The following is a 132,968-nucleotide window of genomic DNA, read 5'->3' on the forward strand; positions in this document are numbered from 1 at the left end:
CTCCGGAAGCAAGAGTGGAATGCCAACATGCGTCCATTCATGAGAGATGATATAATAAGTTTTAGAATATGTTCATTTGCTAATATGATGACTTTCTTGATCTTATTCGTATTATGATAGATGATTAATAGAATGACTACAAGTAGAAATATCGTATTTTTCGGAATCTAGGTGGAAATTTCATACTTTTTGGAATCCTGCTTTGAATCTTCACCTTTTTCTTCGAAAAAATTGTTTTCGTTTGAGCATTCTACTTGTCTTTCTTTAATACAGAAAAATTAAAATACTACTCCATAAGAGAAAAATAAAGTAAATAAGTGAAATGAAAACAAAATCAATAAGTAGTACTCCTATGAAACATAGAAAATGTTGATTTTTGAAAAAAAAAATGAAATGAAACACTCAGCTCATTGCACCAGAAAAAGAATTAAGCTTCTTTTATTGTGAAATAAAGAGAGACATAGTACCAATATACGGAGTAATAAATTAATAGAGTACAAATAAACTTTTAAAATCACTGTTCATAGAAAGAGGAAAGGAAAGACATTAATAACTTTGATTAATTTTATCTAGAAAAAAATTCTTTTGGAAAAATTGGTTGGAACTTGTTGGGCTCTAGACAAGACTAATAAAACTGCAATAATTCAAGTGTTTTGATGCCAACAACCCTTAAAAAATCATGTATATATAAAGAGTAGAGCTAAAATCAAATCATGGGCTATATACAACTACACTAGTACAAAAGCAGAAAACAGAAAATTTCAAGGTGCAAAGACCACACGACTTGTACAAATACTCTCAAGATTATACAATATGGGCTGAAAAAATATTGTGGTTGGCTTAGAAACATATGCATACAAACATAACTAGCCAAAGGCTAACATGAGCTCAAGCCTCCTCGCCTTTGTATGCACGCACGCAAGCTGCATCAAACAAATGCCTGCCAATATTAGTAGGCTGAAGAGACGAGGACATTCTGTTCCTTCAAGCGTTTTTGAAAACGAGCCAATCGATTCTGTAACTCTAAGATAGCAGCAGCCTTCTTAGATAGGATGGAACTCAGCCTGGAGATATAATCATCTACTTGATTGCCCGGTTGATCGGCCTCAACTAATAGATTCATTTCCTGCTCCGAGTGAAACAACACATATTGATTTCAGATGGGCAATTAGAAACCATGTATAACAAAATGATTGTCACAAACCTCACGAGCAATATTCATAATCTCCTCCACTTGCCTCCGGTGAGCATTGACAAGATCTTCCTCTTCCTGAAAATTTCTAAGAGTATCAATACCTAACACTGCAGACCCTCAAGTTTAAAAACCATAGATCGATTCTTTTACCTTCAACAGGGCATTCAAATCATCTTCAGAGCTTGAACGTTTGGGTTCTGCTTTAGGAGGTTCCATCCATTTTGATTGGCCATTGGATCTCTTCAATTTATCATCTGGATTGGAGAAGCTAATAGATTCCGCTTTCATATTCTTCCATGATGGCTTCTCTGGCTCATCTTCGACATATTCTTCCCTATCAGTTTGCTCAGTCCAGGTTTCACCCGTATCATCTTGAAAACTTGATGCTGGTGCTGCGACTGGCAACGAGGGTTGCATCATCGACTCCTTCAGATTTGAGGTTGATGAGAAAACATCTCTCTTGGAGTTATTTCCTTTTGACAAGCTCTTTACTCTAGATTGGAAACAAGTTGCAGGTGTGAGGCCACCTATGGGAGCAGAATGTAACCTATCTATTAACATAAAAGATCACAGCCTAACCTGTCGGCATATCTTAACGTGTTCAAGGTATGTTCGCACGATCCAGCATTTGGGGAAACACACGATATCATAACTGTACGAGAATTCCCAACGAACGAGTCCCTTAAAACTTCAGTTAATTTACTGCCTCTAAATGGAATGTGTCCTTGGTCATTGTCAAGTGCTCTAATACACTCCTTCAGTGCAAGCAAACTTTTATTAATCTCAGCTCCTTCCATCCTGTGTAGTCAGAATATTGGCAATGACCATAGAGGGCAAAAATAAATAAGAATTTCTAAGTCTTTAGTCTTTACTTCCCGAGCCAAGTTTTATGTCTCAGATAGCAATCTCTGTCGAATCAATTTCGGCATAAAGAAGAATCTAATAAGATATATATACCTGGTCTGCTTGTCATTATCAGTAGTATCTGCACCACGCTCACTTCCAGCAAGGTCTATGAAGGAGAGCTTGCCAACAACCCGGGCAGGTTTAGTTTCAGAACCATCAGCTGATCTCTTAATCGTAAGCTGAAGAATGGCATGAGACCTCGATGATTCCTCATTTGCACCTGTGGTGCCTGTACTTCTTGTTGCATTTCCTTTCTCAATGAGATCCTTAACTATCTCCACATCTGACACTCTGTACTCTTGCAAGCCCACAATACAAACTTGCTGTTTTCCATCCTCTCTCATGCACAGTTTTCTGCAAGAGCAGTAGTTAGAAATATATTTGAGACTTAAATAGTGCAAAACGAGTAAGAAAGCTTACTTCCTATCACCAAGCAGATCATAAAGCTTTCCTCCATATATCTCAAAGAAACTGACAAACAGCTGAAATCCTTGGTTCCTGTAAGTGTGGTGCATGAGCCTCAAGATGTCCCTTACTGCTCTAAGGGGCAGTGGTTTCATGGTGTAAGTTTTGCCACTACCTGTAAGTTTCATGAGCCTTAAGATCCTCTACATACTAGCAAGATTACAAATAGAATTCTGCTTTAAGAGTCCATGCAACTCATTACCTGTTTGGCCATAAGCAAAGCAGGTGGCTTTGGTGCGTTGGAAAATTATTGGAATAATAGGCTCAACAGTTTCACGATACACCTAACAAGATAAATATAGAACACAATTTAGAAAAAACTCGGACATCCACAACACAACAGTGAATTCACCTCAAAATCAGGCTTAGTTATCCTAAATAATTACTTCGTCATTTGAAACTTCTTCGTTCAACACAGCATCAAAAACAAATTCATGCTTTTCTTCATATTCTGTCAGGTCAACCTGCAGCACAATAGGTAAGATCCAAGAAAATTGAGATGATGATAAGTGATAACCTGAGGCAACCAAAAAGTAAAACTGCTTCACATTTCAAGAAAGTGCAGAAATAAACGAAGAAAATCTGAAAATTTATCAACCTTAAGTTTTGCCTCATGGACCACTAGAGAATTGGAATAAGTTTCTATGATATCTTCTTCACTCTTTGCCAACTCCTTTTTGTTAAGAGGTCTTTTTCGTACCTGTAAAATAATTAATCACAACAACATCGTTTTTCAATTGAAATATTAAGAGTGAAATGGTATTGACAGGGTGAATTCATCTGCACACAGGTGCATAACCTAATCAAATAACCAAATGGAAAACTTCATCCACTCAAAGACTGCAAGTATTATACCAATGAATGAGGTTGCCCATGTCTAGACAGCGAACTGCTAGCCAGCCAACATAAGAGTTGAGAACATATCAAAATGACGAAAGCAGAATGCACATACCACTACTTTGATCTTTGCCACATTGCTAGCCTTCACATTATCAGCTGCTATACTTTTCAGAACATTTCCATCGGGCAAAGCACCGGTTCTGCCACCTTGTTTATTGTTTCCAAAGAAAGGGTCCAAGTCGTCAAAACTTCTGCCTCGTGGAAAGTGATTTTCTGAAGGGCGATCATATAAACCAGTAGCTGGCACCTATTCCCATCATTCACGCCCAAAATGGACCAAACGAACATTAAAAAAAAAAGAATCAGTAAGAATCAGGCAATCATCATATAGACCAGAGATCAGTGTTTAGTGATCTGGGTAGCAATCAATTCTCTTAAGCTACTGCCATTTAAGAGTTTAATTCGCATATTCGTGCTACAAACCCCTAACTGCCCTTGCCCCCGACAAACTAACACTAGAAGATTCATTTATTGGATGAAATAACTACATTCAAATCATTAAACCATAAAACACCAAGAGGCTCGATCAATTAAACAGAACATCAGGTTACTCTAGAAACTGCAGTTCAGTAGCTCAACCATGTCATATCAACAAGAACCACTAACACAGCCTGACTCCCATCTTTTACAGTCAGTCCCAAATACACAATTTTACATCATTCCAAAACATAATCCAGAAACAAGCCACACAAATCCTACCTAATGAGATTTCAGCAATCACTAATCCTACTTAAAATCATACCGTAGTAAGAAGCTCCGTATCAAAAGCATGAAGATCCAAAAGACCCGGGCTATACTCATTCGGTGAATTTTGCCCCTCCACGTTCTGCCTTCCCAGATTCCCAGGCGGCGATAATGGCTCCGAAAACAGGTCAATGCTTCCAGTGTAACTTCTCTGTCCCTGCAAACTCCTATACAATCCTGAACCATGACCCCCACCTTTATTGTACCCAAAATCCTATATTTCCAAGCATAAACAGAAATTCAATCAGAACTAATACTAAAATTAGGTTTTACATTCAATAAAAGGATCTACAACCCGATCAATTTCAATCATACAAACAGCTACAGGAAATGCACCTGAACTGGAGGAGCCGCGTTATTTGTCGACTGTAGATGCTGCAAACCAGCCGATTGCAGCCATCTGCCGTTGGACGAAGTCTCTAGAAAATTATCCGAGTACTGCCGCTGATGGTGCGCCGCCGGCGCGCCTGATCTCTGCCGCCCCATCGTATTCATTCCTCTCCTATCAAAAGCCCTCTTTTTTGGTTTCTCTGTGAAATTGACTTGATCTGAGGAGCCTTTGAAATTGAACGGTTGTGATTTCGTCTTCGCTTTAACTCCGCATTCAAAAAAGCAATGTAGAAGCGACAGAGACAGAAATCAGTGAGAGAATTTTGAGTTTTGTTGTTGGTGAAGGCGATTAACTGGTGCAGAATTATTGGATTTTCAAAAATGGGCCCTTTGATGTTTGAATTTTGAAGATGGTGCGATGGTACGCGTGAGAATTGTGTACGTGCGAGGCACACAGAGGTGGGTCCCGCTTAAATTTGAATTTGTTTTTAGTTCTGTTTTAACCGCGATTATGTTATTCAAACTGAAATAAATTAAAATTACATAAAAATAAAAAATAAAAAATAAAAAATAAAAATAGTTATGTTAAAAGTAGATTTTCAATATAGTAAGTTTATATTTTAAATAAAATTATTTTTGTAATGCAAATAAAAAATTGTACTCTACTTCCTCCATCCAAGGCCAATAGTATTATTTTTTTGGTTTATATGAGTTTTAGGCATCACCAGCCATTTACACCAAACTCAAACTTATTTTTGAGTATATGTCACATCAAAAAATAGTTTTACTTCAACAATTTACGCCATCTTTAAGTTTACACTGAGTATTTGTCTAACAAAATTTTGGAGTAAACACCATATTTGATGTTATTCCATTGAAAAATCCAAAAATGAGTTTAAGGTTGGAGAAATTATCTATACTAAAAATGAATTTTGGTGTACGGTTATTTTAGTGAAATGGGATATTGGTCCCTAAAATCATGAACTTTGGCTAAAATTTGTATTTTTCATTAAAAATTGGTCTAGAATTAATATCGCAAACTTAGCACTTTGTTTGGTGCAGCAAGTCTATATATATCACCATATTTGACTAACTTATGAGGCTTTTTTTTTTATCATACTTGACACAATTAAATTAATGTGATTTCTACGTGACTTTTTATCCCATTTGTTATGAACTTAAAAAGTGGTTTAAAATATCATAAAACATATCACGGTTCTCCACGTAAAATAAAATTTTGATAAAAATATCTCATTTGAGTCAGTTTGAGAAATAAGTACAAAATTTATGATATTTTAGACTAATTTTAAAATTTATGGAAATACCAAATTTTAAACTTCATGGTTTTAGGCAACAATATCCAGGAAATTGTATCTATAACCGTGATTATACTGATGAATTCAATCAATTTTCTATTTCCTTCATCACATGTTTTCAACATATATTGATTAATATATTTGTTTAATTAGGCCTTTTGCTTTTCCTTATTTAGCAAATGAGTACAAAAACAAGAAATGGATTCAATGGTTTGACAAAAAATAAGTAATAAATATTTTTATTAGAAACACCACTATACAGTATACACAGATGGTGCTACATTAAACTAGGGTTAGATATACACCGATCCACACAAACCCCAACCGGAAAACCTACTTATATATGCATCGGAGCGACGTCTCATACGCCGCGAAAACAGCTCCGTTGACGACGAAAGCCCGCGCCACGGCCGTCCCGAGCCCCCTCCACAGCACGCTGTATCCCTCCCTCCTCACGCTGGTGGCGAAGCAATCCACCATCCCGGCGTAGGAGGAGCTCGACTGCGCCTGCATCCTCGTCTTGATCACGTCCAACGGGTAGCAGCACACCCAGCTCGCCACCCCGGCCAGCCCCCCGGCCACCATCATGGTCCGCAGCGTCTCGTCCCCGGCCTTCCTGCACCCCCGGTGCAGCTGCTCCCGGACGTACTCGTACGTCCAGAAGTAGACCCCGTGGGAGGGGGCGTCGCGGAGCACGGTGATGCCTAGGCCGCGGTAGATCCCGCGCCACCCCTCGGACCGGATTATGCTCCTCGCCACGTCCCTGGGGCCGCGCAGGGTCCCAGCTTTGTTGTCGAGTTGTAGGCGGATTTTGAGTAGCTCGACCGGGCTCAGGAGGAGGCTCTGTGTGGCCCCCGTCCCAATCCCGCCTAGGGCTACGGATCCGAAGGACGGGGGTCCCTCGCAGTCTCCGTCGATCGCTCGTGATAGGGTTGCGTACGTCTGGAAGGCAATTGCGTTCTGCAACATCGTTTTGTACACGAATTAGACAATTGAAAACAATTAAATTATTAATGAGTCACTATATCTATGATTATCCATACTTATATAGATGAATTGAGATCATCACCAAGTCAATGTGGAACAATATTTTAAGAGTATTAACAAATTAAAGCGTTATAATTTAATATTTCATTTTTTACATGAATTAAACTTTTGAGAAAAAAATGATTTATGTTTTGTTTTTTTACACAAATAGATACTTAATTGAGAAAACATTGAAATTTTGTGATTTTATATTTTATTTATAGAAATTTTTTTGAAACTGACAAAAGTTAAACGAAGTTTATGATTTAAATGACTATTAAACCTGGAAAGTAACAGAAGCCAGGGGAGCAAACATCCCGCGGTAGAGGCTACATGGGCCCTCTTTGACGAGGGCACTGCGGAGGATGGTGAAAGCCGATTCTCCGGCCGAATTCTGCTGCCGGATTCTCAGCGTGTCGAGAGGATATCCGGCAAGAACACCGGCGGTTCCACCGGCTCCTCCGGCCACGAATTCTCTTCCCCAATTGCTCGCCACAAACTGCCGCCACAAATCCATAGAATTAATCCTTCTTCTCCTATACAATCGAACTTCGTTTTTCTTGTTCCTGAATTCGTTAAAATTCAGATACGTCGTCGATCGAGAAGAAAGAAGATTATGGTTATTGATTTTTTTTTGTTTTTGTTTTTTTGAATATGTGAAGATTGAATTGATGTTGTATATTTGAATGTGTTACCCTGCCTCGGAACTAACTTCGGTTTTTCCTTAAATAGAATCCGAAACATATTCCCTATTTATTTGGATCATATTATCAACTGGTTATGTCCAAAACTACTCAACAATATCTCTAATTAATAGAAGTATGTTTAATTTAAATTGTTTCAATATCCACAATGAGATTCTACCAATTTTGTAGTTGTGTTGTGACATGAGAAAACCCACAGAACAAATTTGATTTGTTAAATTCAATGTAAAGTTAGTGTAACTCGTTATTTATAGTATTATTATTTTAATTAATTAATTTTTTATTCTTAATTTACCAGTCATGGTTCGTTTGAGTATTAAAGTTTAAATTTGGAGCATTTAGAATTTGCATGGTTACCAACTTACAATCTGAAATTAAATCGTGTCGTGTGTTTATGAGATTGTTATCTTGTCCTAATCGGGTCATTATCATGTTCCTAACGTGCTCATGTCGTGTCGATTATAATGAAATGACCCACACTCTTTTCAAGACATAAGCATGATTATTGCTATAATTAAGCTTTAATCAATGAGTAAATTCGAGTTTTAAATTTAGTTAAAATGAACGTTCACCAAATATTTGGGCCAAACCCAACAAAATTCTAATTTGGGCCCTCTAAAATACATATGTAGCCCAATATGAAAATATTTTAAATTTATCTTTTCTTTTTCCGAGAAAAATCTGTTTATCTTCAAAAACCTCACACTTTCAGAGTGATATCTAGAGCTTCATCAGAAGCCAAAAAATGGCGCTCTCAACGGCCAAATTCACCGAATTACAGCCGCATTTCTTCTCCACCTTCTCATTTCCCCGCCGCAAACCGCCGTGTTTCCACCGCCTCCTATTCAAACCTCTCTATTCCTCTCTCCGTCCCACCAAATTGCCCCACACGCCTCCCGGAAAGCCCAGTATTCCCCAAAAACCGTCTACCTGGATTAAAAAATGGCCGTCTCCTCCACCGGCACCGCCGCCGCGCTCCAAAGCGGCTCCGAAGAAGCCAGAACCGAAGCCGGAAACAATCCGTGGAGGTACCACGGCGATTGATCGAATTGTTCTCCGCCTCCGGAATTTAGGTTTAGGCTCCGACGAGGAGGATGAGGAGGAGGAAGGGGGAGAGTTAGGTTTGGATTTGGAGAATGGTGATTTGAATTCGATTGATTCGGTGGATGCGGAATTCGGCGATGAGAAATTGGGGGATTTGCTGAAAAGAGATTGGGTTAGGCCGGACACGATTCTGGTGGAGGATGAGGATTTGGAAGCTGAATCACTGCTGCCGTGGGAGAGGGGCGCGATTGAGGATGAAGAAGTGGTGGAGCATAAAGGTGGGGTGAAGAAGAGGACAATGCGGGCGCCTTCTTTGGCGGAGCTGACGATTGAAGACGAAGAGCTGAGGCGGCTGCGGAGAATGGGGATGGTTTTGAGGGAGAGGGTGAGTGTTGCCAAGGCTGGAATCACCGCTGCGGTTTTGGAGAAGATACATGAGAAATGGAGGAGGTGTGAATTGGTGAGGTTGAAGTTTCATGAGGAGTTGGCGCATGATATGAAGACTGCTCATGAAATAGTTGAGGTTGGTGAGTTTTAGTGTTGTTTTGTTATTATTAATATTTTTATTATCTCAAATCACATTTGCTTGAATAGTTAGTTCATTCTGCCATTTACTTGAATTTCTATTATTTTCTTGAAATCAATTCCTCCATATAGCACTTAAATTCATATACAGTGTCATTCAATTTATCGACGGCTTGCAAATATTGAGTCTTGAAGGTTGATAGTGGAGATGATTTGAACTTATACATATAGAAACTAGAAAATTTAATCCCTTCCTGCTAGTTTATTTAGTTTATCGTTGTTGATTCATTTCAGTAACAAAGAATGTAGTGAAGTTATAAAAGCTGTTTGTGCTTCTCTCATCAGCGCCGGACAGGAGGCCTAGTCACTTGGAGATCTGGAAGTGTTATGGTGGTGTATAGAGGAGCTAACTACGAAGGCCCTACGTTAAAGCCACAGAGAGAAAACAGTGAACATGATACTCTTTTTATCCCTGATGTTTCCTCTCCTGGCGATTCAGCAACAAAAAGTAGTGATGGAAAGACTCAGGTTCTTGTGAAGTCCAATCCAGTTACACCTAACCGTGTCAAGAACCTTACAGAAGAGGAAATTGAGTACAATGCTCTATTAGATGGTTTGGGTCCACGGTTTGAAGATTGGTGGGGAACTGGGGTGCTTCCTGTTGATGCTGATCAACTCCCTCCGACTATTCCTGGATACAAGACACCGTTTAGGCTTCTTCCTACTGGAATGCGCCCACGACTAACCAATGCTGAGATGACCAACTTACGGAAGCTTGCTAAGTCGCTTCCTTGCCACTTTGCCCTTGGTAATTTACCCTCTGTATGTTCTTCCAATAAGTAAAGTGTGCCCTGATTTGTTTTTTCTGTTTTATATCCCAGGAAGAAATAGAAATCATCAAGGTTTAGCTAGATCCATTGTTAAGCTATGGGAGAAAAGTTTAATAGTGAAAATTGCTGTGAAGCGTGGAATCCAGAACACAAATAACAAAATTATGTCCGAGGAACTGAAGGTATGCAGATTTGTGCAATAAAAATGTTACAATTGGCTCATTCCAGTGGATAACATATGGTAAAAACTGAGTCACTAGCATTTTATTGCATCTCTTTTCATTTTGAGTTTGTTGGATATTTTGTTTGTCTCGTAAAGTACATATGAAAAGTTGGATAACATATGTATTCTTGTTTTTTGTCCCTAGATGCTATTAATTTGTTGCTTTTCTATTTTCTTGTCAGTTCTCATCACCTTTCCTCTCTACTGGTTTGGTGTAGGCATTAACAGGGGGAGTCTTACTTCTAAGAAACAAATATTTCATTGTTATGTACCGCGGGAAGGATTTTCTTCCTCCCACTGTGGCTAGTGCCTTAGCCGAGAGACAGGAAATGACAAAGCAAATACAAGACGTTGAAGAAAAGGTCAGGGGAGGACCTGTACCCATGCCAGTATCCGAAGAGAAGGGAGCTATGGCAGGCACTTTGGCAGAGTTTTACGAGGCTCAGGCTCGATGGGGAACGGAAGTATCTAGTGAAGAACATAAAAAGATGCTAGAAGAGGCCTCCAGAGCCAAACATGAGAGAGTAATCAGGCGACTTGAACACAAACTTGCCATTGTAAGTGTGTCTTATATACTGAATGATCAAGTGGTGTCGTTGTGGATTATTCTCTCTAGCATTTGCTCTAATCAACTTAATGCATCTACAGGCTCAGGCAAAGAAGCTCAAAGCAGAGAAACTGCTATCTAAAATAGTGGAGTCTTGGCTTCCAGTAGATCCTTCAGATGACCAGGAGACAATTACAGATGAAGAAAGAGTTATGTTCCGTAAGGTTGGATTACGGATGAAACCATACTTGCCACTTGGTGGGTTTCCTTTTTCTGAGTCTAATCATCAAAATTAATACTTTATATTGCGAAGTACACATTCTAAATGTGGAAAGCGAGAATCATGTTTTATTTGTTGCAATCTCCAGGTATTCGTGGTGTTTTCGATGGTGTTATTGAGAACATGCATCTGCACTGGAAACATAGAGAGGTTGTAAAGCTAATATCAAAGGAAAAGGAACTTGCTTTTGCTGAAGAAACTGCGAGACTTTTGGAATATGAAAGTGGTGGTATACTAGTGTCAATCGACAGGGTTCCAAAGGGTTATAGCTTGATTTACTACCGTGGAAAGAACTATCGCCGCCCTATCACTATAAGACCGAGAAACCTTCTGACAAAAGCGAAAGCACTGAAGCGTAGAATGGCCTTGCAACGATATGAGGTTAGTCATCCACTAATATTCCAGTTGCAATATGAACTTTACCTGATAATCTCTTTGAAATGGAGCTATAAATTGAATGATGTCATTAGCCACTGATGATATTGTATGCTAATTTATGTCTCACACTCTTGTGTAGGCTCTCAGTGAGCATATAGCTGAAGTGGAGAAAACAATAGAGCAAACCAAGCAGGAAATTGTATGTTGTGCTACCTTTGCACCTAATTTGGTAGATGATCTTTTCTGAGATATAATTCTATTTATTCCATTAGGGCAATCCTGCAAAACTGGAGAAAAGCGATCTTTGGAAGTCGGAGGACAACGACCAGTATTCTAATGTTTCAGAACTGAGTGAAGTAAGCTAGTTCACTTATCCATCTATCATACGGGCTTTTAGACTACTTGGATTATAACGAACACCTAAAACAAACTCCTGCTGAGAGTCGAACGTTAATAACAGTGTTTTATTTTTCACACAAACAAGAAAGAAACATGGAATCATCCTTTTTTTCCCGCATTTACAGAGCGAGGATGAGGGTTTGGAAGGTGATGAAGACGAAGATGACTGGGATTTGGAGGATGACGAAGAAGATTCTGATTTATCGAGTCTTTGATGCTTAGGCTTTTGCCTAAAAGAGTTGGCTAACCAAAAGTGGTGCCGGTGCACAAAGACTTACTCGAAGATGGAAGAGTGGCGCTAGACGAGAACGAATCTGCCTTATCACAGAACTGCCCTCCAATTTTTCTGTTGAGGATTTTTATGCGTTTGGAGGCATTGTACAGCGGTTATCTATCAAATCAACACTTTGGAAGCTTAAATTCCAAACCAGGAAGATGAACTTCAAACAATGTAAAATGTATAGTTGTTGTACAACTACTTGTAACTAATTCAATAGCTTGGTTTCATTTTAGCCATTTGGGATAATTGTTGAATTAGTCACGATTTTCGTCCCGTTTTTGAATAATACATCTTTCAATTTTTGGCAAAAATCCAAGAGCACTGACTAATTTATCTTGTGCAAAAAAGAATTTTCATGACTCATTATACAATTGATTTGTTTTAATATTATTTTCGTTTTAATTTTTGCTACATTATATTTTGTTCATTTCTCTCTATTGTACTCCATATTTGGCACATGGATCACTTTTCACCGCCAAAATTGCATAATTTTGTTTCTTTTAATTGATAACTTTCTGCTTTTATTTATTAATATATACTCCATCTTTAACTCTCAAAATAAGTATGATTAAAATATGGCAATAATTTTAAAGTCTTGTTCAAATATTTATTGAAAGATTCAATATGATTGTGATCGATCATTATTTTTCAGTTTAATTCATTATTTAATAATCAAGATTAATTATTAGTTGGGTTAGATCTGCCGTTGGGTTAGTCGTTTAGGTCTTATGAATAATTTATTCTACATTCATCACTTCATTATGAAGCTATCGTTATGAAGCTCAAAGAAATAGTAGACTATTTAATTATATCAATATTCTACGGATCACCTAAATATTTCTAGCAAAATAATTTTAACAGTATCATCTTTTCTCCCTATGGATATAAATTATTCATAAACATGATTAAATTTTGCATCTATATAAAAATAAATGAAATTTATATTAAACCATGCATAATATAAAACTATGTGAGATCAAGTTCTAAATTCAAATATTATTATATATGGGAATTAATAAAAATGAACAAAGATATCATTGCTAAACTGTGATAGCTCTCTAATTCTTTTCATTTATCTAATTCTCTTTAATTTCTTGGGAGTGTAGATGGAGACGGGGGAGCAGCACCGCCACATTTTACAGTCTCGCAATTGGTCACACATTCATCAACCTTCGTCACATCTGAAATATAATAAGATCAACTGAATTAGCATAACATACCTTCAATTCATTACTAAATATAAGAACAAAATATAAAATTTGGTCAAATTCTGATCCGTCCTATAATTTTAAAATTTAATTGCAAAAAATAATGGTGGTAACATCCACGTATGATTTCCCTACACTTAACACAAGACACTAGTTCAATAATAAAATTCCAAACCCTATGATTTTTCTAACCGTTTATTATATCATGGGACATACCAAACTTCGTGATTTGTTTAGAAATTTTTTTCGAGACAGTAAAAATAATGACTACAGTTAAGGGATGGACAATAGCAAGAACACATGTATGTACAAGATGCTATTAATTAAGTGGTACATACCATCACCAAATTTGGCACATTGATCCATTGCACAACCATAATTGCAGACCTGGCTTGAAGAATCAGACTCTTTATTAAGGACACATTTGGCTAAACATTTTGCAACACAAACAGGTTTGTCTGGTTTAAAAACACAACCAAGAACACATTTGGCAAAGCATTCCTTGAAGCTAGTTATTGCACTTGCTTGCCCTGCAAATACTAACATCAATACAAGCACCACAATTGTAGCTTTGCTTTGATACATATTGAATAAATTGTGATATTCTTGTGTAAATATTTAGTCTTGGATTGATGATTTGCAAGGCTTATTTTCTTCATTTATATAAAGGTGAAAATAAGGTGCATTTATGTTAAAAAGTTATGATTAATTTGTCTTGGGATGGATAGGAGTGAATTTAATTACAACTACTTAATTATAGTTGGGATGTATACGAAATAATTTATTATTAGTAAATTTGTTATTAGAACTAATTTTGCATTGAATGAAAAGTAGGATCAAAGAAAGTCTAACTACAAATTAAAATAATTTATTATCAATTACCCTGAAGTCTCACCTTCTTAATATGAAATGTGTGGATTAACCAAGACCATTGATTGTCATGGTTGTTTTAAGTGGTTAAATGAATCTTATGTATGATGGGATTTGTGATTAATTTGTAGGGATATAGGAGGAAATTTAGAGGATACAAAATATACGATGCAATTCATTAATTAATACATCCGCTATAATTAGAAATTATTTTTACCTAACATCTCAATTCAACTATAAGGTGTTATCATAAACTTATATTTGGGCAAATTTCTCATAGTTTGATTTTCTCATATAAAATGTAATAGTCCAATGGTTTGGTTGTGGAATTTTTAACTAAGAGGTCTAGAGTTCAATCCTCAACAAGAACATAATATTTCCATTCTATATAGAGCTTGTACACGTTTTAGCTGTCCCCGAAAATGGACAGTGATAAATAAAAAACTCAGGATGAATCTACATGGCCCCAAAAACTAATTGTCCATTTTCACCATTAAAATGGAATGCAAGCATACATAGAAAACAAAGCTCGTTTTGTTTGGCAATCCAAGCCCTGAGGTATATTGCAAGTCACAAGAAGAAAAAGATCACACAAACATTAGAACTAGCACCGAAGATATAGAGTTCTCATTAGCATCAGACGATGCTCTAAACTGAATAAGTTTGTCGAAAAACATTATGTTCATTGACGAAGCATTTGCTGCAAGTTAAGAACTTGGTTTCTTTGTTCCGCTGGGAGCATATTGATCTGTTCCGGAGTGAGACTCATAACCTGCTGCAGTAATGCCTTTTCGAACTCAGGAGTCAACTGCAGAATACAAAAGATGGGATCATCGATATAAAGTGGGAGTTCTTGCCCTTGTTTACTTGAGAGATCAAATGAAGATTGAATACCGATTGTGTTTGAGGATGCTGGTTGCTGGGACCTGCTTGACCAGGAAACCCAGGTTGTGGTCCTAAAAGCTGACCCATCGGATTTTCAGGAAGGCCAGGTATCCAATTGGATCCCCTGTCTGTTGGCTTGGAGCTTCCAGCTTGATTGAAATCCATTCCTACATGAGGGCTTCCTGCCTAAAGCCACGAGAATATGTAAAGCTTAGGTTATCGATCCATATTGCCAAAATCATCATGTAGACACAGGTGCCAAAGAGTTAAACTCAATACCAAAGTCACATTTCAAAATATCATAGTACTCTTTGTCGAATGAACTCAATTGCTGAGAAGCGTTGCTCAAGGAAAAAATAACATAACCACAGATATGTCTATGGAGCACTTGAAAGTTCAGTGAGTCTTACTTACTAATGATTAATAGTAATTATTAGCTAAACAGGACAATAAAAGTCAAATAGGTTCATGAATCCATAGTAAAATCCAGCATGACAGCCAGATCGTATCAAATTAAACAAGGACACACTGTTGCAATCTTATACTATATGGCATTGCAGGCCAAACCTGATACATTGATTGGGACAAAGGTTGATTTGGAAGTGGTAACTGTCCCTGTGGAAACGAAGGCCCCATACCAGCAGGAGGCTTTGAACCTGACTGAAATTACATAAATATCAAGATTTTCAGACAAAGACAGGTTCATGTTTGGTCGAAATCACTGAAAGTACCCACACTAAACTCACATGAAACATATGTTGCGAATGATGCATCTGTTGTCCACTAGGATGCTGAAAGCTCGGATTTTGTCCCATTTGAGCTTGAGCCTGGTGAGGGAAGCCTGGCATTGGTGGTCTTGGCTGGGGTGGCAGTGGCGGTTGGAGGGGCATATACTGGCTGCCAGTATTTGGCAGAGGTTGTTGAGTGGGCAATGAAGGCATAGGGTGCTGGTGAAGGGAGGGTGGCTGGGAAGCTGTATGCGGCGGCAATTGAGCCAAACTAGAAATTTGAGAGTGTTGTGGTACAGACATTGGCGTTGACTGGGCACCAACATGTACCTTAGGTTGCTGTGGTTGTTGTAATGGATGTGAGGGCATGGATTGGGGTTGGGGGTTTTGAGGAGCAAGAGGTTGTGAGGGCGGGCGCGATGGCATTGGTTGGTTAAGCTGCTGTTTTCTTATTTGGTTCTGACCAATTGGACCAGAAACTGGTACTGATGCCTGGATAGCAGGTTGCTGATTTGAGATAGCTGATGGCTGTGGATTCTTAGACACCGCAGATGAAATGGCTGGTGACTAAACAAAGCCAAAGTGGTTAGACAATTTTCAAGAATAAAATAAGAAAGAAATGTATCAATGAGTCAAAAGAGCATACTGCTTGTGGGGATTGCACCATTCCAAGCATGATTTGTGCCTAATGAAAGAAATGATACAATAGGTTAAATGTCAGAAAAAATCAATTTATTTTGTGAATGGGAAACTAAAAAACTGAAAGATGAGTGGATGAGTCATAAAATTCCATGCTTTAAGAGCTATTCTAGAACATGAAATGTGCAGAAGCCGAGGAAAAGGTTCCATGAAACTGACAGAAAATACTTCGCAATGAGGAAAATAATTAGGATTGTCAGGGTTCATAACAAGAAAAGGTCTCCCGGACTAGTAATAACCACATATGACTAGCATACTTTCATTTATGATTACTCCATTCATTACAGCACATGTGATTAACTCAAAGAATATCTCAGATTTCATCTGACAAGTATTGAGGAGCTTCTAGGTTTTTTAAACAGTAATTGACTCAGAAAGTGGTGTTGTACATGGTGGAGCCAATGACCGATACTACTGCAAAGACTCCTCTTGTATTACAGGTACTGTAACTGGCAATCTTCCCACACAGTGGAAATGATGAAACCTTATTGGTGATAGTAGCATTCTACACCATTATTCTTTATATCATCAACAATCATATGCGTAACAAATAATTACCAAACAGCACTAAGCAAACTATAAACCTACAAAACAACTACAACAACTGGATAGAAAATATGAGTAAGAAGAGAGAGGTTACACACTAACAGAGAACTTCCTGCCACCCAAACAAGGGAAAAAGTATATCAACTCAGTTTTCATAACTTACTTAGCATATGTAAAGAACAAAATGAGAACAAAGGGATCACAAATTGCATACTTCCATAGCATCAACGTAATAAAATGTTCAATCATCTTCTCTAGGACCTGATAATGCAACAATCTGACACACTCTATCACTATCAACTTACATAAGGCATGCTATCCATCTGGTATACACACAACCCGATTAACCCTGCTAGAGTATGCCTCCCCAAACCATTCACTTAAACTTACCTCTTCCGCAGCTTCAGTTAATTACCATGAAAAGCTCAGCTCCATACCCAACCAAATAAAAAATAGCTAGCCGCATTTGTCATCACACGCTATAAAGATCAATTGCTTCCATAACAATACAACAAAGATATAAAACTTTTTGGGCAGTGCTTTCTTATTTCTAAATAATTTCAAGAAACTAAAATAAGAATACTACTTATCATGACTGGAAAACCCCAAGACAAAAAACAAAGGAAATTAGATGGAATATTTCATGGCATAAGGTCTAATCCAAAAATAAAACGAAATTAAGATTAGCAAAGGAAACCCTAGATTAAGGCATACCTGAAAAAGGGCTTTAGTCAAAGCAGGATTTTGGATAAGTATTTGCCTCGCCTGCTGCTTGTTCTGCTCAATCAATGTCTGCACGCACAAAAAATCAAACTTTAACTGAAGCGATCCAATTTCGAGTTCCGAATTAAGAATTGGGGATAATTAACCGAACAACACCAATTGATCGATAAGCCTGTAGGTACGAATAAACATTGTATAACAGAAGAAATCAGAACCTTCATCTGAGACATGATGTCGTAGAGCTGGTTTTTGGACATTCCGGCGAGGCTCGGTGGAACCCCGTCGCCGGAGAGTTGCTTTCCCGCCATTCCTCTTTCCACGCCCAGATTCCTTTTTCCACAGAGAAAGAGAGCGTTGTGGAAGAAATACTGATGTCTGTTTAGGGCTTGTTTGGCGCAACAGATTTTATTCATTTAGAAATTCAGATTTGAAATAATGCAATCGAAAAACCATTATTTTATACATGAGGGCTGAGGCCCAATATATTTGGGCCTATTTGTAACTTATTTACAAAATTTTAGCCCACCCACATCTAAGTTATTTACTACTAGTATATAATATTAATCTGAACCTTAAAAATACAAAAATATACTCTATCAATTGTAAATGAAAATTACAAAAATGGTATGGACTTTATGAAACATGTTCGAAAATCGAGAGCTCTTATAAATATGTTTGATATGTGGTAAATAATAAAATTGTGTTTTGTCAAACAATCACGATCTTCCCATAAATTGCATGTGTGTTTGCCCATGTTTTCTTCAACTTCAGTTCTCATAACTTTCTGTTATGGTATTTAATTGGCAATCCAATCTCTTCTTGTGCAGACTAATTTGGTCATATCTTACATACTGTTATAATTTGAGATGTAAGTAAGTTAGGGATAGAATGTAAAAGAAGGGTGAAGGGTTTAGAAGAGTGAAGGAGGGTGCAGAAATTGAAGTTCGTGATATTATTTGTCAAGTTAAAAGTTCGAGAGTATAAGAATAAGATAATACTATTAGAAATTGAACTTATATACCAATGCAGCAACTAATTCAGCTTTTGGATGTGTTTAAATAATTTAGTCGTTAGTATTATATTTATAGCTACGATATTTATATTAGTTATTCAATTGATGGAAAAAAACATACACAATTTCATAATGTTTTAATTTTATATTCTCGAACTCGAATACTACTAATGTCTGCTATGGAAAGAAATATACTCATACTGTCTCAAACGATATTAAAAGAGATTTCCTGTTAATTATTATCATTCACTATCCATCTAATAATAATCATTAATATCTCTAACGTGTTTGAATTAGTAAACTATATATAATCAAATTGTGAATTTTTGTCATCATCTAATGATACCTAACAAAAAATAAGGATAGTAAACATATTTAGATTCATAAAAGATATTGCATACAACAGTTAGAGATCATACTTAATATGGACGTGGTTTGTTTTCCATGATTGATTGAATTATTTAAGATGAATTCCTTACTTTCAATATCCACATACATTATCAAATCCAATACAGGAATAATTCTTTTGTATTCAATTCAATCAGAAAAAACTAGGAAATCTCATACTGAAGATACCTATTATTTTGTGGAAAAAAAACATTTTCACATTTTAAAACGTCTCATATTGTGTCTCTATAATAGAAATATTTACACCACCGACTTTGTACAAAATTGTTTACTTTTATCTGCATCAGTTAATTAAAATCAAACTCTAATTATTAAAGTCCAATATCCCAATCTAATCCTCTTATATTTCACAAATTAATTGAATCCTAACCATAATTACTTTATCTGTCATTCTGTCTCAACAAACTCTATAATGTCAAGCTAAGATATTAAGAATCTCCACAAATCTATTTTAAAGAAAATAAAAAAAGTAAGATAAAATAAAACAAATAGGCCCAAAATTCTTTATAATGCAACAAGGGTTAAAGATTCAAAATGAGCATAACTGACCAACTAATTACCATGATTTACCAAAATTCAATATTTCCATAACAATGCATCGACAATAGTGGTTGTTATGACACTTTAAATTGCCAATATCAGCTGTAACTAATCAGGTATTGCAGATAATGTATATGCCACGGAATAAAACGAAACAACAAATTAAAGAGCAGAAAAGCAGAGTTACCACAGATTTTGAGTAATTTCCAAAGGAAGGCAACTGATCTACTCCCCACATTCAGTTAACTTTACGGCAATTGAGACGAACCTCGCCCTCCACAGCGCTATCAACGTGGAGATGCGAGAGCTTGAACATAGCCAGCCCAAAGTCCCTCCGGAAGCGTGGAGCATCTGCAGCATACGCTTCGACCCAAGGCCTCGTATCGTCTCCAGCTGTGAGCTGCTGGTCCACAAACAGTAACCCTTTGCCTTCCAATAGACTACGGTAGTACACCTCGCCAAAACCGTTCCCTGCTCCTTCGTAGTCCATCTTCACTGCTCGATCCTCTAACGCTGCTGACGATGGAGAAGGTGCCGCAGATGGCTGTGATGAGGAGTTGCTGCATTGTGATCTCAAAACCATCACGAATTCAGCGTTGATGGAAGGGTCAGGTCCATTTGTTCCACTGAAGTTATATAGCCGGTTGTAGAAGAAACTGCAGTGAACCTTTCCAGTGCTGTGAGCACCTAACACAAAAATCAAAATTACAGCAAATCACTCTTCTAATAACAGCTTAGTGCCAATATATTCCAGAGAATCAACAGAATCAGGGGAGGGCAGAGGATACAAAACTACTCCAACATTAGTTATAGAGGTGAAGAAAATTGCAAAAACAAATTCTGTGAATCACTATAGGTCTTACTAAATGCACAAAATTCGATCAAGTACTCTAAATTATATACTAAAACAAGCTAGTAGCAGTTTGAGATGATGCTTAACATTCCCAATTTTGAGATGAAACTGATTTCCTGGTAGATCAAGAGATTACCTAGCAGAGCGACTGTTTCTCTGGCATCAAATCCCTTTGCTGCAAATGACCTGAGAGCTTCCCCGAGATTTAAGTGAGGACTGGGAAGAGATCCAGCTGCATCTTCGGGGTAAGACGTTTTGCTGTCCAATCGTCCGGTGAAAACAGGATAGAACTGACCTCCAGCCTGAAAATCCAAACATCAGTATATATTAAACTTAAAAAAAGGCAAGGGAGAGGGAGAGGGAGAGGGAGAGAGACCAGGAGAACGCCCTCTCTCGCTGATAAAACTACAATATCAGCGCAAGACACAATTCCAGGGCACTCATGCTCGAGTATAGACTTGATAGCATCAATATGTTCAAATGCTTTTATAGATCGATTCGGCGGAGTGTCTTTCTCGCTTTTCACATCGCCAGCAGAATCCAGCAAAATTGAAGCGTCACACCCCTACACAGACGAATTCACGAAACTCGATCTAAAAAATCCTCTCAAATCTTCATAAACAAACAGCAATTTCAAAGTAAATGACGAACTCCGTGACCTCGAGAAACAAACTCGCCATACCATAAACAATCCGATCGAAATGATAGCGGATTTAACTAAATAAACATGTTCAGATGCAGAAACAGCAAAAAACGAGAAATCACCATGACAAAGCAGTCGTGGAAAGCAAGCCTCAACAGAGCAGGACCGACGTTCTTCATCTCGTGCAATTCTCTGACCGTTGATCGGATTATCCTCTCAGCTGATGGACATGAATCGCTGTAGTAGTCGTATTTAAGCCGCGCATGAACTCCGGCGATGGAATGAGAGTCGTCTTCTCCGAGACTACGCCGTGTGGATGGATCTTCAGCAACCGAACGCGAATCGGTTGCTGCTTTTTGGTTCCTCAATGAAATCAGAACGCATAAGAGAAAAACGAAAATGCTCAGTTTCTTCGTGAGATCCATATCAGTGTGTGTGTGTTGGTGTGAGAGTGTGTGTGTGTTTGAGCTGCAGAAGTTGAAGGGAAAAGCTGTGAAGCGTGAGGGAAGGCAGTTTTTATAGTACGCCAGAGCGCGGGTAGGGAACCGGACGTCATGCGCATTATAAGAGATAGGATGATAGCTAATTTGGAATCCGACTAGAAAATAAAATATAAGATGTACTACTACCTCCGTCCCCCAAAATTTGCTACACTTTGACCCGACACGGGTTTTAAGAAATGTAATGGAAAGTGAGTTGAAAAAGTTGGTGGGACGTGAGTCCTACTTTTAAAGTATTAGTTTTATAATAAAATGTGAGTAGGAATGATTTAGTGGAATATGGGGTCCACTACCAAAAATGGTAAAAGTGAAGTGTATCTAATTTTCAGGGACGGACTAAAATGGTAATATGTATCAAATTTTCAGGGACAAAGGTAGTATATACTAAAAAAAATAAGATAATGTATTAATATCAGTAAATGAATAAAATGACATTTGAGCTTTGATTTTTATGAATTTTATAAAATAAAAAATGTCAATAATACCTTTTAATGTATTAGAATCAAATTAAATATATGAAACAGAACAAACAACACTAAAAGTGCATCGAACAAAGATCATGTTCATATAAGGGATTCACTATGTATCATATCATTTCTATGTAAATAAAGGTAACACAACTTATAAAATGTGATTATTGGAAGCAATGCCATTATTTTTGGTTGTCATTATTTTTCTTTTAATTATTTGCAATTTTAGTTCCTCTCCTCTTCATCTTCATGTATGGAGAAAATATTCACTAGTTCTTCCACACCACTATGACACTATGAGGTGGTGTGTCCAACAAATTATTTATTGACAAATAGGAATTCAAAAGGGCACACATCCAACTAGACATGCGACACATTTACTCATTAGAAGGATCTATTCGTAAAAATTTTCCTTTATTTATTTTTTTATTTCTTTCTAAATTTTTCTAATCTATGAAAAAAATAAATATGATAAAATCAATATTAGAAAGACAATAAAACTATATTGTTACGTTTCCACATCAAAGTGAAATAATTGCATGTATAGTTGGATGTGTGCCCTTTTGTATTTCTATTTGTCAATAAATAATTGGTTGGGCACACCACCTCATAGTGCCATAATAGTGTGGAAGTACCACTGAATATTTTCTCATCCATTCTCTAACTTGAAGCATTTCGATAAGATCGGATTAGTAAGGATCATGATATTAAGTCCCGCCACTCCCTCATTGGGCCAAAAACACTTGCAAAATGTAACAAGCAATAGTATGTTACGAATAAAACTTACAATTTGGTTAAACAATAGATATTGAACTTAATATGAGATTTTTATTTATATTATAGAACAAAGAGAATTACCAGTACTATTTATTATAATTAATTTAACAAAGGAAGGAAGGAGTTAGCAACTCTAGCTATTTTTATGATCGACATAATGATCAACACCAATAATAAACGTCTTTAATTCATAAACAAGGAATAGAGTTGAAAGAAAAAGAAATTATTAGAAGACTAGTCTATTCAAAATTAAAAATCTAACATTAGAAAAATCACGGAAAATGAGCTAGTAAATCGCTCTTACATTTAATTACTAAACAAAAAAGGAAAATACTACTCCTAAAACATATTAAATAAGAATAAGGGCATTGGAGGCCTGTGAAGATGCTATGCACCATAAATTTAATTAGCCATAATCCTATACGCTTCTTCCGTCAAATTCTCTCCGTCCCAACTTATGTGTTTTTTCGGATCTGCGCACCTTGAAACTCCATTCGTTCCACACATTCTTGTCAAGTCCAAGTTGTAGTGCCCGTAATCTTCGGGTCCTTCGGTTCCACAACAAACTTTCAGATCCATTCCGGCTGTATTGTATATATATATAATCAAATTAATTAATTAGCTCAAACATACGAACATGTTAATTTATTGAAAGATGCATGCATACCATCAACAGAATAAGTTTCTAATGCTTCATATGCTGAGAAATAATCCCCATACACCACAACCACATTAGGGTTTTCAGCTTCTTGGTTGAATTTGTTGATGGCTTCTATCAGTTGAACATTGTGGTAGATTGCTAGATCTTCGTTCACTCCCCACATGTCAGAGTTTCCATAGAAAGCAGTACGATATATCGGAAGTCGGAAGATTGTGTATAGCCCCGGCACCACCACCTTTTTTGCCCCCATACTAACCACCCTCTGAAAAATAACAAATTAAAGTATAATTAGATCAAAATCATACTACATAAAATAGGGGTTTAGTTTTTTTTTTTTAAAGAGGATCGATAATGACTTTTTGGATTTTTGGTCCTCGAACAGAAGACATGATGGCATCCACAACTTTTGGCACCATTGTTTCTATTTCATGGATGGATTTTTCTTGAAATAATGCATAGTGATAGTCGCTACCGCCAAAAGGTCCCATGATAAAAAGCGCGTTTTCGAGTTCAGCGCTTCTTTGATTCATGTTGTTATGGAGGGAGTGGGAGATCGCCGGGTGGCTCTGCAAATGTAGCATTAGAAGCCAACAAAAGGAGGCTGAAAACACAGAGTGCGATAATCGATTTGGTTGAAGAGAAAGCCATGGTTTGAAATTGGAATAGTAGAACAATAATTACAAGATTGATTTAGAGAAAAGAAGCATTGCGTCAATAGTATTTATAGGTAGAGAAATATGCAGATTACAAATAGGATGGTAAATAGATTTTGCGTCATAAATAATTAACACGTCTATTTGAAATTAGTAGTAATAATGTAATTGACTCATGTAATAATTAAAATAACCTATTATAATCGCATTATAAAATATATGATACAAATCTCCACAATATATTTAATTTACAAGAATATATTCAAACGAATCAATAATATGGAGTACTATGGATAACATATCTTAAAATAGATATATAGATTTTGCATCATAGATAATTGATACGTGATTTTATCAATATTACCTTTTATTTTGGTGATTAAGGAGTCATTAACGATGACTCGTTGTCAAACCTTAATAAGCTTCCGGTTATTTAGTTTAATTAGTGAAAACAAATCTAATTAATTAATTAATTAATGGATCCTAGTCCTTGTCATAATTGAAGTGGATAATGTATATATACTTCTCCTTCTCCCTCAATCCAGATATCTCCTGTGTTTTTTTCTCCTGCATATATTAGCTGATCGATCACCGATTTACGCACGTGCATTGTTGTTCTGCAACGCAATAGTTTGCTTCAAACTCGAAGCATGGACAACGATGACAAATTTAAACTACCACCTATATATGTGAGTCAGATGAATGGATTTATGAAACATTATTTTTAGGGTTTTCCCAATTTGATTTCTCAATATGTATTCTCCTACTTAGTGAATTTGTATGAGTTTGGGTTTTCCGCGTAAATTTGAGTATACTTGTGTTGTTCTTGCTTCTTATTTATTTCGTAGATAGTTTTCATCCATGGGTTTTCCGCGGAAATTTTAGTGTTGTTGTGTTGTTCTCGCTTCTTATTATTTCATCGATAGTTTTCATCCATCCACATTTGATGCGGCTACTTTGATCATCCAATGTGTTTAAATTAAGTCATTCTTTCCCAACACTATCTTTACTAGAAATTTGAAGTAGGGTTTATCTAGGTTTAGTCTTGAATTGAAAAGCCAAGAAAGTCCTTATTTTATGGGATTATCACATGTTTGATACATAAGAAAAGCTCGGAAAAGCCATTCTTTAAACTTCACTTCACTATCTACAATTTCTCAGTTTATCGGCAATCTACTAACTAAGATGTTTGTAGGAATTAAAATCGAGGCCTCTTCTCCGATTGCGACCGGTGAATGCCGAGTCGTTTCTCGAATTGTGGGAATCAAGAATGTCAAGAGCCACAATGGCAGACAAGGAGAAGATGAAGGCTTCCCATATTGCAATCAACGCCTTTGCTGTAGGAAACTGGAAGGTAAAAAACCACGAAGTTTGGTAAATTATATCTTAATAACTTTAACATTTTTTTCAATTGTCTCATTTATTTCGATTCGAGGGTAGTTGTGTTGTGCATGATGTGACTAGGCTAATGTTAAAATCATGACATAGTTTGACCAAAAATTGACAAACATTGTGATTTTTCGGACAATTTGCCCTTTTAAAAAATCATTGGTTTCTGCAGAGGAAGTCTACTCACAAAGGCAACTTGACTGCCAAAATCTACTATGCCAAGAAGAAGCTAGTGTGGGAGTTTCTTGATGGGCAATTGAAGACCAAGATGGAAGTTTCGTGGTCCGATATCACTGCCATCGAGACTGGTGTGAACCCTGATAGACAAGGATGGCTTCGAATTCAGGTCTCATTTTCGGCATCCCATCTTTATATCAGCTTTGTAATGAATTGAACATGACTAGTTGAATTAATATGCAGCTGGCTAAGCCCCCTCTCTTCTTCCGAGAAATCGAACCTCAACCGAGAAAGCATACCATCTGGGAGAAGGCAGAGGATTTCACTTATGGTCAGGCCCTACTTTGCAGGTATGCATACATATTTCAATCTCGTATTTCATTCCCCAATCCGTGCGTACGTATATTAAGATTGTCTAACTATAACAGGAGACATAGAGTATTGTTCGCTCCCGAAGATCTTGATAAACACTACGAGAAGCTTATGCTAAACGACGCGCACCTGGCTGAACTTAATAGGAGGACCTTCCCGGCCCATGAATACCCTTATTTCTTCGCAGTTTTTCCATTGCAGGAGACCCCACTACAGCAGCAACAACAGCCAGTTTTGCAGTTACAGAAAAACTCTAACCATCCCACAACATCTTTGAATTCTCCCATTGTTATGCCATCAAAACGTAAATTTGGTCACGCGATGCAGCATCCGCATCAACACCAAGGTCCACTTTTTCCATCAGAGCAGAACTTTGATCGCCCGCAGCAGATACATAGTCGTCCCACAGCAGCTTGGTTTCACCAATCGTTGAATTCTACTGTCACAACACCAGGTATAGTAGCTATATATAGTCACCAATCTTTCGTTATACTAATCCCAACAATATTCTCTTGTGACAGCAAGAAACAATGGTGTAGTGGCATTGTCGGGGAATCAAATTAGCAACGAGGCAACATTGGTCGACTCATCACAACAAAACCAACTACGTGTTCGTCATCAATACTCATCTCCTCAGCAGCATTCCGAACACAATGAGATGGCTACCCCTTACATGAATGCCCCAAGTAGTTCGGTTCAAGAAAACCAACAACTCGTTCATCAAGAGGAGTATTCATTTCATCAGCAACATTCTGAGATCCCAAATAGTTTATCTCATCTTCAGCATTTTGAGAGCCGGAGTAGTTCATCTCATCAGCAGCATTCTGAGATCCCAAGTAGTTCGGTTCAACAAAACCAATTTCTTGTTCCACAGCAGCATTCTGAGATCCCAAGTAGTTCTGTGCAGAGTGGCTCAGCAACTGGTGAGCAATCCTTGGATGATGCAATATACATGCTAGAGAATGAAGCACAATGGGATGCTGGCGGTGTTCCTTGTTACGTGCACAGTATAATTGGGTGCTTCACTTGCACTACTGACACTTAGATATTTTCTCCCTTGATCTGTCTATTGGTTAGATTACATCTTGGTAATAGCATGCATGAGTTTTTTTTTATTTTTTATTTTTATTTTGGTAATCTATTAAGTGCCAAGTATATATGTGTAGATACTTTATTGTAATCTAAAAGCTTCAATACAGGTTAACCCATGTTATATTTTTGGACAATAACTAAGAATTTTGCAAATACATTTGTGTTATGATCTCATAAAGAGTTCCAATGAAGTTGAGCTAATCTTCTCAATAATACAACTTAGGATATATCAAATAATTCATAGTACATAACCATTCAATAAAAATTGCTACCAGAAACGGAAGAGAGATACATTCAGACACAAGCCATTTCATAACAATCTTATATCCAGTAACCATAAGTAGGCACAAAAATAACATGTTTAAATAGCATACATAAAAATCGACGAACACGACAGCAATGGCAAGCAACGAGCTAGCTGTTTCACCAAGTCACGTTCAGGACTCACTTTTTGCCACTCTTCTTCAAACCAGAACCTCCAAATGCCCCTTTCTGCTGAGCCTTTGCCTTGAGCTCCTTAAGAGCCTGGCCAAGAACATGAAATACGATTATCAATTATCATCGGAGATATTAGAGACGGATCCAGAATTCAATTATGCAGAGCAAATAGTTTACCTTCTCCTCTTCTTTCTTCTTTTGAATATTAGCCTTGTCAGTCTGCAAAATTAAAAAAGGAAATAAGAAAAGCCATCCAAAGAAGCATATGCTTATTCCAATATTTTCAAGTATCTTGAAAATTAAAGTAATACAGCTCAGGAAAACAATACATGTACAATTTTAACATTTAGTATGCAATCTCTTGCTCATCAAGAACAAAAACAAGAGAGAAACAATGTGAGAAAATTTGTTCTAAGATCATGGATTTGGTGGGTAGGAAGTTCAATTTCAACATTATGCAACAAATATAATTCAAATGAAAGCAATAATTCAGAGAACTTTATACATTCATAACACAACATTTTCCTTAAGATGCCACAGATGCACACACACACACACACGCACAAAACAGGAAACATAGTTAAAAATCAATACCTCGTCATACTCTTTCTTTTCAGCCTTAGGTTGCTTCAAAGGCTTGGCTTTTCCACCTGATTCAGGGCAACAAAATAAAAAATACAGCAATAAAAATCAGTAGGAAACAGTTGCGCGTATTAGATGAAGAAGTACCTTGCTTGGATGACATGATTGAATGATTTGGTTAGGATTTCGCAGTGATCGCAAAATTGAGCTTCGGATTAAAGAGATCAGCACGATACCCTAATCGAATTCGTCAGAATCAATTTGGGAAATTTTCTGGAATTCAGATGAGCTTTTTTATACAGCTCCGTGAATTCATACGGATTTACTGTTCTGCCCTCCCATGTTCCAATGGACGAAGTTATTTTGAAAAGGATATTTTTGTAAATTGAACAGCCATGAAATTTTGAAATTTTAAACATTATTCCAATTCAACAAAGGATGTAGAGGTAATAAGAAAAAAAATAAATGAATTAAATGTTTTACCAAATCAATCGAATTTTGTCAGAATCGAAATTATGGCAGATTTCATCATACTTATTGCTGAGTGGAAACTATAAGATTTATTAAATTACTACATATAAGTTGATTTTTGTATTTCTAGCTTTTTTGTAATTTAACATTTTTTCGACGTTAATAAATTTATTTATCTTGCCATTTTATCCATGACTTCTTATTTACTGACCTTATGATTTTATTTTAGTAATTTTGTACTTTCATAACCAAGTAAGAACAAATACATGTTCCGGATGTGTTATGATTTCCATGCCACATATTTTGAAGTTGTGTTCAAGCTAGAAAATGAGAATTTACAACAATAATGATATTCACGACATGATTACTTTAGTGGGGAGGACAAGATGATACGAACGATGTTGGAGTTGGAACATGACAAGATATTGTTCGTTGTGATCAACTTCACAAATTTTGTTTTCTAGATCCGTCACTGTATAGAATCACTCAATTTGAAATGACAAATGTGGGATTGGATAATCAATTTATTAGGTGCTATCCTACCAATTTAAAAATAATGTCTATAAATTTATTTCGAAAAGTTATAGGTGTAATTAAAAAGAAAAAAAAGGTAATACTATTAAGTTATTAACCCTTAATACGAATGCATAAATATACCATGGAAAAGGATGACGCTATGTTCTATTCAGAAAATGGGCCTGGACTTGGTTTTAACTTTGGATTGGGCTTTTGAACTAATCGTCATTTCTCAAATGGGCTAGCTTTGAAATTGGGATGGATATAGTAAATAAATAAAATCGGTATTACCTAATGTTATTTTTATTTCAACTTAAATAATAGAATCATAGTTAAATATCATTTTGCTTTGATCCCGAGTCGTCTTTTTTTTTACTGTTCCATTGTAATTGTGTAATTTTTTTAGAAAAAATTCAACAAATTCATGCTTAAATGGGAAGGAGGGGATACTTTAAGAAATGAATAAATTATTATTCAAATAAATCATAATCAGACCAACAATATTGTCCAACTGAAAGATGGTGTGAGGAGGATCGAATATTCCAAAATTGAGTACTTGATCCCGCTGCATATTCGCCACTTCACCCTAGTTAAGATATTATTAATTTGGTTGCGATTTTATTATTGATAAATAAGCATTTGTTAAATTAACAATTTTAGAAATTGACTGAAATCTAAAATATTAACGTAGGCAGTGAGCAGTGGGCACGGGTTATATGGCCTTAATTTTAAATGAATTTGTATTTTTATATCCAATTTTTATATTCAATTAAGAATAGGTACTATATACTAATATCCAATTGATTTTATTAATAATAAAATATCACTACTTTTATATGGATAGCCTATTTATTTGAAAATTTTAGTTTGTGATATATATGGACTTTTGACATCTTAAATTATGCTCAATAGCCTAGTATATTTATTAGAAATTAAAATAAAAAAAAAAAATAAAGATACACAGTCAACAACTGACTTCAAGGATATATATAGATTTCGTGGATCCAGTTCAGAATAAGGGATATACTTTCATTCCAATTGTTTTTATTAGTATTATATAATCATTGAATATTAATTATATGTCTAATTATGTACTCCTAAACTAATTAATATTGACCATCATTTTTCCTAAATAAGAAAACATTTGTTTGGGATTTGAAGCCAATAGGAAGAACCAAAATGTCGCATTTTCCACCTCAACTTGATAGTAGTGGCTTCTGATATGCTATCATCGTTTGCTATATGATTGTGTGATATAGACGACTTGGTTGTATATCGGCTAATAAGCAAAATGAAAATCAATCTTTTAATTTAGATCCTTTATATTTTTATTTAAATTAATCAAATACAAAATTATCATATTCCAACTGTTTTATAAATCCAAAAGGCTCTAAATTGAGCTCGAGGAAAAAAAAAACCAAGAGTAGCAATGTGATGCACTAGTGAGCAATAAATATAAAGAATTTTAAGAAAAATGGATTTAAATAAATGATTTGCTGATTTAAAGAGATAGTGACGACTAGGCCTGTCAAAATGGATATCGGGTATTGAATACCCGATATCCAAACCCGAAAAAGTCGGGTATTTGGATACCCAAAACCCGATTTTTCGGGTATCGGATCGGGATCGGGTAGTGAGAATTTTGGATGACCCGATACCCGATCGGGTATACCCGAATTCCCGATTTGTTTTTAAAATTAATAAAAAATATATATTTTTATAATTAAATGTAATTTAATTTCTTAATTATATGTGAATGGATGAAAGATGTTAATATGTAATTTAATTTCTTATTGTGGATGAATGAAAGATGTAATTTTTATTTAATTTCTTAATTTAATTTTTTATTTTGGATGGATGAAAATGAAAATACAATTTAATTTTTTAATTATATGTGGATGGATGAAAGATATTAATATGTAATTTAATTTCTTACATGTGGATGGATGAAAAATGTTAATATGTAATTTAATTTCTTAATGTAATTTAACTAATGAATTTTGTATTTCTCAAAGTTTGTAATTATTTTCTCTAAAATTCGATCTATTACACGAATTTTGTATTTCTAAAAATTTGTGGTGATTTTCTCTTAAATTGAAACTACTACAACAATTTTGTAAATCTAAAAGTTTGTAGCTATTTTCCCTTGAATACTACTTCAACTTTGTATTAAATTCGAAATAAATAGTAGTATTAAATAAACTCTAAAAACTGTAGTAAATAATTTTCTAAAAAATCAAAAATCAAAATCACAATCGGGACTGGATATCCGATTTTTCGGGACTGGATACCCGAGTCGGGTATTTGGGTATCCGAAATCAAATTCGGATCGGATATCAGGTATTGAATTATGGGAATTTCGGGATCGGGTACCCGAAAATTTCGGATCGGATATCCGCAGGTACCCGATTTGACAGGCCTAGTGACGACCGAGATAAGTGCATTTTTTCAGAATTGAAATACGTGATAATCACAAATAGCAAAAAAACAATGTATTTTTTAGAATTGAGTATGTGATAATCACAATTAGCAAGAAAAAAAAACTCAAGTATGACATACAAACTAAACCAATTTATGTTAGAAAATTTTTCTATGATCAAAATCAATACCATAAAGTACTGACAACAGAAAACCTTAGAACTTGAAAGGTTAGCCGGAAAAACCATGAACATCCAATTTATTCTCAATTATATTATCATGTGATAAAAAAATTGGCCGTCTTTCAATCGAATAAAAAGGATGACATCGTTTAACTCGGCGACAATGACATCCACCCACGATTTATCGGTTTCCACATCACAGACCATTCCAAACTCCATGTTTTTCCAATTGATTTTGAAAAACTACGGGATGAAGCTCAATTTAACCAAATTTCCTGATTTTTCCGACAACCAACCCAATCATAAAATATTATTCCAACAGGGAGTAAAACGTTAAATGTGGAGTAGTTGATAAGGTTTGATGGGACAAATACTAATGAATAAAAATTATAATATAGTTCAAAATCTCTGGACATAACCTGTCAAACGGCCAACATCGTCTTATGATTAGTCTAAAATCATGTTACAAGACAAATTAGGTAGTCATATCCTATGACTGTCCTTGTACAAATCATGTTCTTTGCGTATATGCTTCTGCCTAAATCTTTTGACTTTTTCTTTTAATTGATTGCGCTAAACACCATTTAGGTATATGTGAATACAGCTTAATTAGCCACATTTGTTAATGTTCATATCATCGACATTGTTTTTCTCATTTTTTAGTATACTAGCTAATTACATCTTATCTAAGTTCGATTGTAACTACATTTTGGATAATCCAAACATAGAATTTGCAATTTTTTTCTATGAACAAATAACAAACTGCTGATTAACTGAGTCCATAAAGAATGGGAACAATATGAACATCAAGAACAACAATACAATATCAAAGATGCAAAAGTTAACAAAAGAACCAAATATACCACCATCTTATTTAAAGTGACATATTTTAATTTTGAAATATAACATTCAAAGTGATAACTGTTCCATGTAATTAATAGAGTCGTGTTATATTCCTTTTTCGGGACGTTCAAACACAATGGAGTCATTTCTATATTTGTCAAAAGATTACTATACACTTTCTTTCATACTTTTTCCTATCTCATATTATATTCTCTCTTCATCTCTCTTACTTTGTTCACTCCACTTCATATATTAAATATCTACCGTGCCAAAAAGAATTGTCTCTATTAACATGGAACGGAGGGAGTACATTTCTATAGAATACACTATTTATTCTAAAAAAACACTACATAAAATCTCTTGACGAATAAGAAATGTGTTTCTTTAAGTGAGACAGAAGGGTAATATACATAAAAAAGCAATGTCAAGCCCAACCATTTCCTTGAGTAAAAGTATCGATATCGCAAAACACAACACATCCAAACAACATCTACACATCAAACAAATAAGAGGTCTTTATTCAAATGTATTAGTACTATAAATTAAGGGATTAAGTCATGGAAATTCCACAATTTATTTCAATAAACAATATTCCCCCTAAAAAAAAGGAGGGAAGAACCAAAATGGAAGAAGACCAAGCCGCCGCCACAAAGAAGGTCTATCTAGCCATCAACATCCTCCTCCTCGCCATCGGCAACTGCGGCGGCCCCCTCATCATGCGCCTCTACTTCCTCCGCGGCGGCAAGCGCATCTGGCTCTCCTGCTGGCTCGAGACCCTCGCCTGGCCCCTCCTCCTCCTCCCCCTCCTCGCCGCCTACACCCGCCGCGCCGCCGGCGAATCCACCCCCATCGTCCTCATGCGGCCGCGCGTGATTCTCGCGGCGGCGGCGATCGGCACGATGACCGGCTTCGACGACTACATGTACGCGTACGGCGTGGCGCGGCTCCCCATCTCGACGTCGGCGCTCGTGATCGCCACGCAGCTGGCGTTCACGGCCGGGTTCGCGTTCGTGCTCGTGCGGCAGCGCTTCACGGCGTACACGGTCAACGCGGTCGTGCTGCTTACACTCGGGGCCGTGGTGCTTGGGCTCCACTCGAGCGGGGACCGGCCCGAGGGGGAGACGAGCAGGGAGTATCTGATGGGGTTTTTCCTCACGCTGGCGGCGGCGGCGCTCTACGGCCTCATCCTGCCGCTGGTGGAGCTGACGTACAAGCGGGCGAAGCAGGCGCTCACGTACACCCTCGTGTTGGAGATTCAAGTTGTCATTTGTTTCTTCGCCACCGTAGTTTTGACGGTCGGGATGATCGTCAACAAAGATTTCCAGGTAAATCGAAGCTCTGACAGAAATTGCGTCGAAAAGTAGCAGTTGCAGATTCTCATATTTCAAAAAGAAGTTTATCGTCGAAGAGAATAAAGTAAATGAAAGAATAGAAAATAAATGTGCAAAATTTTGTCAAAAAAATGACTTACTCGGTTTGTCCCACTAAATTTGCCATGTTTTGACTAGATAGGAGGTTTAGAAAATGCATTCTCTCCGTCTATAATTAAATGCCTTATATCTGACTGGTACGAGTTTTAAAAAATTGTGTGACTTTATAAAATAAAGCGGATAGAAAAAATTAGCGGAATGTTGGTCCTATTTTTATATATTGATTTTATAATAAAATGTGGGTTGAGTGAGTTAGTGGAATGTAGGATCACTTACTAAATATAGTAAATGCGAAATGAGACATTTATTGGCGGACGGACGAAAAAGGAAAAATATGACATTTAATAGCGAACTGTGGAAGTACAATACTAGGAAATCAGTTGAAAAAGTTGGTGGAACGTGAGTCATATTTTCAAAATAGAAAAAAAAAAGTCAATCAACTAGCTCTAAAGCATAGTATTTTTTAAAATTGAGTATTAAATGCAACTTAGCTGGTAATACGTTTCGTTTCGTTTCGTCTCTAACATTACGATTGGATTGTTTTGAAGGCAATCTCGAGAGAAGCGAAAGAATACGAGCTTGGGGAGACAAAATACTATGTTGTTCTCGTTGGCATAGCCATATTTTGGCAATGCTTTTTCTTGGGTGCAATTGGAGTCATCTTTTACTCATCATCGCTTTTATCAGGCATTGTCATCACTTGCCTTCTTCCCGTTACTGAATTATTAGCTGTTGTTTTCTATCATGAGAAATTCCAAGCAGAAAAGGGCATCTCTCTCTTTCTCTCGATTTGGGGCTTTGTGTCCTATTTCTATGGTGACATCAAACACAACATTATGATGAAGAAGAAGCAGCACAAAGACGACAATGTGCAGACTGAAGAAACACAATTGGCTGATCAAACTTGTATACCTTGATTGATCATTCCTTTTTTATGATGTTTATATGTATGGATTTGCTTACTCTGTTTTGGTTTAGATATGTATTGATTTTAATAATAGAATGCCTTAAGGTATTTCTATTGTCTCTTTTCTCTTTATTTTTCATATTTATACTTTTTCCAAGCATATAATGAACGTATGTGTTTAATCTACTCGAAAATAAATTAACATTCAATTTATTCTGAAGTTTATAGTAAAATCAAGTTTTCAATTCAAAAAATGATTATTGTCCATTCACCCATTTCAAGTTACTTTCCAATAACAAAACCATTTATTTCCCATTTAAGGTTGCTTTCCAACAAATTCGTCAAAAATGATTATTTTTTCTGTTTTCTCTCATTTATTTTCATTATTATAGCATGGAGTACTTTTTTTTTCAGGCATGAATTCGATAAAGAAATTATAGCTTTTCAAATAAGATATGTAAATATTCTTAATTAGGTTGGACAATAAGTCTATATCATATCTTGAAATTTTTCAAACTTATAACCTTAGAAAAGAATTAGAAAATCTTCAAGAAATATATGTCTTCTCAAAGAAAAAATCTTCAAGATTAAATCTACATATTTATTTGTTCAATCTTAGCTAACTATGGACCCAAAAATGTACTATTTCAGACGCAATTTGTTTTAACCTTTAACTTCCCCAAAACATGTTGTAAACATAAACATCATGAAACCCATTATTGCACTGAATCTTATTCTAATCTAAACAAGAAACATATCTCAGAATAACTTGATCTTTAATTATCTTCTCATTACAAATATCTGAGTTACTAATCAATTTTCCAACATCAATATAATTATTCAAAATTAGAAACCATATAGACCTTGTTCTTCATTTTACAAAAAAATGGGCTCAAAAACCCAAAAACTTCCTCTAATAAACTTGTCCAATTTGAGAGAGGAAAACTGGGAATCTGTGAAAATCCAAGTAAGGCAAGCATTGGAAGAATTCGGTTGCTTCGAAGCTATATATGATCATATCCATCTTCATCTCCAAAAAAAAGTTCTTGATGGATTGAAACAACTGTTTGATCTTCCTTTACAAGTCAAATTATGCAACAAAGCACAAAAGCCTTACCACGGCTATGTTGGACAAATTCCGAGCCTCCCGCTCTACGAAAGTTTGGGGATCGAAGACGTGACGTCTTTCACTAACCTCATGTGGCCCGAAGGCAATCCATCTTTCAGGTACGAGCTCATCATGTTTTACTAGTAGAGTGATACGCATAATCAGTGGCTGACGCAGAAAAAATATTGATAGAAGGTTCTAATATATTTTTTCTTACATACTAAAAAAACAATAGAAAAATTGATAGAATTAGACAAAGGTATACATACTTGTGAGATAATTTTTTCAATTGGCAAATGTGTTAATTTTCTACTTTTACCAGGGAGACTATTCAATCCTATAGAGAGAACTTGGTGGAATTAGACAAGATTGTGAGGAAGTTGGTGTTGGAAAGCCTTCAACTAGGGAAATACATGGATGATCACCTGAACTCGACCAACTACGTTGTTCGAGTTCAGAAGTATGATAGCCCTCCAAACCATGAGGCCGGTCAACCGGGATTATTACCTCATACAGACAAGAACATTCTCACTATATTGCAGCAGCTTAATCAGGTTTGTGGATTGGAAATTCTCACTAAAGATGGCAAAAATTGGATCAATGCACAACCAACTTCTCCCTATTCTTGCTTTGTCTTTGTTGGAATCTCTTTCCATGTAAGTCCTTCACTTATTCTTGATTTTGACTGTCTTTCTCGGTTAGTTGCTAATTAACCACATTCATGAATCAAATCTATGAACCCAAAATAGAGAATGGCCTAAAATTAAATGGGAAAAGATGCAAATTAAGAAAAAAGGGGCCTAAAAAGAGTTTAATTAAATGATGCAAACGGCATCGTTTTTAGTCACATGTACAACAATCTTTTTGTAGAATCGACGTTTTATTCACGTTGTAAAATCGAGCTTCCACGTCACCACAAATTTCATCAAAAATTAGTTTTGTGGGAAGATTGCGTGGCAAATTATAAATTAATTCGCAGGATTTGAAAGTTATGAGATTATTCAGAAGTTAAGCAAACTAAAGTTATAGTACTCAACTACATATTGGATTTGATTAATAATATACATGATTGAATTAATTTGCAGGCATGGACAAACGGCCGATTGCATTCTCCCCTTCACAGAGTGACGCTGACCGGGGACGAAGCTCGATACTCGATTGGATTATTTTCGGTCCCGAAAGAGGGGAGCATAATCAAAGCCCCAGATGAGATGGTGGACGACGATCACCCTTTACTCTATAAGCCCTATGATCATCACAAGTTTATTGAAATTACTAGCTTAGAGGCTTCTCCAAATTCTCTCAAGGATTATTATGGAGCCTAAACTCTACATATTTATTGATAATCTTGAACAAATTTATGTTAGTTAATTTATTTATATATATGCGTGTGTTAAATTATTATGCATAATATGTAAAACTATTCCTAATAAGTTCCTTATTTATCTGGTCATAGTTAAAACACATGTTTTATCAAGTGGTTGTAGAGGCTCCAGGGCGTGGTCCGAAATCTAATGGGCCTTGGGTTTAGATTTGTATAGATACGTTGTTGGATTAGTTTACGGCTTAATTTTGATCTGATTATGGAGTAATTTTCTTCAAGATCTTTTTAATATTCTCCATCCCATAAAAATATATGCACTTTATATTTTCGTCCGTCATAAAAAATATGAGAATTGCTATTTATGGGAAGTATATGTTATCCTCACCTCATTACTCTCACACATCAATTTATTTATAACTTATACCACTATGACTCACTATTATTCTCGTGTTATTTCAAATACGCATTTTTTATCGGACAGAAGAAGTAACATTTTTTTCTAATATAATTATCCATAAGCCATAACTATTTTGCGTCTATATAAAATTTAAATTAACAATTATGCTATTATATTTATAGTGAACTGTGCATAAGACTTCCTCCTTCCTCAAAAATTAACAAACTTATAAATGACATGGGTTTTAATGTGCATGTCTGAGAGTGGTGAAAAAAGTAAGAAAGAGAGAAGGAAAAAAGCAAAGTAGTCTTAATAGATTATGATATCCACATTGTTAGTTAGTGGTGTGTAATTGGTTAAAATTTTCTAGATTTAAATTTAGTCTAGTTATGAGGACAATCCAAAGATAAAATTAATTTATTCTCAATTCAAATAATATTATAATGGGAATTAATAAAAAAAAAAGGAACCTTAGACATAACAACTAAAATGTTGATATCTCTCTAATTCTTTTCATTTATCCAATTTTTGTTAATTTCTTGGGAGTGGAGACGGAGTAGAAGCGCCGCCACATTTCACGGTCTCACACATGCTCACACAATCACTAACCTTCGTCACATCTGTAATATGATAAGATCAACTGAATTAATATTATATATTCATTACTAAATGAATTGCAAATATTGAGGATACTAATATATAAAAGGGAAAACAGCTATAAAAACAATTCTAAAACTCTATCAAATTTTGGCCTGTCCCGAAATTTTAAAATATAATCTTAAAAATCGTAAAGTTTGGATTTATTTCTAATTATTCTACGGCCAAAATATTTGCTTGCCTATGTGTAACTTCTACGTATGATATAGTTACATCATATAGCTTACTGGAGATAACGTTTGCATATGATTTCCTAAACGCCATTTCAACAATAATATTCCACGTGTGATAAATGCAAAAAGATTCCAAGCCCTATGATTTTTTCAACTGGTGTTTATGTTACAAGATGGACCAAACTTCATGATTTTTTCTATGCACTAATAAAAATGAAATGAAAATAAACTAATTTTTTCGACACACTAAAATGACAAAAAAAATTATTATAGTTAAGGGACGGAAAGTAACAAGAACATATGAATGTACAAGATGCAATTAAATACATACCATCCCCAAATTTGGCACATTGATCAACTGCACAACCATAATTGCAGTAGACCTTGCTTGAAGCATCAAAATTAGCCTCAAAATCTTTATTAAGGATACATTTGGCTAAACAGTTTGCTCCACATATAAATTTATCTGATTCGAAAGCACAACCAATAACACATATTCCAAAGCATCCCTTGAAATCAGCTGTTGCTTGACCTGCAAATACTAACATCAATACAAACACCACAATTGCAGCTTTGCTTTGATACATAATTAATAAATTGTGATATTCTTTATATGAATATTTAGTCTTGGATTGATGATTGTTAGGGACTTATTTGCTTCATATATATAGAGGTAAAAACAATGTTTATTTATGTTAAAAATTTATATAAGAGAAATTGTCTCGAGTGTAACAACTATTCAACTATAGATTGGGATATATACTAAAGAAAAGGTAAGTATTAGTTATGCTTTGACTGAAAAGGTAAGAATTAGTTATGCTTTGACTGAAAAAGGTAAGGTTAAAGAAATTCAGGTTAATGATAAGGTTTATTTATGTTTAAAAAAATTATATATGAGTAAATTGTCTTGATTGGAATGGATACAAGTGAATTTAATAACAACTATTTAACTACATATTGGGATATATATTGGGTAGTAGTGCTACCATAGATAGGATAACACCATTCCATCAATATAGTCCGTTAAATCTCATTTATGGACGCCTAGGATTAAATTTCGTGAACAGAACACAGGTTGCGTATTAGATATTGCAGTCTACTATATTAGATATTGTAGTCGTGGTAAACTGCAATATTGTTGTGGTAAAACTGCAATATTCAATGAATAACACTGCAATCTGGTAACTTAAAATTAGAAATTTCCTATTTTACCCCTCCGCGTTTTTACACGCGGCAGCATGACTAGCACACGATTTTCAGATCCAATGGCCTAAAATGGTGGTATGGTGTTACAATAAAGAGGGTTGTCATATATATAGGATGTGAGGTCATGGAGGTCATGTTAAGATCATTTTATGTCATGCTTATTATAATGACATAAAAATAAGCTTACGATGACCTAAAATGACATATGTATGCTTGGTTCTGTATTTTTGTATTAAGAATGAGTTTTACATAGACTCATTCTTAATACAAAACTACAGAACCAAGCATACATATGTCATTTTAGGTCATCGTAAGCTTATTTTTATGTCATTATAATAAGCATGACATAAAATGATCTTAACATGACCTCAAACCCAAATTTTATAATATGACCTAAAACTGCTTTATAATGACCCACTGTGTTTTTCTTTAATTATTGACCATTAGATTGAAAAATCTCATGGTTAGGATTTGGTCTGGATTTTGTATTGAGATGCATTTTTGTATTGATCATTTTCCTATATCTCATGGTTAGGATTTGGTTTGGATTTTGTATTGAGATGCATTTTTGTATTGATCATTTTCCTATATATATATATATATATAGGATTGTGATCAATTGAGATTTTTTATGCTAATTGATAAATGAGATGCAATATCAGCCACTCATTTTTATTAAATGAGTGGTCCAGATTTTTCCACATGGAAAATATCTTTAGATTAATTAATTATGAAAGGGTAGAATGGTAATATCATGGTAAATTTTATTCAATAAATATTTTTTAAAATTTTTAATTTTAATTTTTTATTAATTTTTTTTAAAATTTTTTAAATTATTTGTTATTTTTTTAAATTTTTTTTTATTTTTTTAAAAACTTTTTTTTTAAAATTTTTATTTTTCAACTACATATACAATTCATGTCAACTACACACATATAATGTCAACTATGAGTACAATCCATGTCAACCACACACACAATTCATGTCAACTACACACATATAATGTCAACTATGTGTACAATCCATGTCAACTACATATACAATTCATGTTAACTACACAATATAATGTCAACTACATGTACAATTCATGTCAAATAGTATTTAAAGTTGTTGACATTTGATGTGTAGTTGACATGAATTGTATATGTAGTTGAAAAAAAAAAATTAAAAAAAATAAAAAAATGAAAAAAAAATTTAAAAAAATTTAAAAAAAGTAAATTAAAAAAATTAATAAAATTACAATTATACCCCTCCGTTGACATAAAATACATGCTGTTGACATTTCACAAATATTCTGGATGAGTGGCTGAGATTGCATCTCAATTCTCAATTAGGTTGATAAATCTCAACCTAACAAGACCCTATATATATAGGGATATATATAGGGATGCATTAATATGACAATTAATTATCATAATAGTTTTAAGTGGTTAAAGGAATCTTATGTAATGATGGGATTTGTATTAATTTGTCTTTTTAAGGGATAGTATTTGAGAAATTTAGAGGTTACAATATATAGGATGTGATTCATTAGTTAATACATCGGCTCACTATTAAAAAAATTCATTAAGAGCATTCTGTAATGTAAGAGATGAAAGTATTATTTTTTCATCTAGACAAAATAATCTTGCAATAATATATTTGTACATAACATAAACATGATTTTATTCGAGATTTGATTTTATTCGAGATTAAATTTAGAACGTACATTTCCGGATTTATTGGTTAAGACTCATAGTGTAACACTCCGAGTTTTCGTGCACTAGTTTTAGAGTATAAAAAAAAATTAGACGAAAAGACGATTGGAATTAAAATGCAAGGAAATTTAAGTTTGTAAACTAGTACAATTTTTTGGAAGAAGGAAAAGAGAATAAATTAGTATAAAGTACAACACATGCTATACAAAGTGGATACATGGAGCTACAAGTAAGATTCCTTTCAAAGCTACATTTCTACGGTACAAGATCTTATACTCTACTCTCTTCTCTTCCCCATCCTTCTCGAATTTGGCATCCCATAAGACTCCAAATTTGACAACCAATAACACCAAGGATCCTGCAAAAATTTAACACCAAAAGGATTATTAGAAATAGGCTTCACAAAGACTCAAGGTTGGAGACTTCTCCAAAATAGCAAGTATGACCAAACTTACACAAAAATGGTATACAATTGGATAAACACAAGGAAGAGACAAGCTGGCAGCCCCAAAAATAGGAGCCTTTGCCCCCAAGACTTGCACAATTAAGTAAATAAATATGATGCCAAGAAAGAGATGGAGCTGGCAGCCAAATATGGGAGTCTTTGTCCCCAAGTTTCCAACACAAGAGGCCTATATAAGCAGCCAGGGGCGGAAGGAGGGTGGGGCCAGGGGGGCCCATGGTCCCCCACCAATTCTAAAAAAAAACTAGGGGTATTTTAGTAATTTTACATTAATTATAATTTTTAATATAAATATATATATATATATATATATATATATATATATATATATATATATATATAGGGTCTTGTTAGGATGAGATTTTTTGGCATAATTGAGAAATGAGATGCAATCTCAGCCACTAATTCACAAGATTAACTTAATGTCAACAACTATCACATTATGTCAACACGGGGGTATAATTGTCTTTTCATTAAATTGTATTTGAAATCATTTTCTAAAATCCTCTCTAAAACTCTAGCTGCAAAGTCTTCAAATATTCAAATCTTCAAATCTTCAAATCTTCAACAGTCAAATCTTCAAATCTTCAACATTCAAATCTTCAACATTCAAATCTTCAAATCTTCAAATCTTCAACATTCAATAAAATAACACTTATTAAAATTTTAACAACTAAAAAATAACACTTATAATTCACATATCAATACCGAGAATATCGAATGTCAACAACTCGTATTAAAATGTCAACAACTAACAAATAATACTTACTATTCACATATCAATATTGAGAATATCGAATGTCAACAACTCGTATTAAAATGTCAACAACTAACAAATAACACTTACAATTCACATATCAATATCGAGAATATCGAATGTCAACAACTCGTATTAAAATGTCAACAACTAAAAAATAACACTTACAATTCACATATCAATACCGAGAATATCGAATGTCAACAACTCGTATTAAAATGTCAACAACTAACAAATAAACTTTACAATTCACATATCAATACCGAGAATATCGAATGTCAACAACCCGTATTAAAATGTCAACAACTAACAAATAATACTTATAATTCACATATCAATATCGAGAATATCAAATGTCAACAACTCCTATTAAAATGTCAACAACTAACAAATAATACTTATAATTCACATATCAATATCGAGAATATCGAATGTCAACAACTCCTATTAAAATGTCAACAACTAACAAATAACACTTATAATTTACATATCAATACCGAGAATATCGAATGTCAATAACTCGTATTAAATTGTCAACAACTAACAAATAACACTTACAATTCACTTATCAACTACGATGTCAAAAGCAAATATTATTTTTGTCAACTATGATGTCAACAACAAACATTATTCATGTCAACTACGATGTCAACAACAAACGTTATTTATTTCAACTATTATGTCAACAACAACATTTTACAAATAATTAATGTCAATAACCAATATTTTCATGTCTAACGTTCTATATTATTTATGTCAACAACAACGTATTACATATAATAGTTGACATTATATGTATGTAGTTGACATGAATTGTAACTAACTATTAGCAACTAATTTCCAACTGAAGAATTTCACCAAACACCTAGAGTGCATCATGATTAAGCTTGATTCTCCAATCCAGCTCACATCCCAATTTCCACAAATATAAACTCAAATCTCAATCTTAATTTCAATTTCAAACTCAATCGAAGAATTAGCCCCAGAATTAACTAGAATTGTCAAATATCCCAACCATGTCTTCGTCGCGAAGTTCTCTCTATCCTGAAATTTATCAAACAAATCCAAAATCCAACTCTCAATTCATCCCCAAAAATTCATCCTCATCCACCAAACTTAGTAGCTCGATGAGGAGACGCAGCCTGAATAGCTGCTCTGAAATTGCAGGATCTCAACGCGCCGCCGCAGACAAATTCCAACGCCGAAACCACCGCTGATTTCGCCTTCACCGGTGCCTTCTTCAGCTTCCGACTCCTCAGCAGCTTCTCGCCATCGGAATAGCCTAATTTGTAAGTATGCAGAAAAAATTCGCCTCTTTCTCTCCCGATCGAGGCGGTAGCTCCATGAAGTCATTAGATTCTGGCCGCTGCGCCGCGTCGAGAAGATTCTCCAGCCTCCGCCGCCGCTTCTCGTTCCAGATTCTATCCTGCCGCCGCTTCTCCAACCATGTCAGAATATCTCACAGTATTGCCGCTCATAACCTTCAAATACTTGACTCATCCTTTAACTCCTCATCAATCTCCTGCAATCCTCAACAACAATTCTCAATTCTAAAATTAATTAAATAATCCTAAACACTACAGATTCTCATTTCTCAAATTTTATTCGTCGCCAGAGATCCGATCAAATTTTAAACTACCAGCCGATTCTAGTTTCTTAAAATCATACACCATACTCATTCCGTCAACACCGGTATCTACCAATCCAAATAGATATTAAAGCACTGATTCGATAAACAGAAGCTATTAATCACCGGAATTCAATGAAATTCGAGAATGTGAATTGTGAAATGAGGAGAGCTTGAATTTTGATCAATTGATACGATTTTTACCTTCAATTGCTCAGATCGGCGCGGGAAATTAACAGGCAATGATCGGAGAATGCACTCTGGAATGATCGGAGAACGCACTCTGTCCGATTTCGCGCATGATTTGCTAGCGCCACTTATCGGCCTCCGCCAGATCGCGGCACTCCGATGCCAGGTAAGGGCGGCGCTGCTTAGGCGGCTTCTTCTCCTCTTTCATGGTGATGAAACGATTCAGGATGGACTGCGCTTTCTATTCGTTGCCATGGCGGAAAAATTGGGGAGGAATTAGGATTTTTGGTGGAAGGAGTTGTGTGTGGGAGATTGGGAATTGCGGTTATATTGTTTAAATTACCATTTTGTCCTTTCATAATTAATTAATCTAAAACTATTTTCCAAGTGGCAAATTTTGGACCACCCATTTAATAAAAATAAGTGGCTGAAAATGAATCTCAATTCTCAATTAAGCTAAAAGTTCTCAATTGATCACAACCCTATATATATATATATATATATATATATATATATATATATATATATATATATTATTAAATATAGGTTTCAGCAAAATTTGCATGAATTGTTTCCTCTCAACAAAATTTATATGAATCATTTCCTTTTATAGTTTTCTCCTTTTGCCGTTCTATAAGTCTATAATCTGAAATCTGGTTATCTAGAACTAGGTATATTTCAAAACTAAATATAATTCAATTGATTTTTCTACATATGTTGTTTCTTTGTTCGGCGTCAATAATTATGTAAATTGAGGCCTAAATAATCATATTTCAAGCTCTAAATCGGTACACATAAAATTCAAAGGAGGAGAAAGAAGATAAACTTATGTAATTCAATGGCTATGGTGGTTCTGTCGTTGGAATTCTTTAACCCCAATTCTTTATTTGATGTGTATGTGTTAATAGTTTTATACTATTTTTATTAATTATTGTTCGTAATTGAAACTTTTTAGATTTGAGCAGATTGTATATTTTGGTTACTCTTTATTGTTTTAGTTGTGAAGTATATATAATATGAACTTTATCCTTTTTGTATATAATTTATATTTTGCTATTCTTAGTATAGAAATATCAAATATTTTTCAATAGTTTATTTATTAGTTAAGTTGTCATTGATCTTACCTGTTGCCACTGCATCAGTAGAAAGAGCATTTTCAGCAATGAAGATCATAAAGACTTCTCTACGTAATAGCATGGGAGACCAACTATTGAATGATTGCTTAGTTCCTTACATCGAAAAAGATGTGTTCGTTAAAGTTAATTACTAATAAAACTATTATGCACCGATTTTAGAAGATGAAGAATAGAAGACAAATGTTATGACGTGATTACATTTAACTTTTACATTTTAAACCTTATAATTTAATTTATTACTCCCCCCGTCCCGCTTAAGATGACACGTTTTCCTTTTTAGTTTGTCACAACTAAGATGACACATTTTCTATTTTGGAAACATTCTCTCTCCAATTAATACACCCAACAACTTTTTCTCACTTCTATTAAATTATTCATCTTTCTTTCTCTCTCTATTTTAATACTTACACCCACCTTTTCTCTCTCCAATTAAACACTTTAATCAATAACTTCTAAAATCTCGTGCCGGCTAGGGAATGTGTCATCTTAGCCGGGACGGAGGGAGTTTTTTTTTTTTTAAGTTTAATTTTGGACCCCCATGATAAAATTCCTGGCTCCGCCACTGTAAGCAGCCCCGTACCTTTCCCCTCCCCTCTCCTTTAGACACCACAAATTCACTCAAAATCAAGGAGTGCAGCAAGGAAATGGGAGGAGCAAGAAGGCGAGGAAAGGCAGCGGCGAAGCGGGGGAACAGCCGCGAACCAAGAGGATTCATCGAGTGAGGTAATTACCTCAACACCCAACACCCACTTCGCATCATATAGAGCGGCCACAATGAGTAGTCAAGAACTTAGACTTGCTATAGGAATTTTCCACAAGACTTAGCATAATTTTCTGCCAAGAATCACGACATAAAGCTTCTGCCACAAACCCAATAAATGGACTCAATAATCAAACTCTCACAAGATCAAAGCTCGGACATCACCAATAGTCAAGAATATATTTTACATAGTTTTGCTAAATAAACCCACGAATTGAGCTAAGCAATAGAAGGCAGAAAACTTAGCTTATAGAAAGATTGTCTGGCGGTGGCGCGACGGAGGCGGAGAGTTCCTACGTGACGTCGATGGAAGGCGACGAGTAGCAGGGGAGTTTTGCCGCAGGCGAAGCTGCAGCTTGACGAAGAGCCGGACGGCGAGACCGGAAGCGATTTGGCGAGCCTGCAGAGGCCGAGAAAGGGGCTGCCTCGCACGGTAACACCTCCAACGCCGGAGTACAACCACGGCGGTGACCGTTTCCTCCGGAGAAAGAGAGAAGAAACCGGAATGGTTAAGGCGCCGCTACTTCTCCGATTTCGAATTTTGGGGATTTCGAATTCGCCGAGAAATTTATGGGAGTGAAGAAGCCGCCGCTGCTTCTCTACTCTTTTGATTAAGGATTTTTAATTGTAAAGTGAATTGGGGAAGAAGTATCGATGGAGGAAGGAGTATATTGGGTTCTATTTTGTTGGGCTATGTCCCATTTAAATTAACTTTAATGGGCTGTCATGTTATTATGGGCCACAATTTAAATCAGCATATGCCTAAATGAATTAAATGGAGTATGGGATATTACTATTTAATTGTTGGGTCAGGAGGTTAATTGTTTTGGGCCAAAGTGAGTAAATGAAGTAATGGCCGATGCAAGTTGATAAAAGAAATTGATGAGATTTTAATTGTTGAGCAATGGTAGTAAAAGATTAAACAAAGAAATTCAAAGAAAAGATTTAAGAAAGGATTTTTCCTAGAATCCATATTAAATGCTCAATTAATTATTTAGATATGGAACCTCTCCGAACTTAGTAAAGTGAATGAATAAATCCTACGACTTAGTGAAGCCCGAGAAAGGACTAGAGATCCTATGAGAAGAGACTAAAGATTAGGCGCTATCCAATAGGATGCATGCATTCTTCTAAGACGAAATAGTTCAAGTACTAATTAGCGTGTCATGCTTTTATTTTCAAAGGATAAATTGCTCGAGGGCAAGTGAGGGTCAAAGCGAACAATCGAATTGAAGAATAAGCATATCAGGTGGGCTTTCTTTATCCAGCACACTAGTGTGGATATAAATCAAATACTTGCGAAATTATGAAAAATCATCTTTTCTCAAAATGGAGCTATGATTTCTTTTCAAAATTTGTTTTCATGCCATAAATGTTTTGTTTTGATGAATGAGATTGAATGTCATTGATTCTCACAGATTGTCATGGAATGGATTATCATGGATTGTCATGGAATGAATTGTCATGGATTCTCACGGATTGTCATGGATTGTCATGGAATGGATTGTCATGGATTGTCATTGGATTGTCATGGATTGTCGTGTGACCGTTGGAGCGGCACTTGATTGGAATGAATGATGAATTATGAATGATTTAAAGAACTTAGTCTAGAGACGAACTTTTAGCTCACAAAAGAACTTAGTAAGCTCGGGCCTTTTAAGAAAAACCCACGTGTGTTACTGTGATGACTTGACAACTATATAGTGTATGTTTTGTTTTCGGCATGTGTCCACTGAGTACTCCTGTACTCAGCCCTGCATGTATTTATAAATGTGCAGGTTGAACGTCAAGAGGATGGAGTGATGATCGGAGTCGATGTTATCACGTTGATCTCTCAACGATTCGTGTCTTCATACACGAAGTCGTTTAGCAAGGACTTATTCCGCTGTGCTTTTGTGCTTTTAGAATTATAGAACCTCACCATCAACTCTGATTTATTTGAGGAGATGTCTATTCTGTTTTCAAGACCGTGTAATGAAATACTTGGCTTCTATGTTATCAATTGACTTGGCTTTGTGAAATTCTCAAATTCTAGTCCTTTTCTTTTCCCCGCTTCTTTAATCCCTCTTATTAGTTGCGGTTTACCCGCTTTCGCTATCCTTAGCAAAATGCGGTCGTGACACATAGTCGTTGGGTTAGATCTGCAGTGGGCCATGGCTTCTAGGCTTGGTTGAAAATAAAATGGGCCTTGGGTTTGGATTTCTATAGATGTGCTGTTGGGTTAGTTTAGGACTTATGAATAATTTATATACTCCGCTCGTTCCTTGTTAATTGAGGCATTTTTTTAAATAGAAATTAAAAATAGTGTGGCAAGTGAATGGTGAATAAAGTAAGAGAAATGAAAAGAGAATAAAATATAAAAAAATATTTTCTTCAAAATCTTTTTGATAATATTTTTTCTCACTCATGGAAATATATATTGTACAGAAGACATAACTAAATTTTGCATCTATATAAAAAATTTTAACTATAAATTTTCCTGAAATTTATAGTGAAACATGCATAATAACTTCATCGTGTTCCATAAATATAAGGATTTTGAAGACAACATAATTTTTAATGTGAAATTGATAAAGATTGAAAGAGCGAAAAAAAATAATTACATAAAAGGAAAATAGACTAATTTTAGTAGATTGAATTAAAATAGAAAAAAGATCGAAGACTAGTTTTATGAGATAAATCTAATATGTATATATAACTATAGGTTTGTGTTAAAATGATAACCCCTCTTAAAATGACACCGTGATACCGCTTATACAGCAATATTATAAACGCTACACAATAATATTACAAACACTACACAGCAATCTATAGATTGTTGTATAGTGTGTCGGATATTGCTGGACAAGAAATATTGCTGGATAAACACCAGCAAATTGCTGACCGTCTTTTTCCAGATTTTTTTTGCCACGTGGCAGCTTATTATTCGTCCACGTGTACATATGATTGGCTAGGAATAGTGGTATGATGTTATTTTAAGGGGTGGTGGCACCCTAACATGCCCCTATAACTATAATACAAAATAAACATAGTATCACAATTAAAATTTTGATGTCAAATAAAATAAAATGTAATAGACTTATAGAGTTATACTCCCTCCGTCCCGGCTATGATGACACATTGCTTAGCCGGCACGGGATTTAAGGAATTATTGGTTAAAGTGTTTAATTGGAGAGAGAGTAAGTGTGTGTAAGTATTAAAGTAGAGAAATAAAGAAAGATGAATATTTTAATAGGAGTGAGAAAAAGCGGTTGAGTGTATTAATTGAAGAGAGAAAGTTACTAAAAAAGGAAATGTGTCATCTTAGTTGGGACAAACTAAAAAGAAAAACGTGTCATCTTAAGTGGGACGGAGGGAGTAGTAATTCTTTCAATTTTCCGTTCATTTCATGATATTGGAAAAAGAAGCACAAGGCCCACACATTGACAAACCCACCAACTTTCGCCAAATCCGCAAAATATTACTTCCTTCGTCTCACTTAAGATACATGTTTTCCTTTTTAGTTTATCCCAACTAAGACATATTTATATTTTTGGAAACTTTATCTCTCCAATTAATACTCCCACTTTTCTCACTCTTATTAAAACAAAATGACAAATATTGAGGATAGCATCATAACAATATATGCATCGGCAAATTGCTAGAAAAATTATAAAATTTAATCAAATTATGTTTCATCCCAGTATTTTAAAAATTAGGAAGAAAAAATACAAAATTTGTCATTGTTCGCAATTATTTCACGACCAAAAAATAGGTTGCCTACACGTGATGCTTTCAATCAACTGACTTTATACATAATGGCATCTTCTAATTCACCGGCAGTGATGACTATATATAATCTCTCACCAGCCATGTCAGATATTCCATCCGTCCCATAAAAATAAACTATTTTTGACATTTTGGTGTGTCCATTAAAATTATATCAAAATTATAAATTAGATAACTTTTCTCTTTATAATAATATGGACTCCACTATTTTTTTTCTCTTTATAATAATGTGAACTATTATTTCAGAAGTATTACCTATTTGTGTGGTACAAGTGAAGTATACAATTTAACCAAAATATTTCCATAGGTGATAATTGTGAAAATGTATTCACCATTTACAGTTTTTTCCATTGACTTTTAAAGTATTAGGCGGTCCAAACTTTATGATTTTTTTCTGATAATTTGCACAATATAAAAGCGAAAAATAGACTTTTTTTACTTATGATAAAAATAAATTTACTTTAGGAACGGAACGAGTAAATGTCATTTAAATAACAAGAGCATACCATCATCAAATTTGGCACATAGATCAATTTTCACAACCAAAATTGCAGAATATTGTTTCTTTTGATTGATAGCTTCCTGCTTTTATTTGTTAATATATACTCCATCTTTAACTTTTGAAATAAGTGTGATTAAATATGGCTATAATTTTAAAGTCTTGTTCAAATATTTATTAAAGATTCATTACGACTGGATCGATCATTATTTAAGAATCAATATTAATTAATAGTTGAGTTAGTTTAGGGCTTATGAATAATTTACTCTACATTCATCACTTCATTTTTATCGTTACGAAGCTCAAAGAAATAGCAGACTACTTAATCATATCAATATTCTACAGATCAACTAAATATTTCTTGCAAAATATTTTTAACAGTAACATCTCTTTTCTTCCTATGGATATAAATTATACATAAACTGATAAACATGATTAATTAATTTTGCATTTATATAAAAATAAATTAACAATTATTTTCTTATAAAATTTATATTAAACCATGCATAAATAAAACTATGTGAGATTAAGTTCTCAATCCAAATGTTATTATATATGAGAACTAATAAAACGGAGCAAAGATATCACAGCCAAATCGTTGATAGCTCTCTAATTCTTCTCATTTATCTAATTTTCTTTAATTTCTTGGGAGTGGTGGAGATGGAAATGGAGGTTGAGGAAAATAGCGGGCACATTTTCCTCTCTCGCAATTGGTCACAGATTCATCAACCTTCGTCACATCTGAAATATAATAAGATCAACTGAATTAGCATTATATACCTCTAATTCATTACTAAATATAAGCACAAACATTGAGGATAATAATATATAATAGGGTAAATTGTCGGAAAAATAATAAAAGTTGGTTAAATTCTGACCCGCGATTCCTGAAATTTTAAAATTTAAATGAAAAATATAAAGTTTAAATTTCTTTGTAATTATCCTACACCGAAACAATTTGCTCCCTTATATGTATATGTTGTTGATATGTTTCGTTAAAACAACTCGTACTATTTTCTTTAAGGATAAATTACATCATATAGCTCAATGGTGGCAACATCCACGTATGGTTTCTCTACAATTAACACCAGACACTAGTTCAATTATAAAATTCAAACCCTGTGACTTTTTCTTAGTGGTTTTTGTATCATGGGACATACCAAACTTCGTGATTTGTTTTGGAATTTTTTCTGAGACAATAAAAAAAAAGGACTACAGTCTACAAGAATATATGTATGTACAAGATGCTAGTATTGATTAAGTGGTACATACATCACCAAATTTCATACATTGATCCTGTGCACAAAATAAATTGCAGGCCTGGTCTGAAGGATCACTACAAACATCAATACAAGCACCACAATTGTAGCTTTGCTTTGATGCATAATGAATAAATTGTGATATTCTTTTTGTAAATATTTAGTGTTCGATTGGTGATTTGTATAGGCTTATTTTCTTCATTTATATAGAGGTAAAAATAAGGTGCATTTATGTTAAAATGTTATGATTGGGATGGATAGGAGTGAATTTAATAAAAACTACTTAACTATAGTTGGGATGTATACGAATCATAAATTAGTAAATTTGTTATTAGAACTAAGTTTGCATTGAATGAAAAGGTAGGATCAAAGAAAGTCTAACTGCAAATTAAAATAATTTATTATCGATCAATCACCCTGAAGTCTCACCCTCGATATTAATATAAAATGAGTGGATTAACCAAGACCATTGATTATTATGGTTATTTTAAGTGGTTAAAGAAATATTATGTAATGATGGGATTTGTGATTAATTTACAGGGATATTTGAGGAAATTTAGAGGATACAAAATATAGGAAGTGATTCATTAATTAATACATCCGCTTTAACTAGAAATTATTTTTACCTAATATCTCAATTCAACCATATATAAGGTGTTATCATAAACTTATATTGAGAGTATTCAGAAATATCTAATTACTAGGAAAAATAATGTTGCAAGAATATATTTGTACATAATACAAGCATGATTTGATTCGAGATTAAATTTGGATCGTACATTTACAGATTTATTGGTCAAAGACTCATTGTCACTTGGATAGTTAGTTGGGTTAGATCTGCAGTGGGTCATGGCTTCTGGGCTTGGTTGAAAATAAAATGGGCCTTGAGTTTGGATTTCTGTAGATGTGTTATTGGGTTAGTTTAAGGCTTATGGATAATTTATATACTATGTATATTATTTTATAAAATAAATATTTTCTTCAAAATCTTTTTACGTAAAATTTTTTCTCCCTCATGGAAATATATATTGTATAGAAGATATAACTGAATTTTGCGTCTATATAAAATTTTTTTAGTGAAGCATGCATACTAACTTAATCTTGCTTCATAATTCATAAATTTAAGGACTTTGAGGACAACCTAATTTTTAATGTGAAATAGATAAAGATTGAGATAGACAAAAAGTGATTGAATTGCTATTAGCGGAGAATGTTGCTCAATTCATAAGAGAGAAAAACTTACATAAAATGAAAATAAACTAATTTTTATAGAATGAACTGAAATAGAAAAAGAAGACTAGTTTTATGAGATAAATATAGTATGATAAAAAATAATTTACTTTAGGAACTGAACGAGTAAAACTACATATAAATAACAAGAACATACCATTATCAAATTTGGCACATAGATCAATTTTCACAACCAGAATTGCTGAATATTGTTTCTTTTGATTGATAAATAACTTCTTTTTATTTGTCAATATATTGTAGTATATATCTTTAACTCTTAAAATGAGTGTGATTAACTATTTATTGAAAGATTCATTATGACTGGATCGATCATCATTTCTCACTTTAATTCATTATTTACTAATCAAGATTAATTAATAGTTGTGTTAGATCTGCATTTGGGTTAGTTTGAGTCTTATGAATAATTACTCTACATTCATCACTTCATTTTATCGTTATGAAGCTCAAAGAATTAGCAGACTGCTTAATCATATCAATATTCTACAGATCAATTAAATATTTCTTGCAAAATATTTTTAAGAGTAACATTTCTTTTCTCCCTATTGATATAAACTATCCATAAACTGATAAACATAATTAAATTTTGCATCTAAATAAAAATAAATTAATAATTATTTCCTTATGAAATTTATGTTAAATCATGCATAATATAAAACTACGTGAGATCAAGTTCGCAATCCAAATGATATTATATATGGGAATTAATAAAAAGGAACAAAAATATCACATCCATACTGTTGATAGCTCTCTAATTCTTTTTATTTATCTAATTTTCTTTAATTTCTTGGGAGTGGAGATGGAGGTGGAGGAGTAAAGCGGCCACATTCTCCTGTCTCGCAATTGTTCACACATTCATCAACCTTCGTCACATCTGAAATATAATAAGATCAACTGAATTAGTATAATATACCTTCAATTCAACTAAATATAAGCACAAACATTGAGGATAATAATATATAATAGGGTAAATTGCAGAAAATATAATAAAATTGCAGAAAATATAAGCATAAAGTTTAAATTTGTTTGTAATTATCCTACACTGCAACAATCTACTCCCCTATATGTATATGTTGTTAGATATGTTTCATCAAAACAACTCGAACAATTTTTTTAAGAATAAATTTCATCATGTAGCTAGCTCAATGGTGATAACATCCACATATGACTTCTCTACACTTAAAACCAAACACTAGTTCAATAATAAAATTCCACGTGAGATGAATGCGAAAATTCCAAACCCTATGATTTTTTTGACTAGTTTTTTATCATGGGACATCCAAACTTCGTGATTTGTTTTGAAATTTTTTCGAGACAATAAAAAAAATGACTGCAGTTAAGGGATGGACAGTAGCAAGAACATATGTATGTACAAGATGCTAGTATTAATTAAGTGGTACATACCATCACCAAATTTGACACAATGATTCACTGCACAATAGACATAGCAGCCCTCGCCTTCAGGATCGTGCCTTTCATGAGCGACACATACCATTAAACATGTTCTAAGACATTCAGCATGATCTGTTGGTGAAGCACAATTAGGAATACATCGGGAAAAGCATCTCTTGAAGCTAGGTGTTGCACTTGCTTGCCCTGCAAATACTAACATCAAAACAAGCACCACAATTGTAGCTTTGCTTTGATACATAATGAATAAATTGTGATATTCTTTTGTAAATATTTAGTGTTGGATTGATGATTTGTATAGGCTTATTTCCTTCATTTATATAGAGGTAAAAATAAGGTGCGTTTATGTTGAAAAGTTACGATTGACTTGTATAGATTGGGAGGGATAGGAGTGAATTTAATAAAAGCTACTTAACTATAGTTGGAATGTATACGAATCAATTTATTATTAGTAAATTTGTTGTTAGAACTAATTTTGCATTGAATGAAAAGGTAGGATCAAAGAAAGTCTAACTGCAAATTAAAATAATTTATTATCAATCACCCTGAAGTCTCATCCTCTTAATATAAAATGTGTTGATTAACCAAGACCATTGATAGTTATGGTTGTTTGAAGTGGTTAAAGGAGTCTTATGTAATGATGGGATTTGTGATTAATTTGTATGGATATTTGAGGAAATTAGTGGATACAAAATATAGGATGTGATTCATTAATTAATACATCCGCTTTAATTAGAAATTATTTTTTACCTAATATCTCAATTCAACCATAAGGTGTTATCATAAACTTATATTGAGAGATTTTGGAATAGGGAAAAGATAAATTAACAAAAATTGTGTATACAAAATACCCTTTAATTTAGTTCTATATTTTAGGATATAATTTTATGACTAATTTATCCTTATTTAATGTTCGTTATTTTTAACTATTAGTTTAGAAACATATCATTGATTTAGATTATGACTTGTTTATGGTAATACTAATTAACACACTACATAATTAAAGTACTATATTTAATCATAAAATAATTCCTAGTAGTACTATATAATTTAATATAGTACCATATTTTTTTTGAAAGAAATTCATATTTGATCATTTTATACGTTAGTATCTAGTTTTTTTGTCATTTATATTATTTTTTCATAACTTGTTTGATTTTTTTACAAAAATTTATTTCAAATTATCATACGATATAAATCATCAAATGTTGTGAAAGTAAAATAATTTAATATATGGAAAAAATAAATTAAAATAGTAAAGCATTTTTATATTTGATACGTGGACTACATGAGAAAATATTATAGCCATAATGGTTTAACATTTCTTGCAATATCTTTTTATTTTTGTGTTATTTTCCATCAATGCTATTTTTCCTTAGCTTGTTCCCTTTTTCATTATATATCCAAAAGCAGATATATGAATGCTATTTATTTTAATTTACTTTTAGCTATGAGTATTTTTATATTAAGGAAATATTAATTATTATTTCTTTCTTAATTAACATGAAGGGTGTTTGTAGTAGAAATTAAATACATATACAAGTAGTTGCATTTATTTATAATTTTTGGAATCATTCAATCATGAAATATTTCGATTCAAATTATTTTTTTAACTTATTTTTTAATATTATATCAATTTTAATTTCATTGCATGATTTTTTATATTCTGGATGTAGCGAATAAAATGAAATCGACTTAATGATAATTAATTTGTTGAATGACCGTACTCATAAGTTAAGTACATATTCTTGTATTTTTATAGTTTACAGTTTTTATTGTAGTCATTTTATAATTTACAATTTTTCGATGTGACTGACTAACGTAGCTTTAATGTATTTTTTAAGTAGTACATATTGAATTTATTTATGTTCCATGGTTTTTAAATAACGTTGAGTCATGAGAAAATTGAATTAATGATTATCGATTAGATGTGTGATAATAAAAATTAAATATATATACATGTAGTCACTTTTTAGAATTACTCAATAATAAATTAGTTGAATGAGAATGACTATTATTATTTCAATTTAATATTTATTATTATTATTATTATTATTATTATTATTATTATTATAATATAAGTAAACCGATTTAATTATCATTAAATGGTTGGATGATAGTACAAGAAATTAAGTAGTATATATATACTGCAGTTATTTTTATAATTTACAATTTAAGAGTTATTCGATTTGAATGATTTTATCATTTTAATTTATTTGATACTATTACATGTCAATTAGTTGGATGACAATACTAAATCAAACTATATACATGTAGTCATTTTTATAATTTATAATTATTCAAATTATTTAATACTAATATAGTTGAATGTGAATGGATATTATCGTTTTAATCAATTTTATAGTACACAAAAAACCGACATAATCACCATTAATTAGTTGGATGGGAGTACTAAGAAATTAAATATATATTACATATATAGTCATTTTTATAATTTACCGTTTTAAAATAGTTGAACAATAAAATAGTTGGATGTGAATGACTTTGTTATTATTTTATAACAAATTTAATTTTGTTTCATGGTTTTTGAGTTAAGATATTAAATATACAAAAAAATTGATTTAATCATCATAAGTAGTTTTATGATAATGTTAAGAAATTAGGTAAATATACATGTGGTTGTTTTATAATTTATTAACTTTAAAATTTACTAATAGAGTATTAATATAGTTGGATACGAGTGACTGTTATTTGTTAATATTTAGTTTTTACTATTTTATATTCATTTCATAATTTCGAGTAAAGATATACAAGACTCAAAGAAATCGATGTGATGATATTTAATTAGTTGGATGAGATACTAATTAATTAAGTATACTTACAAATAGCTATTATTATAATTTATTTATTTTTTATTACACAATGAAATAGTTTGTTTTGAATAACTATTATTTATTTTTTATTACTGATTAATAAAAATAATAATTTTCAACTAGTTGGATGGTAATGCTAAAAATTAAAATAATAGTAATATTTAATTAGTTGGATGACAATAATAAAATTTTAAATGCATTATGTGACTTTTTTTAATGACTACTAACATTTTATATGTAAATTTATTATTAGATTTTATTGCATAAGGTATTTGAGTGTTGAGAAAATAGAAGAAATTTAATATTCTTCAAATGCTTACCCAATATTTATAAAAATGTATGGTGAAGAATGTGATAAATTTATCTTTTTAGTTTTAATTTAGCTATAATTATGTAGCTTTATGATAGAATGGATTATCTTTCCTAAATGTGCAGTTATTAAACTTAGAAACTTAATCTTCCCTAAATAGTTATAAAAGGGTAAATATGTAATGTGAAATCATTGTGAATGTAAAATATCTAAAATATCCAATTTTGTATATACAATGTTTGTTAATTTATCACTACTCTTTGGAATATGGATTTCAATTTGTTGACCTTTCAAAATTTGGGATTAAATTCGTCAACTTTTCAAAGAATTTTTTCTGAATAAGGAAATTTTGCTTTTTTATATTGTTTCTCTTTCTTTTTTCTTATTATTTTTTTTCCCCAACATTTATCAACTTACCAAACCATCCATCCCAATCTTAATACACTATCGTGTTATTCGCAGGCTAATAAACTGCAAAATGGTAATGCCATCACCCAATTTGGAAGATAAAGATTAGACACAACACTCATCGGCTAACATAATATAATTGCTTATAGGTAACAACTACAGTCACTATTGACTTTGATCTTCTATGTAAAGTGTAAATGCTTGTGCTGTAGGAACAATTACTCTGAATTTTAATTTACAAATTTCTATTGACTTTCAGAATTTGATTTCAAATTTGAAATGGATACTTTGGTCAATTGATAAATGTTAGGAAGGAAATAATAAGAAAAAAAGAGAAAAAAGATTAAAAAAAAAAAAATTCTTATTCTGAAAAATTCACATGATTCGATCCCATATTTTGAAAGGTCAGTGAATTTAGTTCCAAATTTCGAAATGTCAACTAATTGAGACCCATATTCAGAAATATCTCATTATTTTTTATCTAGGCAAAATAATCTTGCAATAATATATTGGTACATAACATAAGTATGATTTTATTCGAAATTAAATTTGGATCATACATTTATAGGTTTATCCGTCAAGACTCATAGTAAGTTCGGTTAGATCTGCAGTGGGTCATTGTTCTGGGCTTGGTTGAAAATAAAATGGGCCTTGGGTTTGGATTTTTATAGATGTGTTGTTGGGTTAGTTCAAGGCTTGTGAATAATTTATATACTATGTATAATAGTATTATTTTATAAAACAAATATTTTCTTCAAAACCTTTTTAATAACATTTTATCTCCTTCATGGAAATATATATTGTACAGAAGACATAACTGAATTTTGTGTCTATATAAAAAATGTTAACTGTAATATTTTCTAAAATATTTTTAGTGAAGCATGCATAATAACTTCATCTTGCTTCATAAATATAACTTTATATAAGGACGTTTAGGACAATATAATTTTTAATGTGAAATTAATAAAGAAAAATTTGACTAGAATGTTGTTGATGGAGATAAGAAAGAAAAACTTACACAAAATGAAAGTAGACTAATTTTATAAAATGAATTAAATTAAAGTTGTATAAATTTCCGTGCTGCCTAAGGAATGGGTCATCTTCCTTGGGACAGAGGGAGTACTAGTTTTATGAGATAAATTTAGTACATATATAACTATAATACAGAAGAAACATAAGATATCACAGTTAAAATTTTGATGGCAAATAATTAAAATAAAATGTTATAGACTTGTAGCTCTATTATTCTTCCAATTTTTCGTTAATTTTCATAAGATTGGAAGAGAAGCGCCACATTTTTAAGTCGCACAAGGCTCGCACACTGATACACCCACCAACTTTCGTCACATTCGCAAAATATTAATATAAGATTAACTGAATTAGGATAATGTATTTTCTTATCAAAATAAAATGACAAATGTTGAGGATTACATCGTAACAATATATGCATTGACAAATTGCTAGAAATATTATAAAATTTAATCAAATTCTATTTCATTCAGGTATTTTTAAAATTAGGGAGAAAAAACACAAAATTTGTCATTGTTTGCATTATTTAACGACCGAATAAATAGGTTTCCTACACATGACGTTTTTCAATCAAACGACTTTATACATAATGACATCTTCTAATTCACCGACGGTGATGTCTATGTATAATCATTCACCAGCCATATCAGATATTCCATTTGTCCTATAAAACTAAAATATTTTTGTCAATTCTGCATGTCCATTAAAATTAGATTACAACTGTAAATTAGATAACTTTTCTCTTTATAACAAGGACCCCACTATTTTTCTCTTTTCTATCTTATTTTGACAATTGCATATTAAACTCTTGCATTTCAAAACTATCTATTTTTATGGGACAAGTGAACTACTCCCTCCGTTCCATAGTAGTAGAGTCATTTCATTTTGCGCACTCGTATTGAAAAAATAATTATAAATAGTTAAAATTAGCAAAAAGTAAAGTAAGAGAGAGAATATTGTAGATAAGACTCTTTTCTACATTATTATCTCTCTTGCTTTATTCTCTCTCCACTTTAAGGACTCGTTTGATAAAAAAGATGAGATATGAGAAGATATGTAAAACAAGATAAGAAATACGGGCTTCATGTCAAGATATGCAAAGATATGATTTTTTTCCGTTGTTGTTTGATAGAAAAGAAATTATCTAAATTTGTATTGTATATTAAATAACATGGCTTAACTTGACAAATTGGTGGGATACATAAACATGGTTAATGTTATAATTTTGGTAAGATTGGATAGGGCCCTTGTCTTATATTGGGCTTTGAGTTAAGTATAATTATGATATCAAACAATTAGAAATGCCCATATATAATTCATCTATCTTGGTATTACTAACTTATCAAACACGCCCTAACTATTTATTATTATTTTTCCAAAACGAGTGTAGAAAATGAAATGACTCTACTACTCTGGAAAAGAGGAAGTACAATTTAACCAAAATATTTCTGTGTGTGATAATTGCGAAAAAATATATATTCAACATTTATAGTTTTTTCCGTTGACTTTTAAAGTACAAGATAGTCCAAACTTCATAATTTTTTTGTAATTTGCACTACATAAAAATAGAAATAGACTATTTTTTTAGGACTTTATGATAAAAATGAATTTACTTTAGGAACCGGACGAGTAAAAGTAAATTTAAATAATAAGAGCATACCATCACCAAATTTGGCACATAGATCACTTTTCACAACCAAAATTGTAGAATATTGTTTCTTTTTTGAATGATACTCTCGAAATAAGTGTGATAACTTGTTCAAATATTTATTGAAAGATTCATTATGACTGGATCGGTCATTATTTCTCTCATTAATTCATTATTTAGTAATCAAGATTAATTAATAGTTGTGTTAGATCGCAGTAGGGTCTATTTTGGGCTTATGAATAATTTATTCTACACTCATCACTTCATTTTATCGTTACGAAGCTCAAAGAAATAGTAGACTACTTAATCATATCAATATTCTACAGATCACCTAAATATTTCTAGCAGAATATTATTAACAGTAACATCTTTTCTCCATAAGGATATAAATTATTCATAAACATGATTAAATTTTGCATCTATTAAAAATAAATTAACAATTATTTCCAATGAAATTTATATTAAACCATGCATAATATAAAACTATGGGAATTAATAAAAATTAAGAAAGATATCATAACTAAACTGATGATAGCTCTCTAATTCTTTTCATTTATCTAATTTTCTTTAATTTCTTGGGAGTGTAAATGGTGATGGAGGAGCAAAGCCGCCACATTTTACAGTCTCGCAATTGGTCACACATTCATCAACCTTCGTCACATCTGAAACATAATAAGATCAACTGAATTAGCATAATATACCTTCAATTCATTACTAAATATAATAGGGTAAATTGTTAGAAAAATAATACAATTTGATCAAATTTTGGCCCGTCTTGAATTTTAAAAATTTAATTGAAAAAACATGTTTATATGTCGTTGATATGTTTCATCAAAACTAACTTGTACTGTTTTCTTTAAGAATAAATTACGTCATGTAGCTCAACGGTGACAACATCCACGTATGGTTTCTCTACGATTAACACCAGACACTAGTTCAATAATAAAATTCCATGTGTGATGAATGCCAAAAATTCCAAACCCTATGATTTTTCTGACTGGTTTTTATATCAGGGGACATACCAAACTTTGTGGTTTGTTTTGAAATTTTTTTTGAGACATTTAAAAAATTACTGCAGTTAAGAGATGGACAATAGAAAGAACATATGTGTGTACAAGATGCTAGTATTAATTAAGTGGTACATACCATCACCAAATTTGGCACATTGATCCATTGCACAACCATAATTGCAGGCCTGGCTTGAAGAATCAGACTCTTTATTAAGGACACATTTGGCTAAACATTTTGCAACACAAACAGGTTTGTCTGGTTTAAAAACACAACCAAGAACACATTTGGCAAAGCATTCCTTGAAGCTAGTTATTGCACTTGCTTGCCCTGCAAATACTAACATCAATACAAGCACTACAATTGTAGCTTTGCTTTGATACATATTGAATAAATTGTGATATTCTTTTGTAAATATTTAGTCTTGGATTGATGATTTGCAAGGCTTATTTTCTTCATTTATATATAGGTGAAAATAAGGTGCATTTATGTTAAAAAGTTATGATTAATTTGTCTTGACTGGGATGGATAGGAGTGAATTTAATTACAACTACTTAATTATAGTTGGGATGTATACGAATCAATTTATTATTAGTAAATTTGTTATTAGAACTAATTTTGCATTGAATGAAAAGGTAGGATCAAAGAAGGTCTAACTACAAATTAAAATAATTTATTATCAATTACCCTGAAGTCTCACCTTCTTAATATGAAATGTGTGGATTAACCAAGACCATTGATTGTTATGGTTGTTTTAAGTGGTTAAATGAGTCTTATGTAATGATGAGATTTGTGATTAATTTCTAGGGAAATTTAGAGGTTACAATTCGATTAATTAATTATTACCTCCACTTTAATTAGAAATTATTTTTACCTAATATCTCAATTCAACCATAACGTGTTATCATAAACTTATATTTTGGCGAATTTCTCATAGTTTGATTTTCGCCTAAATTAAATTCGACGTCGAATAATTGTAGTGGACAAACTGGTTAACTAACAAATGAAATTACATTTATTTTCTCTAAAATGTGGCTAGTATTCCTTCCAAATTATGGTAAATTCAGTACAAGGCCTAGATTCGGTTTATCTAACCAATTTTAAATTTTTCGCAAAATTTCTTATTTCGTTTGAAGTTTGTAATTTTAAGGATCAATATCAATAAATTAAATCACAATAGCATGCAAACCATGTTTTTTATTTAGACACACTAATAAGTTTCGAACTTGAGATCTTTGTACCTAAAATTAGATTATTACAGAACATGTGAAATTTCATTATAATATTTTTCCTCTATACATATGAAGTCTCTACAAATCATTTGCCTATATATATGAAGCAACAATATTTGTCTCTATATCCATGAATGTTTCATTACTGTAATAAAATACTCATTCCGTTCTATATTGTTCGCAATTTTCTTTTTAAGTCATAAATTTGAGATTAATTTTTTATTGTAATTAAACTAGTAGTTTTACAATGAGAGATTACTTAATCCCTGATTTGTATGGGCTTATTTGCTTCATATATATATAGGACCGAAATATTGTAATGATATGTTTAGTCTTAGAATGATTATTATATAGGCTTACTGGCTTAATATATATAGAGGTAAAATATTACAATTTACGCTCAATCCTCTTATTTTAATTTTCCAAAAGTTAGGAATATTACAATTTTTCTTCTATATATATGAAGCAAACAAGCCTCTATAAATTATCAATCCAAAATTTGCCAAAGGATGGAGTATATCATTACACCGTGTTTGGATGGCTGTTTATTCGCTTTATACTAGTGGAGTATAATTTATAGACTATTGCATAAAGGATGAGGGCATATATATTTATTATCCGAAAGTAGAGGTTGTGTTCACATAAATAAACAAAAAAGGACTGCAAAACTGAAATTTGTGATTTTATATTCCGTGTTTAAATTTTATGTAATTGACCTGAATTTGATTAAATTTTAGTATAATTTAAATAATTATTATTCATAAGTTATAATCAACCTCTTGTTATCATTAATTAAAAAATTCGGACATCCAGATGCACTACTTTATTTATTTCCATCTTCCTAATAAACAAGTGCTACTTCTCTTTTAGTGTTCATAAATTATTGAAAAAACCACATTTTTTATATTAATAATAACAAATCTCGTACAATGCACTCCAAAGGGGCTACATATATAGTATTAAAAAAAATCTATTTATTCCCTCAAAACATTTATTAATAAAAAAAGCCAGATCGTTACAAAATATAGATCAATAAAACCTCAATAACAATTGTGACTATGGCGTCAACACAAAAAATGTGAAGAGTGTCTTCAAGGCTGCATCGACAATGTCGAGCAAACTTTTCTGCATTTTAACTTGCAAAGAGACATGATAAGTTTATCGATGCAGCCTTGAAGACAATCTTCACACTTATCTGCATTTGTAACAGAAATTATAATTAGGAAAGCTATCAACGTGACTGCAAACATACCTCCAAACCCTAATTTGCACTTCATCTCTAATTCGTGTTTTTGTATGTATAGAAATATTTTGGTTGGATTGTCACACTTGCGAAAATTGTTTCGAGGGCCGTTATTTATAGTGGTTAAAAATCTATAATATTGAATTTTTAAATATTTAATAGTGGGTGTCGTACATTGCAAATGTTCATGCAATCGAGAACTTTTATAATTACAATTGACTAATAGTAGTAGTTCACTTTAAAAGATGTATAGGGATGGTTAGGTGGAAACTTTACTTTATAGTAATTAGTAATCTATTTATACAATTGTACGTGCTTCATTTTTAATAATGTTACTTTATGCATATAATTTTTTGTTGATTATAATAATTTATATTTAGTACTAATCTAGATATTAACGCTTAAGACCAATGGTCCAAATAAAAAGAAAGAACCAATGGTTCAAAATGATTTCTTTTTAACTTACCAAAAAGGATTACTAAATCATGGAGTATATTGCTAATTGAATGTGGCTATAAAAAATGGAAAAAGGTTTGCGTAGTTTTTGTTCTTGCTTTTAGATGTGAATGAAATGAGCAATGGCGGCAAGTGGTTTTATTGAAAATGTTCAAAATTAGTTTTTCAAATTTTTTTAAGGATATCAAATTATTGAAGATTGGAGGATTAGGAAGAGCTTAAATTGGAAACTCGAGTTTGGGTTTAGGGTTTTCGCTAGAGAACCAAAGACTCAATCAATAATTATAGAGTTAGGAAAAGATAATTTATTACTAAACAAACAAATCGGATCGAATCAAATACACAAAACTACGGAAATAAATTACAGAAAATCACTAAATATTAGTAACATGTAAATTCTCTAACTCACGTCTTACATAAATAAGTAATCAACCAATCATTCAATTGCAAATGAAATAGCCATATATTCTAATGGAAAATAAATTGATGATTCCTGCTTAAAATGGAAGCAGGAATATTCAAAGTAACCACATAGTATAGAATGACACTTACTTCAAAAAAACCACAAGTATAAGGTAGCCCCGAGCAATAGCTGATTCAGGTGGAGTCGGATTGCACTACTAGTCTGTTTGGGCTTAAAAACTTGACTAATCCCAGTGTCTGGAAGCCCTACAAATGTGATTTCAAATATTCTATATTTTAGATCTAATTACAGTTGAACAAAAAACAAATTTATTACAGAATACATAAAACTTGTTGATATTTCATATTTCTAGTATTTATGATCGATAACAATAATTTTTCACAATTTTTCCATAATGATCAAAATCAAAACTAATGTAGCACAAAATCACAACGTTTTGGATATATCAGTGCCGTTTTAATCAACACTATTTTGCCCAATTAAATCAACACTGCTTTATCTAAAACAAGATCGTTTTGTTGTCACGTGTTATTTGACTTTGTCATATTGTTTTCGAGCCCATCGTTGTGAGATAACTGCAAGTAGTACCAAACAATAAAAGTTCTGATTAAAATGATAATTATTCTAAATTATAAACATACCAACAATTAAAATAATAAAAAAACGAAACGAGAAAGGGAAAGGGAAAGGGATAAACCTGAACCAAACATAGAAGGAATGCACTTTTGTGCATTACATTTAATTTCACAGGGTTTACTAATTAGCTTATCTTTGCAGTGATCTTGACACTTTGAATGACACGATTTTTCTGCTAAAATTTGTGCAGACATTGCTAAAATAATGACTGTTATGAATAAAAGCTTTGAAGATATCTGCTCCATTTTTTTTGATTAATTTTTTCTTTTCTGTTTCTGATGATTTGTTTGTCCAAACACTATATATAGAATTATATGTATTAGAAAAATCTCGCAAGAAAAATCCAGTTATTAAATTATTTTAACTAGATAATTTTATTACTAAAATTACTCCAACGATTTACAATAATATTCGAAATGCAGGCCAAAATATCTAATAAATCTTAGATTTTCACAATAACATATCACGTCGGACATCCAATCAGTTTAATATACGATCACATTTAGTTCTTATATTATCATTATAAAATCTCTCTGCTAAATATTGCCACTATTATATTGATCAAATTATTATATATATTATATAAAATCCAATTCTAAAATAAACGATTAAAAAATAAAAAGAAAAGGAATGGACCAAGACATTGGACCGTAGCTGATTTAATTAGTAATCTCTATTAGAAAATGATTTTTATAATTTGATAGTAAATTAATACGGTTTTTATATAGATTGAAGCCCATTAATCTCAGCCCGGTGGAAGGTGGGCTTGGGTGCTTGCAGTTAAGAAGCTTCCAGAAAATATTTAAAATCGAATTTCGTAAACAGCCATTCAAATTTTGAAACATGCTCCATAAACTAAAAATGAGCCTAAAATTCATGATTTTAGCAGTAAACGACCTAGAATAAAAACACTATAAAATCTCTTAAAATTTGTGAAGCCACTAAATTCCATAAGAAACCAGCGATCCACTTATATATCATGTTCACTAGAATTTTGTCTGACTATATACAAGACCTTTTCAAACTAAATTAGTTGAATTGGAACATAATCTAGTATATAAAATATTCATATAAATATACATCATTTAATTATTAATCGTACCATGAATTGCCTGCAGTGGGTGATGATTAATTTACTTAGCCGTTTCTTCCTTGTTTTATATTTACACAGCCACCTACTTCTTCACAATCACTCAAACCAACATTTTGGTAAATAAAAGTCCCTATGTATGAATTTTAAAAAATTGTAAAGAAAAGTTATTGAAAATATAGTAGTAAAATATGGATCTTATTTTTATAAATTAGTTTTATAATAAAATACAAATAAAAAAAATTAGTAAAATCTGAAATCTATTACCTATTATAAAATATTTCAACTGAGACTCCTAAAATTGAACACTAAAAGATGATAAACCAAAACTCTTAAAGTGAAAGGAGAGAGTTCTTAAAAAAAAAAAAAATTAAACTACTATGTCTATATATAACTCTCACATAGTACTACACTATGGAACATCTATTCTATCGAATATGCAATGACATAAACAATTAAAGAACAATGTCTCTCCAACTCCTTCTAATCTTGTTATATTCCCTCGTTTCTCCGACCACCGCCGCAAAATTATCCGACTTCACCCGAACCAAACCCGGCTGTCCAGGGAGATGTGGGGCCACCAAAGTCCCGTACCCTTTCGGCATCGGCTCAAACTGCTCCATCGACATACCGGGTTTCTCCTTCTACTGCAACACCACTGCTAAACCCCACGAACTCCTCCTCCGCCTCTCTGACCTCAACCACCGCATCGTCGACATCACCAGAACCTCGATCCGGATCAAGAACCCCATCTACACCTCCCGCTGCACGAAAGACCGCTTCGCCCCCACCAACCTCACCACCATCAACTTCACCGGATCCCCTTACACCATGTCGAATCTCAACTTCGTTACACAGGTCTGAAAGATATATTGGACTAGATTGAGATATAAATTGCGCTTTAATTTTAATTTTAATTAATTAATGCAGACAAACGCACATTCTCACCTTGTGTTCTTTTGTCTGCATTAATTAATTTAATTAAAATTTTGTTAATGAATGCAGACAAACATACTAGTATCTCTTCTTATGCCCTTTCACCTGCATTAATTAATTAAACAATTTGATTAATTAATGCAGGCAAAAGAGCACAAAAAAGTGTGCAATTAATATATCTTTTCGATTTTCGTGACGCAGGTCGGCTGCACGGATCTTACCGTGCTCGAGGGCAGTGTCGTGTCGGGGGAGAATTTCGTTAGCGGCTGCGTCACATTCTGCTCCTCCACCAACTTCTCCTCGGGCACGGCTGCCAACAGCTCCTGCCCGGGGAACGCCTGCTGCCAGGTCCGGATCCCGGAGGGGACCGTGTACCTCAACGTGTCCGTCTCCGGGGTCGCCAACAAGTGGGAGAACACCAAGGATGTACGCTGCAGGTACTCGTTTCTCGGGGAGATAGACAACGCCACGGTCCGCGCCGTTTCCGCGCTCTACGAGCCCGACAAGCCTCGGTGGAGCTTCATGAAGGCGCGGAACGTCATCCTCGACTGGAGGATCGGGACGGGCCGCTGCAGCCGCGACGCCGTGTGCCTTAATAACAGCAGCTGTGTCAATGCAAGTAGTGCAATTGGAGGATATCGTTGCAAATGCCTTAAAGGGTATAACGGTAATCCTTACCTTGCTCCTGGCTGCCAAGGTACATATACAAAATTACTAAATTCGTTGTGTAATTTATGACTTAGGTACTAAAAATAAAATTTTAGAATAATTTGATCACTCTCGTACTTAATTAGATATTGACGAGTGCGAAAAAAATCCATGCCATGTGACCGGAATTTGCACCAATAAGCCCGGAGGCTATACGTGCGGATGCCCGGCCGGCTATCTTGGTCACGGATGGAAAAAAACCAGTGGTTGTCTTGCCGTCACGCCGAAGCTCAGCAAATTATCAATAGGTACAGTATTATTTTTTGGCGATATTTTATCGAATGTGCACATGTACTATCGGATGTCAAACACAACATCACCAGAATTTTTTTTGCGGAATACTTTTAAACAAATCCAAACTTCATAAATTTTCTACTATATTAAAGTTGTGAAACAAATCAGAATTTGACTAAATTGCTATCGATAAACTTTCTCTTTTTATGGTTGACTGATTCTTACTACTATGAATTATGAAAAGGTCAAAACTCAAACTATTAAATTAGTTACTAACTCTCTTGTGTAGAATATTGATTATTCTTGTTGCTTTATATGTTGTGGCGTTACCATGCATTTCATAGATGCTATTGTCTTTTATTGATGCAAGCCGGCCTATAATTATTCCTGATATTATTAATTGAAATTTTATATAAATCCAAGATTTTGGCTTATGTGTGTTAGTTTATTACAAGGTTTGATATCTGGGATGAGTATCACAACGTTGCTATCAGCCTCATTTCTATTGACCAAGTTCATGAAAAAGAGAAAAAACAGAAAACAAAGAGACAACTTCTTCAAGAAAAATGGTGGTCTCTTACTGAAGCAACAAACTTCAGTCAACGATGGCATCCTCGGAAAGCTACGAGTTTTCATGGCCAAGGAGTTGGAGAAAGCCACCGATCGGTTCAATGAGAGCCGGATCCTTGGCCGGGGCGGACAAGGCACGGTCTACAAAGGAATGTTATCCGACGGCCAGATAGTGGCGGTCAAGAGATCACAACTCGTTGAGGAACACGAGTCCATGCACGTCGTGGAGCAGTTTATCAACGAGGTCGTGATACTGTCACAGATCAATCACAGGAACGTGGTCAGATTATTGGGGTGTTGTCTGGAGACCGAAGTCCCTCTTCTCGTGTACGAGTACGTGCACAATGGCACGCTTTATCACCTCATACACGATGACAAGAACACCGAGTCTATGTTCCTGTGGAACATGCGTTTGAAAATCGCAGCAGATATAGCAGGGGCAGTGGCGTACTTACATTCGGCCACCGCACTGCCCATCTTTCACAGGGACATCAAGTCTACTAATATACTGTTGGACGAGAAATACGCCGCCAAGGTGTCGGATTTCGGGACATCCAAGTCGATCCCGGTGGACCGGACCCACCTAACTACCAATGTGAATGGAACCTTTGGGTACATTGACCCAGAGTATTTCCAGTCAAACCAGTTCACTGAAAAGAGCGATGTTTATAGTTTTGGCGTCGTTCTGGTCGAGCTTTTGACCGGGTTGAAGCCGATAATATCTTCCCCCGGGACAGAGGAAGAGCAAAAAAGCCTAGTTTTGCGTTTCTTGCTATCGATGAGTGAGAACAAACTAGACTCGATATTAGACGAACGAATGGGGTCGGGCGAAGGGGACAAGGAGTCAATAGCCGCGGTAGCGAAGCTTGCGCAAAGATGCTTGAATTTGAATGGTAAGAACCGGCCATATATGAAAGAAGTAGCCATGGAATTGGATACTCTCAGATTTGCTCAAATTGGAATAACTACAATAAATAGAAAGCCGGCTGAAGAATCTTCATCAGCTAAAGAAGGAACATTGATTCTGTCGATAGATGATCAAAACTATGTTTGGACAAATGGATTTGATTTTCCGACAAACTCGTTTCCAGATTCTTTTCCTATCATGTTTGAGAAGGAACTTAAGCGATAAGCCTAATTATTTATTGCCAATTTTTTTTATTTGTAATTTCTAGATTGTTAGTTTAGTAACTTTAGTTTGATTTTTTTTTTATAATTCTTGTATATAGGAGTTTAGGTTCAATCCTGCCCACATGTAGGTCCGAATATAGGTGGGGTCAAGTGAGGTTGACCAATCCCACCATCGGTCCACGAGTGTCATTGAAATCCGGCAGGGTTGACTGAGCCCACTAACAGATCATAAATTAAAACGTACTACCTCCGTTCCCCAAATTTTGATACGGTTTGACCCGGCACGGGTTTTAAGAAATGTAATGGAAGGTGTGTTGAAAAAGTTGGTGGTATGTAGGTCCTACTTTTAAAATATTAGTTTTATAATAAAATATGAGTAGGAATGTGTTAGTGGAATATAAGGTTCACTATCAAAAATGGTAAAAAGTGAAGTGTGTCAAACTTTCAGGGACGGATCGAAATGGTAAACTTTGTCAAAATTTGGGGGACGGAGGTAATATGAAATTGGGTAAAGCTTCCACCAACCTCACAACTACTTGTCTCTGGCCCCATGAGGCCACAATGCACATGAACAATGATGGACCTAGCAAACGAAATTCGTAATGATATCAGCCTCGATACTGAATGAGACACACGTGTCTAGGATATACCGAAACTATGCTAGGAACTAAAATAAATAACTTGTATAACTCGACAATTAAAGGACAAAGCTCAATTAATTAACTGACTTAGGTAATTAAGAGTGCAATAAACTATGTACAACGAGAGGCCTTTTGAAAATGCATAATCGTACATATAAAAAGGGGTGCCCTCAATAAATGGTTCAATAGGTTACTTTAAATTTGCCATTAAGCCCAACTGATTAAATTCTACTTCGTCTCCGTGTGTGTCGTGGGGTCGAAGCGTTGCGACCACAGCACCAATGTTCGATTATGCATGGGCTGGTGGTAGAGTCGATCGACCCCCTCCGATCCCACATAAATCCGGGGCAGGCAGAATAATTCGAGCGATTGGGCTGAAAATACAAAATATTACTATGTGGCCCATGGCCCATTAGCCTATTTATTGACCTGCCCAATCACATCGCATTTTTTATTTCATTCCTGTCATATATACTAGTATCTCCAATATTATTTGTATTTCATTTTTTACTTGCATTGCGACCAATTATTTGTATTTCTAAAACAAATTATTTTCTTTGATAGAACTTCACAAATGTTTTTCACATGAGCATTTTTTCATTTTGACCATAACATTTACAATGAAGACTTATCCTATTTTCAGCTGCTATCTTATTTCACTAATTTTTATATTTTTAAGTTAATTCTTTTAATTATCAACTTATAAAACAAATGAAATTAGTATTTAAGAACAAAATAACATAGGTTGAAAATATTGCAATATAAACTACTCCACGTCGATAATAAATATAGATGTGATCACCTTCACGTTGAAATTTCATGTTGTTGTATCGTTGGGATCTCATCTCATTGAAAATAGTACTCCTATGACAAAGGCATTTTGACCAGCGCATTGGCAAAAACCGAGATTCCACGTTGTTGCATCGTCGGTATTCCGTATTCTATCCCTACGTGACAAAGGCATTTTCAGTTTCTGGGTCATTATAATTATTGACGAACCACTGAGATTGTTATTCATTGTACAAATTTTGAGAGAGGTGAAAAAATAATATAGAATGAGAACGGAGTAAAAGGGACGGTGAAGGATAGTGGTATTTATAGATTAAAAGGCATTAAATATAAATCTTTTATAACACTTCTTAATATTTAAATAAAAGAAAGGTATTCATTGTTGTATCGATAAAATATATCTGTAAGATATTCTGCGTTTATTTATTTATTTTTTAGCATAAAAGAGAATCAATCCTCAAAAAGATATTCTTAGTTGATAAGGATTATAAAAAAACGTAAGACTAATTGTTTTGACAGAATCAAAATTTCAACCAATAGTGAATTTATTAAATTACTGCGCAAAAACAGATTTCAGAATTTTATTAGTTTTCAGAATTTGTCTTTGTGAGTAGTGATCGTCAAGCCACTAATTTTATACATCCGATTTTTTTATTTTTTTTCTTAGCCATTTTTCACATCACATCCTTCTAAAGTTATACATTGGCCGGTGAAAGCTAATTCAATTAAATTTTTAAAATCATTTAGATTGGCGAATAGGATGAGAATACACAAAAGAATTATATGGCGCATAGCCCACTAGCCAATTTATTGGCCAGCCCATTTATTTTTGGGTTAATTAAACAGCCTAAAAATATAGTATTATAGTTTAATTTATGTCTAATAATCAATTTTGAATATAATGTAAAATATAGTACTGTATGATTTTTTAACGTGCAGTCAATTTCCCATCAACTAAATTATTAACCATCAATTATTCCAAAAAATCAAATAAATGAAGATAAATAAAACATGCATTCAATTTCAATCTAAAATTGAACAAAAAACATAAACTAGAATCACTGCTATTATTTCTGGTTTACTCATTATAACCTTGCCAATCAGTCTATCACCATTGCCATATTTAATTTCTGAGGCCACATGCTGCTAAGACAGTTAATAACCCTAATTACAAAATTATTGTTTTTGCATCTTTTATACAGATACATATATAATTATAATTCAACTCCAAACCCAACTACATACATATTTATTAATACCTCTCGCCGGCATTATATATTCTCTCATTGCGGTCGAAATCTTTGGAATTGAAGGAGACCACAACGTCACAATATCCGTATTGGAGACTGCTCTTACCAAATGAGCAAATATATTCATATATATGTATATTTATTAACCGTTATATTATTTGGTTAACTAATTGAATCATAATCAATTTTTTTTACACTTTGTTTAGACGGTAACCCTCTGGCTTATGCTTATAGCCTAGGATTTTGAGATAGAGCATACAATTGGCATTCTATTTGAAGGAACATATATGAACAAGTGCCTCATAAATAATCAACATGCATTTATATTAAAATAAATTGAATATCATGTTATTGTTTAAGTTCACAACCAAACCATTTTTAGTTCGCTCGTGCCATAAACATTAGCGAACTTAAAATGACTATAAATTTAAACAATAACATAAGCTTCAATTTATTTAAATATATATATGCATATTGATCATTTCAGAGGAAGTTATTCATATTTATGCACCTCTAAAGACATGTCAACTGTCTGCTCCATCTTCAATTTATCTTGACTATAAGCGTAAGAAGGATGGTTTTCCGTCTAGACAAACTATACAAAAAAAATCGATTATGATTTAGTTAAGCAAATAATTTAACAGTTAAGAATTATACTTATATATGCATATATTTGCTCCTTTGGCAAGAGCAGCCACCAATACAATATGGTAACGTTGCGATCTCCGTCAACTCCAAATATTCACCTGATTTCCGTCGTCACACAGCAACCTATCGTTTCCATATCGTTTCTCTCGTTGTCTCTTTGTGCATTATCGATGCGTCGCTGCTGCTTTGAGGCTGGGTTGTCCCTAAATAGGTAGAGTAAACATAATTTAGTAAAGGTAATACCATTAGCATGTAAATTAACTAACAAGGTAGTACTTATTCAGTACTTAATTGACATTTTAACAGCTAGCTGAAATTGAAAAATAGTACTACAAAAAAAAATTAAGATATATGGTTTCTCACCTACATATAGATCTGAGGCGTTGTTTGGCGTCTGGGTTTGAATATTCTGGAAATTATTATAACATAAAATTTAGAGAGAGAGGGGAGAGAGAAACATAAGATTGAAGGACCCCTCTTTCTGATTGATTCAATGTGCCTTCACGTGTTATATCATAGTAGTACATTTGTTGAAAGCCAAGAGACGAAAAAGATGATCAAATAATTGAGAAAGAAGGTGGGTGGGTAGGGTGAGAAAAGATTTTTTTCTTTTTATTAAATTCTTTATTAAAATAATATTATACGAAGTACAATAAATGATAGGGATGCGATAAAATGCAAACTTATATATTGTACAAACTCAAAACTCCTCAAGACAATTTCAACACAGTTTCAATATAATATCAACACAGTGTAAAATTTTAAAATTTTAATGTCAACACAGTATCAACACACAGTATCAATCATTGGCTACTATTGAAATTCTGTTGACATTTTCCTGCTGATGCTTTTTTTGTGATCTGTTGACATTTTTTAATGGTCCAGATCATAGTTTTGAGTTTGTACAATATTTAGAGTTTTCATTTGATCACATTCCATAAATGATAATTATAGATAACTCTTTGCAATTATTAGTACTTGTTTTATTTGGTCTTTGATTATTTGATAGAGTCAATATTGACTATTTACCGAAGCACTAAGATACGGCACTATCTTCATAAAATATTTCTATTATTTAGACTAATATTATTGATTTACAATATCTTTTTATTTTCTTTTTTTATAAGTTAGGGTGTTTAGCTTTATAAATAGGAGATATTGTTATTCTATTTAATCAATTAATGAAATAATATTGTCTTTTATATATTTTTTTTCCTGCATTTAAAGTCGTTTGAGAATTTAGATTGATCGACGAGGCTTGGTTTTCTAGCAACTTTCTCCTATCTTGATTTGGGGTTAAACTCTTATCACACTCCTATATATTGTGGATCCAACTAAATTTGCATCATTTTTCTACATACTAATATTTCCTCCGTCCAGATAATTCGGGCCATGAGTTTGACCTGACACGAGTTTTAAAAAATGTTTGTTTGACTTTGATTTAAATGCAGGTAGGTAGTGAAAAGGGGCCCCACCTTATTTCTTTTTCTTCTATTTTTATGGAAATCTTGAATTAGTGATGATTTGTGTGGAGGCGGTGGGATTTGAGGAGGAATCGGTGTAGATCTAGGGTTTTCAGAGGGAGTAATTGGAGTATTTGGAGTGGAAGGGGAGTCAATTTGTGTGGAGGCAATGGAAATAGTGGAGGAATCGGTGTAGATTTAGGGTTTATAGAGGGAAAATGTGGAGAGGAAGAAGGAGAATCGATTTGTGTTTGAGAACAGAGACGGTTGGGTGGAATAATGAAGAAGGGGGTGAATTGAAGTGGAGATAATGTTGGAAATGAGGAAGGCAAATTTGTAATTAGGAGGGGAGTAATTTGTTGCCATAAATGGATAAATTGAAGTGGGAAAATTATGTCGGACGGGTCGAAGTGGAATACTACATAGTATTAAACATTTTGGAAGCAGCAGATGCTTTGTGCAAGATTTAATTTGTTCTAGTAACTATATATGGAAGATTAATTTATTTTAATAAAAGATTTGATTTGTTCTTATTAGAATAAATTTGTCATTGATCTTTCTTAATTCTTGAGTTTTTTGATTGAGGCCGGGATACTTATTTTAATACTTACAAGATCTTTTTTAGTAGTTGGCCACGCACTATCGTTAAGATGTGCCTGATTTTGGGCCGATGAAGGGCCTGAGCTGCTGCCGATGTAAAACTTAATATTAACCCCATACAACCATTTAATTCAAAAAATTTCCACCTCATTCTCATTCACAATTACAATCACAATCACACAATCACAATCACATGACCAATTTTATCCCAAACAAATTTATATAGGAATAGTATAGTACACTCTACTTGTCTAAATCAAAACAAATAATTGTACTATCCTTTAAGACGTTGGGCTATATTGGGTACTCTGATTGTAAGCTCTGCTGTATATACATGAAAAAGAAGTTGGGATGATAAAGTAAAACTCTGCATAAGCTAAGATAGGAAAATGATCAAATAATTTAGAGAGAGAGATAGAGATGAAATGGTATGTAACAAGTTGATGCGATGAATCATTGTGAATGGGCATGTCAAAGATGATGCTACTGAGTTATCAATAAAAGACCAATAATATATTTTTGTCAATAGTATCTTTTCATTTTCCACAACTTTTTACATGATGTCGATAGGGCCAACTCGCTCAAGTTATCGAGATATTTATGCACGGGCCATTCGAGTTACTATAATTTTTTGTGTTGAAAATTTAAAACACTTACCAGTTTCAGGCCAATCCATCGCCCCGTGACTCCACATTTTGATATTACTGACACCTCTCTCTTTTCTCTCAATTTTATTCATCATTATTTACTCCTATCATATGTCTACATCATGATCCCACTCATTTCCAAAATCATGACTATTACTACTTCCATCACTATTTACTCCCATTCACCGGACATTATATTATCATGAAATTAACCATACATGTATTTATTTGTATAATAAATACACTTTTATCATGTAACACAAAATTGTAAAACTGAGTGCATTAGATTCGGAATCCAAGTAAAAACTATCTCCTACTACTAATAACTCTAGCCACAATTAAGAAGCCGAAATTACTAATTTAATTCATGACATTTTTATGGTGCATTGCATAGCTTCACGACATTTTATTAGGTCTGCAACTAATATTATAGATTGGTTGGTTATATCTCTATTATTAGTATTCGAAATTTGCTTAACGCAAAGAAATTTCAACTTTAAAGAATGTTATCCATGCAAATGCAACCACATTTAAATTCTTAATTTGGGTCAAACTGACCACAAAATTACGAATTTTAATTAATTTATGATATGCTAGAAATCAGTTGTTAAAATCAGAAATTTTAAGGATTTTTTCAGATTAGAGTCAACCCCTGCTCGAGTTGTAATTTTATCAGATTAGTAAATTTTCTAATTTGTGATATGATCATGTATCATAAAATGCTATCAGTAAGCCTTTTATTTTAATTTTTACTCTCAGTTCAAATATGTCTTCCTAATCTATTTCATGTGTGTTGTTTAACTTTGAAGTGTAAGTATGTTGACAGCTGGACATTTATCATCAAAAAGGTTAATAAATAAAGGGCACTCTCCCTTCATTATTCTTCATCTTCTTTGGCATCTCCCTCCTTAATTCTCCCTCAGGCCTCATCTCCCTTCCCCTTATTGGCTTCCGCCGTCACCTGGTTTCACCGTTGCAGAGTTCCAATGAGAGACGTCATGGCTAGATTACTACCGGCGCTTATGCCTTCTTTGGTTGTGGTGGGAATCAATGAAGCCCACAACGTTACGGTATCCATATTGGAGATTGCTCTTACTCTTGCCAAAGGAGCAGGTACATACATACTTATCTATATGCATGATTATTAATTCATTATTTGTTTAACTAACATAATTGATATTTTTTTTGTATAGTTTGCTTGGATGGCATCCCTCCGTCCCAAATATTTGGAGACGGAAGCGACAACTGGCATGTGTTTAGAGGTGCTATATAATTATGAAACTTCCTCGATTTTTTGTGAACCGCGATATATAAATTCAATAAATAAAACTTTTGTCTTCCAATTTGAATGAACATATATTCACATAGTAATAATTAAATCAAACATTCTTTTAAACTTCACAGTATAAGAATTATAAATAATTCATTTATATTTTAAACTTACTATATTTTCTTTGATTGCGGTGAGAATCTACAGAGCCAGCAATGTCACCATCTCTCTGTTGGAGTAGGCTATAGCCAAAGGAGCGGGTACATTCATACATACATATATATAAACTCTAGCCCAATCCATTTCAATCTTTTAGAAAATAATTGTTTGATCACACACTATTAATTTAATTTTACGTGTATTTTTCAGACGATAGCACAAGCCGTGGGCGATAAGTACTTTGACCAGAGCGGATTCCAGGAGATGGACATGCTCAACGACTTGACACGGACCTGCACAACCAACGACGACAAGCTACTTTTGAGAAAAAAAATGTATCGATAATATGCAACATAAGCAACCATAAATTGATATCCTTTGAAGTTGAATTTCTACATTTAGTTAACTAATGAAGGGTAAGTTTTTGGTTTAATCTTTATTCTTAGTATAGCTACAGATATGTGACTAAGTTGTGTAGACTGATACTTCTATAATTATTTTAAACTCATTTAATAAGCGTATATCATGGATACAAATTTGTTATTGTATTAGTCGTCAAATTATACGAGATTAATTAGTGAAAAACAATGTCTTTTTATCTTATGGTCTATGTTTCATTCATTTGTCCTATTATTTGATCATTTCTTAATTCATAACAAACATGTTTTATTTATTGAAAAAGAGAAAAATAAATAACCAAAGATTAACATACCTACCCTAAGATGTTATGTATATAAATAAAATATTACACGTATTGAGAAATGGTTGATACTCCTACTTAGGAAAGGCCCAATCCATAACAAAAGATTAAAAGATAAAAACAAATGGAATGTATCAAGACATTGCAATTGGGTCATAGCTGATATTATATCGTCTTGGTCTACTTGTGATCTTTATATAAATTTTCTTCTACTTTAAATAAGTCTCGAATAATACACTGATTACTTAATAAAAAATAAAAAATAAAAAATAAAAACTTCGAACGAGGTGAAGTGTTGAGCGATTGGGATGAAAATAGAAAATGGAGTAGTATGACCCATAGCCCATTAGCCTCTTTATTGACAAGCCCATATTGACAGCCCATTTATTGCTTTGTGAGTATTGCATAGCCGACCAAAATTCTTATTTCAATTTTCAATCGTAATTATTATAGTTATTAAAATTTAATTTTCAATTCATCTTGTCTTGCATAATACTTACTCCCAAATTGGCAAGGAACACCCAAATTGCAAAATAAGGCTAGTTTTATATTTTATTTGCTTTGTTGTCTAAAATAATTTACTAGTGAACTTGCTTTTTGATTTATTTCATGAATTAAACTAGTCTAACTTTTGTGATAATTTTAGCTAGTAGTATAATGTATTATCACCAAAACATGCCACCAATTTGTTGATAGTTAATTAATGGAGTACTCACAATAAGGGGTACATACATTATTGATGATTCTTTCTGTTTATGTTGAAATAATATCGTCACTTGCTATTTTCAAGAGATATTGAAATAATTATATTGCTAATGTATGGCTTTAGGATTATGAATTATGATGTTGCGAAAGATCATTTACTCAAGTAACTTTTATAGAAGAGTTAAGTTTTTTTCAATTAAGTTATGCAAAATATTTATTCAGTACACTAAAAAATAACTTGGTCAGGAAATACTACCCAACTCTAGTAGTAATAATTAGGAGTAATAATTGTATGTGGACAGGAGCCTAATTAAACTGCATTCTTTATCTCTTGTTTCCTTTTAACAAATAATTAAATGGAAAATGAAAAAGGGAAGACAGATGAAGAGAAAATAAAGTAAAAGAAAGAAAAGTAAGTGATAAGAAATGTGTTGACTTTTATTATAAAATAAAATAAAATCATCACTATGAAACGTACCAAAATGACAAAATGATTCCACTATTGTGGAACGGAGGGAGCATTAATTATTTCATGAAGACCTAAAATTGATGTATGTCTGTTGGTCATTTTTTATTGTGAGTTTGTAGTATATGGCTTCCTAATTAGTAGGAGTGTGAGTTAATTTAAAGTTGGATGATCTATTCTCTTTCATCACTATTTAAGGTATATGTATGTTGACAGGAGCAAATGAAAAGACCTTTTGTGTAGACCTTTTCCACATGCTCTTATAGGAATTAAGATTGAATTTTTGTCGGAATCTCCATTTAAGATACATCCTCTTAACCACTCATCTCTGACACACACACCCACACACTTGGATTAGGGGTTATTCAACAATTATATATGCTTAATAATATTTTGTTCACATGTGTTTGATTGATAACTAAGAGCCGATCGACTACAAATTCATCCCTCATATCTTTATCCCAATTAAATTTGTCCTTCACTTTTCTTTCACCATCTCATCTCACCGCGGTGGAGGTGTTGCTTCCATCCTCGATCTATTGTCCATTTTTCTGATGTTGGTGCTCATCTTCGTCTCACCGTTGCTCTTAATTACACCATTTATTTATTTATTTGTAGAAATTTGTTATTTCCTAATGAATTTGATTTTTGGCATAATTTATTTTTCGGAAGATTCCTTTTAATTTCTTCGTTTTTCTTCCGCCTTGATTTGATTTTATTCTGCCAGCATGTTCAATAGTTTTTCATTGCACCTCTTGCTAATCAATAAAAATGGATATAAAAAATTACTAAGTTAACTACTTTAATCAATATTAACATATTTAAAAATGCAGATTGACCTCACCTTTCTTCATATTTGTGACTATGCCCTTTAATTTTGCCAATTATGATTACGTGCCTTTTATTGTCTTTAATAACTAATTAAGAAGTTGATTTCATTTCAATCATTGTGTAGAGACACAAGTGATGGCTACATTACTACTGGCACTTACTATATTATCTTTGGTTGTGGCCGGAATCGAAGCAGACCAAAGCGTAACCATTACCCTATTGGACTCCGCTGTTGCCAAAGGAGCTGGTATATACATACGCACGTATAGTATATGTTTAATTCTTAATTATTACTAATTCGTTATTTGCTTAACTAACTAAATTATAATTGATTTTTTTATATATATAGTTTGTCTAGACGGCACCCCTCCATCCTATGCTTATAGTCCAGGATTCGGAGATGGAGTCGACAACTGGCACGTAATCTTTGATGTATATGAATATGAACAACTTTTGTGGATTTTTATCATTTACTTCTATTATTGTTGAGTTTATAAGCTTTTAAGATAAAAAGACTAACAATTTGGAGTTGCAAGGGTGGTGGGTGGTGTCGAAATGTAGCTGAATGCCTCGATAGATCCAAACATTATCTAGGAAGTAGTGCAAAGCTTATATCGGAGGTTAATGGTAGTGTATACTTCAATGGGATGCTCGGCAACAATTCCACCTTTAATCCCGGTATATATGTGTAGTTAAATCTAATCAACATCACAATTTCATTTCTCTAATTTGAAATATATAACTTAATTCTTACATATGTATGATTTCAGATTTCTACAATTGGCACGTGTTCAAAATCTTCTACTGTGACGGCTCATCTTTCATGTCTAATGTTGAGGATGTAGACCCGGTAAGTTTTTAAATTTCTTGCATGTCACCAATACGCACAATTAGTTATACAAACCTAACATTCACTCTTTTGAAAACCGGAATGGATGGTTCGACACGAACTAGAAGGTTGATGAGTCCGGTTTAGTCCTAATTGTATGTTTTACTCAATTCAATTATAGCTACATCGCTTCACTCATTTTTTAATTTTTGAAACATTTACATAGATGTACAACCTGACTTATAGAGGTGCGAGAATATATGATGCCATGATGGATGAGCTCCTACGAATCGGAATGGGAAATGCAAAAAATGTATGTGCTATTAAATTATAATAACTCTTGAATTAATAAAATTTTGATTGCTACTTGATATAAATTTATATTATTTTTATAGGCTTTATTGTCGGGCGGTTCGGCAGGTGGATTAGCCACAATTTTACATTGCGATAAGTTTCAATCGTTGTTTCACGACACAACTAGAGTGAAGTGCATATCTGATTCAGGCTTTTTCATTCATGGGTAAGACTATCTGGATTAATTATTTTTCGTTCATAGGTAAGACTATCTAGATTAATTACCCAATTATCAAAATAATTTTTATGAAATACTCCTATCCCTTTAAAAATGAAACGTTTTCCTTTTTCTGATTGTCCCATTAAAAATGAAACGTTTCTAAAAATGGAAATAACTCTATCTCTACTTTTCCATCTACTTACTTTACCCTCTCTACATAACTCACAAAACAACACTACATAAAATCCCGTGCCAATTTCCAAATATTTTGTTAAGTGGGACGGAGGAAGTATGTTATTGTAAACTACTATATCATTGATTAATTTTGTTTGGCTCACTAGTCAGCATTTTTTTGGAGGTGATTGGAGAGAATCTTTCTTCTCTAGAGTGGTATCAACACATGTATGTATTCTTTTTATTTCAATGTACTTTGTTATATAATCAAGTAGTATTATATATTATTAACACGTGGATTCTTACATTAATTCCTCATTTTTGCTATGTATATATATAGGGTTTGACGAACATGTTGCCCACATCATGCACATCCAAATTTAGCCCAACTCTGGTATGAATATAGTACTCTCTCCATCCCATGTTACCTGAGTCATTTCTTTTTTGCACTTATTTTGGAAAAATGATAATAAATAGTTTTTAAAAAGAGTAAAGTAAGTGAGGGAATACAAATGAGAAGATTTTTTTATACATTATTCTCTCTCTTAATTTACTCTCTCTACACTTTAACTATTTATTATCATTTTCCGAAACAAGTGCAAAAAAAGAAGTGACTTAAGTAACGTGAGACTGAGGGAGTATTAACTCACTTATCTTCATTACTTTCCGGATGATATAATTAAGCATTCCTCATAATCATAATTGTCTTTGTAGTGTTTATTTCCTGAAAATTTGGTCCCAGATATCCAAACCCCACTATTTTTAATTGAATCAGCATTTGACGCATATCAGGTATGGGCAATCTTATAATGTAATAATTATCAGTATTCATTAATATCTTTGATGTCATTAATTATATATATTTTTTATTTCCAATCTACCCATCACAGATAGCAGTTACTTTGTTCCCGGCTAAAGGCCCGCAATGGATCAGTTGCAATAGTAACCTGATGCTTTGCAATTCGACTGAGATAGAAATCATGAAAGGTATATACAATATAATTACTATTTTTGAACTCGATCTAATGTGAATCTATCTCTCATACTATTTGTTTTAATTTTGTTTAGATTTTAGGTTCATATTGATAAATACGCTGAAAAGTACAATTGCGAATAGCTCCTCAAAGAGAGGCTATTTAGTACATAGCTGCTGGCGACATGGCCATATGGAAGACATAAGCGGTTCGACATGCTCATTGATTGTTGGAAACGGACTTGCTAACAAAGTAAGTGAAACTATATAAAGTATCTATCACACAAATTATTTGGTCACACACTACTAATTTAATATGAAGTGTATTTTTCAGAATATAGCAGAAGTCGTGGGAGACTGGTATTTCGACCGAAGCGAGTTCCAGGAGATGGATATGGTCAACAACTTGCCACGGAACTGCACTGGCGACGACCTACCTATTTTGGAGAAAAAGTGTAGCGATTATTATATTCATCATCAGATGCCATGAATTGATAGCATGTGAATTTGAATTTCTATTTTCAATTATGAATGAAGGGTTAAAGTTTTCAGTTAAATTCGAATTATTAATTACAAGTTAATTGATGGTGATAATGTAGGTTACGAGTTATGAAATGAAATAAGTGAGTGATATGTCATCTATAAAACCTAGATCTTGCAACTCAATGATGGTGATGGTGATTATGAAATTGCTACTTTGCAATTGTTAATGACTTAATACTACACAATTACCCTTGCCCAAACCCAGATACACAATTGTCGCTACAGATATGCTTGCTTATTGTTAGGCTGATACTCCTATAATTTCTTTCAAACTTCATTTAATAATCGGTTATTGTATTGGTGATCAAACAATATAAAATTAATTGCTCAAAACCAATGTCTTTGTATCTTATGATTTCTTATGTTTTATTTTTTAGAAAAGAGTGGATTACATAACCAAAGTCTATCATACCTACCCTAAGACATTGTGTATATAATTACAAACTCGGGCCGGAGCTGCTTGTTTGCATTCTAGGGACGAAACTCGGCCTTTAATCAACAAAATTGTGTGTTACCAATTGAGAATATAATCCCATACCTAAAACATATGTTTTAAGGTGCCAAAATATGATGATCAAGGACAAATGAAGGGGGGGAGTTACCTCAACATGCCTTCCTTAAATTTAATGCGCTCCATTATCCTAAATCTCTTCCTGCCTTTGGACGAAAAATAAAATAAAATTACTTTAGAATTTCCCATTTGATTAACAGAACTCTAATAAAATGTTGCCAGTAAAAATTCCACTTTTAATTTTAATTATTATGCAGAGACACAAGTTATGGCTACATTACTATAATTTTAATTATTATGCAGAGACACAAGTCATGGCTACATTACTACTAGCACTTACTATACTATATCTTTAGTTGTCACCATCTCTCTGTTGGACTCTTGGTACATACATACTCACATATATAGTATATGTTTAATTCTCAATTGTTGCTAGTTCAATTGTAAATATCTATTGGGAAAGGCCCAATCCATATCAAAAAATTAAAAGATAAAAAGAAATGGAATGTATCAAGAAATTGGGTCATAGCCAATTTAATATCGTCTTGGTCTACTTGTGATCTTTTTCAAAATTTTCTTCTATTTTAAAAAAGTTTCGAATAATACACCGATTACTTTTCTAAAAAAAAAAAAAAAACTACGAAGGAGGTGAAGTGTTCAGTTGAGTGATTGGGCTGAAAATAGAAAATAGAAAATAGAAAATAGAATAGTAATATGACTCATAGCCCATTAGCCTCTTTACTGACAAGCCTATATACAGCCCATTTATTGCTTTGTGAGTATTGCATAGCCGCAAAACTACGTCTCTAATGGGTAATCAAAATTCTTAGAAATTTCAATTTTCAATTACGGAGTATAATTTAAGTTTTCTATTTATCTTGTCTTGCATGATACTCTCTCTTGTCCCATTAAAAATGAAACGTTTTCTTTTTTTGTTTGTCCCATTAAAAATGAAACATTTTCTAAAATAAAAACAACTCTATTTCTACTTTTTCATCTCTCTTACTTTACTCTCTCCTCATCAACTCACAAAACAACACTACATAAAATCCCCTGCCGATTACTAAATGTTTCATTTTAAGTGGGACGGAGGGAGTACTACTTAGTAAACAACTCAATTGGCAAGGAACACCAAAAATTGCAAAATAAGGCGAATTTTATATTTTATTTGCATTGTTGTCTGAAATAATTTAGTGAACTTGTTTTTGATTTATTTCATGAATTAAATTAGTCTAACTTCTGTGATAATTTTAGCAAGTAGTATAATGTATTATCACCAAAACATGCCACCAATTTGATGATCTTTAATTAATGGAGTACTCACAATAAGGGGTACATACATTATTGATGATTCTTTCCCTTTAAGTTGAAATAATATCGTCACTTGCTATTTTCAAGAGTTATATTGAAATAATTATATTGCTAATGTATGCCTTTAGGAATATAATGTTGCGAAGGATAATTTACTCAAGTAACTTTTATAGAAGAGTTAAGTTTTTTCAATTAAGTTATGCATACTATTTATTTAGTACACTAAAAAATAACTGGATCAGGCTAGTAGTATTCTATAATCCAAAAGGTTAACATGTAACAATCCATTAATTTTCATATCGATTCCAACAAGGTTAACGGCGATATAACAATCCAATAATTTTCATATATTGATTAAAAAATTGTTATGGAAGATCTCAAAATTTTGTATCCAGTAGAGTAGGGGTGTCGAAACGGGTAGCGGGTATCGGGAAACCCTCAACCCGACCCGCTACCCGCCGGGTAACGGGTACCCGCTACCCGACAATAATGGGAAACAGGGTGGGATCGGGTAGTTAGTTTTCAATTTTTGCGGGTATGGGTATACCCGCTACCCGCGCGGGTATACCCGTTAAACCCGATAATACCCGTTATTTTTAGGGCAAGGGTTTTCAAATATTTTATTTTAGTTAATTAATTTCAAGTCTATATATACTCCCCGACGATACACTTTATTTCCAATTATTTATCCACTGCCAAATGAAGGATTGCAAGATTTGTGAAAGTGAAACTTTTATTAGTTTAGTGTCTTTAACTCTTTATATTAAAGATTTAAAATATTTAGACTTTTAGTTGAAGTTATTTATATTTAGACTTTTGATGAAAGTGAATTATTTTTAGTTTTATATTAAACTTTTAAATGGTGATTTAATTTTAGACATGCTTGATGTTTCTATCATATTTGCTTATTTGAAATTTGGATTTGCATTATATTTCATACGTAGTCATATTATATTTAAGAGATGAGAAATCACTATTTCTGTGCATAATTAATAGTTGGAAATTATGAAAATACAACAAAGTAAAAAAAAATACAAATCTAAAATCATAGTTTAGCAACTAGCAACAATCCCTAAATTCATTCTAGAATTTCAAACATGTATATAAAATCATTGAATTAGATGACTAGTATTGATGATAAGCGAAAACTAAAAGCATAATACCATTGAATAATATAATACACAATTCAAGCTATGTATGCGGGTTTGGGTACCCGCAACTGCGGGTTTGGGATACCCGATGTGGGTACGGGGTTACCCGTTTAACTATACGGGTCGGGATTGGGTAGTATAATATTGACGTTTTCGGGTACGGGTACCCGCAAAATCGGGTTTTCGACACCCCTGCAGTAGAGGATATATTAATAATTAAACAAAACTTTGATACTAATATGTAGAGATATAAGAATAATCAGTAGTATTAATTAGAGCATCCCCATCCGTGCTCTTAGCTAAGAGCACGGAAGTGGGCCCGGACCCACTTTTACTGCTTGTCCTTAGCTAAGAGCACAACACCCACATCCGTGCTCTTAGCTAAGGACAAACTCAAGAGTCCCACCATTCTATTATTCAATTTAAATAAAAACATTTCCACAATATTAAAATGCATTAAAATATCCAAAATACTATTACAAATTACAAAATAATTAAAAATTACATAATTAAAATCCTAAAAATTAAAAATTACACAAATAAAATCCTAAAAATTAAAAATTACACTACTCGTTGCCGAATTTCGCCCAAATGTGATTGATTAGATCTTTTTGTAGCTCAGTGTGGGCTCTTGTATCGCGCATTGTGTGTCTTCTTTCCATCCTCTCGTTCACCGTCGTATGCACACCTCGGCGTGGGGGAGACCTCGCGGTTGAGCTTCCGGCTTCATCCTCGTCGTAAAAGTTACCCGCCATCGGTCCTTCGTCAGCTATAATCATGTTGTGCAAGATAATGCACGTGTACATGATGTCGGCGATATTCTTAACGTACCAAAGCCGAGAAGGGGACTTCACAATGTTGAATCGGCCTTGAAGGACACCAAAAGCTCTTTCGACGTCTTTCCGAGCAGACTCTTGACGCTGCGCAAAAAGAATGCTTCTCGGCTCTTGTGGATTGCTGAACGACTTCACGAAAGTCGACCACCTTGGGTAGATACCATCGGCGAGATAGTAACCCATGTGGTATGCATTTCCGTTGACGGTGAAGTCGATCGCCGGTGCTACACCATTCAAAACATCATCGAAGAGTGGTGAAGAATATAACACATTCAAGTCGTTGTTGGATCCGGCAACACCGAAATATGCATGCAAAATCCATAGGCGGTAGTCGGCGACCGCTTCAAGGATAAGCGTTGGGCCGCCACCTTTGTGGCCGCTTAAGTGTTGCCCCCTCCAAGCAGTCGGGCAATTCTTCCACTTCCAATGCATGCAGTCAATGCTGCCTAGCATACCGGGAAAACCATGGACTGTTTCGTGAAGACGAAGCAACCGTTGACAATCGTCGGTGGTGGGTGCCCGAAGGAATTCCTCGCCGAAAGCAGAACGAACGCCGTCGCAAAAATTCTTGAGGCATAGGATTCCAGTTGACTCACCGACATGCAAATACTCGTCGAAGAGGTCAGCCGTTTGCCCAGTAGCAAGTTGTCAGATGGCACAAGTACACTTTTGCAACGCCGTGAGACTTTGCCGACCGGTTGCGTCTGCACCTTCTTGAAAATATTCAACGCGGGTGGATAATGTGTTGACAATACGCATAAACAAACGTTTTGACATGCGAAAACGGCGCCGAAAGTAATCTTCTGGATACCGCGGCTGGTCGGAAAAATAGTCGGCAACGAGCCTTTCATGGGCTCCTCTCGATCACGAGGGATGTAGCGACGTTTTGCTCTAGTTGGTTGAGGAGGAGGGGCGGGCGTATTGGCGGCGACATAGGTTTCATAGGCGGCACGATATTGTTCATAATATTCTTGTTCTTCGCGCTCCGCTTCCGCAATGAGATTGGTGAAATCCATTTTTGAATTTTTGAGAGAGAGTTTGGGTGAGAGAGGAAGATGTAGATGATTAGTATGAAAAATTATGAATGAGAGATAATTTGATGTGAAAAGTGGATGATGAATGTGTGTATTTATAGATGATTTTGGGATTAAAAAAAAAATAATTCACAAAAATCCAAAAAAAACGTCTATAAACGGCTATATTTTTTTGGTATTATTTTGAATTATTTATGCATTTTTTAAAAAAAATAAAATAACAATTGAATTTGCCAACGTTAATGTCGTTGGCCAATCAGAGCGTGCCACGTGTGGCTGCTCAGCGGCACGGACGTGCTCTTAGCTAAGAGCAGCGACGTGCCACTGACACGGACGGACGAGCTCGTGCTCAGCGGCACGGACGGACGGACGGCTTAGAGCAACCGCTGCGGATGCTCTTAGTTCATGAAGACCTATAATTTATGTTTGCCTGTTGCTCATTTTTCATTGTTAGTTTATAGTACTCATATTGCTTCCTAATTAGTAGGAGTATGAGTTAAGTTGGATGAGCAAAACTTTCATCACTATTTAAGGTATATGTATGTTGACAGGAGCAAATGAAAAGACCTTTTGTGTAGACCTTTTCCACATGCTCTTATAGGAATTAAGATTGAATTTTTGTCGGAATCTCCATTTAAGATACCTCCTCTTAACCACTCATCTCTGACACACACACACACACACACTTGAATTAGGGGTTATTCAACAATTATATATTCTTAATTATATTTTGTTCACATGGGTTTGATTTTGATAATTAAGAGCCGATCAATTACATCTAGAGGTGTTGCTTCCGTCCTCGATCTATTGTCCATTTTTTTGATGTTGGTGCTCATATTCGCCTCATCGTTGCTCTTAATTGCGCCATTTTATTTTTTTGCATAATTCTGCCAGAGTATTCAATAGTTTTTTATTTTATGTGCAACGCCCAAGCAGATGTGCCTTTGGACAAATGGTTGGGTCCAACTTGCATTCAAAGACAAACAGAAAAGGATATATAAATGGATATAAAAAATTAGTAAGTTAACTACTTTAATCAATATTAACATATTTAGAATTCTTGTTCGAAAAATACATACATAGAGATATTTAAGTCAATTCACTCTTTAATTACATATAAAAACCATAAAAACTCTATCTTACATGCAGCTAGCTAGCTCCCTTTGAGTATGAATATAATAGGTCTCTTAATTAATCCAGTATAAACAAACTTCCATCTACACTTACTAATTCACTTTCCTTGATGATGAGCAATGCTTGATGTTGATGTAATTGCAGATTGACCTCACTTTTCTTCATATTTGTGACTAATTCTTTTTGCCAATTATGATTACGTGCCTTATATTGTCTTTAATAACTAATTAACAAGTTGATTTCATTTCAATCATTGTGTAGAGACACAAGTGATGGCTACATTACTACTGGCACTTAATATATTATCTTTGGTTGTGGCCGGAATCGAAGCAGGCGAAAGCGTAACCATTACCCTATTGGACTCCGCTGTTGCCAAAGGAGCTGGTATATACATACGCACGTATAGTATATGTTTAATTCTTAATTATTATTAATTCATTATTTGCTTAACTAACTAAATTATAATTAATTTTTTTTATATATATAGTGTGTCTAGACGGCACCCCTCCGGCCTATGCTTATAGCCCAGGGTTCGGAGACGGAGTCGACAACTGGCATGTATTCCTAGAGGTTTATGAATAAGGACAGCTTTTGTGGATTTTTATCATTTACTTCTATTATTGTTGAGTTCATAAGCTTTTATGATAATAAGACTAACAATTTGGAGTTGCAAGGGTGGTGGGTGGTGTCTGGATGCAGATGACTGCCTTGGTAGAACCAGATATCCTATAGGAAGTAGTGCTAAGCTTATGTCGGAGGTGAAGAATGGTGTCATATCCTTTGGAGGGATGCTCGATGCCAATTCCACCTTGAATCCTAGTATATATGTGTAGTTAAATCTAATCAAAATCACAATTTCATTTCTCTACTTTGAAATATATAACTTAATTCTTGCATGTGTATGATTTCAGATTTCTACAATTGGCACGTGGTCAAAATCTTCTATTGTGACGGCTCATCTTTCATGTCCGATGTTGAGGCCGTAGACCCTGTAAGTTTTTAAATTTCTTCCATGTCACCAATAAGCGCAATTAGTTATACTAACCTAACATGCACTCTTTTAAAAACCGGTCTGGATGGTTCGACACAAACTAGAAGGCTGATGAGTCTGGTTTAGTCCTAATTGTATGTTTTACTCAAATCAATTATAGCTACATCGCTTTACTCAATTGTTCAATTTCTGAAACATTTACATAGAAGCACAACCTGACTTATAGAGGTGCGAGAATATATGATGCCATGATGGATGAGCTCGTACGAATCGGAATGGGAAATGCTAAAAATGTATGTGTTATTAAATTATAGTAACTCTTGAATTAATTAAATTCTAATTGCTAATTGATATTAATTGATGCTAGTATTATTTTTATAGGCTTTATTGTCAGGCAGTTCGGCAGGTGGTTTAGCCACTATTTTACATTGTGATAAGTTTCAATCGTTGTTTCACAGCACAACTAAAGTGAAGTGCATATCTGATTCAGGATTTTTTGTTCGTGGGTAAGACTATCTAGATTAATTACCTAATTATCAAAATATTTTTTATTAATATATTATTATAAACTATGTCATTGATTAATTTTGTTTGGCTCACTAGAGAGCATTTTATAGGCGCTGATTGGAGAGAATCTTTCTACTCTAGAGTGGTATCAACACATGTATGTATTTTTTTATTTAAGTTTACTTTGTTATATAATCAAGTACTATTATATATTATTAACGTGTGGATTCTTACGTTAATTCCTCATTTTTGCTATGTGTATATATAGGGTTTGACGAATATGCTGCCTACATCGTGCACATCCAAATTTAACCCAACTCTGGTATGAATATAATACTCTCCCCGACCCACTGTAGAGAGAGTAAAGTAAGTGAGGGAATGCAATGAGAAGACTATTCTCTACATTATTCTCTCCCTTATTTAACTCTCTCTACATTTTTAACTATTTATTATCATTTTTCAAAATGAGTGCAAAAAAGAAGTTACTCAAGTAGCGTGGGACAGAGGAAGTATGAACTAACTTATCTTCATTACTTTTCCGGATAATATAATTAAGTATTCCTCATAATCAAATTTGTATTTGTAGTGTTTATTTCCTGAAAATTTGGTCCCAGATATCCAAACTCCACTATTTTTAATTGAATCAGCATTTGACTCATATCAGGTATGAGCAATCTTATAATGTACTAATATCTTTGATGTCAGTAATTATATATATATATACATATATATATATATATATATATATATATATATATTTTATTTCCAATCTACTTGTCACAGATAGGATCGAATTTGTACTCTCCGGGTGATAGAAGCCTGAGATGGGTCAGTTGCCTCCAAAACTTGATGTTTTGCAATTCGACTGAGATAGAAATCATGAAAGGTATATACAATATAATTACTATTTTATAACTCGATTTAATATGAATTTATCTCTCATACTATTTGTTTTATTTTTATTTAGATTTTAGGTTCACATTCATAAATACGCTTAAAAATACAATTGCAAATAGCTCTTCAAGGAGAGGCTATTATGTACATAGTTGCTGGCGACATACGCATATAGAATCCCCACGCGGTTCGATATGCTCATTGTTTGTTGGACATGGACTTGCTGACAAAGTAAGTGAAACTCTATAAAGTATCTGCCACACAAATTGTTTGGTCACACACTATTAATTTAATATGAAGTGTATTTTTCAGAATATAGCAGAAGCCGTGGGAGACTGGTATTTCGACCGGAGCGAGTTCCAGGAGATGGACATGGTCAACAACTTGCCACTGAACTGCACTGGCGACGACCAACCTACTTTGTTGAAAAAGTGCATGGATTATTATATTCAACATTAGATGCCATGAATTGATAGCATGTGAATTTGATTAATTATGAATAAAGGGTTAAAGTTTTCAATTAAATTCGACTTCTTAATTACTAGTTAATTGATGGTTAGTTAAATTCGACTTATTAATTATAAGTTAATTGATGGTGATAATATAGGTTACGAGTTATGAAATGAAATAAGTGGATGATATGTCATCGATAAAACCTTGATGTTGTCCATTTAATTTATTTCAAACTTCATTTAATAATTGGTTATTGTATTGGTGATCAAACAATATAAGATTAATTAATCAAAACCAATGTTTTTTTATCTTATGATTTCTTATATTTTATTTGTTGAAAAAGAGTGGATTACATAACCAAATACTATCATACCCACCATAAGACATTATGTACATAATCACAATATGGTTAAATCAGAAGTGAAACTGCTAAAACACAATTGAGAATATAAAGTGTTGGCCAGATTCTAAGAACAAACTTGGGCCGAAGTGTCGGGTCGGGTCAAAGTGTAGCAAATTTTGGGGGACGGAGATAGTATATATGTATATGATCATGTAGAAACAATGCTAGAACGAGCTGGTGCTTCTACGGTGTCTGACGGAGCTCAACTAAGTGTAGAAGAACTTCAAATTTGATTGAAACCATATCTACGAAACACATTTTTTAAGGTGCCAAAATATGATGATCAAGTATTGTTCAGTCGACAAATGAAGGGGAAGCTACCTCAACATGCCTTCCTCAATTTAATAAGGTCCATTATCAGGCAGACGTACGAAAAATGAAGTGACATTACTTTAAAACCTCCCATTTAATTAACAGAACTCTAATAAAATGTTCTAGGTAAAATTAGAAGGGAGACTGAAATTGAAAGATCAGAACATACAAACTCGATATATCTAAGATCCGGGAAATTGACAGAAACTATGGACATTGCAGCTTCATTATAGCTGCTTGCTTCCAGATCTCGGAGTTGTTCTCTCTATTATCAAGCATTCCTCTTTCTTCTATTTGTGCAGCATCATTAGTAATCTGTCGCCAGTACATAAAAAACTTCACAATCATAAAACCATCCCCGATGAATACTAAAAAGCACAAATAAAAGACGGGCAGATAACTTCAACTCACATATGGCAAAAACTGACAATCTGTGCCTATTGAAGGTCTTCAAGTGAAATACCTCTGTTCTTTCATCGTGCATCATGTTGATAGCAGCAACCTCAACAATGTTGGCCAGCTCAGCACCAACCATTCCTCAGTGATAGTGGCAACAGCCAAGTAGTCCACCTCTTTTTAGCAACAAAGGAAGCTCATCAAGAATGAATTTAATTCAGAAATTCGAACTTCTTTACTAAATAAACTGGAAAACGAGAACCTATACACCTAAGGTTACAACCATGCAATCATTTGTTCATCTGGAATAAACACGAAAGGAGTAACTACATCTTGCATCCAACATCACAAACCGTGCCGTGAATCTCTATACGGATTAAGTCATTCGATTATTGTAGAAACTGCATATTATCTATAATTCCCATCCAAATAACATAATTTATAAATGAAAAATTCATGAATCCATCAAAATTCAAGCACAAACATAATATGTGAGCTAAAATAAAGCCAATACGATTTGAGAAAACATCTCATAGAGCCAAAAATTAGCCAACGGAAACTCACAAACATGAATCCCAGCAGCATCAGAACATTTCCAAAAACGTAATAACATTATAATAGAACTCAATACCTGAAGGTGGTGACGCCAAAGATGAGTGACAGGAATTCTGAAAGTGGAGGATTTCCCCCAAAATGCAGTGAGCAGACCAGTGAAAATGTCACGACCGCACTTTTGCTAGGGATAGCAAAGCCAGGAACCCGTGACTAGGGGTGGGAGATAAGAAGAAGGGAACAGAAAGGGTATAAACAATGGCTGAATTTTCACTTGATCACTAGAAATTTGAATGGAAATCTTACTTTTCAAAATTCAAAACCTTATTCATCAATAGACATTTATCAGAGCACAGAAGATCAGTCGATGTTATCTAAAACTTAGTACGCAGCGGAATGAACACGGTCACATGTATAGAGACATGCACCTCTGAGAGCCTCTACTTATAATAAAAAGAAAATCATAACCTCTGCTCAGCATTCTCCACCGTCACTGCTCAACCTACATATTTAGAAATATATGCAGGGCTGAGTATAAATTACTCAGTGAACACATTGCCGAAATATACATATACATAAAATTAAAATATTGTCATGCCATCACAGTAACACTCGAGGGTTTTCTCTAAAAGGCCCGAGCTTACTAAATTCTATGTTCAACCGCGGTCTAAGTTCCTGTACCATATCTTAACATTTGTGTACTGGGAAGGTGGCCACCTTCCACGACGGTCACATGACAGGCCAATGGCTCACGGTCCATTTGTGTACACTAGTCCAAGCAAGGTTTGCGGCCTTACTTGAACCCGAATTAGATTATAACATTTTTGGCATGACCAAGGCAGATAGGCATAAATCATTTATGTCAAGACAATAACATTTGACGAGCATGAGTTTGGATTTTTACCAAAACTCATCTCAAAATTACTTTGGGATTTTTATCCACATTAATATATGTAGGATAGAAAGCTCACCTCGTTCGTTTAATTTCCTTAACTTGAATTTCTCGCTCCGATCTTAACTTGCGGAGATAACCTTTTTGAAAACATCACAATATAGTACTCCCTCCGTCTCATAAAAGTTGAGACAAAACTTTTGGGCACGGAGATTAAGAATTTATATTAAATAAATAGAAGAGATGAAAAAAGTAGGAAAGATAAGAGAGAGTAAAGTAAATGATGGAATAAAATAAGAGTGATTAGATGTTTTGTCTTTAGTTAAAAAAGGAAATGACTCAACTTTGTTGGGACGGACTAAAAAGGAATACGACTCAACTTTTATGGGACGGAGGGAGTATAAAATACTAATCAAACTTTAATAAATTCTTAAACTTTAATATGAATGCATGCCTCATTATTAATTCTCTTTTGTTATTTCACTTATCCTTAAGAAATTTCTAAAACTCTTATATTATTTGATGTTTCTTCTTCTATTATTTTCGGGCTTCGACCAAATTGATACTCCATACATTGCTACAAATTTTACGCAAAACTATAATAATTCGGATTGCAACTAATTATCTTAGCTTACTTAACCAATTTAATCTTAGGCCTAAAATTTCGGAGTTGGGCTTTCCTTAATTATTTTCTGCAGCATCAATTTATTAAAATCGAGCTAAGATTCAGGTTACTTTTCTTAGGCCCAAACATTTAATTAAATTCATTAACCTAAATAAATGATCCAATTACTAAATACCCCATGTACTTTTCATCTTTCATTTCTCCTTACCAACAAAGAAAAGCTCCCTCCACCCTCTGCCTTGTTTCTGCCGCCACCAACCAGCCGCCTCATCGGCACCACCGTCGCCTCCGGCGGTGGCCCCTTCTCCTCTGTTGGATATATTTAGTGTAATTGGATTAACTTGATTGATCATTATTATCATAATGAGACATCATATAAGTATGGAGGTGCGGAGTGCACGCTTATTTGAATTCATTATGTAGTTAGGGGCGAAGCCCCTAACAGATGGACGGGGTCCGGGGGCAGTGCCCCCGGGTAGCGGGGTCCAAGGGACAGAGCCCCTGGCTGGGGTCGAGCTGTGTAAGAAATTCATCCGAAAATGTAATTTCTGAAAGTCAAAGGACTAGTTTGCAATTTCGGAAAACATTTGAAAAAACAGTTAATTTCGGTTATGAAATTAACAGATGTGTCTGTTCATCTTGTTAAATACTGATCGATTCTTGTTTGGTTCGGATATTCTTTTTCTCAGGTATCAATATAAGAAAGTTCTGATTTTTCTCTGAATTGTATCCGATCAAATATTTTGGTAGAACCACCGAAATTGATTTGATCTGAAAGTGATTTCATCACGACTTTCAGATTATTGGTTCTGCTTCTGTTCAGTATATTGAATCTCCCTAACATCCTCCTCGTCTCCTCTCTCTCTTTCTTCCCCACTCCCTCTTCCTCTCTCGGCGCTGCTCACGCCACCGCAGCCGCTACTGATGTGCGCGCAGCAGCGCGCCGTCGCACCTCTCCGTCTCTCTCTTTCTCCCGTCCGGTATCTCTCTCGGTCTTTCATCTGCCGCCAGTCAGCCCCTTGACCAGAAGCTACGTCCTTACTCTTGCTCTTTTTGTTTCTTTTACATTTAACTAAGGTTTGAAAATTATCATGTTCCAGTTATGGTACTTCAAGCTTGCTGACAAGTTATGCTATTGTTGCTGTCAAGTTCAGTAGCTTTGGTTGTTTGGGGACAATTGATGATTTATTCTTTATGATTTATGCAAGTTATGCTTCATGTAATGATATAGAAAATAAAATAAAAAGTTGAGGGGAAGATTGCCTACTGTAAATTGAAACTTCAGGGGAAAGCTTTATAAACCCTCTTGGAAATTCTCTGCTCATTCCTCGTTTCTTTGCTTGAAGTTTATTTGTGAATTTGGAAGAGGAAATGAAAAGGAGACATGTTTGAATCGTGTATATTTGCTGGGAGATTTAAAGGGATATTGATCGGTGAATTATGATATACACTAAGTACAAGTTGGAGGTGGAAGAAGTAGGAGGTTGAAGTAACATTCTATAGGAAGAGAAAATTTACTAGTGGCCGTATAGAAAAATGATGAGATGGGGTTCCAAGCTAAAATACTGTGATTAAATTTTGCAATTTCTTAGGCCCAACGTGTCTTTTATATTTTTAGGCCCAAAGCTTATAACTTAAGATAATTTCATTAATATTTAATACACGGTGTTATTCCATATTGCAAACGAAATCTTAAACCCCTCTTGATTATTTATACTACGTTCAATACTCATTTAAGTGTTGAAAGTAAATTGAAATTTGATTCGGCGTGAAAATTTAAGTCCTTTCGAGAACAACTAAAAGGATAAGAAAAGTTGGGGTGTTACAGGAAAAAAAAACCCTAATTTATTTAATATCCTTTCTCTTTTCTGTATTTGTTTTTATTAAGGGATTCAATCTTACTAAGTGACAGTTTATTGAAAAGACATTTTTATCCTTTTTGGAGGGAAAATATGAAGGTATTTTGTTTACCTTTTGGTCATTTTGCGAAATAGCAACCATTGAATAGAAAAAAGGCGGCTGAGCAATAGTGGCTTCCCAAATAAGATTTACATTTATATATACCCACACCATCTATTGAATCTGCATTTTAATAGACTAATTATATGATATTTTGAATTTTTGATTGCAGCCATACGCCGCCGCCGGCGGCTAGGCGGTGCAGACCCACCAAAATCCAACGCAAAAACCTCCGATTTCCCCCCTCAAATCTGTCCTTCGCGTCCTCTCAGCCTCCCTAACATGGCGTCTCCGCCGCCACTTCAAAGATCCGATCTTTACCCGCCGGAGAAGAAGAACATCAGAAGAGAGCTGACGCCGGCGACGAGGCGGCGCTACAGACGGGACAGCCGCCGAGGCTGTACGGAAGGAGATCTGGAGAGAAAGAAGGAGCTGTGCTCTGGCCGGAGAGATGATTTCTGCCGCTGATTAGAGAGAGATATGCCGCATTTAGGGTTGAGTATCAATGTATAATGGTTGCACTTTAGTCTAATATATTTAGTGGGCTTTTTGGAGTACAATTTCGATTTTAAATAATGGTACAAAATTATGCAGGGGTACATTTTTATTAATACAATATAGTTTTAATTTAAGTGTTGTACTCTTTTATAATATTCATGGTAAGTTTTAATTTGAAATTTTAATTTATTGGACTTTACATTTTTTGAATTATTTTTTGAAATAAGTAACTATATTTAAGTGCTGTATAGATTGAATTGTTTTTTATTTACTCATATTTCTATTCTTTTTACTTTTTAAAATTTTGAAATATGTTTATATTGGATTCAAATGTGGCTAAACCAAGTAATTATGAAACACCGATAAATAATAATATAAAGTGAAACTAAATTAATATTATTATCAAACAAAGAACAATATTGCATAACATTAATTGTTTTTGTGTATAGTAATATACAATATTATATACAATATATTAGTTTAGTTAAATATGTTGAAATTACTTATAAATATATATATTTATATTCAAGATATATCATTTATAAATATATTTATATTTAAATTATTAGAAGTATACATAGTTATAATTGAGTTGATTTTGTTAATCGAAACTGGCGATCTATTTATTCGTTCAAATAGTCACATCTCCTCTTTTGTTATTTCTTTTATTTTATACTAAACTTATATCAAATGGAGTATTAAAATAGTATACAATCATCTCCTAAAATATGAAATGTTTTATTGAGAGTGTGGTGAGAGAAGTACAATTGTACAAATATTTTATTTGTTGTTTATAATATTACAAGTACTTATTTTAATTAGTTTTTATCTGTAAATATATTTTATATTTATTTATTTTATATTCTTTATTTTAAGTTAATATATCTTCATTATTTAAAAATCTTTTATCCTGTGCATAGCACAGGTATTAACACTAGTTGATTGAAAGCTAAACTTTAGAATTCAAGTTCAGCGATCAAAGGGTAATTTCGTCTTTGAACCAAATTTAGGAATATTGTCAATGGGTAAATTATGTACTGAAATGAGCAAGCCAATGGCTCATGTTATGTCACATTAGTAGGAGTATGAGTTAATTTGAAGTTTGGGATATGTATGTTGAGGGTGAGAAGATAAATATTAGTAATAAACACTCAATTAACTTTTACGGAAGAGTTAAGTTTTTCAAAATATTTAGTTAGTACACAAAAAATAACTTGATCAGAAAATACTACGCAGCTCTAGTAGTAATAATAGTATGTGACCAGGAGCCAAATTAAAATGCATTCATATATTGGAATACAAAATCAGGAGTAGATACATTAATTATTGGGTCAATTTCTAAGGCTATACCAATTTTTTTCCTTTAAAAATACTCTGATTTTGTAAATTTTGAAACCCTGGTTTTGTTAATAACTGATAGTACCTTAATTTTGTTCCTTGATTTTGAAAAAATACTGTCGTTGAGTATATACGAATTTTTAGGTGTAATTCAGAATGATTGTTCATATCTATGGGACCCCTCTAGTTAATAACAGGTTTTATCAATTAATAGTAACTCGGAGCTTAATTTTCTTCTGTAATTATAGTGTGCTTTCCTTTACTTCCTTGCTCCGTCTCTTAATTAATCCCTTCCCAAGCTAACGATGCTATAGACTTAATATACTCCCTCCGTCCCACTTTAGGAGTCCCGGTTTACCATTTTTGGGTGTCCCATTTTAGGAGTTCCGATTGGAATATTCCATAAAGAGTATTAGGCCTCACATTCCACTAACCTTTTTCCACTCACATTTTATTATAAAACTAATATACAAAAGTATGACCCACATTCCACTATCTTTTTTCACCAACTTTCCTTTATGAAACATTTAATAAATATGAAACATTTGGTTTCCGGCACAGGATTTTATGTAGTGGTGTTTTATGAGTTAATGAAGAGAGAGTAAAATAAAAAAGAGGAAAAAGTAAAGAGAGTGATGTTTTCATTTTAGAAAACGTTTCATTTTTAGTGGGACAATCCAAAAAGGAAAACGTTCAATTTCTAATGGAACAGATGGAGTATTTTTTAAAACTCGTGTCAAACTCAACCGGGACTCCTAAAGTGGGACGGAGGGAGTAAATAGTTTACCTCAGTTTTCTTCATATCAATGACTATGCCTTTTGTCGGAATCTCCATTTAAGATAACTCCTCTTAACCACTCATCTCTAACACACACACACACACACACACACACACACACTTGGATTAGGTGTTATTCAACGATTATATATTCTTAATTATATTTTGTTCACATGTGTTTGATTTTGATAACTAAGAGCCGATCGATTACATCTAAGGCTAAGAAACCGCAAATTCAACCCTCAGATCTTTATCCCAAATAAATTTGCCCTTCACCTCTCATCTCACCGCGGTAGAGGTATTGCTTCCGTCCTCGATCTATTGTCCATTTTTCCAATGTTGGTGCTCATGTTATTCGCCACATCGTTCCTCTTAATTGCGCCATTTTTTTTTCAGAATTTCGTTATTTCCTTATAAATTTGATTTTTGGCATAATTTATTTTTCGGAAGATTTCTTTTAATTTCTTCTTTTTTCTTCTGTCTTGATTTGATTTTATTCTGCCAGTGTGTTCAATAGTTTTTTATTTTATGTGTAACGCCCAGGCAGACGTGCCTTCTGCCAAATAGCTTGGGCGCAACTTGCATCCAAAGACAAACTTAAAAGGATGCATAAATGGATATAAAAATTTAGTAAGTTAACTACTTTAATCAATATTAACATATTTAGAATTCTGGTTCGAAAAATACATAAATAGGGATATTTAAGTCAATTCACTCTTTACATATAAAACCTAAAAACTCTATCTTACATGCAGCTAGCTAGCTCCCTTTGAGTATGAATATAATAGGTCTCTTAATTAATCCAGTATAAACAAACTTCCATCTACACTTACTAATTCACTTTCCTTGATGATGAGCAATGCTTGATGTTGATGTAATTGCAGATTGACCTCACTTTTCTTCATATTTGTGACTAATTCTTTTTGCCAATTATGATTACGTGCCTTATATTGTCTTTAATAACTAATTAACAAGTTGATTTCATTTCAATCATTGTGTAGAGACACAAGTGATGGCTACATTACTACTGGCACTTACTATATTATCTTTGGTTGTGGCCGGAATCGAAGCAGGCGAAAGCGTAACCATTACCCTATTGGACTCCGCTGTTGCCAAAGGAGCTGGTATATACATACGCACGTATAGTATATGTTTAATTCTTAATTATTATTAATTCGTTATTTGCTTAACTAACTAAATTATAATTGATTTTTTTTGCATATATAGTGTGTCTAGACGGCACCCCTCCGGCCTATGCTTATAGCCCAGGGTTCGGAGACGGAGTCGACAACTGGCACGTATTCCTAGAGGTATATGAATATGAACAGCTTTTGTGGTTTCTTATCATTTACTTCTATTATTGTTGAGTTCATAAGCTTTTATGATAATAAGACTAACAATTTGGAGTTGCAAGGGTGGTGGGTGGTGTCTGGATGTAGATGACTGCCTTGATAGAACCAAATATCGTACGGGAAGTAGTGCTAAGCTTATGTCGGAGGTGCAGAATGGTGTCATATCCTTTGGAGGGATGCTCGATGCCAATTCCACCTTGAATCCTAGTATATATGTGTAGTTAAATCTAATCAACCTCACAATTTCATTTCTCTAATTTGAAATATATAACTTAATTCTTGCATATGTATGATTTCAGATTTCTACAATTGGCACGTGGTCATAATCTTCTATTGTGACGGCTCATCTTTCATGTCCGATGTTGAGGCCGTAGACCCTGTAAGTTTTTAAATTTCTTCCATGTCACCAATAAGCACAATTAGTTATACTAACCTAACATGCACTCTTTTAAAAACCGGTCTGGATGGTTCGACACAAACTAGAAGGCTGATGAGTCTGGTTTAGTCCTAATTGTATGGTTTACTCAAATCAATTATAGCTACATCGCTTTACTCAATTGTTCAATTTCTGAAACATTTACATAGAAGCACAACCTGACTTATAGAGGTGCGAGAATATATGATGCCATGATGGATGAGCTCCTACGAATCGGAATGGGAAATGCTAAAAATGTATGTGTTATTAAATTATAGTAACTCTTGAATTAATTAAATTCTAATTGCTACTTGATATTAATTGATGCTAGTATTATTTTTATAGGCTTTATTGTCAGGCAGTTCGGCAGGTGGATTATCCACTATTTTACATTGTGATAAATTTCAATCGTTGTTTCATAACACAACTAAAGTGAAGTGCGTATCTGATTCAGGCTTTTTCATTCATGGGTAAGACTATCTACATTAATTACCTAATTATCAAAATATTTTTTATTAATATATTACTATAAACTATGTCATTGATTAATTTTGTTTGGCTCACTAGAGAGCATTTTATAGGAGCTGATTGGAGAGAATCTTCCTTCTCTAGAGTGGTATCAACACATGTGTGTATTCTTTTTATTTCAGTTTACTTTGTTATATAATCAAGTAGTATTATATACTCCCTCCGTCCGCGAATAATACTCACCGTCCACGAATAGGAGTCTCGTTTTTCCATTTTAGTCCGGCCGTGAATAAGAGTCCCGGTTCACTTTTACCATAAATGGTAATAGGGTCCCACCTTCCACTAACTCATTCCACTAAAATTTCATTTAAAACTAATATATATATATATATATATATATATAGGGGTGTGTTAGGGTCCTTACAGCATCTTAGTGTAAAATACAACACAAATCACAGCCCGATCATTAGATTGGATGGTTGTGATTAGTGACATTATCATACTAAAAATCTATATTATTAGGCGAGGTACATTATTAGACTAGAAATGTACATTGTAAGACTAAAACTGTACCTTTCTAAACTAAAATGCTACATTATTTAACTAAATTGCTACATTATTATCCGAGCTACATTATTAGTCTAAAATTCTACATTATTAGATGACACGTGACATTAATCTAACCGTTAGATCATAGGATCCAATGGACTGCAAGTGTTTTAAGTTTTACTTATACTTAGCGTACTGACCTGAATGGTACCCCTATTCTACTAACTTTTTTCCACTCACTTTTCTTAACATTTCTTAAAACCCGTGCCACATGAATGGGACTCCTAATGGCGGACGGAGGGAGTACTATTAACATGTGGATTCCTCATTTTTGCTGTGTGTATATATAGGGTTTGACGAATATGTTGCCCACATCGTGCACATCCAAATTTAGCCCAACTTTGGTATGAATATAATACTCTCGCCGACCCACGTTATCTGAGTCATTTCTTTTTTGCACTCGTTTTGAAAAAATGATAATAAATAGCTACAGTAGAGAGAATAAAGTAAGTGAGGGAATGCAATGAGAAGACTATTCTCTACATATTCTCTCTCTTCTTTTACTCTCTCTACATTTTAATTATTTATTATCATTTTCCGAAACGAGTGCAAAAAAGAAGTTACTCAAGTAATGCAGGACAGAGGGAGTATGAGCTAACTTATCTTCATTACTTTTGTGGATAATATAATTAAGTATTCCTCATAATCAAATTTGTATTTGTAGTGTTTATTTCCTGAAAATTTGGTCCCAGATATCCAAACTCCACTATTTTTAATTGAATCAGCATTTGACTTATATCAGGTATGAGCAATTTTATAATGTACTAATATCTTTGATGTCATTAATATTATATATATATATATATATATATATATATATATATATATATATATAGAGTCCCATTATCCACAAATCCACTCTTAAAGACAGAACCACCGAACCCTACCAAATTAGGGCTTTTAGATCTAGTTTTTTATGGATAAGATACAGAAATTTATAATTATTTTCGCCTTCATCACGAGCCTATTTTAATTCATCCAAAGGTAAATAAGTCGTACTAACATTTTACGAAGATTTAACTTCGTTCCGGAATATATTACTTCATTCTAGTAGGTTTTTACTTCATTCCAGTACGTAAATGTGGTTTCGCCGTCGCGTGCCGTTCTTTCTCTCTACAATATCTATCACCACCGCCATGGCGCTAATATTGGTTTAATAAACACATGGAATAATGTAATAAATTATTGGAATGAAGTATGTGTAGAAGCATTTGAAGTCCTAATGGAATGAAGTAAAAATCTTATCCAATGAAGTAATAACGTTCCTGAATGAAGTAATAAACTCACTTGAATAAATTGCATTTTTAAATGTTAATCAAGAAAAAACCCACGTCAATGAAAAACATATGTTGAATCATTTCAAAACCTACTGGAAGCAAGTAATGAAGTAATAAACCTATACAATGAAGTAAAATGGGCTAGTAATGAAGCAAAAAAAAATTTCACAGCAGCACATCTCATCAAAAAAACTAGATCTAATGGCCCAGATTTGGTCTCTAGTTCGGTCTTTAGAATTGGTTTGACATTAATCACAACTCATATATATATATATATATATATATATATATATATATATATATTATTTCCAATCTACTTGTCACAGATAGGATCGAATTTGTACTCTCCGGGTGATAGAAGCCCGAGATGGGTCAGTTGCCTCCAAAACTTGATGTTTTGCAATTCGACTGAGATAGAAATCATGAAAGGTATATACAATATAATTACTATTTTATAACTCGATTTAATATGAATTTATCTCTCATACTATTTGTTTTATTTTTATTTAGATTTTAGGTTCACATTCATAAATACGCTTAAAAATACAATTGCAAATAGCTCTTCAAGGAGAGGCTATTATGTACATAGTTGCTGGCGACATACGCATATATTATCCCCACGCGGTTCGATATGCTCATTGTTTGTTGGACATGGACTTGCTGACAAAGTAAGTGAAACTCTATAAAGTATCTGCCACACAAATTGTTTGGTCACACACTATTAATTTAATATGAAGTGTATTTTTCAGAATATAGCAGAAGCCGTGGGAGACTGGTATTTCGACCGGAGCGAGTTCCAGGAGATGGACATGGTCAACAACTTGCCACTGAACTGCACTGGCGACGACCAACCTACTTTGTTGAAAAAGTGCATGGATTATTATATTCAACATCAGATGCCATGAATTGATAGCATGTGAATTTGAATTTCTATTTTTAATTATGAATAAAGGGTTAAAGTTTTCAATTAAATTCAACTTCTTAATTACTAGTTAATTGATGGTTAGTTAAATTCGACTTATTAATTATAAGTTAATTGATGGTGATAATATAGGTTACGAGTTATGAAATGAAATAAGTGGATGATATGTCATCGATAAAACCTTGATGTTGTTCATTTAATTTATTTCAAACTTCATTTAATAATTGGTTATTGTATTGGTGATCAAACAATATAAGATTAATTAATCAAAACCAATGTCTTTGTATCTTATGATTTCTTATATTTTATTTGTTGAAAAAGAGTGGATTACATAACCAAATACTATCATACCCACCATAAGACATTATGTACATAATCACAATCACAATATGGTTAATTCAGAAGTGAAACTGCTAAAACACAATTGAGAATATAAAGTGTTGGCCAGATTCTAAGAACAAACTCTGGCCGGAGCTTCTCGTTTGCATTCTAGGGCCATAGTAGCTTCATTTATAGCTACTTGCTTCCAGATCTCGGGGTAATTAGTAGGAGGGACTAGAATCGATGGAGGGAGTTTCCATCTCGGTGGACCTGGTCCCAAGTCATCTGGACCAGCTGGTTTGCGCCTGTGATTGGCGTCCAGCAAAAGAGCCATGCCTTCTTCGAGTTTCCTGTTCGTCCCTTCTTGTCGGCGTGTAAACGACACGAGATTGAACTGGTTCTGATTCAACTTCTTGTCATACCCCGCGTAACGAATCTTCAAATCAGAAAGCAATTGAGTCAATTCTTCATTGGAGTACACAGTTGTTGGTGGTTCGGTGGAGGAAGAGAACTCAATGAAGCACCAGATGATAGGCCTCTGATCCTATCACAATAGCTTGAGCACCTGTTTTGGCAGATAATGAACAAAGAACAAAACAGAGGCGGCGAAGAAGAAAATGGTTTCACGAGAAAAGACTTTTTATTTCTTATTCTCGATATTTTTTTACTCTCTAATGGATCCTATAATATATAGGATCGCAACCCTGTTTGATTCGACTCTACGATTCGGGAAAGAATCAAGAAGAAAACCCGAAAAGATTAATTAAAATAAGTCTAAACAATAGGATGTTTTAATATGGAAATAACATAACTAATTAACAAAAATAAAGATATGCTCCAATCTTCATGGAGTACTGAAATCTCTAAACTTCGCGGGTCTGGACCTCACCCTCTTCGGTTTCTCCTTTCTCGTCATCTTACGTGTTCGTTCTCTACTCTTGCATCCTTCGTCTCCCATGTCATTCGCTGCCTGGCTCGTTCCCGGTTCATTGGTCTGCACGCTTGCCGTCTTGGGGTCCTTATCAACTCCCTCCCCGTTAAGAACGACCTTGCCCCCAAGGTCCAGGGTAGGAAAATGCCGCAGCAGCTTCTCCTTGGACTCCCAAGTCCGGTTGGTCGGATCAGATACCCAACTGACGAGCCATTGGCACAGAGGAAGACCATCCACCATCACTGTACGCTCCTCCAATGCACTGACTGGAACGTCGAGAGGTCGACTCTTCACGAAATCTGTCGACAGCTGCTGGGACATGGACTCAGATAGCGGCTGAACAAATGGTTTCAACAATGAGACGTGAAATACATCGTGAATGCGACTCCCAACCGGTAGCTGCAACCTATAAGCGATCTTCCCGATCCTTTCAATAATTTCATAAGGACCATAATACCGCTTGCCCAGCTTCGCCGAAACTAGTCTGTCGACCGAAACCTGGCGATAAGGCTGGAGACGGAGCAATACTCGATCTCCGACAGCAAACTCGACATGACGTCGATGTTTATTAGCTGCATCCGCCATCTGGCGCTGAGCAGCCTCAAGATTGGTCTTCAACACCCGAAGCAAGGCAGTTCGGTCCCCCAAATTAGCAGCCATAGCAGCATTGTTCGCCGGGGCGGCTGGAGTGCGAAATATATTAGGTGGGTCTCTGCCGTAGAGAACACGAAAGGGCGACATCCCGATACTTACATTGACGCTGCAATTCATCACCAACTCAGCCCATGGAAGAAACTCAAACCACCGATTCGGCTGCTCATAAGTAAAAGCTCTCAAATACTGTTCGAGTCCCCTATTGTCACCTCATATTGCCCATCTGTTTGCGGATGATAAGCCATCGTAAACTGCAGCTTCGTTCCACTCAAGGCCAATAATTCACTCCAAAAGTCGCTCATAAAAATGGCATCCCGATCAGAAAGTAGCTTATCCGGAAATCCATGGAGTTTAACGACAGTGTTAACAAATAGAGCAGCAACCTTTTTTGCATCAAAGACACGTTTCAGTGCTCCAAAGTGAGCATATTTGGAGAGACGATCCACGACCACCATAATCGCCGTGTACTCGTGCGACGGCGGAAGGCCCACATTAAAATCCATGGACGTCGCGGACCATACTGAATCCGGAATAGGCAGTGGCTGAAGAAGCCCAGACGGTCTATCTGTTACATATTTTGTTGCTTGACACACCGAACACGCCGCAACGAATCGGCGTACATCCACCTTCATTCTTGGCCAGAAAAAAGAGGCGGCCACACGGACAAATGTCCTCCTATTTCCAGGATGGTCTGCTATCTAGCAACAATGAGCATCTGCTAGGATATCTGATATCGTGGAGGAGTCACGGCTGAGATATAGTCTATGTTTAAAGTAAAACATACTTTAAACCACAGTGACATGAGCTGGGGCAGTACCATCCGCGAATGCCCTGTGCAGCAAGATCAAGTCAGGCTGCTCACGATTTTCAGTGCGGATTATCTCCAACATAGCCGGCACTGGATGAGCGAAAAGGGCCAGCAGCTGTGGTGTTGGGACTACCGCAGCGGAAGACACGGAAACCAAACAGGTCCTAGACGGATCTATTTAGGTGATTATGCATTCGACTCCAATTTAATGCAATAAACATAGATCTATAGATATAACATCAAAAAAACATATAATCATGCATATTTGATGTAGATTCGATTGTTACCTCATAATCCATCATTGGATTGACGTTGCTAGCTGCACCACTCGGAGATCCTTGGTTTATCGACCATGAATCTTCCGTACTATTCCCTTGTCCTTGATTCTTCATCCGTGTGGGCGGATCTTAGATTATCAATTAAATAACTCTGAATGGATCTAGGGAAACCCAATACAAACACCAAATCGTCTAGATCTAATCTTATGAATTATGATAGATCAAGAACAATAATCAAAACCCTAATTCTCCCACGTGCTAGGCACGAAAACCGATGCCAAGAGGGAGAGGAGAGGAGGCGCCGTTTTCTAGGCTAGGGTTAGGGTTTTGTGTTGTCTTGGATTGTGTGCTAGGGTTTCCCTTTCATTCATTATTTATAGTGGACCTTATTGGGCTAGTAAGGGGATCCATGGAATGACTTAAGTGTTGGGCTCACCCATTAGATAAATTACTTATTAAATCAAATGACCCATGATTTAATATATTATCAATGGAATATTGTTTTGTTCCACTAAAGAATAATATTGCACTCCCACTTAAATCACCAAATTACAAATAACTTGGGTCCATTTTATTTTATAATATTTCCCGCGTTTAAGATTATCTTGATCCGTCAATTTAATTCTTTTGTCTGCTATGTGACTAGAATTAAATTAATTCTCCAAAGAGTTTTTCTAGTTTGAAACTTTATTTATTATTCGTGGAATAAATTCCAACTGCGCAGTTTTCTGAATAATAAATTCCTTTTTCAAACACCTCTTGGGGATCACCCCTTAGGGATTTAATCATACCACACTGGGCACGCGAATTCTATGAAATAATATTCCAATACCTTCATGTTATTCAATTACTACCACCCAAGATATCATGAACTTGAGTTACGTACAAACTCTCACATATTGATAAGTCAAAGTGGCGTTTGATTGAATAAACAATATTGATATTAATATCATAGACTAGAAAATGCAAAACTTTCTGAAATATATTTTTCAGTAGATAGCAATAAAGAATACATTTCGGATTAGATCCTTTCGGTGCTTTACCACACCGGTGTTACTAATCTCTTCTTAGGTAAGAGAGAATTATCACAAACACCGCAACCGTACCAATAGGTAGCCAAAGCCTATCTAGGTTGTGAATACGTTTTTCTTCTTACTAGATCTGGCCAAGTCCCCTACTGGAAAACTCATGAGGAGATTCATCGAATTTCCCTACTTGACCTTCTTAGTAAAAATCCTTAGACTGTTTATTATATTTCAATAATAAACCATTATATTATATTATTTATTCTCATAAATAGGTAAACAAGTGGACGTGGCGTTTCTCGTATACATGCACAAGTTGACCTTACAAAGGCATGTACGCTCAAAGCATCTTTTAGTATACAAACCCCAACATGTGGTGCGTCTTCGTCCGAGTTATGCTCAATTCTGGATAAAGCATCAGCAACTCGGTTAGAGGCCCCCGATTTATACTCAATCTTGAATTTGAATCCCATCAGCTTCCGGATGTAAAATTGTTGGTCCGGAGTTTGAATTATTTGCGACAGTAAATCCTTCAAGTTGCGCTGATCACTGCGAATAATAAACTCTCTTCCCAACAAATACTGGCGCTACTTCTACATTGCCTCGGCGATGGCGTAAAGCTCCTTATGATATGTGGATGCCATCTACCGTTTAAGGCCTAGTTTCTTGCTAAAGAAAGCCAAAGGATGACCATTCTGGAGCAACACAGCGCCAATCCCAAAGTCCGACGCGTCTGTCTCAATGGTGAAAGGGATGTCAAAATCCGGCAGGCGCAGTACGAGTGCCACAGTCATTGTCCGTTTCAATTCCGCAAAACCAGCGTCAGCTGCTGTTGACCAAATGAAAGACTCCTTCTTCAAGAGATCGGTGAGTGGTGCTGCGATTATAGAGTAATTCTTCACAAATCTCCTATAATACCCAGTCAAGCCAAGAAACCCACGCAACTGTTTAACTGTAGCCGGAGTCGGCCATGCGTCATCGCCTCTGTCTTAGAGGGGTCCGCGCGGAATTCACCCCCCGAAATAATATGACCCAAATAATCAATAGTGTCCACCCCAAATGAGCACTTAGAAGGCTTAACATAAAAACAGTTAGTATACAGAATATGTAGGACTTGTTAGAGATGTGAAACATGATCAGTCAATGAAACACTATATATCAGAATATCATCAAAAAATACAATCACGAATCGACGAAGGAAAGGTTGAAAAATAATGTTCATTGCTGCTTGGAACGTCGATGGAGCATTCGTCAACCCAAAAGGCATCACCAAAAATTCGTAGTGCCCTTCATGTGTTCGGAACGCAGTTTTATGGATGTATGCAATTTGCATTCGGATTTGGTGATAGCCTGATCTCAAGTCCAACTTAGAGAAAACCAGTGCTTTGTTCAGTTCATCGAACAGTTCATCTGCAGTAAGGATCGGGAAGTGATCCGGAGTAGTGGCGGCATTCAGCATCCTGTAATCAACACAAAATCAAAAAGTTCTGTCCTTGTTTCTGACAAGCAACACCGACGACGAAAAGGGACTGGTACTAGTTTGAATAACACCCTGAGCGAGCATCTCCTTGACTTGACGCTCTATCTCTGCCTTCTGAAAATACGTATATATGTAAGGTTTAACATTAAGAGGACGAGTATCGTCCGGCAGATGAATGTGGTGATCCCATTTGCGCGGAGGGGGCAGCTTTGTCGGCACAGAGAAGACCGAATCAAAGGCTTCGATGACTGCGGCAATAGCGGGGTCAGGCCGCGGCTGATCAGCAACGGCTTGGGGGGGTCGCGGCCTTAGCACGAGCAGCGATGAGCTCAAAAATCTCACAATCCGGCTCCTGATCCACGAGAGAGAATAAATGTTATAGGAAATCTGGCGCGGTTTAGCGTTCTCCCCCTTGAGGAACACAGTCTGGTCGGCCCAGTCAAATTTCATTGTCCGATTACGGAAATTCTGAGTGACATCACCAAGATCCTGTAGCCACTGAACACCAAGGATGACGTATGGCCCTTCGACTTGTAATATTAAGATATCAATGTAGAAAACAGTGGCTTGCAGAGAAATAGGTGTTTGCAGACAAACGTAATCGCAACGTAACGAAGCGCCATTGCCCATAAAAACAAGAAAAGGACTAACAGAGTGAACATGAAGACTTTCCTGTTCAACGATGGTGGGCTTGATGAAGTTATGTGTACTGCCACCATCAATCAATACCGCCACTTTTGATCCATTGATTAATTCAGTCAAGCGGAGTGAGCGAGGTTTGAGGCGTGGCCCAATAACATGTATGCTGGAGACGTCGCCCGAAATCACCAAGGTTTCGGCATCGCCCGATTCATTAGGGTTCTCCTCGTCGAGTATGTCATCCACCTCCTCATCTGCAAATAGAGTGTAATATTTTGTAGTACATACATGCTCCTTCGTATACTTTTTCAGGCAATGCCAACATAATTTCCGGCGAGTCCGTTCATTGCGTTCAGCTTTCGATGTACGGAGAAGAGGCACACCCTCCCGAGGCTGCCCAATTGGAGGTTTCCCCTGCTGCGAACTTGGTCCAGGTAGGACCGCTGCTGCTGACGAAATAGGGAGGGGCTGGTTGGCGGGGGCGGTTGTCACGACCCGTCCATGGTGGACGTGAGGCTGGTTTTTCCGCCGTGGCGAGCCTGTGGCAAGCTGCTGATCTCTGAGCCAGGGTGAATGTCTTTGCGAGTGAAGCAGGGCGACAAGTCAAAAGCTCATGCTTCATAGGTTCAAGTAGCCCAGCAATAAACAAGGAGATAAGGTTCTCTTCGCCTACGTTCGATGTTCTCTGCATCACCTCCTCAAACTCCGACTGGTACGCCTCGACGGTGGTGGTCTGACGAAGCTCAGCCAGACATCCCACGTGATCAACATACAGTTCAGGGTCAAAACGGTTCTTAACAGCAATCAGAAACTGTTCTTAACATCCAACGACTCTACGATTCAAGAAAGAATGAAGAAGAAAACCCGAAAAGATTAATTAAAATAAGTCTAAACAATAGGATGTTTTAATATGGAAATATCATAACTAAATAACAAAAATAAAGATATGCTCCAATCTTCACGGAGTAATGAAATCTCTAAACTTCGCGGGTCTGGACCTCACCCTCTTCGGTTTCTCCTTTCTCGTCATCTCACGCGTTCGTTCTCTGCTCTTGCTCGTCTCCCATGTCATTCGCTGCCTGGCTCGTTCCCGGTTCGTTGGTCTGCACGCTTGCCGTCTTGGGGTCCTTATTAGAGTGTGAGTTATTTTAAATTTGGAATATGTATGTTGAGAGTAGTGAGAAGATAAATAAAGAATAATACTATATTTGTAGACCAATCACAATGCTCCAATTCCATGCAGATTTTGGAAAGTTTATCTCCATCTCCACTAATTAAGAGTGGAGATTCATCCTGCTTATTTATATGGATGAAAAGGATGATGTTTTCGGGCCTCCTATTTGATTAATTAAGTTGGGCTCACCCAAGTTTTGGTTGGGCTCATTCAAGAAAAAAATTAAATCTAAAGATTTAATGGTCAAGAGAATTAATCTCTTTAATCTCAATGAAATACAATGTGTTGATTTGGATAAATATTTTACTAAAAAGAAATGCATGCTTAATAAAATTGAAAATAATTGTGTTTGTTTATTAGATAAATGTTAAATTTTAAATTCTATGAAAGGGAGAACACAAATTTCAATAAAATTCTATTTTTGCTCTCTCTATATAGATTGAACATGTTATTACCTAACCTCATTAATTGTTTGGAGACTTACACACATTTTTACTCAATTAACTTTTACGAAAGAGTTAAAATTTTCAAAATATTTATTTAGTACATAAAAAATAACTAGATCAGGAAATACTACCCAACTCTAAGTATAGTAGTATGTGGACAGTAGCCAAATCAAAATGCATTCATATCTTGGAATACAAAATCACGTGAATTCTTACTAAAATGGGTCAAAATCGGGAGTAGATACATCAATAATTGAGTCAATTTCTAAGACAGGCTATACCAATTATTTTCCTTAAAAAATACTCTCCATTTTATAATCCAAAAAATTATCCAGTAGTTTTCGTATGTTGATTTAAGAAAGACCTCAAAATTGGTATTCAGTAGAGGATATAAGCAAACTCGGATACTAATAGAGATATATAATAATATGTAATTGTAGTATTAGTTGAAGACATAAAATTTATCATTGTTATTGGTGGTGAATTAATTTAAAGTTGGGAATGGAATATGTTTGTTGAGAGTGAGAAGATAAATAAAGAATAATACTCCCTCCGTCCCAAGATATTAGACCCCTATTCTACTTTGGGGTGTCTCAATACACTTGAACCATTTCTATTTATGGTAAAAATTTACTCGACTACCAATTCCACTTACACTACTAAACAACTATTTCCTAAATTCCTGTGCCCAAAAGAAAGGGGTCTATTATCTTGGTAACGGAGGGAGTACTATTCGTGTAGACCAATCACAATGCTCCAAAGAATCTGATTTACATTACCACTTGGTAACGGAGGGAGTACTATTTGTGTAGACCAATCACAATGCTCCAAAGAATTTGATTTATATTACCACTTAATGTCTTGTTCGAGAGTATTCCCCAATGAAATTTGCTTTGATATTTATACTTCTAAAGTTTTGAAAATGTCATATAAAAGTACTACTATGGTTAAGTCACTAAGTCATTTTATAGACCAAAATAAATAAGTACTCCCTCCGTTTCGTTATAGTTGAGACGGAACTTTTGGGCACAGAGTTTTAGAAATGAATGTTGGGTTTGTTAAATAAATAGATAAAAAATTAAGAGAGAGGAAAATGTAGAGAGAATAAAGTATAAAGTGAATAAAGTAAGAGAGAGTAAATTAAGAAAGAGAAAAAAGTTACCAAATATGGAAACGACTCAACTATGAAGAAACTTTCCGAAATAGTAAAATGACTCAACTATGGCGAAACGGATGGAGTATATTTTATGAATTTATAATGAAAATAAATTTATCTCAAGGATATTTATCAAGCCTCGGTTTTAATAAATTGAACTCCCAATTTGTTGATCTCTAATTAATACTCACTCTTATCAGTTAACTTTAGCTATATAATGTATTATCTGAAAAACATACTCCACGACCAATTCGTTGATCTCTAATTAATGGAGTACTCATGTAACAGTTTGACATTTCTAGGGTATAATAAATACGACGACTGTTAACTAGGCGAACTTATGACGACAAAAAAAGTAGACTAGGGTTTCATTTAAAGAGATTTGACCAAGCATTTAATGAAGTATCAAGGCAAAAAGTCAACGGCTAACTCACGAGAATCAAGATTTAAAAGATATAATAGACTAAGCTCAAAAGTCAAAAGTTTAGTGTAACTCCAATAAAACGCAATATTTCCCAACATTCTAAAACAAAGAATTAGGTTCGAAACAACCAAGATAATAAGTTTTCCAAAAATATTCAGCGGAAGCATTCCAAGAGAAAGCGAAGCCATGTATGAAGACACGACTACACTCAAAAACCCAACCATCCATATTATTCGATTCAATCTTCTCAACACCACCGACCGCCCATCGCCGCTCATAGGGAAAACACATGCAGGGCTGAGTATTTTAAACATACTCAGTGGACTCATGCACATAGGGAAAACACATGCACATATGGAAAACACATGCAGGGCTGAGTATTTTAAACATAGGGAAAACACATAGGGAAAACACATGCACATAGGGAAAACACATGCAGGGCTGAGTATTTTAAACATACTCAGTGTACTCATGCCAAAACATTTTATAGTTATGTCACCCTTACCATAGTGAACTCGGGGTTTTGCATTTATATAAAGATAAGCATCGAGTATCACAAAATATATCATGAACTGGCCAGTCAAATAATACCTCCCATTTTCTCATCAATTATCATTTCATATGGTGCGACGAAGTGTGGCCACACTTTCGCCCACGAGACCGGCCGACTAGCAAGGACGGCTCCCGATCTCCAGTGTACACTAGCTGATAGGGTTTGCGGCCCTACTCAGACCCGAATTCGTTTTTTTATAGCCATTGTAGCCTAATGGAGCGCACTCACAATCTAGGCATCAGGCACACACAATATCCAAAATAATTCATAGGCATGGCATAACAGTTTAATTAACCCTTATTTCTCCAACATCATAAGTTTGCAACATAAGAGAGAGTTTAAGAATAAAGCCCACCTCGATTTCCTTCGAGTTCAAAAATGCACTTCTTCTTGTTATCACACCGGGAACGCGAACTATCACCTTTAGTTCATATATTTCAAATAAGCCTCAATCATGGATCAAAATCATGCATGATCTCACGTTTCCCTTTTCCCATCGATTATTTTCAATATCACTAATCAAAATCAAAGTACGATTATCATATCGTTTTTATTCACACAACAATTCCAGATTTATCATCAAATCGTGCCACGCATGAGTGTTCCCACACAACACACGCACACACACAACACGCATGTGCATCAAATTTCACCGATTAAATTCCCCCTTCACTCGTTCTAAATGCATGTGGACTCAAGAACACCGATTGATCGGTAGAAGAAGAGAAGATCAAAATAAAAGTACCTTTTCAATAGAACAATCGGTAGAAAACAAGTAGGATCTTGATTCTTCAACAAAATCTTGAATTGCAGCTTCAATTCTTCTCCAAAAGATGAAGAATTAATGGAGAAAGTAGAAGAAAAATTTGAGAGAGTGGGGAGAGAGAGATGTCGAGATTGAGGGAGAGTGGGGGACGGTTTTTCTGTAGCTAGGGTTTTGATTCTCCCTCTTATATTTATAGAGTGCAAGATATACTCCAATAATTAAATAAATTAAAGATTTGGAGAGATTTAGGGAGAGTTGGCGTTAAAACCGTTGAGAAGAAAGGGGATTTCGAATTTCTTAGGCTATTTAATTAGCCTATGATTTAATTTGAATATTTCACGGAGTAGAATAAAATATCACGGAGCAAGAAAAATAATAATAAATCTCCCCAAGATATATCAAAAGTGGCGTGTAGTTTCATTCTCTCAAAAGGGATTTAATATAAATCCTAATTAAATTAGGATATGGTAAGATCTTCTTAGATTTGGCAAGATATGCTAGGATATTTGAATTTATTTATGGAAGAGAATAAACAAGGGATCAAATAAAATAATAAAATAATCCCTTCTCCCATAAAATAGGAGATTTCGAAAATCTCCTTTAGAAATAATATAGGGGCTGAAAATTTCACCCAATAAAAGGAATAATCGGACTTTGGATTTAATTTGGATAATTATCCCAAGCAATAATTAAATCCAAGAAAAATAGGATTTCTTTCCAATAAATAGGAGGTCGAAAATTCCACATACTTAAATAGTGCTCCTATTAAATTCTCACTCATCCCTTAGAATAATATTTCACCGCAAATATTATTTCTTCCCACATCAAAATATCCACATTTTCGAAATTCACCTCCACTTCACATTTTCAAACGACTTTGACCATTCCACGGCCACGTCATATTTTCCACAATATTGACTATTCAATAGTCACGTCACATATTCAACAAGTTGACCATTCAACTCAATCTCAACTCAAAAATCGCAATTTAGGTCACATAGCATATTGCAATTAATTCACTCATCAATTTAATTCCACATATCATAGCATTAAAAGCATTTAATGCAAAATTTTCATGTCACAAAAATTAGGGTTCGAAAACGCGGGATGTTACATCCTACCACCCTTAAAGAAATTTCGTCCCGAAATTTGGTACCTTTATGGAAAGAGTTCCGGCTACATTTCCATCATCTTATCCTCGAGCTCCCACGTGGCTTCCTCGTATTCGTGGTTTCTCCAAAGTACTTTCACGCTAGTAATAGATTTGTTCCTCAAGATTTGAACTTTACGGTCCAAGATCATCTGAGGTCGCTCCTCGTAAGTCAAATCCGGATTCAAAGCAACTTCTTCATAGTGAATCACGTGTTTCGGGTCGAACACGTACTTCCGCAATTGCGACACATGGTAAACGTTGTGTACGTTCCCAAAGTTTGGCGGTAGCGCTAATCGATAGGCTACGGGTCCTACTCCTTAGAGAATTTCATAAGGACCGATAAAACGTGGTTTCAACTTTCCTTTGACACCAAAACGCGTTATCCCTTTCGACGGGGATACTTTGAGAAAAACTTTATCACCGACTTGAAATTGTAAGTCGGTCCGTCGGACGTCAGCGTAAGACTTTTGTCTATCCTGGGCTTCCTTCATTCTCACACGGATTTGTCTAACAATTTCAATCATCTCCTCGACTGCGTCGGGTCCAAGTACCCTTCGTTCGCCAACTTCATCCCAGTAGAGCGGTGATCTACACTTTCTTCCATATAAGGATGCATATGGTGCCATGTTAATCGTTGCTTGGAAACTGTTGTTGTAAGCGAATTCGATCAACGGTAGTGCGGTCTCCCAACTTCCGCCTCGATCGAGCACCACGGCTCTTAGCATATCCTCGAGAGTTTGTATCGTCCTCTCGGATTGTCCGTCGGACTGCGGGTGAAATGCCGTGCTAAAGTTCAATCGTGTTCCAAGCTCGCATTGTAGACTAATCCAAAATTTTGATGTGAACTTCGAGTCACGATCAGACGTTATCGTCACTGGGACTCCATGCAATCGCACGATTTCTCGTATGTAGATTCGGGCTAGTCTGTCCGATCCATGCGTTATCGGAATCGGTATGAAATGCGCACATTTGGTGAGTCGATCCACAATCACCCAAATGGCGGTGTTTCCTTTGAGAGTCTTTGGCAAAGCCGTCACGAAATCCATGGTGATGTGCTCCCACTTCCACTCGGGTATTTCCAACGGTTGTAATTTTCCATATGGTCGTTGATGTAAAGCCTTCACTTGCTGGCAGGCTAAGCAACGCTCCACAAATGTCGCGATATCCTTCTTCATGCCATTCCACCAAAATGACTTCTTCAAGTCTTGGTACATCTTCGTGCTTCCAGGGTGGGCAGTGTATGGAGTCTCATGAGCTTCACTCATGATCTCATTCTTGAGTTCCTCGTTGTCGGGCACGCATAGTCTTCCTTCAAAGATGAGGGCATTATCGGACTCTTCACTAAAATTTCCCGATTTGCCCGTTCTCACTTCCACTCGAATCTCTTCGAGTTCCGCATCCATTCGTTGCGCTGCAACGATTCTTGTTTTCAAGTCTGGCTCCACCACTAAGGTGGCGATTCGTCTTTCCACCGTTTCAGGTGCCCTTATTACTTCCAATCGCAAATTACTAAGCTCTCGTATCAAACTTTCCTCTTCCGTTAGGAAAGCTAGTTGCGAATGGTCCTTTCGGCTCAAAGCGTCTGCCACCACATTTGCTTTGTCGGGGTGGTAATTGATACCACAATCGTAGTCCTTCACTAGTTAGAGCCACCTTTGTTGTCGCATGTTTAAGTCCTTCTGCTCGAAGAAGTATTTCAAGCTCTTGTGGTCCGTAAAGATTTCACATCGAACTCCGTAGAGATGATGCCTCCAAATCTTTAGGGCGTGTACCACTGCTGCTAACTCCAAATCGTGTGTTGGGTAATTCAACTCGTGCGGTCTCAACTGTCGTGACGCGTAGGCGATCACCTTGTTGTTTTGCATCAATACGCATCCTAGTCCAACCTTCGAAGCATCGGTGTAGACTACGTAGTTTACTCCAGATTCTGGCACAGCTAAAACTGGCGCGGAGGTCAACTTCTCCTTCAAGAGTTGAAAACTTGCTTCACACTCTGGAGTCCAATTCACCTTGACTCCCTTCTTAAGTTGTTGCGTCATTGGTCTCGCTATCTTGGAGAACCCTTCTATAAACCTTCGGTAGTATCCTGCCAAGCCTAGGAAACTTCGAATCTCGTTTGGGGTCGATGGTGACTTCCATTGTTGTACCGCCTCAACTTTGGCGGGGTCCACTCTGATTCCTTCTGCCGACACAATATGTCCAAGAAAGTTTACTTCTTTCAGCCAAAATTCACACTTGCTGAATTTGGCGTACAACTTCTCGTTTCTCAAAGTCTCTAAAGCGATTCGTAGATGCTCCTCGTGCTCCTTCTCGTTCCTCTGAGTAGACTAAAACGTCATCGATGAACACCAAGATGAATTTATCCAAGTACAGGTGGAAAACCCGATTCATCAAATCCATGAATACCGCTGGGGCATTCGTCAATCCGAACGGCATTACTACAAACTCGTAGTGTCCATATCTTGTGCGAAACGCAGTCTTCGGTATATCCTCCCTTCGTACTCGTAGCTGGTGATATCCGGACCTCAAGTCCATCTTTGAAAAGACTCCGGCTCCTCGAAGTTGATCGAACAAGTAATCTATCCTCGGCAGTGGATACTTGTTCTTAAGAGTCAATTTGTTTAGCTCCCTATAGTCGATGCACATCCTCATTGATCTATCTTTCTTCTTTACGAAAAGAACTGGTGCGCCCCACGGCGAAACACTAGGCCTAACAAATCCTAGGTCCATGAGCTCTTGGAGTTGTATCTTGAGTTCCTCCAACTCCTTAGGTGCCATTCGATATGGTGCTTTGGATACGGGTGCAGCTCCCGGCTCGAGATCGATCGTAAACTCCAATTGTCGATCTGGCGGTGGTCCAGGTAATACTTCGGGGAAAACATCTGGAAATTCCCTCACAACAGCGACGTCCTCCACTCTTCTCTCATCATTCTCATCGCCGTGAAGGTAGACGAGATAGGCAGGTCGCCCCTTTCTCATCATCGCGGTAGCTTGCAGTGCAGAGATTATCGCGGTTCGTCGGTTCCTCGAGATTCCATGATACACGATGGGTTCCTTTCCCGGAGCTTGTAGGGATATTTGCCTCTCCTTACATCGAATCGTTGCGTAATTCGTGGCCAACCAGTCCATTCCTAGGATTACGTCGGTATCTCTCATCGCCATAACTTGCAAATCGTGAGCGATAATAAGGCTCGTTTCATGCATCGGTTTAGGGTTAAAATTCTGTGCATTTGGGGCGCTAATGTGCGTTATTAAGTTCAGGTGCGTAGTAAATCTGTCGGACCCAGGAGTTGTTGTTACCTGACCTGGCAGATGCAAAAGAGATGAAATTGAAGCAAAAATCAGAAGTCGTCGTTCAGACCTGGGAGAATCAAAAGTTGGCGACAGGAGCAGAATGGAGCGAGAGCAAATTATTTTATAGATTCTTACTCAAGGGCAGGAGCGTAAAATCACCAGAGGGGATACCCTAGGGATCAGAGCCTCACATATATAAAGAGCTCAACCTTGAAGAAGAAAGGAATCCGTGAACAGCCACTTCTGCACTTTCTTAGTTCTAGCTTTCGTTCCATGCTTTAGTTCCACACTTCAAGTTTCTCATTTCGACTGCTGCGCACTTGGACATGGAGGATTCTGGCCACCGTGGTTCTCATCGTCATCGTTATTATTTTGCTGTGTAACACCGCCTCGTGGAGGCGAAGAAACAATTTTATTTGCTTTCGTTTAGTACCTTGTTGGTTTTAAGTTTCACAACTCTAGTTTCTCGCTTTGATCTACTGGATTCAGACCTATTTCTAGTTATTATGGAAGTTTATGTTTGCTTTTGGTCGAATATCTCTGAGTTTATGTTCATCTCTTGTTTTTAGCTTTCGTTCTTGTTTGTTGTTGGATGTTTGGAGCTGAGATCTGTGTTTGTTGTTAGAGGTTGGGAATTTGCATATGAAGATGTTTGGATTTGTTGAATCTTGGTGTTTCGGAGTTGGAGTTTCGCATATTTGGTGCTTGATGTTTACGTTATGCATGATTATGGCTAGTTACTTTCTGTTTCTGCATCCTTTAGGTCCAGTAGCGTAGATCTGTTAGTTTAGGCTTTAATTTCTCGTTTTAAGTCTAGATCTAAAGTTTGCTCTGTTTTCATGGTGTTTAAAACTCTGTTTTATCTGCTATTCTCGTTGATTCCCGAAGAAGATGAAGTTGTTGGTAGTTAGAACCGGATCTGCTTTATGTCAGTACTTTTCTGCATGTACTTTACTTTTTCTGCATATCTGCTAGACCTGTCAGTACGATCTACTTTGTCTCTTTTACTTTTCTGCATGCTTTTCCAGACTCTGTTAGTTTACGGAAATTTGTCTTGCTTTTCGCTTTATGCTTGTTTGCCAAAATTAGGAAAGTCTGTCTAGTTAAGTTTACCCCAGCTGTCTTAGAACTTTAAAATACCTCATTTTTCTCTGAGTCATGTATGTTCCGTACGCTTTCGTTTCTTAGGCCCAGTAGGTAGAGTAAAGTTCTCCTGATCTATTAGACCCAGTAGGTAGAGTAAAATTTCTTCTGATCTATTAGACCCAATAGGTAGAGTAAAGTTTCGCTTATCTCTCAGACCCAGTAGTTTTAAGTTCTCGACCCACAAAAATTGCGTGGCAGCAGCCAACCCTTTCCCAAAACATCCTCAATTACAGTTCCGTGACACCTGTTTCCTCGTGGGATCGATCCTTTACTTCCCTGTGCTAGTTGTAGTATAGTGGGTTGAGGTTTTTGAAGGGACAGAGTGCATCCAACGACCCCTTTCTGGCAAGTTTCATGATCTTCTAGCCCCTGAAGTCTAGTCGAATCCTCTGGACCTGTTAGATCGTGTGACACATATCACAGTACAAATTTGCACTGCACTCTCTGGACCTGTCAAGCGACTATCTTAAGTTCTCCCAGCACGATTTCTATGTTCGAGCACGTTCGAGATATTTCTATCGTTCCTCCTACTGGTGAGGACACCATAATCCTATGTTCAGATTCGCTAGTAGACAAGCCCAACGTGTGCACACATAGCTCAGATATAAACGAGTGCGACGCGCCCGTATCAAACAACACAACAACAGGGGTGTTGAGAATTTCGCCCATACCTGTCAAATTTTCTTTTTCGCGTTCGTCTTGTTCTTTCTTCGGCTTCTTTTGCTCCAACGCCAACGCTCTAGCTTGTGGAGGAAGTCTTGGGCGGTGAGGTTGTTGTTGCCGCGACGATGGGTCGCGATTTCCCCTTGCTTCATTTTGCGGTGCCCTCGATTGCTGATGGGATCCTTGATCGTTCTGCCTTGATCCCGATCCTATCTTGTTATTCGCACACTCCCTAGAGTAGTGGCCGTTTCCTCCGCAGGTGTAGCACTTGACGACGTTCTATTATCGGCATTCTCCGAAATGGTACTTAGAGCACACATTGCACTGCGGTGCCCTGGGTCGATACTCTCCTCTCTGGCTAGACGTATGTTGCCCTCCTCCGTGCTGGGATCGATGCTGATTCGACTGGTGTCGTTTCCCATCGTAGAAATTCCTAGAATCCTCCCACTTCCTCTTTTCCCGGGAGTGATGTGATGGGGGCAGGGACGGTGTAGAGTTCTCCTTTGTTCTCTGTCTAGGCATTGCGGCTTCAATATCCAACACGAGTGCCAAAGCTTTAGCGTAGGTGAGTCTCTCTCGACTGGCCAATGACATCTTTATCTCGGACCTTAGTCCCTCACGGAACTTGTCCGACAGCTTCTCGCCAGTGTCGACTTGATCAGGTGCGTATCGGGTCATGCCGTTGAGCGCTCGATCGTACTCGGTCACAGTCATGCGTCCTTGAGTCAGATTATGGAACTCGGATGCCTTCGCTTTCCGATAGCTCTTCGGCACATACTTGTTGTACAATTCAGTCTTGAAATCTTCCCACGTCATTGCTTCCACTTGATCTCGCGTCAAGGTCTTCGTTCTAGTATCCCACCAAAAGTCGGCTGCTTCGATTAGTTGGTGAGTAACGCAACTCATCCGTTCCCTATCATTGCATCCCAAGATTGCGAAGATACGCTCTATCGCGCGGATCCATGATTCGGCCTTGGCCGGTTCTCCAAGTCCATCAAAAACAGGTGGTTTCTGTTCCAAGAACAACTTCACTATTTCCCAATCAACCGGGGGTGGGGGAGGCGGCGGTATCTGAATTGACTGCGTCACACTCTCCTCGCTCGAAGGCGGAGGTGTCGGTTGACGGTTATGGCGTCTCGGCGGCATTCTGATTTATCAATACACGGATTATTCTCAATATCCTAACAATAGTCGCGTGGTATAACAAGGTGCATAGGACAATTGTTTTAGTGCATATGGCCAAGCAAAAGTTCATCACATAGATGGATTTCACAAGTAGTGTCAAAGTGTCACAAAATCGGTTGCACCCTAGGGTATCAAAAGAATCATTGGTCCTTATCAATAAGGTAACTGTAATCAAGAGGCACTTATGCCATTCAAGTGGCAAGTATAGGGCGCAATAAGGTATTCAAAGATAGTGGTGCGATATTATGATGGCATGATAACATAGTGATAGAAAATTTTTCCATAATAGTATGAGAAGAACAATATGGAAATCCATCACATTATAAGGTAGTGAATAAAAAAAAAATTCTCCCCATATCATATCAATCAAAAACATTGCCTCAACGAGGTCTTAGTATCAACGGAATTTCAAAAGAGCAAAAGAAATAGAAAGATACTGCAAATGTTTAGAAAACAACTAAAAATATGGGGGAAGCAAAACAATGTTTTCCGCGACTATCACTCCTAGTCGATATCGTTCATATCCTCCTCGGGGTCCTCATCCTCATCAACATTTCCCATGTCCAAATCATGTCCTTCCTCGTAAGTTTCCTCGTCCTCGCTTGATCCACCAACATCCGGGGGCGAAGGGGTTATCGCACGCATGTCCTCTACGTTCCCATTTATGACCAACGGGTTAGACGTACGAGTCCCAAGCCTTGGTTTAGTAGGGACACGATCAACGTGCGGCTCCTTATCACGACGATATCTCCATCGACGAGCCTGACCCGGCGGGTACTTGTGCGCTGGGGGATTAAGCGGCGGTCCATCCCTTGCAGCTGCCATGGCTGGGAGTAGCACTCCAATCAAGCCGATCATATCGCCTCGAGGCTAGTACTCGGGCGGACTGAACCATGTAAACGGTATCGCAGCTTGAGCAGTCCATTCGCTCCATGGAGAAGGCAGGCTGTGGATCAATCTCGAGATCCCCGCGTGATGGGTAACTCCTCCATACGCGTATGCATCCATCCAGCGATCGTAGAATTCAGTGACGTAGGTTAGGAGAAAGGACTTTCCATCCCACTCAAACTCTTGGTAGGTCTCGACAGGGAAAACCTTGTTCTTCGCGTAACGGTCGCGCATCGGTGCGTAATACTGATTAGGCATCTACAAAAGAAATCTCAGCATCAGAACAAGGATCGGAGAGAATATCAATAGTGTATAAGGTTTCAACTGATGCTGAGAGTACGATGGGTATATATATATGGGTCAAACGATGGAGGTGTGAAGATAATATCATATCAAGAATGAACGGAATTTCATTTCCGAGGCAAAAGGCTCGTATAAATACATATATATTTTTCGCATTTCGGTATTTCGCAATTTCGTTCTCGCAAGTTCGTTCGCCTCGCATTCGGCGTTTTTATGCCTCCAAGTTCGATATCGTCATACAAATTTCCAATCACAACACAATTTTCAACTAAGTATAGCATGCTCAAGTTCAATTCATATCGTTGTTCACCGAACAATCACGAAATCACAAATCATATAGAATTTCATTTATTCGATTCCTAGCGATCTTGGTCGCAAAATCACTTGCATAACAGCATTCATCTTTTGTTTTTGCATAATCACAGTTAGCAATTTCAATTGCATGCATAATCATTATTTCATATTCCAACACCAATTTCCAAATATCACCACAACTTCCATTCGCTTCATCTTTCAACATTTCATGATTCAAATCAATATTCAAAGATACGGGTTACCTCATTCTTCGTGGTTGAGCGGAGACGAGTCGTGGTGTTGAGTCTTCAACAATTATTATTTAATCAATTCCCACAATTTCAGATTTATTACAACAAGACCTTGGGTCCAGGGCGGAAAGAACTGAGGCTCTGATTCCAACTGTAACAGCCCGACATTTCTAAGGTATAATAAATACGGCGATTGTTAACTAGGCGAACTTATGGCGACAAAAAAAGTAGACGAGGGTTTCATTTAAAGAGATTTGACCAAGCATTTAATGAAGTATCAAGGCAAAAAGTCAACGGCTAACTCACGAGAATCAAGATTTAAAAGATATAATAGACTAAGCTCAAAAATCAAAGGTTTAGCGTAACTCCAATAAAACGCAATATTTCCCAACATTCTAAAACAAAGAATTAGGTTCGAAACAACCAAGATAATAAGTTTTCCAAAAATATTCAGCGGAAGCATTCCAAGAGAAAGCGAAGCCATGTATGAAGACACGACTACACTCAAAAACCCAACCATCCATATTATTCGATTCAATCTTCTCAACACCACCGACCGCCCATCGCCGCTCAACCTGCACATAGGGAAAACACATGCAGGGCTGAGTATTTTAAACATACTCAGTGGACTCATGCCAAAACATTTTATAGTTATGTCACCCTTACCATAGTGAACTCGAGGTTTTGCATTTATATAAAGATAAGTATCGAGTATCACAAAATATATCGTGGACTGGCCAGTCAAATAATACCTCCCATTTTCTCATCAATTATCATTTCATATGGTGCGACGAAGTGTGGCCACACTTTCTCCCACGAGACCGGCCGACTAGCAAGGACGGCTCCCGATCTCCAGTGTACACTAGCCTGATAGGGTTTGCGGCCCTACTCAGACCCGAATTCGTTTTTTTATAGCCACTGTAGCCTAATGGAGCGTACTCACAATCTAGGCATCAGGCACACACAATATCCAAAATAATTCATAGGCATGGCATAACAGTTTAATCCACCCTTATTTCTCCAACATCATAAGTTTGCAACACAAGAGAGAGTTTAAGAATAAAGCCCACCTCGATTTCCTTCGAGTTCAAAAACGCACTTCTTCTTGTTATCACACCGGGAACGCGAACTATCACCTTTAGTTCATATATTTCAAATAAGCCTCAATCATGGATCAAAATCATGCATGATCTCACGTTTCCCTTTTCCCATCGATTATTTTCAATATCACTAATCAAAATCAAAGTACGATTATCATATCGTTTTTATTCACACAACAATTCCAGATTTATCATCAAATCGTGCCACGCATGAGTGTTCCCACACAACACACGCACACACACAACACGCATGTGCATCAAATTTCACCGATTAAATTCCCCCTTCACTCGTTCTAAATGCATGTGGACTCAAGAACACCGATTGATCGGTAGAAGAAGAGAAGATCAAAATAAAAGTACCTTTTCAATAGAACAATCGGTAGAAAACAAGTAGGATCTTGATTCTTCAACAAAATCTTGAATTGCAGCTTCAATTCTTCTCCAAAAGATGAAGAATTAATGGAGAAAGTAGAAGAAAAATTTGAGAGAGTGGGGAGAGAGAGATGTCGAGATTGAGGGAGAGTGGGGGACGGTTTTTCTGTAGCTAGGGTTTTGATTCTCCCTCTTATATTTATAGAGTGCAAGATATACTACAATAATTAAATAAATTAAAGATTTGGAGAGATTTAGGGAGAGTTGGCGTTAAAACCGTTGAGAAGAAAGGGGATTTCGAATTTCTTAGCCTATTTAATTAGCCTATGATTTAATTTGAATATTTCACGGAGTAGAATAAAATATCACGGAGCAAGAAAAATAATAATAAATCTCCCCAAGATATATCAAAAGTGGCGTGTAGTTTCATTCTCTTAAAAGGGATTTAATATAAATCCTAATTAAATTAGGATATGGTAAGATCTTCTTACATTTGGCAAGATATGCTAGGATATTTGAATTTATTTATGGAAGAGAATAAACAAGGGATCAAATAAAATAATATTGACTATTCAATAGCCACGTCATATTTTTCACAATATTGACTATTCAATAGCCACGTCACATATTCAACAAGTTGACCATTCAACTCAATCTCAACTCAAAAATCGCAATTTAGGTCACATAGCATATTGCAATTAATTCACTCATCAATTTAATTCCACATATCATAGCATTAAAAGCATTTAATGCAAAAAATTTCATATCACAAAAATTAGGGTTTGAAAACGCGGGATGTTACAACTCACAACCATTTATAATTCTTTGTCTTTAAGTCGAACTGTTGAAATAATATCGTCACCTGCTATTTTCAAGAGTTAAATTGAAAATAATTATATTATATTGCTAATTTATGGCTTTAGGATATGATGTTGCGAAAGATCACAAATGCGACAAATTGGATGGTAGGTCAAAAACCATTCCTATAATGGCAAAACAGATATACCTAAAGATTAGGAATTGTTCTATTTAAAGTCAAAAATAATTATCATCTTCATAATTTTACACTACTTTTGGTGCAATGATAAATTTATGGCCCATGTTTTACAATATTCAGCAGGTAAAAAAGTGAATGCAATATCAAGATGCATCAATTGATATGTTTTGAAATAATAATGTTAATGCTCCATTATTATATAGTGGGCATATATAACATCAAATTAGGAAATGTAAATATATAACTTGGTCAAATTAAAATGTATCCATATCTTGGAATACAAAATCACGTGAATTCCTACTAAAATGGGAGTAGCTAGATACATTATTGAGTCAATTTCTAAGGATCGATGTAACTCTAAAACACGGAGTACTTCCTATCCGCGAACAGGGAGTCTCATTTTTTTTCTGACGCGGGTTTTAATTAAAAAATGTTAAGAAAAGTGTGAAAAAAAAGCTAGTGGAATATGAGTCTCACTTATATTATATATGGAGTATATGAAATGTGAGTGAAAAGAATTAGTTGGATGTAAGGCCTATATAATTAGTAAAAGTGAACCTGAACTCCTATTCACGGTATGCAGACGAACGAAATGGAAAAAAGGGACTCTTGTTGGCGGACAGGCCGAGGGAGTAATTTTTGAGTGATTTTTTCTTTGAAAATACTCCCTGTTCTATAATCCAAAAAATTAACGGCATATAACAATCCATTAATTTTCATATAGTATTTATTAAAATATTGTTGAGAAAGATCTCAAAATTGGTTGGACTAATAACTAAGTAAAACTCGAATACTAATAGTGGTATAGTATCAATAATATGTATTAGTTGAAGTCTTGAAGACCTACAATTTGTTGATCATTTTTATTTTGTTTGGTAAATATATAAGCTTTTTATTTGAAGTTTTAGTAGCATATAATCTGATTTATAGGTGTAGTAATTCAGTAGGAGTGTGAGTTAATTTAAAGTTGGGATATGTATGTTGAGAGTGAGAATATAATTAAAGAATAATACTAGTACAAATATGTAGGTTACGATTTATATCCAGTTGCAATCGAAGTAATAAATCCAAAACAGATATTTGTATTGTCCAGTACATGCAACGGAAGTCCAATACAGTTCGATTAAATCTATTAGCTTATAAAGTTTTCGGTTAAATTTGGCTTCTTAATTACAAGTTAATTGCTAGTGATAATAAATACTAGTAGTACAAATATGTAGGTTATGATTAAGTAATTAATAAAGTGAGTGATATGAAACATCTAAAAAAGCAAGATGTTATATAACTAATATCTCAGAAGCATGAGTTCTCAAAACTCAAACATGATGGTGATGGTAATTGTGATAAGTAGTTTGGTTGTAATAAGTGATTCGGCAGTAACTAATGTTGCTAGTAATCAGCCAATTCAGAGGTTGGATATAGCAGTAGATCTGAAAGAGTGCTACAAGATTTGGAGGGAAGACTGCAAATCTCAGCAGTTTAATGAGATATGCAACAGTTAGTAGTATCATACCCCTGAAGTTTGTTGTGGTCTCATATTTACTAAGAGTACTAGTATTATCACCCGTGCTATGTACGGGTCATATGATTTTCAGTTAATGGATACAAATTTTAAACAATTCAATAGAAATAATAATAATAATAATAATTATTATTATTATTATTATTATTTACACTTTATATAAAAAGAAATATATATTTTCTTAGTCTCACTATAACTGAAGCATTTTCTACTGGCCATTAGATTATATACATATTTATTTTGTATTTTTTGAGTTGAGTAGATAAAAGAGGAGATATTAGTGGGGTGATAATGATGTTTCCATTTTAGTGAATATGTTAATTAGATTTAGACATTAAAAAGAAAAAAGAAAATAGATCACTTAGAATGAAAAAGATGGTGTATATAGTAACACATTATTAGATATACCAATCTCTCTTTCCAATAAAAATAGTCTTCTTTGTCCATTTTGGTGCGTCCTACAAAAATAGTCATTTCTATTTTCGGCAAGTCCTTTATCTCTTATAAAATGAGTTTTATTCTCCATTAACAATACTTCCTCACTTTTTCTTTCTACATCTCTTCTACTTTACCAATTCCGCATTAAAACCCGTATTGTTCTCAAAGTCTCCATTTTTTATGAGGTAATATTAGTACATTAATTTATGTTAAACTATTAATATATTAAAAAATTAGTTGATATTTTCAATAATTATAAATTGTCGGATTCCCGGTTTAAAGGGATTTAGAAGGATAAAGTTTGTTAGATGTATATTAAAAGAATGTAGGAAATACCATAAACTAAATTTATTTGTTATAGTAAACGCAACTAAGGATTCATGGTCAAACACTAAATGCATATTAGATATTTGATGTATATAAAATACTCCTTCCGTTCTATAATAATAGGGGAGTTTTTCCATTTCCGTCCGTTCCATAGTAATAGAGTCATTTCCATTTTTATTAAAAGTCAACACATTTTTCCACACCTACTTTACTCTCTCTTACTTTTTTCTATCTTCATCTCTCTACCTTTTTCATTTTCCACTTTATTCTCTCTTTACTTAATTCACCTAACACAATTTTTCTTAATCTCCGTGCCGAAAAGTTTTGTCTCCATTACTATAGAACGAAGGGAGTACTTTTTACCATCAAAATAGATCTTTGAGATAAGTTACATGCAATTATAAATTGCAGAAGTCCAATGCTTCTCATTATACTCCAATCTACAATAATTTATAGTACAGTACTAAATTTAAATCAAATATTTTTAGATAATATTAAACAATAATTCTACTCTAACTATTTACATTAAACACAAATCAAAAAATATTACTCCTATAGTCCAATTTTACCATTTTAATGCGTCCAAAATAGTATCATACCCCTGAAGTTTGTTGTGGTCTCATATTTACTAAGAGTATTAGTTGGGAGTGCTACTATGCAATTGTTGATGGCTTAAGATACCATTACCCTTGCAAAGATCCTGGCTCAGCCCTCAGTATGGCTTCATCTAATTTTCGATATTGTCTAGGTTGATCAAATGGTTATATGGCTTCATTTAATAATTGTATATCATGGATACAAATTGGTAATTGTATCGGTGGTCAAATTATATGAGATTAATTAGTGAAAACAAATGTCTTTTTTAATTTCTTTCATCTCTTATTTTTTATTCATAACAAACATGTTTTATTTGTTGGAAAAAAGTGGAATACATGACCAAAGATTAACAAAAACAGAAAGCTGAATTATAAACCAAAATTTTTCAGATTTTGGACTTCGGTTACTGGATGAAAAGGATGATGTTTGGGCCCCCTATTTAATTAAGTTGGGCTCACTCAAGTTAATTATGCTGGGCTCGTTCAAGAGAATAATTAAATCTAAAGATTTAATGGTCAAGAGAATTAATCTCTTTAATCTCAATGAAATAGAATATGTGGTGAAACACTAGTCTATACATCTATAAAAGGAGAGTTTTGAGGGCAATTTAGATAAATGAGAGATGTTTTTTAGGATAAGTTAGGTAGCTGAGATATGTTAATGCCATTAATACACGACTCTATCAATATTGTAACAATAATGTTACAAAGACTAAATCTCAAATGACTCTCCATTAATACACGACTCCATCAATCATTTTAGAAATTAAGATAGTAATAGTAATTATTAAAATTTAATTAGGATAATTAAATACTATTAATGCATTTAATACCCAGAATTTATGCAAAGTTTAGTATGAGATGCGTGGGTTACTTGGAATACAATGTGCCACATTGGCTCATTAAAATTCACGAATGAGAAGAATGCTAAAAAGTCATTTAAATTAAAAAAGTTAAAAAAAATTCAATAAAACCTAACAATATGGGTAGTGGTTGAACTTCTACACATTTTTGGTTCAGATTAAACAAAATCTTCCATTGAGAACGGTTAAACATTTCTATGCCATTTATTACTACTTCAATTTATAATAAATTATACTTGGGATCCCTAAGAGTCAATAGAGAAGAATGTAAAAGACATTACCGGATTAGAATGGCAAAAGCTACTAAATTTTCTATAAATATCAATCCTGTTAATTAAAATTGTCATGGACTCATGAGCGTGGTGGAAAAAAAATGTCTAGTTTTGCATTTCATTTTTTTAGCCAACGTATATGTATTTCATTCCTTCTATTACATCCCCTAAACATTCCTTTAGTAGGATAACCCAAAAAGGAAAATGTTGCATTTCTAATGAGACAGAGGAAGTATATTTTAAAGTTAAGGGTTTAGGATTTAGCTTTCAAGGTTTGGGTTTTTAGTGTATAAGATCACTATATTGCTATGAAATGCAGCTCGACTAGGAAGTTTCTCACCAATGGAATCTTAAATTATAGCTTTGATAAACAATATCTTATCTCATTAGGAGAAATGGTAATTATACATTCTTTAGTGTATTTTTTTTTTATTTTGTGTGATGAAAATTTGCTTTATTTTTTGATCTCACGGTCAGAGTCATTTTTCCATTTTACAAAAATAATGTACAATATGATTTTCCACGTATTTATAATTTTGCTGAATCTAACTTCCTTCGTTTGTTTTTACTAAGCGGGAATATTAAAACTTAAACTAAAAACAACCATTTTTCTTAAAAAATGGAGTAATATATTTTAAATGCAAAACGATTAATTCATATTTACGATTAAAGATAAAATGTAAATTGTGGGATTAAAGAACCTCTAAAAATATGATTATATGTTAGAACGTATGGTTAGTAGAACTCTAATAACTAATAACATATTTTCTTTAATAAATGGAAGACACTCACCATTGAAATCAAATTTAATTCAATTAAACTTAACAATATGAGCAGTGGTTGTAATTTTATTTGTTCAAATATTTAATGTTAAGAAATTACTTATAGGGGCATTGGGGTTTAGCCGTTTTATGATTTTGGATTTTTTTTATCAAATTTGGCTCAGTATTCAATTTTTTAATTTGGCAAAATTATTAATTTCTGTTTACAATAAATTGGTTTGGCACGATCTATCCCTATAGTTATGGATTGATTATATTAAATGTCCTGTGTTATATTTAACTAGTATCACACCCGTGCTATGCACGGTCCACTTTATTCTCTTCAAATATGAATTTTTTTTTTTGAAATAATAAAATTATATGGGGTCTTAAATTATGCTACCTCCG

The 132,968-nt window shown here is 34.7% G+C and overlaps 12 protein-coding genes, 9 long non-coding RNA genes and 2 pseudogenes across 22 annotated transcripts; 10 read left to right on the plus strand and 13 right to left on the minus strand.

The window, feature by feature from the left end:
- Window positions 1–669: 669 nt before the first annotated feature.
- LOC125207935 (kinesin-like protein KIN-13B) lies at window positions 670–4,898 on the minus strand. The gene is made up of 12 exons (XM_048107456.2): window positions 4,547–4,898; window positions 4,209–4,424; window positions 3,519–3,713; window positions 3,165–3,266; window positions 2,953–3,030; window positions 2,769–2,850; window positions 2,522–2,681; window positions 2,153–2,455; window positions 1,775–1,993; window positions 1,346–1,688; window positions 1,205–1,270; window positions 670–1,126 (listed from the first exon to the last, which is right to left on the minus strand). Exons 1-12 carry the CDS (start codon window positions 4,703–4,705, stop codon window positions 950–952), a joined length of 2,100 nt encoding a protein of 699 aa, XP_047963413.1. The 5' UTR covers window positions 4,706–4,898; the 3' UTR covers window positions 670–949.
- A 1,169-nt stretch (window positions 4,899–6,067) lies between these two features.
- LOC125203393 (mitochondrial arginine transporter BAC2-like) lies at window positions 6,068–7,543 on the minus strand. The gene is made up of 2 exons (XM_048101726.2): window positions 7,166–7,543; window positions 6,068–6,816 (listed from the first exon to the last, which is right to left on the minus strand). The coding sequence occupies exons 1-2, from the start codon at window positions 7,397–7,399 to the stop codon at window positions 6,190–6,192; spliced, it is 861 nt and encodes a 286-aa protein (XP_047957683.2). The 5' UTR covers window positions 7,400–7,543; the 3' UTR covers window positions 6,068–6,189.
- A 735-nt stretch (window positions 7,544–8,278) lies between these two features.
- On the plus strand, window positions 8,279–12,324 carry EMB1865 (CRS1 / YhbY (CRM) domain-containing protein). The gene is made up of 9 exons (XM_048106308.2): window positions 8,279–9,153; window positions 9,501–9,963; window positions 10,037–10,167; window positions 10,427–10,765; window positions 10,857–11,013; window positions 11,124–11,416; window positions 11,553–11,612; window positions 11,686–11,769; window positions 11,938–12,324. The coding sequence occupies exons 1-9, from the start codon at window positions 8,332–8,334 to the stop codon at window positions 12,025–12,027; spliced, it is 2,439 nt and encodes an 812-aa protein (XP_047962265.1). The 5' UTR covers window positions 8,279–8,331; the 3' UTR covers window positions 12,028–12,324.
- Window positions 12,325–13,063: 739 nt separating this feature from the next.
- Window positions 13,064–13,915, minus strand: LOC148923469 (uncharacterized). Its single transcript, XR_016132402.1, has 2 exons — window positions 13,639–13,915; window positions 13,064–13,273 (listed from the first exon to the last, which is right to left on the minus strand). It is a non-coding gene; the product is annotated as an uncharacterized LOC148923469 (long non-coding RNA).
- A 716-nt stretch (window positions 13,916–14,631) lies between these two features.
- Window positions 14,632–18,146, minus strand: ESP1 (hydroxyproline-rich glycoprotein family protein). The gene is made up of 7 exons (XM_048107472.2): window positions 17,967–18,146; window positions 17,743–17,820; window positions 16,430–16,468; window positions 15,802–16,350; window positions 15,623–15,715; window positions 15,065–15,241; window positions 14,632–14,978 (listed from the first exon to the last, which is right to left on the minus strand). Exons 1-7 carry the CDS (start codon window positions 18,057–18,059, stop codon window positions 14,853–14,855), a joined length of 1,155 nt encoding a protein of 384 aa, XP_047963429.1. The 5' UTR covers window positions 18,060–18,146; the 3' UTR covers window positions 14,632–14,852.
- Window positions 18,147–19,761: 1,615 nt separating this feature from the next.
- LOC125204281 (Peroxidase superfamily protein) lies at window positions 19,762–21,643 on the minus strand. Its single transcript, XM_048102885.2, has 4 exons — window positions 21,330–21,643; window positions 20,941–21,129; window positions 20,701–20,866; window positions 19,762–20,398 (listed from the first exon to the last, which is right to left on the minus strand). Exons 1-4 carry the CDS (start codon window positions 21,630–21,632, stop codon window positions 19,950–19,952), a joined length of 1,107 nt encoding a protein of 368 aa, XP_047958842.1. The 5' UTR covers window positions 21,633–21,643; the 3' UTR covers window positions 19,762–19,949.
- A 1,583-nt stretch (window positions 21,644–23,226) lies between these two features.
- LOC148923470 (GDSL esterase/lipase At5g03980-like) lies at window positions 23,227–24,145 on the minus strand (annotated as a pseudogene). Its single transcript, XR_016132883.1, has 3 exons — window positions 23,972–24,145; window positions 23,622–23,877; window positions 23,227–23,538 (listed from the first exon to the last, which is right to left on the minus strand). The product of XR_016132883.1 is annotated as a GDSL esterase/lipase At5g03980-like (transcript).
- Window positions 24,146–24,918: 773 nt separating this feature from the next.
- LOC148923471 (uncharacterized) lies at window positions 24,919–27,399 on the plus strand. Its single transcript, XM_089061503.1, has 6 exons — window positions 24,919–24,957; window positions 25,464–25,622; window positions 25,830–26,003; window positions 26,078–26,184; window positions 26,263–26,660; window positions 26,728–27,399. The coding sequence occupies exons 1-6, from the start codon at window positions 24,919–24,921 to the stop codon at window positions 27,249–27,251; spliced, it is 1,401 nt and encodes a 466-aa protein (XP_088917629.1). The 3' UTR covers window positions 27,252–27,399.
- A 102-nt stretch (window positions 27,400–27,501) lies between these two features.
- LOC125204670 (uncharacterized) lies at window positions 27,502–28,611 on the minus strand. The gene is made up of 4 exons (XR_007173608.2): window positions 28,466–28,611; window positions 28,331–28,386; window positions 27,914–27,955; window positions 27,502–27,823 (listed from the first exon to the last, which is right to left on the minus strand). It is a non-coding gene; the product is annotated as an uncharacterized LOC125204670 (long non-coding RNA).
- A 4,678-nt stretch (window positions 28,612–33,289) lies between these two features.
- On the plus strand, window positions 33,290–35,207 carry LOC125208677 (purine permease 3-like). Its single transcript, XM_048108334.2, has 2 exons — window positions 33,290–34,073; window positions 34,727–35,207. The coding sequence occupies exons 1-2, from the start codon at window positions 33,306–33,308 to the stop codon at window positions 35,093–35,095; spliced, it is 1,137 nt and encodes a 378-aa protein (XP_047964291.2). The 5' UTR covers window positions 33,290–33,305; the 3' UTR covers window positions 35,096–35,207.
- Window positions 35,208–35,943: 736 nt separating this feature from the next.
- Window positions 35,944–37,730, plus strand: LOC125203147 (putative 2-oxoglutarate-dependent dioxygenase AOP1). The gene is made up of 3 exons (XM_048101442.2): window positions 35,944–36,312; window positions 36,516–36,849; window positions 37,279–37,730. The coding sequence occupies exons 1-3, from the start codon at window positions 35,972–35,974 to the stop codon at window positions 37,516–37,518; spliced, it is 915 nt and encodes a 304-aa protein (XP_047957399.1). The 5' UTR covers window positions 35,944–35,971; the 3' UTR covers window positions 37,519–37,730.
- Window positions 37,731–38,317: 587 nt separating this feature from the next.
- Window positions 38,318–39,375, minus strand: LOC148923472 (uncharacterized). Its single transcript, XR_016132393.1, has 2 exons — window positions 39,076–39,375; window positions 38,318–38,534 (listed from the first exon to the last, which is right to left on the minus strand). It is a non-coding gene; the product is annotated as an uncharacterized LOC148923472 (long non-coding RNA).
- Window positions 39,376–43,515: 4,140 nt separating this feature from the next.
- Window positions 43,516–47,226, minus strand: LOC148923473 (uncharacterized). Its single transcript, XR_016132956.1, has 2 exons — window positions 44,699–47,226; window positions 43,516–44,389 (listed from the first exon to the last, which is right to left on the minus strand). It is a non-coding gene; the product is annotated as an uncharacterized LOC148923473 (long non-coding RNA).
- A 561-nt stretch (window positions 47,227–47,787) lies between these two features.
- LOC148923474 (uncharacterized) lies at window positions 47,788–48,600 on the plus strand. Its single transcript, XR_016132403.1, has 2 exons — window positions 47,788–47,828; window positions 48,358–48,600. It is a non-coding gene; the product is annotated as an uncharacterized LOC148923474 (long non-coding RNA).
- A 5,424-nt stretch (window positions 48,601–54,024) lies between these two features.
- Window positions 54,025–55,034, minus strand: LOC148923475 (uncharacterized). The gene is made up of 2 exons (XR_016132379.1): window positions 54,758–55,034; window positions 54,025–54,227 (listed from the first exon to the last, which is right to left on the minus strand). It is a non-coding gene; the product is annotated as an uncharacterized LOC148923475 (long non-coding RNA).
- A 6,398-nt stretch (window positions 55,035–61,432) lies between these two features.
- LOC148923476 (uncharacterized) lies at window positions 61,433–62,415 on the minus strand. The gene is made up of 2 exons (XR_016132384.1): window positions 62,139–62,415; window positions 61,433–61,654 (listed from the first exon to the last, which is right to left on the minus strand). It is a non-coding gene; the product is annotated as an uncharacterized LOC148923476 (long non-coding RNA).
- A 5,131-nt stretch (window positions 62,416–67,546) lies between these two features.
- Window positions 67,547–70,661, plus strand: LOC125206487 (putative wall-associated receptor kinase-like 16). The gene is made up of 4 exons (XM_048105737.1): window positions 67,547–67,939; window positions 68,219–68,714; window positions 68,812–68,973; window positions 69,415–70,661. The coding sequence occupies exons 1-4, from the start codon at window positions 67,547–67,549 to the stop codon at window positions 70,659–70,661; spliced, it is 2,298 nt and encodes a 765-aa protein (XP_047961694.1).
- A 2,477-nt stretch (window positions 70,662–73,138) lies between these two features.
- Window positions 73,139–74,501, minus strand: LOC125203253 (uncharacterized). Its single transcript, XR_007173322.1, has 2 exons — window positions 74,352–74,501; window positions 73,139–74,191 (listed from the first exon to the last, which is right to left on the minus strand). It is a non-coding gene; the product is annotated as an uncharacterized LOC125203253 (long non-coding RNA).
- A 3,467-nt stretch (window positions 74,502–77,968) lies between these two features.
- Window positions 77,969–78,725, plus strand: LOC125203227 (uncharacterized). The gene is made up of 2 exons (XR_007173316.2): window positions 77,969–78,228; window positions 78,338–78,725. It is a non-coding gene; the product is annotated as an uncharacterized LOC125203227 (long non-coding RNA).
- Window positions 78,726–80,417: 1,692 nt separating this feature from the next.
- LOC125208322 (pectin acetylesterase 11-like) lies at window positions 80,418–83,985 on the plus strand. The gene is made up of 13 exons (XM_048107905.2): window positions 80,418–80,554; window positions 80,954–81,076; window positions 81,179–81,261; window positions 81,366–81,507; window positions 81,600–81,679; window positions 81,885–81,971; window positions 82,054–82,178; window positions 82,514–82,574; window positions 82,687–82,740; window positions 83,061–83,138; window positions 83,237–83,333; window positions 83,415–83,572; window positions 83,654–83,985. The coding sequence occupies exons 2-13, from the start codon at window positions 80,965–80,967 to the stop codon at window positions 83,807–83,809; spliced, it is 1,233 nt and encodes a 410-aa protein (XP_047963862.1). The 5' UTR covers window positions 80,418–80,554; window positions 80,954–80,964; the 3' UTR covers window positions 83,810–83,985.
- Window positions 83,986–89,430: 5,445 nt separating this feature from the next.
- LOC125208321 (pectin acetylesterase 11-like) lies at window positions 89,431–92,756 on the plus strand. The gene is made up of 13 exons (XM_048107903.2): window positions 89,431–89,489; window positions 90,101–90,223; window positions 90,327–90,409; window positions 90,514–90,658; window positions 90,751–90,830; window positions 91,037–91,123; window positions 91,212–91,336; window positions 91,434–91,494; window positions 91,606–91,659; window positions 91,924–92,001; window positions 92,121–92,223; window positions 92,305–92,462; window positions 92,544–92,756. The coding sequence occupies exons 1-13, from the start codon at window positions 89,444–89,446 to the stop codon at window positions 92,688–92,690; spliced, it is 1,290 nt and encodes a 429-aa protein (XP_047963860.2). The 5' UTR covers window positions 89,431–89,443; the 3' UTR covers window positions 92,691–92,756.
- A 7,766-nt stretch (window positions 92,757–100,522) lies between these two features.
- LOC125207953 (pectin acetylesterase 11-like) lies at window positions 100,523–105,530 on the plus strand. Its single transcript, XM_048107476.2, has 13 exons — window positions 100,523–100,735; window positions 101,439–101,561; window positions 101,665–101,747; window positions 101,852–101,996; window positions 102,089–102,168; window positions 102,375–102,461; window positions 102,550–102,674; window positions 102,772–102,832; window positions 103,572–103,625; window positions 103,946–104,023; window positions 104,885–104,987; window positions 105,069–105,226; window positions 105,308–105,530. The coding sequence occupies exons 2-13, from the start codon at window positions 101,450–101,452 to the stop codon at window positions 105,461–105,463; spliced, it is 1,242 nt and encodes a 413-aa protein (XP_047963433.1). The 5' UTR covers window positions 100,523–100,735; window positions 101,439–101,449; the 3' UTR covers window positions 105,464–105,530.
- An 18,550-nt stretch (window positions 105,531–124,080) lies between these two features.
- Window positions 124,081–124,722, minus strand: LOC148923477 (uncharacterized; annotated as a pseudogene).
- Between the last annotated feature and the right edge of the window lie 8,246 nt (window positions 124,723–132,968).

This window comes from Salvia hispanica, chromosome 6, assembly GCF_029641045.1.
Source record: "Salvia hispanica isolate PSC_SH4W2 chromosome 6, Shi_PSC_v1, whole genome shotgun sequence".
NCBI classification, from domain to species: Eukaryota; Viridiplantae; Streptophyta; class Magnoliopsida; order Lamiales; family Lamiaceae; genus Salvia; species Salvia hispanica.

Bases quoted from the DNA above. Each gene is read 5' to 3' on its own strand.
- LOC125207935 (XM_048107456.2), bottom strand. From the start codon at position 4,705: ATGAATACGATGGGGCGGCAGAGATCAGGCGCGCCGGCGGCGCACCAT. The intron at 3,267-3,518 runs GTATGTGCATTC...ATTATTTTACAG, and splicing joins TGGCAAAGATCAAAGTAGTG to GTACGAAAAAGACCTCTTAA. The intron at 2,456-2,521 runs GTAAGCTTTCTT...CTGCTCTTGCAG, and splicing joins GATCTGCTTGGTGATAGGAA to AAAACTGTGCATGAGAGAGG.
- LOC125203393 (XM_048101726.2), bottom strand. From the start codon at position 7,399: ATGGATTTGTGGCGGCAGTTTGTGGCGAGCAATTGGGGAAGAGAATTC. The intron at 6,817-7,165 runs GTTTAATAGTCA...ACGATGTTGCAG, and splicing joins TGGCTTCTGTTACTTTCCAG to AACGCAATTGCCTTCCAGAC.
- EMB1865 (XM_048106308.2), top strand. From the start codon at position 8,332: ATGGCGCTCTCAACGGCCAAATTCACCGAATTACAGCCGCATTTCTTC. The intron at 10,168-10,426 runs GTATGCAGATTT...GGTTTGGTGTAG, and splicing joins TTATGTCCGAGGAACTGAAG to GCATTAACAGGGGGAGTCTT. The intron at 11,014-11,123 runs GTGGGTTTCCTT...TGCAATCTCCAG, and splicing joins GAAACCATACTTGCCACTTG to GTATTCGTGGTGTTTTCGAT.
- ESP1 (XM_048107472.2), bottom strand. From the start codon at position 18,059: ATGGCGGGAAAGCAACTCTCCGGCGACGGGGTTCCACCGAGCCTCGCC. The intron at 16,351-16,429 runs GTATGCTCTTTT...GGCTTTGTTTAG, and splicing joins TGGTGCAATCCCCACAAGCA to TCACCAGCCATTTCATCTGC. The intron at 14,979-15,064 runs GTATTCAATCTT...TGTATTCTGCAG, and splicing joins AGCATCCTCAAACACAATCG to TTGACTCCTGAGTTCGAAAA.
- LOC125204281 (XM_048102885.2), bottom strand. From the start codon at position 21,632: ATGGATCTCACGAAGAAACTGAGCATTTTCGTTTTTCTCTTATGCGTT. The intron at 21,130-21,329 runs GTGATTTCTCGT...TCGTCTGTGTAG, and splicing joins TCCACGACTGCTTTGTCATG to GGGTGTGACGCTTCAATTTT. The intron at 20,399-20,700 runs GTAATCTCTTGA...TTTTTGTGTTAG, and splicing joins AGAAACAGTCGCTCTGCTAG to GTGCTCACAGCACTGGAAAG.
- LOC148923471 (XM_089061503.1), top strand. From the start codon at position 24,919: ATGGACAACGATGACAAATTTAAACTACCACCTATATAT. The intron at 24,958-25,463 runs GTGAGTCAGATG...AGATGTTTGTAG, and splicing joins TTAAACTACCACCTATATAT to GAATTAAAATCGAGGCCTCT. The intron at 25,623-25,829 runs GTAAAAAACCAC...TGGTTTCTGCAG, and splicing joins TTGCTGTAGGAAACTGGAAG to AGGAAGTCTACTCACAAAGG.
- LOC125208677 (XM_048108334.2), top strand. From the start codon at position 33,306: ATGGAAATTCCACAATTTATTTCAATAAACAATATTCCCCCTAAAAAA. The intron at 34,074-34,726 runs GTAAATCGAAGC...ATTGTTTTGAAG, and splicing joins TCGTCAACAAAGATTTCCAG to GCAATCTCGAGAGAAGCGAA.
- LOC125203147 (XM_048101442.2), top strand. From the start codon at position 35,972: ATGGGCTCAAAAACCCAAAAACTTCCTCTAATAAACTTGTCCAATTTG. The intron at 36,313-36,515 runs GTACGAGCTCAT...TACTTTTACCAG, and splicing joins GAAGGCAATCCATCTTTCAG to GGAGACTATTCAATCCTATA. The intron at 36,850-37,278 runs GTAAGTCCTTCA...ATTAATTTGCAG, and splicing joins TTGTTGGAATCTCTTTCCAT to GCATGGACAAACGGCCGATT.
- LOC125206487 (XM_048105737.1), top strand. From the start codon at position 67,547: ATGTCTCTCCAACTCCTTCTAATCTTGTTATATTCCCTCGTTTCTCCG. The intron at 68,715-68,811 runs GTACATATACAA...GTACTTAATTAG, and splicing joins CCTTGCTCCTGGCTGCCAAG to ATATTGACGAGTGCGAAAAA. The intron at 68,974-69,414 runs GTACAGTATTAT...GTTTATTACAAG, and splicing joins GCTCAGCAAATTATCAATAG to GTTTGATATCTGGGATGAGT.
- LOC125208322 (XM_048107905.2), top strand. From the start codon at position 80,965: ATGGCTACATTACTACTGGCACTTACTATATTATCTTTGGTTGTGGCC. The intron at 82,179-82,513 runs GTAAGACTATCT...TTGGCTCACTAG, and splicing joins TCAGGCTTTTTCATTCATGG to TCAGCATTTTTTTGGAGGTG. The intron at 82,741-83,060 runs GTATGAATATAG...TTGTCTTTGTAG, and splicing joins CCAAATTTAGCCCAACTCTG to TGTTTATTTCCTGAAAATTT.
- LOC125208321 (XM_048107903.2), top strand. From the start codon at position 89,444: ATGGGTTTGATTTTGATAATTAAGAGCCGATCAATTACATCTAGAG. The intron at 90,224-90,326 runs GTATATACATAC...TTATATATATAG, and splicing joins CGCTGTTGCCAAAGGAGCTG to TGTGTCTAGACGGCACCCCT. The intron at 90,831-91,036 runs GTAAGTTTTTAA...ACATTTACATAG, and splicing joins ATGTTGAGGCCGTAGACCCT to AAGCACAACCTGACTTATAG.
- LOC125207953 (XM_048107476.2), top strand. From the start codon at position 101,450: ATGGCTACATTACTACTGGCACTTACTATATTATCTTTGGTTGTGGCC. The intron at 103,626-103,945 runs GTATGAATATAA...TTGTATTTGTAG, and splicing joins CCAAATTTAGCCCAACTTTG to TGTTTATTTCCTGAAAATTT. The intron at 104,024-104,884 runs GTATGAGCAATT...TACTTGTCACAG, and splicing joins CAGCATTTGACTTATATCAG to ATAGGATCGAATTTGTACTC.